This window comes from Netta rufina (assembly GCF_964035555.1).
Source record: "Netta rufina genome assembly, chromosome: 9".
In the NCBI taxonomy this organism is placed as follows: Eukaryota; Metazoa; Chordata; class Aves; order Anseriformes; family Anatidae; genus Netta; species Netta rufina.
In genome coordinates, this window is record NC_140132.1 from 19,561,046 (window position 1) to 19,705,224 (window position 144,179).

At 43.6% G+C, this 144,179-nt stretch overlaps 3 protein-coding genes across 5 annotated transcripts; 1 reads left to right on the forward strand and 2 right to left on the reverse strand.

The window, feature by feature from the left end:
* Positions 1-1,889: 1,889 nt before the first annotated feature.
* PIK3CA (phosphatidylinositol-4,5-bisphosphate 3-kinase catalytic subunit alpha) lies at positions 1,890-44,208 on the reverse strand. Of its 3 annotated transcripts, none has more exons than XM_084291680.1 (21): positions 44,077-44,208; positions 29,659-30,072; positions 27,886-28,095; positions 27,031-27,281; positions 25,508-25,753; positions 24,525-24,610; positions 21,359-21,464; positions 19,850-20,002; positions 19,607-19,741; positions 15,778-15,902; positions 15,341-15,422; positions 14,674-14,838; positions 14,004-14,107; positions 13,022-13,193; positions 12,577-12,683; positions 12,016-12,137; positions 11,409-11,487; positions 10,603-10,773; positions 9,977-10,094; positions 9,673-9,824; positions 1,890-8,985 (listed from the first exon to the last, which is right to left on the reverse strand). In XM_084291680.1, exons 2-21 carry the CDS (start codon positions 30,008-30,010, stop codon positions 8,715-8,717), a joined length of 3,207 nt encoding a protein of 1,068 aa, XP_084147806.1. In that variant the 5' UTR covers positions 30,011-30,072; positions 44,077-44,208; the 3' UTR covers positions 1,890-8,714. The 3 variants fall into 3 exon arrangements, with proteins under 3 accessions (XP_084147806.1, XP_084147808.1, XP_084147807.1); XM_084291682.1 differs by lacking the exon at positions 44,077-44,208 and adding an exon at positions 43,804-43,892; XM_084291681.1 differs by lacking the exon at positions 44,077-44,208 and adding an exon at positions 34,139-34,185.
* Positions 44,209-45,502: 1,294 nt separating this feature from the next.
* ZMAT3 (zinc finger matrin-type 3) lies at positions 45,503-59,172 on the forward strand. The gene is made up of 6 exons (XM_084292432.1): positions 45,503-45,608; positions 49,463-49,788; positions 50,904-51,023; positions 52,580-52,746; positions 52,859-52,959; positions 53,971-59,172. Exons 2-6 carry the CDS (start codon positions 49,519-49,521, stop codon positions 54,180-54,182), a joined length of 870 nt encoding a protein of 289 aa, XP_084148558.1. The 5' UTR covers positions 45,503-45,608; positions 49,463-49,518; the 3' UTR covers positions 54,183-59,172.
* A 36,554-nt stretch (positions 59,173-95,726) lies between these two features.
* Positions 95,727-108,959, reverse strand: KCNMB2 (potassium calcium-activated channel subfamily M regulatory beta subunit 2; the record flags this gene model as incomplete). Its single annotated transcript, XM_084292050.1, has 4 exons — positions 108,889-108,959; positions 102,674-102,844; positions 100,095-100,290; positions 95,727-96,011 (listed from the first exon to the last, which is right to left on the reverse strand). Exons 1-4 carry the CDS (start codon positions 108,942-108,944, stop codon positions 95,727-95,729), a joined length of 708 nt encoding a protein of 235 aa, XP_084148176.1. The 5' UTR covers positions 108,945-108,959.
* Positions 108,960-144,179: the final 35,220 nt, after the last annotated feature.

The following is a 144,179-nucleotide window of genomic DNA, read 5'->3' on the forward strand; positions in this document are numbered from 1 at the left end:
TATAAACTGGCTATAGCCACCCAAAGGTGTAGATGCCCACGTATTTCTCCCTTTATTCACTAAAACGTTTTCTATGTAAATATTTGGGGGGAGAAAGGGGGGAGGGGAAGAAGCACTTTCCCCAGTTTCCAGTGGAGGGCAGTAATGGGAATTTATTATTTGTACTTTGCCAAGGGAAAAAGAGGGGAAAAAAAAGAAAACAACTCTTTCCTTTGAATTCAGTCCTGCTCAGTGAGACACAACCAGGCTAACCAAGTCACTGTCACATAAAGCACAATACATCATCTGTACCTTTTGACTGATTTCTTCTCCACACAAAGCAGCACAGCCCAAACACACACCTGTCAGCTAGGAAGCCGAGACCGAGTCCAAGAAAGAAATGTCTGAGGAGGATCCCCTTTGAAGCCGTAGATCCAGTTCAAAGTCACAGGCACCAGACAGGCTCATCAATGCTTTAGACAGAAAAATCTAAATTAATCTCACTTTCAAAACCCTCACGTGCCTGGGATGTTCAGACAGATCTGGGTCAGCTTTTAAGCACTCAGAACCCATTCCAACCAGATATATAAAGAAGCCCAGGGGTAGTCACCTTGTGGTTTAAACAGGCAACACAAGTGATGTTCATTTCCATTAGAAAGGATGTATCTGTACTGAAGTAAGGAAGGATAGGGTAAACTTGTTTTTTTTGGCAATGACATCAGAATGTGTAGCTCACAGGGACAACTTTTACCCACCCGTAGCAGTGAAGGGCAGGCTGCTGTTGGAACTTGGAGACACACCAGCTTCGACCTTACAAGCTACAAAGGCAGAGTATCTTGTTCTGCAGCCAAGGGGATGACAAATCCAGGTGACTTCACTACCTGTAATGGAACTTAATTTCCTTCCTGGAAGGCCCCAGCCTGACCCACATTTCAGAGAGAAACTGAGGGAGCTGTGGAGCATGGGGATTTCAGGGCTTCCCTTAAGACTTTTAGTGAGAGGACAATGAGAGTCCTCTCCAGATTAGAGCTCCACTTGAATTTCAAAATCACTGTAAGGATGATGAATGTCCATCTTTAATTAAGAGTTCAGACCCAGGGTAGGCTGAGCATCTGCTGGCCCACGGCCCTTTGTGAAACTAGGCAGAGGTCATCTGAAACAGAATTGACCAGTGCACAAAGTTTAAAACCTACTGAGGGCATCAAAGATGCTTAGCAGCGACCTGATTACATCTTGATACTTTTCTCATCCCTCCAAAAAAAGCAAAATTCTCATCAAGAAAACTCACATGCCTCCCACAATAACAATTTGTTGGAAATTGAAGTCGAAAATAGACCAGCCTTTCCACAGATGAACTTCAGCAATTCTATTACAGCCTCATGGTCTTATTCTTGCCATTGAGTAATTTCCCAAATATGTTTCTCAATCTTTCAAAATCAGTATCAGATACAAAAATATGACCTAGTCTTCATTTTTAAATATAGTTTTGGTGATGAAACACCAAGGATATTTTTCAGAACCAAACCAGATTGACTTAGCAGAGGCTTTACAACCATTCAGCTGAAACACTTAAATATTGTCCGCTCTCTTCTCACAGCTTTGACAGACCACGTCTAAAATTAAAGTTACTTATTTTGAGGATCAACATGTACAAGAATGAATGCCATGTGCCATTAAGACCTCTCACTTGGCCATACCCATAAATAATGCAAATTCTATTTCAGTATTTTTCACCCCACCTAAATTAACAGATGCACAAAATTTTTATCTCCTTTTTAGAAGAGCTGAAACATCAAATCACACCTCCAAGACTCAAGTTTCCTTAAATTCTCACTTCAGGATTCACAAGTGTACCAACCATATTATTTTAATTTAGTTGTTAGTATATACAGTAACACTCAAAAGTGTGATAAAAACCAAACAAAAGTAGTTTTTTTAATAAACAGCATGTGATACAGACCGCGAAGATAAATAAAAAGCAGACTTTTTACAGTTTCCCATGAACATGAACTACAATAAGTGTCATAGGCCAAACTTGTCTTTAGCACAGCAGAAGGGAAAAAGTTTTTTTTTTTCTTTTTCTATTTTTTTTTTCCTTAAATGTACTGCAAGACTATTCTCAGTACGACAACACATGCATCTTGCTGCATCTTAAATAGTTTTTTGGCCCATTATTACTAAAAATGTCTTGCTTCCTAACTATTATACCACAGGACCTTTATTACAGAATGACATACACATTGCAACATTCCCCCCCGCCCCCAGTAGTGGTTATTTCAAAGATAATTGTCTCATTTTTTAAGAAGTATTTCAAGCACTGGTGGGTGTTCATACTCCCTTTTTTGATGCAGACGTGTAACTGCCACTAACTTCAACAAAGCAAGAGACGCATCAAGAGAATGCACCCTCCTGGGCTCTATCCATGCAAAATGCCAGCGGGATCCTGGTCAAGGGAGGTGATCCTTGATCCTTCCCCTCTGCTCAGCGCTGGAGAGACCGAGCCAACGCTGCTGGCTTCCCCAGTATGAAAGACACCGGCACACTGGAGCAGGTCCAGCGAAGGGCCATGAAGACAGTGAAGGGATACAAAGGGAGGGCTCAGAGAGCTGGGATTGTTTAAGCCTGGTGAAGAGAAAGCTCAAGGGGCATCTTGTCAACACATACAAATACCTGATGGCGAGGAGTAAAACAGACAGGCAAGGCTTCTCAGTGCAGCCCTGCAAGAGGGCAATGAAATAGATGGAATTTCATTCAAACATCAAGAAAAATACAACTTTTACTGTGGATTCTCCTTTTCTGGAGATCCTCTGAGCCTGGCTGGTGGATGTGCTGGGCAGCCTGCTCCTGCAAACAGGGCAGTTGGACCAGAAGATCCCGAGGCTGCTGCCAACCTCAGCCATCTATGATTCTGTGACAGCTCCTGCCATCATGGTGCTGCTTGTAACAACAAGACTTTCAAAACTTCAATCCCAAGAATCCAGGACAGACTGCACCCATATATATTTACACACTTTTTTTTTTTTTTAGAATCATTTTCTCCACCAGGCAAGTGGATTTTGATAGTGTATGTGGCTATTCACACTTAAAACTTGCAGAGGTGAGAGGGCAAGGAGTTTGATGATGCTTTCAGAGGAAGAAGTTATGTTTATCTTCACAAGAGGTGATGAATAATTTGGACCACAGTGGCTCTAAGATAAGGATTCATCTCTTTCTTTCTCCTTCCTCTTCTCCCTTCCCTACATCAAACAAAGACAACTTCGGACAGCCTGGGACAGCTGATAATCTAGGCTATAGAACACTATTAATAAAGCCTGAGAACAAATTAAATATACATAGATCAAAGAAACAAACAGAACTGGATTCCAGCTGTGAATATCCACATTTTGGCCTTCATGGGTTAAGTACAGCAGACAAAAGATTTGCAGGAGAAAGTTTCTGCTCGAGTTAGGCTTTCTGTAACCTCAGCAATACAACTGTCAGGTTTAACTGTGATTAACTCTAATACTGGATCAGGTTCCTAACCACATTTTTACGGTTACACTGAGCTAAACGGTTCCTAAACTGGTTTACAGCTACTGGGAAATTGGCACCAGTATTTCAGGAGTCAAGATAGGGTTGAATATTTTTTTTTGGCCTTCTTCATGCTGAAAATATTTTGCGTCACATACAGAAGTGACAGTAAGGACACTTAAAACATGTTTATGCAAACCAATGGAAAACCAACAGACAGAGAGCATCGCTTCAATCAATCTTCTCTTACAAATGGTTCAAGTTACCCTTATGCCATGGGCATGTTTGTTTTGGGGGAGGTGGGTGTTGGAAAGGGAAAGGAAGAGAGATGGAGAAAGGGATCCACCTCTGGATTAAAGTCAGGAATGCTAACACAGTAAGATCTCATCCTTTTAAGTCTACCCCATAAAACTCAGAAGCCAAGAAGGACACTGTACTGCAGATATTGGATTAAGAACTACTGTGTTTCTCCTGAGTGTGGGTTTGCAAGTCTTAATATTATGAAAGAATAGGAAGAGAAAATATTTAAGAGTTTTCCTTAAGCTAGCAAGCAATAAAAATCCTGGAGGTCTCACAAGTAAAGGCAACTACAGACAAGACTACTGCAGCTATGAATTAGAGAGCTAAAGGCTAGTTAATAAAGAAAGTATTTCAAAGTCAAATTGTCAAGGGTTTAACTGAGCAGCTAGGAAACATCCCTCATGAAGAGAACAGCTCTCACACTGAATTGTACAAATAAGCAATCTGGGGCTTTAATATACACGGAGCCTACTTCTGATTTCATGTGCTAGTGTGAATCCAGAGTGATTCTCACAAAATCAGTCTTGTATCAGCATAAAGTGAAATCAGATTTTCTCCAACACCAGAGCACCTATCGATTTGGTTAACGTATGCAGACAGAAAACTTCTTTATCTAGTTTCCAGTTGGCTTCTTTCATCAACACAGATTAAAAAACAACCCACACGTGATCAGCTGCAGGGGTGCTGAGCTACACATCTTTTTGGACAGATAGAGCCTTACTTAAACTGAGACAACTTTCAGCATGAAAAAAAGGTAAAAAAAAATCATTTGTATGAAACATGTATTGCAAAACTAAAATGGAGATTCAACGATCTGCAACAACAGCTACATAGCGTTAAAAAAATAAACCCAACAAAAGTGTGGTTCTTCCATTCAAGTAAAACTAGAACAAGAGAAAGAAACATGGAAGTTTAAAAAAAAAAAACAAAACTCAGAAGCAACAAGTTACAATTCTCTGTAATACCACACCATTTTCATTAACTTGAAGCATTTTAAAGATGTCAAAGTCTTCAACAAAATAGTAATTCAAGTGGCTTTTGTTTTGAATGGGTCCAGCCCAGGTCTGCAACCTGTACAGACATGCAAAACAGGAGGAATTCACAATTACGAACAGACGCTGGAACATGCCAGTTATAAAATGACAAAGCAAAGAAAATGCCTTCAAACTGTCCATGAACATGGGCTACTGACTGCTAAAGGGCTTATAACATTTTACATAAAAAGCGAAGTTGGAAACAAAAACAACCCTCCAAAACACCACCAGCAGGGTCATCACATACAAAGTTCTCTACAAGCTTGGTTATTTCTATATTGCCCTTAACATGCAGGCTTATATCTTCTCCACAAGATACGAAACCACTAACAGTTTTGGTTTTATTTAAATGCTTAAATGCTTTTTTCTTTCTTTCAAATTATACTGACTGCAGGTCTGAAGAAACTACAAATGCACTCCTTCAGAACAGAAAGGTGTGCGTAAGTCAGAGGTGCTTTTTCAGCTACCTTCAGGAAAGCAAAGAATTTAATTTATGAAAAACTAGTCAGCAGCAACCTGTCTTGTCATTAAATCAAACATGAATAGCTTCACAGTTGAAAAGGTTAGTCTTTAAATTTCACTAAATCGCCACTTCCTACCGCTTTGTAATAAAATGGATGGCCCAGTGCTGGGCTTCTTGCTCTGGCAGTCCTCCTATGGAATTTTGCAGGAGCAAGGTGTTCAGATTCAATTCAAGCTCAAAATAAGCTACTTGGCGTTTTGAGCAGCTGATTCTCAGAACAAAGGGAACATTTTTAAATCTCCATGAAGTGGGAATAATTAAAGAAAAATTTCAAATTCCAAGCAATCTGTAAAAACATAGAGCTCAGCTATAGGTGCTTTTACAGTCTGTAAGCAGATCTTACTTCTGATACTGAGAATAGATGAGATCTTATTTACACCAATGTAAGTCAATATAAAATTCCACTGTAGTGAAATTGTATTAGCACAAAACTGGCATACCAGGATAAAGTAATTAGTGTTAAACGCTTTGAAGCTGTAAAAAGTGTTTTGTTTTTCCCCCAGAACACTGGGGGAATGTTTTCCAAAAGCTCACCCTGATTGTGGTAGGAACAATAGCTTAAAGCCCATGATCTTCCTCTACTTTTTTTTTTTAAACTATAATTACCCCAAATCATATTACGTCTATATCACTATGGAGTTTCCTTTCTTTTATTAGATGTCTATATGAAATTCTACAGCTTGTGCACAGCACTTAGTTGCAAGAACTTTTAGAAACAGAGCCTGATTCCTCATACCTTTCTGTTTGTGCAAAAAGGGTGCAGAACACTGTATGCTTGAACTGAAAGACATACCCATATTTACAGAAGCAAATGGCTAGGAAGGGGTAAAGTACAAAAGAAGTTGGGCTCATAGGATGCAATAAATTTGAGTTGATCTTTTCATCCAGACTGGAGAAGTCCAACCATCTCTTATATAAAGAAGGTAAAACATTGTTTCAATAATAGATAAATAAGGATAATATAGCACCTAATATGGCATTTGTGCAATGAGTTTACTCTATTAAATTAAGAGTTACAGCCAACAGGGTTTCAGATTTTGTGAACTAAACAATTTGAACTCATTGAAACAAAGACGTGTTTTCAAAGAGCTACACCATTAGTGTTGACTGCAAAGTAGTATGTACAAAGGTTAATTTTGCTCTGGAAAGTATGACCAAGGTTAGCAGGAGTGAAAATATTCATATGAGCAAAAAGGAATATGTAACAGTCAAAGAATAACGGGAAGTCTGTTGGACTATTCCAAAATGTTTAGTAAAACTAAGGAAATAAAACTTCACATTCCCCGTACTATTCGTGGAACTTCTATAGTCTTCACAAAAACAGGTTTCCCCCCAGAACATTGTCAAGTATCTATGTGTACAGTAATTAACTGCAAGAGCTTGACTATGAAAGTGTCTTGAAAGACCTATGTCTTGCCTTTACAATCCCCAAAGTCTTTCATAATGTAATCAATTGCACATTTTTAATATATTACAATTTGCTAAATGAAGCCAACCACTCATTACCTCATCAGTACAGCCTGCACAAAGTACAGTTTATTTATATACTTATATTCTAATCTAACACCAGCTGTCAGCATATTTTATATTACATGTGGTATTGCACTTTTTGAGTGGCACCTCAGTGTGTGTTTGCAAGTGAATGAGTTGAACCCCCAAAAGCCCCCAGACCTCTGGAATTCACTCCAAGTGCTGCCAATCTAGTGAGCTTAAAATGTTAGGGTGAACATCACCCTCAGAATCATGTGTTTCACTAATTAAAAAACCTGTTTAGTAGTTAGAAAAACAGTCCTACCTGAAGTTGTGCATAAGGGCAATCTGACATCCTTGGTACTCTGAACAGTTTCAAAAAGTGGTGCCAATTTAATTGATTGCACACATCATAATTGTGTTGGAGGACAACAACTAGATTTACAAATATATATTACACACACACAAAACAGACAGAGCTATAAAATGTTTGGTAACTCCACATGCTTTGAGCTAGCCAAATGTATCTGCTGTATGTTGAACTGCTTGTTATTGATCATACTGAAAATCTACACAGCTATTTCTGATGTATCAGTTACTGGATTAAACAACCACTTCCAGAGGAGGAAGAAAGAGGAGAAATGGTGGACCCAAAGGTTGAGGGTTTAAACATACGTTCCTTGAATAGCCAGCATACCACTTCAGTAATGTGAAGAGTATTGCCCCAATGTGTGTTGATTTTTTGCTTTGTTTTTGTTTTCAAAAAAGAATCAGGCCAAGTTCACCTCTGGCATTAGTGGGTGTCTCCCCCACTTCTTCAATGCTACTTGTGTCCTCTTTCACCAGGGCTGAATTTGGTCCTAGGAGTATATCTGGTCACCTTCGGTGACACTAATGGAAACGGGAGCCTTGGACAGATAGAACTGGGCTGCAAAATTAAAAGAGTGAATATTGGACAAATCATGTAAATAAAGAATATATATTAATAATAGTTCCTATTATATAAATAGCCTTTATAAAAAAATAATCTTTCAATAATTTTAATAACTCACCTTTCTTTAGGTTCTGGAAAACATGTATGAAAAAAATCTATTCAGTTCAAGTTAGATTAAAGCAAACCTAAGATGAACACTACAACTCTTTGTTGCACTAAACCCAATTCTGACCATTCAATTTCCAGGTTAGTCAGTTTTGGGGGATGGTAAGAAGAGTTTCTTTGTGAAGGTATGAATTGCACCCCTAGAAATACTGAGCAGAAGAAACACCATCCTGAACGGGCCGATCTCCTACTGCTATCAGAAACTGTGCAGATGACAAACCCAGAAATCAAAGGTTCATCTAAACCCCATGTTAATATGTTAATGCCTCTGAGCGCATTTTAAAAGGCACTGTCCTCTCACTATTATTTTTAGATCTTTGAGCTTAAACTCCTTCCCTTCAAACTATGCTGCATTTAAATATCCACTGTCACTTGAACTGTCTTTCAATGCTTTTCAGTCCAGCATAGTCTCTAGCTGCTGTACCAGATCTAAGGTAATATGTGATGGACTCTATATTCATGCTAGCACTATTTTCTTTTTCCTTCTAATTTATCCTATCAAATGAAAAAAGGAAACATTCTTCCAAGTTTACCTTTTTGGGCTTAAGGCATAACATGAAGTCACACATCATACTAAAGCTTAAGTTTTGAAGAGTACAATTTTAGTGCTATCTGAAACCCTGTTTTACATTATTTTTCAACAGTTGTCTGTACAGTTCATCTCTTATTTTTGCCGTAAGTTCTAATGTCGTTCATGGTTTGTGCAATTCCTATGCAACCAGTCTTTGCTGCTAACGGGTATTAACAGTGCAGTACCCACAAAGAGGGTTGTTCAGTTCTTGTTTTCTTTGCTTTCATTTCAGTTCAAAGCATGTTGCTTTATTGTGTGGAAGATCCAGTCCATTTTTGTTGTCCAGCCACCATGGTGAGCATCATTCATTTGCTTCATGAAGTACTCAAGAGCTTCCTGCTCAGTTTTGTCCAATGCAAGGGTCTTTCGAATGTATGCAATATCGTCAAAGGACTGCAGTTCTGGCATTCCTGAGCCAAGCATCATGGAGAAGAGATTTATGAACAGATTGGCATGCTGCCGAATTGCTAGATAAGCCTTATAGCACATCTCTTGAAACCTGGAAAAGATGGGGAAGAAAAAGAGCTCAGTGTAGATGCCTGTTAGATGCATTTTTAATCTCTAAACACGTTTTCAGGCTATTGGTAGACATTTTTAGTCTAATAATCTAGTAATATCAAGTAATAGTCTAACAAGAACATCAAAACGTTGCTAAGAGATATCCTCATCTTCCTACTTAGGTGATCTTAACTTCTGTAAAACTCCGTAGGGGTCAGACTGACACAACGGACAAATTACAGACAAGCTTTCTAGCCTCAATCCTCATTTGCAGTTTGTGCAGATGTTCAACACAAGTCTAAGGGAGTTCACAGAGACATTTTAGTTATTGCTGCTGACATTTCAGATTATAAAGCAAGTTTCCCGATACGCTGCTGCAAACACAGTGCTTTCCTGGTTATTACCAGTGACAGAGACAATTCTCTCCTGGAATTTTGTGGGGGAGGTAACTGTTCCTCCTTAGATATTCTGCAGAATGCACTGAAGATGGGCATTTGCTTTATTACAACATTGGGTGAGAAATGCCAGTTTATGCTGAAATCACTAATGTAAGTCAGGTTAAGACAAAAACGCAAGTAAAACTTCAGTGCAGCATTCAAACAGGCAATATAATTAAAATAACACAGTATTAAAGTGCATTTTATATACAAAACACTCTGGAATTTAAATGCTTAAAAAAGCTGCTCACCTTTCAAACTCTCTTGTTTTGGTGCATTCTTGGGCTCCTTTACTAATCACTATTAAAAAGTCTTGTGTTAAGACAAATGGCACACGCTCTCTTTTATAACCAAATTTTTTCTTCTTATGATCAAGGAAGTGGCCAAAGTCAATGTGAAACAGCTTGGAAAGACAAAAAGGTATTTAAGGATTAGTAATCTTTGTTTAAAGGATATTATTGTAAAATTACTTAGAGTTTGGACGGATTTTTTTTTAAACAAACTCGTATCAAATTGAGATTATATTATGCTATATTCCTGCAAAAAACATCTTACTTGTCCATCATCTTTCACCATGATGTTACTGTTGTGGCGATCACCAATGCCCAGTATAAAGGTGGCAACACAGTAGCCAGCACAAGAACGTGTAAACAAGTCAATAGCTGCATCATACCTATTGAAAACAAACAAAAGACATTTTCTTGTAGATATTCTAGTAAAACAAAATTGCAAGCCCTTTTTTTTTTAATTATTATTTAAAAGGGAAGAACCAACTTTACTACCCTTGCTCAATGAAGTGGAGGTCCTAGACTTTAGCAAAGTAAGGAAGAAATTCAGCATACTCTGAAAACAGAAGTACTTACAGTTAAGATCATGGAACAGCAAGCAGGACTGTCTTTCTTCTGAAAACAGACAGTAGCTTTCATTTTGATGAGCTACTGTTAAGATACAGAGTTAAGCCTTGTCTTCATAGTTCTACCTTCAACTTATGCTTTACTGTTGATAAGTCACACAACTACTCAAACTCATTAGATACAAGCTAAATAAAGCAGGACTATTAGGCAAATGAGGGCAGGGAAAAATACTGATGGATGTAATTTCCCTCATGATAAGTTTTAGTTCTCTTGAAGCTTCAAAAACAGCAAGTGGACATGAAAAAAAAAAGCAACAAGAAATCTCACATTTCTCCTTTGTTCTTGTCCTTGAGCCACTGATGCAATGTATGGCTGTTGAACTGCAATGCTCCCTTTAAGCCTCCTTTACACTGAATCTGCATGATTGTATGAGAACTTCTCACTACCTCAATGAGTCCCACGCAGTCACCAATAGACAAACAACCATAAGGCAACATCCTGTAAGAGAAAGTGGTTTTTAGAAAGCACATTTTAAGATAGCAACCAACAGGTACTGTTTAATAATCCTTACTAGGTAAATTTCACATTACTGACTTCAGGATATGAAAATCTATCTTTAATGTTTCACAGGTGTATTATCATTAGCTGCATGGAAAAAATGTACCAGGTATTAGTCTTGTAACATGCCAGCCAATGTATTCACCATTTCTGTTCTTTAGTTTTGTATCAAGGCAAAAGACTAAGGAAAAACTTTATTGACAGTTTTTGAAGACTTTGGGGAATCCACTGGAAAGACTTTTTAAAAAGACATTCAGCATGATTCAACAGTATCTATTCAACTATATTCAAAATGAAATATTAGAGACAGAATCTAAATACTAAGAGAATGAATGTTAGTATTTCATGGATTACTATAAACAAGCAGCAGGTAACTGAATTAGCAGCATGAACCTTCAAGATGATTTTTCGAATAGTGCCTGAACATAGTACAGAATTGTAACTGCAATCTACAGTCAGGAACATTATTATCTATCCAGACATTAATGGACTAACTGTACCCAGAAACAGCCATTTACTCACGCACTCCTTAAAGAGTCATAATTTGTTGCTTGAGAATGACCTCTAATGCTTACCGAAGATCAAGACCCTGATTTTGCCAGATGTTTTCCATAATTCTAATTATCTGTAGTGTCAGCATGTCCTGACGTAAGTCTGGAATAGTCAAATACATAAGACATTGCACATATCGTAACACAGAACACTGTTAGACTTTACCAACTAGTAGTATTTCTAATGGAAATGACGTTTGTATAGTTTAATATAGGTTTTGATCTCTCAAAAGAGAGGAAAACCTTTTAAATAACTTGAGAATGAATATAAGCTTGTGGCGATTTCCAAGCTGTTTACAAATATATATTAAAAACAATGGAATTGTCATGTCAACCAGCTAAACATTACACATCTGGAATGAAGTCTTGAAAACATTTTCGTGTAAGGAAACAAAGTATTAAATAGTGTCATGTTCTACCCCAACAGACTGAACATTTAGGAACATAAACACTTTGCACATGCCTTTGAGACAAGTATTTATTTGTGCATGCTCAGTTTTTCTGGGAAAAAAATGCTTTGGTCAGTTTTTTTTTAAATGCATTTTTTTATGCTTAAAAAAAAAAATACTATGTAGTATACCAGGAAAATAAACAAATATGTAGGTTTTGAATTACACTTATTTTTCCTTACCATCTCCATTCTTAAAGATTATCTCATTGTTCTGAAATAACAATTCAGACATAATATCTGGGTTTTCCCAGTTCAACCATAGGGGTCTTTTTGCAGATGACATTATCCTGCACTCCTCAAGCCTATAAAGAGATAAGGTTCATATGAAATAAGCATATTCATACCATGTTTCTATAATACTACCATGTTCACTCTGTTTTCTTTAAAATAGTATCAAATAAGATCTTCACAGGTAACTGACAATCAAGCACTATTTCCAACTTGAAACTTAAATTACTAACGTCAATGCTAATCATTTGCTAAGCACAAAGGAAGAACAAGCTATATCATACATCTTCCCTTGGTAGCATGCATTCTTCACAAATGGAACTACAGTTCCTGTCACCTTACAGGAACAGCTGTCATGTTGCTCTCTAATTTGTTAAATCATTACGTTGAAACTACTTCACTCTGCTACATATTTTATTCAGCTAACTTTGATAATGCTAGCATTTAGTGTATGTTAACATTACTAAGCATTTACTTAAATATCTGGACAAATTTTAAAACTGAAGACAATACCGAAGATTTCCCAGTTGATGAGCAGGATTAAGAGGAGAGATAAAACCTTGCAAAGCATCCATAAAATCTGGCCGTCTCATTTGTTCAACAAGAAACTTCATCTGCACCTGATAAATAATCACATTCAGGTTTTGAGAACACTGACTACACATAAATGAAGATAAGTATCAGGTTTCAGCTTTTGTTTAAAGGATGGTTTTACACTGTTCCAACATCAGCAACTCCATTTAGTCACACATTACTCAAATGGAAGCTCTTAGCTTTGGTTCTATTGCTTTAAAAGGCAGACAATGGTAATGAACATAGAAAACGCTACAGCTTCCAGGTAACATACTATCTACCAATGTTAGTAGTATAGATACATTGCTATTTTATCAAATAAAACAGTTCTACTAATTCCTATGACTAAAAGCAACAGTTTTGGTATGTGGACAGCTTATAATACCTTCTGTGTCTCATCTTTCTTTTCCTGCTTGAGGATATCTGTGAGGTTAATCAGCTTCTCCATAGCCTCCACCTGCCTGCTCAGATGCTTCAGGTACATTCCACATGCTCGACAGTAGGACTCCAGAAGTAAACCAAATCTCTGACTTACAGTTTTATTGTGCATTTCAGACCTACACAGAGAGGAAGAACAGTTGCAGCTTTAAGACAAGACCACTTACAGGTGCCAAAATGAAACTATATTCATAACATCTTCCTGAAGGTGGCTTATGGGTCCTTCTTCCCAGCAAAGTAATTAGCATTGACTTCCCAAAACTCATCTCATTTTGACTGGACTGATCAGAGTTCAGTATTCCTTACAGCTAATTCAGCACAAGGTTTTCAGGCTTTCCCCTCTTTTGCCCACCCCCTTCCTTCCTGCTCCATGTTCTAAGATTTTCCTTAATCAAAAATCCATGCTTCTCAGAAACGCCGTACTAAGCCTCAAGCTTTCAACTCAAGTTCCAGATTTCTTGCTCAGACAAAGGCTAAACATGCATGTACGAACCGTAACTTTCAAAGACTTATGTGGTCAAATCAAGCGGGTCAAGAGAAGTCTGCAGAGATAGGTTTTTGTTTTTTTTTTTAGAAACATACTTTTCCATATATTTCTCACTTAATTTCAGAAGTAACTCTGCTCTGGCAAAATTCTCTGTAAGACTGGTGAGGGGATCTGGCATACAACAAAGTTCAAATAGCAGAAATCTGTCAAAGTTGTGAACAGCTAACATGGGAAGCTTCAGTAATCTCAATTAGGCTACCTGGTTTTAGAATAATCACCATTAGAGGAAAAAAACATAAGATTAGTCATCTAATAACTAGCTTTTTAAACTGGAAGGAATGCATTCTCTTACCAAACTATGCACTCAAACTCTTAAAATAAGGCTTGCTTTGTTTAAACACAGCAGGTATCTCACCACCCCTAATCATGATATTAAGCTTACTTTAAATGCCAAAAGAAGAAGTGTCCTATCCTTTGATTCGTCAGTGCTTTCTTGAGTAAAAATCTCACGAGCTGATTATCTAAATACTGTTCATATTTCAGAACCTATTTAAGGATAAAGAAAGAAAGTTAGATATTATTTCTATTAATCTACATATAGATTAAATCACTTAGATAAAACACAATGCAAGTTTTACATTACATTTTGTAGAATGACTGATCTTGGTATTTTAATAATTGCACACGTTAGCATAAGAACAGTATCTGCTAACAGAGTGCATAGACTGCTTCTCTTTCAGAAACTTGCCATCTGAGGCTTCTTTTACTGTTACCAAATATTTTAGCCTCAACTTTCAACTTGCTTCAAATTTTAAAAAGATGCTTCTATTCATACTTTCCCATATGCAAGACAGCTGAAATAGTTGCCTGTTCCAGCTGGTAGAACAGTTCTGTATCTGTTAATTTTTGGCATTTAATATTGGTAACAGATACCAAAGCACTACAGAAAATGAACCACATTTTAACTTCAAGAGCTCCTCCTGCTAATATAATCTGCAGTGCAAACAGATACTGCTGAGGACCTCACAATGTCCTAACTTTTGTTGTACTTTAAACCTCTGTAATTATCAAATATACATAAAGCATCAAGTATACCAAAACATGTTAAATACCTGTACTAGCTGGATTAAGTACTGTGACAGTTTGTCATCTGTCAAGTACTTCTCTAGACACCGAACTGCAAAAGCTCGCACCATTGGATCTGGATAATTACAATCCAAAAGCTCCATTGCTTGCTCTGGCTTGATTGGAGGCCAGTCTTTTACCAAACAGTACATCTGTGAACAAGAAGTCCAAGGACGTTACACATTTGCAAGGATTAGGAAAAAGTTATAATACACAGAAGATATAATAGAAGGACATATCAGACACAAACTGCTTCTGAATAGAAGCTGTTTACTTGCCAGCCACCTCTAAATAAACAATTTGGTATTAGTTGCCAGCTGATTGTTTTTTTTGTGTTTTTTTTTTTTTTATCCACTATAAAAAGAATAAAAAACCCTCACATTTAACTAATTGACATAACAAAGATTGAAGTAATGCCATCAGAAGAAAAACTAGGACTCAGTCTGAGTTAAAGAATGAGAACTGAGGGCCTTTCCTGGAGCAGGCAAATGGATCACATAAAACAAACACAGACTGATCAGCCAGTTACGGTGGCAACTTGAACCATCTAAGTTTTCGTTCAACTTATCATACACACAGCTTCTGGAAGTTTTCTTGTAAAGTATCATTTTCAAACTTCTTCAAAACTTAAACTTCTCCAGTGTTTTTTGTTACCTGAGCTACTTCATCTCTAGAATTCCATTTAACAGACAGAAGTAATTTGGGCAGAATTTCTGGTGTATTTACACAATAGTGCCTGCAAAAGATAAAAAAAAAAAAAAAAAAAAAAATTGTTTGTACAAAGCATCATTTTGTTTTTGTAACTATCTACCACATCCCTTCAGTCCCGCATCTTTTTCTCCCTTTGCCAGCAGGATCCAACTGATATCAAAGTGTTGTCTGCATCTACGTATGAATGCAAGACTACAGTAATCGGAAAAACAAATTAATTCAACAACTTAGCTCATAAGCCTTTTCTAAAGCACAACCTAAACATACAGAATAAAGAAAAGGGATCAAAGCCCAAAACAATCAAAATCAAGGGAATGAAGTTTGATTGTGACAATGAATGATTTTCTGTTTTGTGTTTTTTGTTTCTCCCCTCCCAATACCTGTGGCTCCAAAGGAAGTCCTTCTCTTGCTCAGTGATTTCAGACAAAGGATCCCGCGTACATATGGCTCGCAGTTGCTCCTTGTCACTTTCTCTTAATTCGTTATCTCTAGCTATTCTGTTACTCTGTAGAGAGACAGTGGTCCATTAATCCTCCACACGTTTTCTACCGTTGTCATACATCATACACAAGTATTTTAACAACATAGGAATATTTGTACATCATGCCATACTACCTTGCTGTTTCCTTCTGTTAAAAGTGAGCACTTACAAGTAGAAAAGAAATTAAAGACTGCTTTTAGTCACTACTGGGACAAGAAGTACATTTCACAAAATCAGCTGTGTGGTGGAATAGCTGCAGTTGGCATCTGATGAGCAACAGACTAGTGATACAAAATGAAACAGGTCATTTCTGTCTCCAGATTTGATGATGCTGAGAACTGCTGAAAGGGCTGAAAAAGAATCAGAACTGAAAAAGCAGAGTATGGGTGTTGAATAATAGAATCATTCAGATTGGAAAAAAAAACTAAAATCATCTAGTCCAGCCTTTAACCTAGCAATGCCAAGTCCATCACTGAACCATGTCCGTAAGCTCTACATCTACGTGTTTTTTGAAGACCTCCAGGGATGGTGGCTCAACTACTTCCCTGGGCAGCATGTTCCAATACCTCACAACACTTTCAGTGAAGAATTTTTTTCTGAATCTCCAACCTAAACCTCCCCTGGCACAACTTAAGGCCATTTCCTTTTGTCTTATCATGTGGTGCCTCAGAGAAGAGACCTATCCCACCTTGCCATAGCCTCCTTTAAGGTAATTGTAGAGTGCGATAAGGTCTCCCCTGCACTTCTTTTTCCCCAGGCTAAATAACCCCAGCTCCCTCAGCCACTTCTCATAAGACTTGGTCTCTAAACCCTTCTCCAGCTTCATTAACCTTCTTTGGTCAATGTAATAAACAAGTTTGACACTTAACAAGATGCTATCCCAAAAGCTCTACTCAGGAACAGTGTTTTTAAAGTGAGCTCATGTTTTGATGTCTGTACAATACTGACTTATACAAAAGAAAATGAACATCAACCCTTTCCAAAGTTCAGAATGCTTAAACTGTGTAACTTCTAGAACTGAGAAAAAATACCACAGCATTTGATCTCTTGTTCTGCTCTTTCCCTGTGTAATTTCTACTGAACACATTAAAAAAATACAGTAGACAAGAATGAACTGGGCTTTATCCACCAGTTTTACTGACTGTAATTTTCCACTGGTTGAACTAGAACTTTGAAACAGAAACATCTGCATGTCTTTTACAGAAAGTCTTTCCAATGCATCTAGCTTAAAAAATAAAAAATAAATAAATAAAAATAATAATAATAAAAAAAAAGAAGAACAAAGGAAAAACCCACTCAAAACAGAAACAAAAAAAAAGAAAAAAACACAAAACACAAACTGCAAAAAGGAACAATAGGAAATTTCCAGATAGGAGATCAAGGCACCCTTTAAAAAATGAAGTGGAAATATTTCTAAGAACGCACGCAAATGTAGAACCAGTTGTTATATTATGCCACAAGATGTATACTTGCAGATTCCAAGTTCTCTACTTTATATTCACTTTTAATTACATAAATTACATGCTCCCATGATGGGTTCACTACTATTGTGTGTGACAAGAATATTCCAGCCTTCAAGCTTTCATCTATCAATATTACTTCACAGAATTTTTAGTACCTTTGTCTCTTGTTAATTTGTCAGTCTGAAGCACATGGACTAGATTTGAAACTGAGAGAATTCAGGACTACTCTTTGTGTTGGCATAGAAAGATTTCTGGAACACATTCTTAGATATCATGTTAACATACAATGCAAATAGCAAAGCCAGAATCATTCTGTAGGGAAGTTAATGAATATTTATTCATTATAACTCTACAATCACCCTACTCCTGATATAAAATCAAGTAGTTGATATTGAAGAGATTAATTGTACATATTTATCTTGATTCTGAGTTATCCTAAATTGTAATTAAATGTCAAAAAAGTATAAAATGTACCTGCATAGTGGGTCAGAAAGATCATAGATTAGGTCAAGCCCAGAAGGAAAATGCATTTATCCTGTTGCAGTCAACACCAAAAACTTGAAATTCTATGAATTGTGGGACAGTAAATGAGATTTAATATTTGAAAAGTCTTTCATATTAAAGATAATAATGGATCTATAAATGCTGCCTTATGCATTAATTTATTTAAATGCAGTGTAATGCATCTCAAGGTAAACAATAGATGTAGTTATGCTCTCTATATTATAACATTTATATAGAAATCAAACCTCAGTGACTGCTTTGCTGATTTTGACCATTTCAGGCATAAAGTTCTTTCAGGTATGGCCAATGCTAGCAATCTAGTATCTGATTTTCAATGTGTAATGCATTGTCTCTTATTTCCCTAAAAATACTTAACGTTAAAAATAGCCATAAATATGCACAGTACTTGAATATAGATAGTTTGGCCCCAAACCTGGAAATACCATACATTATAAGATAAAGGGAACAAAAAGATCACTAGTGATGTTAAATCTCACACAGTGAGATTTAGGAAAGGATAAGAGGATTTTTTTAAGACAAGGAGGAGGGCTAGGGAAAAAAAGCAGCATGAATAAGGGGAAAGGGAAAACTGGAATAAAATACTGGAATATAATTTCTGTTTCCCTATCAACTTGGTCATTGATGCAAATAGACTTTCTCTATATTTAACCACTATGACCTGCTTTTATGGTATTGTAAGGTTTATCACAAAAAAAGGCAGTAATTTGAGACATTATTCTACCTCAAATATTTTTAATTTTAAATTCTAAAACGCAAGTTGATGATTACTTTGTCACTGGCTTAGTCTCCTAACCCTTTTCAGTCTTTGCCTACATGTAGAACTAAACAATGAGTTCAACATATCAAAACCTAGGTAAAAGGCTACATAACAGCAAAGGAATGTTCTTTAACAAGATGCCAGCTGTCCTTAACTTTCTGAGAGCCCTGCAGCACCTCTCAGTCACAATATATACCATAAGCAGATAATACCAGTCTACGATGGACTTGCCATAGAGCATAAAGAGAAATCCAATACCCACAACTCTTTGTTCAGGATGTTTTGAGAAGGGCCTGCTGTCAATATCACCAGAATTCCCAAGCTGGAGGGTTACTCACACCTACACAATTTTTGGTACAGCGAAACTTTTCACATAGACCACAAAGCCGTCTTGGGGAAACTCTCCAGTCTTTAAACCTGCCTCCATGAGAAAATGCAAACATACCAACTAATTTCACAGCCTTATCTTTAGCCTCATAGAAGAGGGGGCTAAAGGACTACTCTTGTGTAGTAAGTATGGCAATCAATTCCTTTAAAATTCATGGTACTTATGGTCATAACAAACCCATTCAACAGGCAATGAAAAGTTATAAGCACCTTTACACTACACAAAAAAGCCTCCCTATAAACATGAAATTGCAACGAAGAAAAACAGTACCACTGAAGAACTACAACTTTTGAAAAGTAGTTTAGACATCTGAATCTGTAATTTAAATATGTCAAAAAGGTCCTAACAATCTGCACAGTAAGACAGTTTCTCTTTCAGGCATGGATCAGTTATGAATTAAGACAGTTTATTGGCAATAGAAAGGAAGGAGATTATATTACTCTGTGCTAAAAAGAAAACAAAAAATTGGTTTATTCCTCTTACAATAGAAGAATCCTTCTTCTTATATCCTGATTTATCACTAGTATATTCAGAAGAAAAAAAGTAACTACTTTCATATTTTAGTAGCTATTCTTGGAAGGTAAGTTTGTCTTACCAGCCCCGCATAGCTGTAGTTGAACCCCAGTTCACGTGAGATAGTCCAATTGGCATGTTCTTCAATCACTGTCATATCTGGAAACTTAACAGGATTGCTAAACCAATCGAATTCCAGCTCTAAACATGGAGTTTCCTATGTAAAGGGAATTTAAATTATTTTTTCAGTCCAATGATACTGATTAGAATAGGGCATATTTTGAATATGTACTCTCGAGAAAGCAGTTCCCATGCAAATACCTACCTTATTCGGGTTCGATCCAGTAACACCAATAGGATTCAACAAATCTTCCAGTCCATGAGGTACTGCCCAAAGATTCAAAGCCATTTTCCCAGATACAAGAGTGTCTGTGTAATCAAACATGTTTATATTTCCCCAAGCCAATGGGCAGTGCTCCTTAAAGAGATTAAAAGATCTTTCAGTTTCATCTTCTAATTACTGCACAGTAGTACATTTTAAAAAATAAACAAAGTAGATTAAAAAACTAAAAATATAACAATATGGATTCAACATAGCTTAAAATTTTATCTTTGTTGGTTCCTTCCAAATGAACTATTCTGATTTCTAACGTCCATCTGCACAGTAGAAAGATTATCAAAACCAAATAATTCTGGTTTTCATAAAAATAAAACAGCAGCTGTTTTCCCTACACTTATACTCTAACTAATACCAAACCAGCGGGTCTAATCAGAGAGTTAAAGTTATGTTAACAATGAAAGGCATGCTCCAAACAGACTCTTCTGCTCATTTTTCAAGCAGTTTAAGACAGGGAGGGAAAAACAGAAAATGGACTCAGGAGAACAGTACAGTACATAATCTTGCTATTAATAATACCATCTCACTTGGCCAATTTAAGCCGGCAATGAGAGCAAATAATTAGAGAAGTATCATTATATCATAAATCACATTGTTTTCCTTTTAGTAACACTTGTTTAGGTCCATTTTTCCCTGATAAATCATGTACCAAACAGACCGCTTAATCTACTGGAATTTATTGTTGTGAAACCACTGAACTCCGTCTCTGACATCAAACCTTTGATTGTGCGTCACGAGAAGTAACATTTTTATCTGAGAACAAGTTGTTACATTTCCAGATTACCAGAAAGCAGTTATGGAAACTTTCCTTGCACACAACTATGACATCTAACCTTTGTGCCAATAAGGGCAATCATTTTGTAGCATGTTATCAGAACTCTTGCAAACACGCTAGCATTGTCCCCATGCCCAAGTAACTCAAGATTTGTAAACCTGGTTGTAGATACAAAAACTACAAAGTATCTGTGACAGTCACACAAATGCAGAATTTAAAGATGCTAGTGTCTAGAATTCGGTGCCATATTTAGATTCCTAAAAAATGGTTTGAGAGCTTTCCTCAAATACTAAAGCAGCACAAATTTTAAAATAAGCTCTGAATCTAGATATAAATACTGTCCTTCTTTAATTAGTAGCAAGTAATTCATGAGTTTAGAAACTTACAGACACTCACACCTCAAAAGACTAACACTGATCATTTTGAAAGGCAACATCGTTGCAGTGTTGAATGGATAAGGTTTTTCAGTTGTGCTTGATTTCAAATGACAAAAAGCGGTAGTCTGAATAATATATAAGAAAAGAAAAAATCCTATTTGAGTCTGATTCAAATCAAACATTTCACTAAGACTCATTACCAGGACAATGGTTACCAAGTATTTTCCCAAACTTGATTTGAGTAACTTTTGTTTGAAAGTTTACTAAAGCTATGAAGTATTTTACCTCTTTAGCACCCTTCCGGCCTTTAACAGAACAGATAGAAAGGCAGAGCCGAGCAGCACGTGGAAGGTCGGGAATGTACATGTCATACAGCAACCACTCATTCCATCTGTAACATTTACAAAGCAGAATAAAACATGGTTAAAAGAGGCCAGGAAGAGAGCTGTATGCAAACAAGAGTTATACTAAAAAGTGTCATATCCTTACCTAAACTGTGCATACACGTAAAGAATACACTTCCTTACTGTAGAACAGTCCTACATGCATTTGACCACACTGACTGCCTTTGGGAATTGAAGCTTCCCTGATACGCATTCTACCATCACCACTGTTTAAGAAGTCACGCTAGGGTCAATTCCTGCAAGCTGAGTAACAGGTTCATTCGCCTATTTTCTTGAATACCCAGAAGCTGCGACTGTGTAGGTATAACCAAAAGACAACGACTTTGCAAGTGTGCTACCAACATAAGGTTTTGCTTGGGAAATTTTTCACTTCAGCATTCAACTAAATTAGAATTGTTAGAAAGAAAAAATGCAAATATAACAGAAATCCAAAGCAATATTCCTAATGCCCTGCCATAGTTTTTGAATACACTGTACAGACTAACAATTTTATTTTTGCTAATGTTACACTGATATAATTAGGAGTTGATTGGAGAAAAGTGTTTTATAGCTGCCATTTAGAGAGCTAAGCAAAAAAAACATATCTTACAATTTTTTTCCCCAATTTGAGGAGAATCATTAAATATATGGATGATGAACTTCAAGTATTAGTGATAAACAAGACATTTCTGGTTCCAGTTCCTTTGCTAAAAAGAGTGCAACTTAGTTTATACTAAAACATGAAACACTAGGGACCAGTCATTAGGTACAACCAGACCAGAGATTCCTCAGTAATGGTGATAGAAAGTAAGAACACTTCCACAGCTGCATAAAGAAAGGAAAACCAAAATTGCTGGCAGCAACTGGACACTTTCCAAATGATTGCTTAACTCTACTAACTCTATTAACTGTGTTGCTGCTAAAATGTAAGTGAATGAAACAGGAAGCAATTAACAATTAAAATGCAAGGAACTGCAAAATCACAGCAGACTGAACCATGTTACCTCTTTAAATGACAGTGTTCCAGTTACAAATGCATTACAGTCTCATTTCATTTTGAAAATAAACACTTCCTCAAATCCTTTTTCACAGGATGACCAGTTTGCTATTCCATGAGGTTCTAGTGCATTAGCAAAGTGAACTAAAGAAAATGAGTATTTTTTACTGCAGTAATTCCTCAAGCACTCCAGAGTCTTGTGCATAGGCACTGTTTCTCATATTTTATTACCTTAAAATCTCACCACTGTTACTAGCTCAAGTAGTCTGAATCATAATAAATAAAAACAAGTGTATTCATTCTGCTCTCAGTTTTGCTCTAGAATTAGACTGCTAAAACAGCTGTGATATTACTCAATTTACTATAGAAATAAGAACAAATTAGTTCTAGAGAAATATACATTCTGTTTTCATGAACTTCTCTAACTAGAATTTTTCTCTCAACTGGCAGAACTGTGCTTTTGAACTGCTGAATACACTTATTTTCTTAATTTTTCTCAGCTGGGAGAAGCAGCAGCTTCCAAGGACAGTATTAATTTTTCCATGTGTTTGTAGCTACTAAAAGCAGCATTTCACAAAGAAATAACTGCCCCAAGCCCTTCTCTGTGAATAACTAAATTGGCAGATAAACTTTAATTCACAGAATCATGGAATATCCTGAGTTGGAAGGGACACATAAGGATCATCAAGTCCAACTCCTGGCTCCTCACAGGACCACCCAAAAATCAGACCATAAATCTGAGAGTGTTGCCCAAACTCTTTCTGAACTCTAGCAGCCCAGTGCCATGACCACTGCCCCGGAAGCCTGTCCCAGTGCCCGACCACCCTCTGTGTGCAGACCCTTTCCCTAACACCCAGTCTGACCCTCCCCTGTCCCAGCTCCATGCCATTCCTTCGGGTCCTGTCACTGTCCCCAGAGAGCAGAGCTCAGCGCCTGCCCCTCTGCTCCCCTCGTGAGGGAGCTGCAGGCTGCCATGAGGCCTCCCCTCAGCCTCTGGGCTGAACAAACCAAGGGACCTCAGCTGCTCCTCATACATCTATTCAATTTTCTTACAGTTTTTTAATTTCATATAGCATAGATCTGTATGATGATAGCCATGTTTTCAAATCACGCCTTTCAGCACCTTTCCTAAGAGGTTTTCCTTGTAGAAGAGCTACACTTGAACTAATGGCTTAACTATGTGGGGGATAACTAGAAGGGAGAAGCTATTTTTCAGTAACTGCATACATTATTAGGTGTTATAATTAGAGGGCCTAATCATATTCATAGAAAACACATATCTTGCGACTTTCAAAGACATGAAGTCAGAAAATGCAAGTCAATTTCTGAACACCTATTTCATATCTAATCCTAGGAGATGCTAAAATTGCACACCTCCTCCTTACTCAAAATTACAGGCAGAAATTTAACATCTTTTAAATACTAATTCTCAATATGCTTATGTATGCTCAAATAAAACTTTGTTTTGCATATTAATGGCACTTTCAAGTTCATGTGATTTATTCTTCCAGATAATATTTGTGGTAGGTCCTGAAAACTATCAGCCCAGAGCTGGCAGTCACTGGCACATTAGCAAATGATTCCCGTTTCTCCACACTCAGTGCTTCTGCTTTAGTACACGCTATGCAACCTCACTGGAACAAATTGGTGGATTACATTACATCCCATTGCCTCATGCTGAAGTTGGAATCTGTACCTGCAACCAGAATGCCAGCTATTGATAGAAAGTAAAAAAGGGAGCTCAGCTGCTCAGAGCTATGCTGATTTCACAGTACTAATGAGTAATTTTACTGGAATTTCAGAGGCAATTGTGAATGCGCATGTAAAACAGACCTGTTCAGTACAGCAACTGTACTATTATACGTAACATTACAAGACAAAATACTTGTGTTTGAATGAATTCAATTCTTCTTATACATACATGGATATGTAAAAGTGTTCTTCAGGTAAGGGATTGCCAGCAAGTAGCTCTACCTGAACAATGCTAAGCAGAGCCTTTACTTCTTCAGTACTATCATTTATGATGCCCTGGAAGTCAGGTTCTCTACAGTTGTTCTAGTACCTAGCTTACCTGGGATTAGAACAAGGTACCCTCTGAGTATTCACATTGTCACACAAAGGTTCCCCTCCATGGTAGATACCTGTTCGAACATATATCTGAAAATAATGTTAACATTAGTACCATCTTCCAAATGTTGATAGGAATACGAATTTTGTTTGTAACAAATATAATATGATTACAACATACTATCCTTTAATTTCTATCAGGCTAAAAAAAAAAAAAAACAAAACAACACCCCCCCCCCCAAAAAAATAGCATCATCACCCCTCAACCCAAATTTTTTCATGCTCTGCAAGGTGTGAAGTATAGTATATATGCATAACCTTCTAGGAAAAAAATAGGTTTTGGTCTTTTTCCTTATTATTGCTAAACTACTCCTAAAAATACAGTAATAAACCTGAAAGGAACTTCCAAAATAAACTGGAATTTATTATCAATTCTTGTGCCAAACTACAGTGAAGGAAAAGACCAAACAGACAAATTCTGAGAAAGTTAGAGAGCCAGGCTTCTTGCATGACTTCAGTAGGATTAAGCCCTACATGCCTTTTCTCACTGATCTCCCCATACCTCCCTTTCTAAAACAGATAGTACACTATCCAGCATCCCCTTATCAAATGTATTCCCAACTACTGCAAGAAATTCATAAACATACTCATTATTTAGAATGTGTAAGATAACATGGGTTTTGCTTTTCTATCCATTACATACTCAGCTGAAATGAACTACACACACTCAGTTCTGCTCCCATCAGGAAGGATATTTAGGTGAATACCACAACTCATGCATTTTTCAGTAGCATACAAAAGTTTGTAGATGTTAGAACATCGCTATGTTTTTCAGAATTGAGTGCTTGAATTTAAATGGCACGAGGATATAATTTTCTAACACTTTACATAACTATTTTCCAATTGTAAACATGGAACAGAAAATTTAGGAGGGAAGCCATGAGCTGTTAAAAAACACATGTGATTCCATAACAACATTTTCCTTACTTTGTCAATGTCTCTAATGTTCACATTTACATAGGTTGCACAGAGAATTCTTATTCTGAGCGCACTATTTATAGTCCACAGGGATTTAGCTGTAGCTTCTCCATTCATGTAGGGTGTAGCTGTAGAGATACGCCTGGAATAAGATGGCATTGTGAAGGTATCCAGTGGCAGCTGGGTATACAGGCTTTCTTTAGCCATCAGCATCAGATTGGGCATGCGACCAAGCATTATACAACTTCTTATGTACTGCAAGAAAACAAAACCAAAATTCAATGTGTTTTCCAAGTGTATGCTCTTGGTAATCAATGTGTAAAAGACTCCTAGTCACAGGTAGAAAGCACAAGACAGAGGGCAGGGATGATAATTTTGGTTCTGTTGTACTTATCACCTTCAGCTCAGCACTGATCCTGACAGACCCAAACTTTAAGCCTGTGTCATGTCCACTCAGGACTGACTGCTAAGAGCATTTAGTCTGGCAACAGCACTACAAAATACCATGTGTTAAGACGAGTCCAGCTCTGGACTGTAATTACTAAGCTCTTCTGTGGCACAGTAAAGGCATACCAGATACTTTTGAAGAAACCACACTAGATCAAATAGGTCTAGCGTTTGATCTCCTGACTGCACAAAATTATTCACGTATGCCTGCCCCAGCTCCCATTGTATAAAGTTTCTTTTTCCATTATTCAGGATCCCTCATCGCCCTTTTCTCCTCCACTGCTTCAGAGAGCAGATTTTCAACCATTTCAGATGAAGGAATGGAAGCTGTTTATTACAACAATACATTTTTCGAAGAGGAAGCAACTGCAGTCTGTCAGGAAATCTACAGAGTAACATTGTTGTCTACTCCAGAGAGGGCTGCTCAGATGCTCTTCTGTCAGCAGTTCTGTCACACTCCCAGCACTAACAAAACCAAGGCACTGAAGGACGGACAGCCACAAGGAAGATTTAACAATGATTAATGCAGTGCTGGCAGTTTACCACTCCCCTTTCATAAGATCAAAAAGTTTACTGATGTAATTAACAGTAAACCAAGGAAGTTTGCTTATTTTTTTTCCCAACCTCTAAAGGAGGAAGGGAGAAGATTCACAGTAGCGATGGTTGCTTCATAATCCAACATCTGATCAAATTTCCTTTTGCTTTACATCAGCCCCCTTCAAGCATAACTCATCTCTTGCCATCAGAAACGTGGGATACTTCTGAAAGCACCTGCCACTGATTTATCACTAATGTTAGAGGTAAACTCCTACTTCCTTTAAAGAAGAAAAAATAAACTAGTCATCTAAATCCTAACTTCAATTACCTTCCCCCACAACAATTGAAATACACACTGCAACAAATATGCACACAAGTCAAATGCACATGCATTAGCCAATTGGTTTGATGACACATACATTTTTACTTTCTCTGTTTTCAACTAATTTAATAAAAAAAGCAAGCCAGTCATAAAATTGATCACTTTTCTCCCTCAGAAATTTGGATTATTTCAATGTACTTCAAAATAAATCCATTATGTTACTCACCTTATACTGGCTCAGCGGATATTTTTCTAGCAAGTATTCATCACAGCCGCACACCTTTAAAATATACTTGCCCTGGTACTCCAACACGCAAAGCTTCAGCTGTTCGGATGACAACAACATACTTCGTGTTTTCTTCCTAATTGCTTCAGCAATAACTTGCTCAGGCACACAGTCATGATTGATTTTTAAGGTGTATTTCTGCTTATCGTTGTTTGGTGAGACTATTACCCAGATCACAACTATAATTTGCCCTAGAATGTGAAATAATGTTAACATTTTCAACACCGTTTCAACAGACATACAAACCATCTCCCCCTTCCAGCCCCCAAAACCCAAAACTACAGAGAATTACTTGCAATACTACTGCAAGGAACTAGGTGCCCTCAGCTTATTTTTGGTTCCAGTGTAAATTCAAGAAGTTTTACTCCTAGAGGTTAGGAATATTATAATACAAGTACTGACTATTCATTCGGCCTTCAAGTAAACAGCACTAACTGTTCCATCCTTGACTTCTGTAAGATAACTCAGTGCTTCAGTATCATTTAATTCTGCATTTCTGAGCAAAGAAAAACAAAGAGCCAACAAGCTGTTTCTGCCCATTAAAAGGGAATACAATTTACCAAGTTTAAATAACAAAATATAAGTTATTAGAACAGAAAAAAAAAAAGTTTTGCTGTTTGCCTTTTGAACCTACACTCTATTAAGCAAGTTATTCTGAATAACTCAAGGTTATGATACTGATGTAGTATACTAAATATACTACATAAAACAGTCATTTACCTAAGTCACCAGCTGTATTCTGATCTCAATCACACAAAAAACCCATTGTGTGTCTACAATAAATATTTTTCTTACCTTTATCTAGTTTATTGTATATGTGTTTGGGTAGCTCAGGTGAAGACTCCACATTTGGAGGACAGACGTACAATGCTCTACTATGTGGTGCATTAGCATCTCGAAGATCCACTGCTTCTTTACAAACATTAAGAATATTTCTTCTGAAGTCTTGTACTTCAGGATCCTTAACCATGTCAAATTCACAGACGGGCATGCCAATAGCAAAACCTACAATATTGCAGAAGCATGAGGAAGTACTTGCAATTGAAAACTAAGTTAAAGCTAAAGATACCTTCTACCACTGACAAAAAAAGCATGTTTCAAGCAAAATGCAACCCAAAATACTTCCGCATTAACCACAGGCTTCCACTTTATACATAATTGTTTCGTCATTCAAGAACAACGCAGTTCTGAAGTTAAGTTCACTCAGCAATCACATAAAAGGTTAGAAACCAGGTGCATGTTCACTGAAAATCCTGGAAGCCTTAAAATCACCACACTCACTGCTAATACTGTTTGTGGAGGAAAAGAATCAGTCATAAACTTCCTTTAAAGTCAGCACAAAGATTTCTGAGAGGATCAGAGGTGCTGTGGTGTTGATTTTCTTTAAAACCCTGACAGGATTATTAGTAGCTATTAGAACCATTGCCAAATTTGCCTACAAGTCAGTGACAGCTCTTCAAGTTTTTGATTAACCCCACTATTTAAAGATGTGACAAGCACCCCAAGAGATACTGAACTTAGCTCCTTAGCAAAGATTCACATAATAAGGGTCTATTCCTCTCAAGTCTTCAGTCCTACATCTAATTCCATTTACTTTCATAAATAATTATTTTTGCATGAATGCTCAAATTTGAAAGCTTTCCAACTATCTCCACGCACAGGTTAAAACCAGTGTTCTCTCCAAGTCCTGAACAGGTTAAGTTTTACAAAACAGGAGGAGTTTACCCATGATGTCTTCATAACAATTAAATAATTTAACAATTAGGAGCTCCCCAGAACAAGTATTTCCAGTTGACAAGTCTCTACCACTGCAATATACATCTGTTAGCAACTATGAAGGAGGGGGTATGCTTGCCCTGGCTGAATTTAGATAGTTAACCTAGATACCAAAACACATGCTAGGCTCCCTGTACTTTCTCAATGGATAGTGGAAAGTGAAAAGCTTCTCCAGAGGTGATTCAAAATACTATAGTTTGTCTCCTTCAGGTGTTTTTGTTATGTTCTCCCTTACCTACCAATGCTTTTTGTAGGAAAGGGGGGGAGGAAAACTCACCTTCTCCCTGAAATTCTACTCTAAGCAAGATAAAAACAGTACCCAAATCTGTGCTATTGCAAATGTGATTTAAGGTTGTAATGAAATCCTCTTCTACCTTCTCTTAGCTATCACAGTTCTGTAAACTTCAAAACAAATTAAGACTGATTTCCCAAATAAAACAGGTACAATAAGGCTTTGCTCTGTAATAACATGAAATCCTGCCAATTGGAGACAAGCAAACGATATGGTCTAACTCATATACAGCTGCAAATATGCATAAAGCGAAAAATTTGTACATGAATGAAATAGAATAGCAAAAAAAATAAAATAATTCACAGTTTACAAACGTTGTCTTAACTATGATCAGTATCTTTAGACATTTGATGTATCACCAAACAATTACGAAATGCAAGCTCTGGCACATACAGCTGCAAGAGGTGACAAATACAATTCATTTCAATTCTTTGGTTTGTGTTTTGAAGAGGAGAAACCAGCTAAGCAGACCAGCTATGCTTAAATACAAATAATCTCACCTATTTCTCTGTTGAGAATCTTCTCTTCTCTGTTGCCTACTGGTTCAATGACTTTTAGAAAAGGTTGAAATAGTCTCAGGTCACAAAGCCTCCGTGTTTCATCGAAAAACTCTTCTCTCTCTGCTTCTTGCGTAACACTTACAAAAATGTAAGAAGATTCATCTTGAAGGAGCTGATAGAGAGGGTATTTTCTCGCTTCTTTAAAGAGTTCATGTTTAATAGTTAGTAACGTGGCCTCACGGAGGCATTCTAGAGTCACTATCATTCCATTTGGGAGAAGACATTCCACAAGGATCCTCGGTGGCATCAAGTGGATGCCCCATAGCTCACCGGATGATGGTCGTGGAGGCATTTTTAAGTCTTTTGATAACTTTGTACTGGAAGTTTTTCAAGCAGTGATTTGAATGAGTAAACCTAAGAAAAATCAGAAATTTAAGCATTTAAAATACTAGCACCAGAAAGAACTTCTGATATATTTTTTTTTCAAACACTTCTTACAATCGTAGATCCATTTCACAACTATGCTTTACATCATAAAAACAAACTTGATAAAAGCGGTAAGGAATATGCATTTAATGTAAATACCTACTCAAATAAAATAGTTAATAGAACCATGTTAGCTTGGGAAAAAATGCCAACATGCATATGGTTTGGAAAATAAATTAGGACTAGTTTTTTGACCCAGGGTTTATATACTTATGGTTGGAACAGTTAAATAGCACAGGGGATGAAAATACCTCATCTTAGAACTATTTTACAGCAAGTTTAAGCTTCTTCAGTGCTTGCAGAAACATCTTTGCTAAGCCAGGGGATGGAGGGGACATATCTGACCTTTCAGCAGCGCTGGCTCACGCTGACTTAAAACAGGTACAAGAAAAATTGTATTTGTGTTGTACAGCCCAGTGGCCAACGATGGATGCCAAACAAGGAGCAGACAGACATTTCACAAATAAACTCTCCTAGTATTTATTTATATTTTTACATTTTTAGCCAGGCAATGTTTCTGCATTCATGAAAGCAATCTATCAAGTCCAGTCAAGTTTGTCTGGGTTGTTCTCAAGCACACACAAAACGCAGCCATCCTGTGACAGGAGAACAATACCCCACGTTGTACAGCGTCTGCTTTTCTTTGCTGTAAAGCCTGCTCCTCTCACCAGATGTCCTAGATTCCTTGCAATGAAACAAAGTTCCTGATCTCACATTCAGTGCTCTCAACTTTCATTTTAGAGACCTATCACGTGCTCCCCACTACCTCTTTTCCATACCAGCTGCAGACTATTCAGGCCTTCTCTGCTCCGAAGTCATTCCATCTTTCTGCTAACCTCCTCTTCACCTTTGCATCTCTCCCAGCCTTACTTATCCTACCCTTTTTGCAAAGGAAAGGGAGAACCATAGCTGCACAGCATAGTCTGGGGCCAAACTACACACAGGCTCATGCTCTGACCAACTGGGCTGCCTATTTCCATTTTTCTTTAGTTTTCCTAACTGGTTGCTTTCTGACTGCCCCAAGCACCGAGACATTTCACTGCACTATCACAGACCGAAGCAGTCGCTGCAGCACCTCAGAGGTCATCACACCCAAAGCAAATCTCTAACAGCACATCACAGGCACTGAGCCCGTCCTTCCATTCCATTCAGTATGTCCATCATGAGAAAAATACATCAACAGACCTCTCCAGAGCAGGCCATCACGCCTCCTCCCTCAGCCACATGTCCTGCAAGCACAGGGCCAGGGGACGACCAGGCTGCCCTTCTCAGCCATTAAAGAACCTCCTCCAGATGGACCCTCTACCTTGTTATTTTCTCTTTAGGAACACAAGGAGGGAGGGTATCAACAACAACAAAAATGACTTTTTGGAAGCGTTTTCTTTCGAGTATGCCCACTACCTACTTTTGCCACACTTCAGTGCTTAAGACGCATTAAAGTGAGAACGATGTCTTCCCAAATCCACTACTTCCTAAGCAACTCTGGCTAGCAATAGGGTTATCTTTTTTTTTTTTTCCTTCCCTCCTTTGTAGTTGCAGTTTGGGCTTTTAAAATTATCTGCAGAAGCATTAAGGTGCCAGTGCAGGTTTAGAAAAACGCTTTTCCACTAACACCTCATGCATATTTAGAAGGGCTTTGCTACCGACTTCTTTTTGAAAAACAGCTTAAAGAAGCAGTTTTATTTTCTTCGTCGTTGTAATGGTCTCAGCGAGCAGACTCTGAAATGGAAAGCCCTAAGCACACTCGCGGTGTATTTAAGGAGGCAGACCAGGAAAGCTTTCCAATTACAAAACGTTACAAATGAACCCAGATAACACCACTCACAGCAGCCTGGAGAATTATGAATTACTGATAACCATCCTCAGTCTACAGATAAAAAGAAATACACAGAAGGTTAAAAACCATCTTTTTTTGATCAGGCGAAGCATGAGCAAAACTCCCTCTCCATAGGGCTGAATCAGATGTTTATATTTACATTTCTTAATTACAAGCATAGGCATAAACACGTTCCTCTTAACACATACACCAGCATGAAAAAAAAAACAACCACAAAGCAAGAATATGCAGTCGTAAGAACTTTCCTGTCCCCACATACAAACAATGATAATACAGATGGACCACAATCAAATTAGTTATTCACAGCACAGGCTGAGTTTACACCAGCAGCCTTTTAAGTTGAGCCCCACAGCCCTGGTCAGGCTGCTCCGCACCGCCGGCTGTTGGAGCCCATCTCCTCCCTGCCCAAGGCAGGTGCTCTCATTCCTCATCACGCTGGCACCCTGCACCCCGAGCCAGCTCCTTACAGGCTCGGATGGATTGAAGTGGTGAAGAATTACTCACTTTTCCCTTCTCAGTTTGGGTTCTGCTGTCTCAGCTGCCTTACTGAGAGCACCTTGGAGCCTGAGATGAACGCCGGGGTCTATGCAGGGCAGGGAGCAGGACCGCAGGGCACATACACATTAAATCCTTCTAGATGCTATCTATTCCAAATAAATGTCATCCTTGACTTTTTTTTTTTCCCAAACATTAACTGCCAATACTTTTTTTTCCCCCTCCAAACAAAGACTTGCAAATGGGCCAAAAGGGACAGCCCAGAATCGACACTGTTTTTAGAGCAACTGCACCAAAACAGCAGCTTTGTTTTAAATTGGGAAACGGACATGTGCTGGAGCTGTGTGTATAGTCATTTTGTGTGCACATTCATTTTACTTGTGCATGTAAGCACGCCTCCAGGGTTTGGATTTGGAAAGCAAAAATGTAAACAGAAACAGTTTTGAAGTATAGTTGGCAGCTTGTGTTTCTGTGTACACTTTCAAATCTGGAAAGCTGCCTGGAATAAAGGGAATCAATTATGTTCTTCGACAGTCGAAGGAGTATAATTTAAGAGAATTTGAGAGAGATTTAGATCCAGCTATGGCTCCGTGCAAACGCATCAAATGATCACTACAGCACACCTGCAATCTCTGACCTTCCCAAAATACCTTAAACCTTGTTCCTCTGCCAAAAGCTTCGGGATACCACAGATGGTCAGAAAGCCAAACTCAAAGCACCCAGTGATCAGACCATATTCTTCTGAACTCATTGCAGCCCTCAGAACCCATTAAGCACATTCTCCATCACTAACCTTGCTAAGCATCAACAGTGACCAGATTTTGAAGCTCCGTTCAAAAATAAAATACGAGGAAGAAAAAAGGGAAGTGAAAGAACATGCCTCTCAAAATACTGATTCCTACTTGCTTCCACACTTAGCAAATCACTGCTAACTTACATGATCTATTTTCTTATAGGGTAGAAATCAGCTACAGTCCAACAGCTACAGAATTTAGAATAAAGGATTCTAAGACAAAAGGCTTCAAAATTTGCTTTTGGTAAACTAGGAGACCAAAATCAATGCAAAAGGGCAGACTAAACACTTGATACAATTTTATCAGGCCGTACTTGAAACTGAATTACTCATTCAGTAAACTCCTAAACTTTAATTGAAGTCCATTAGCTTCTCCAATTGTAAGACAAATCTCATTACATTGCTGTCATAAACAGGATGTAGTAATGCCTTATAATAATTGGTGGTATCTTTGGTATCAAGGAGCTGCTCATTAAGATTTGTATGGAGATTTGAATTCTTTTCCAGTTAGAAGTTTCCTCTAGACTCTTAACCACTGGCTTCAAATGAAAAATTCTTCTGCTCATTAAACAATCCAACCACGCTTATAGATTCCAGTTTACTGCACACTCACGTGTGGGTTCGAAGATTTCCTCACTTCCCTATCAAACTGGCAGAAGAACCAGCTACAGCCAATTCCCCCAAACAAGCTATTTTTATTTCTACGGAATCCCCAAAGCCAACATCATGAAAAAAATAAAAGCCTGCAACAAAAGTAACCCTCTTCAGAACGCAAACATCTATATTCCGTTTTGTCCCTGAAATTTCAATCTTGCTAAAGCCCAAAATGTTTTACTGTCACTGTCAGACGCAGTCATCCCAAAACTCACCATGAAGAGAACTGGGCAGAGTTGCCTGGCTCATTTTGCTGCTGTCCAAACCTGCTGCGTGGTGACAGTACGGCTGCCTCAGACTAGATATTTTCAGTCTTGTCCTTTTGTTCTTCCTGCTTGCCAAGCTGGCATTTTTCCAAACTGCAGGAAGACTAGTACAAAGATGTCTGGGACTGTCCTCCCTTACAGCATTGTCACACGCAGCAGCAACATTTGCTTTGTCTCTAGCAGAGAGAAGGAGACCGATGCATTGCAAGTTACGTGTTTGTCTCTTCTGTATTATTTTTGTCTTTATTCTTTCACAGAAAAGGCACAAATACGCAGAATTGCTTATCAGATCACAACCAGCAGCTCAAGGGAAACGAGCACGCAGAGGGATTGAACAGTCAAAAACACATCTCATAGCATTTTGTTTCCTTCTGAAACAGACACGCAAATATTCCTAACAATACCAGTTTTACTTGGAGTTACATACTTGTCCCCCCTGCCCCAACAGCACCAAGTACTTTTGTTCTGGACTGAGCTAACAAATTAACATTATTGGTAGCATCTGTACAATTGTAGCACAGCTGAAATACAACATTTTTTCTCACTGGAAACTAGTGAAACTCAGTTTTAGTTTAGTTCATTCAGAGCTCTATCACATGCAAATTTTTTTTTGTTGTTTGTTTCAGAAAGTAATATCCTTGGATTCTGCTTGTAGTGACATCCAGAACCTCAAGTAAAATCAATCGTGAGGTCATTCAGGAAAAAAAAGAACTCACTATGTAGTATTGCTGGCCAATACTGAAAAAATGCTAGAAAAAAATACAGTATCAAACAAACAGCTGAAAAAAGCACAAGATGAACAGATTTTAAAACCAGAAATATTACTGCTGGAATCCTTTTTTTTTTTTTAAATAAGAACATCTCAACATCACACTATTTTCCAAGCCCCCTGACCACCCCCACCCGTGCAAGCACGCTGTGTGCAGCCCCGCTGGCTGCCTGAGAGCCACGCAAACAGGAGCACGAGCAAGAGGCATCTGCAAGTCACTGGTGACCTCTGCAACTCCCACCACGATTGTGCTTTTTCCCTAGGGATCCCGTGACATACCAAGAGCAGAATGTCTGTCCCAGAACATTTTCTGCCAGTTAGAGGCAGATTTGTTTTCTTTGTTAAACAAAGGAAAGCCTGGAATTAAATCTCTTCTTTAGACCAAAATCATTCACTAATTCCACTTCTAGCTTTACCTCAAAGGAAAGGATCTTGTACTCACAGAGACTAGCAGCCCCAAAGCGCAGTGCAGAGGCAGAAAGGCACCTCCTCTTTACTCTCCATACGTGTGCTTACCCACTATTTTGACCATAGCTTGGCTGCAGGCACGTGGGATGAGAACTACTCCTCTGTCTGACTGTGCTGGGGCCGTTCCTCTGCAGCTAGGTGTGCGCCCTGGAGCTCGGTGAGCAGCACTCCCATCCTTTCAAGGTGTTTAAGTCAAAAGCCTCCGAGTTAGGCAACAAAAATCAGAGCGACAAGCCACTCTGTACCAACAGAAAGAAGGTTTTGCCATGATTATGTATTTTCTTTAATACTCTCTTTTATACTGGTGACAAAACATACACAGGGCTTCTCTTTCAGTTTTTGCATGCAGAGTCTTCTGCTTTCGGGAATTAGCAGAGAATGATGTAAACAACAGATTACTCCAGAATTTCTTCCACGAAACTGGACTAGGTAGGTAACAAACGCTATATATACACGCACAGGCATAAACATTAAGCTCCACCTTAAATAACACTGTTTACTTTTCTTTCTGTTTCTTCCCATCCTCCCCCCTTCCTGGGATATTTGGAACCCAGACAGTAAACAGGATCTTTAAAAACAGGAAGTGCTGGCACGGGGACAAGGACAAGGAGCTGGAGCTGGACGAATCCAGGTGTTGTGTGCTGCTCCCAGCCCTCGCCCAGGCAAGCAGCTGGGCAGGGCTGCAGCTGGGACACGGGGGCTTCCTGGAGCTGCCCCCGGTTTTTGGGAGTAGATCTGCACTGCAGCAAGGTGAACCTCTAGTCCTAGGGAAAAAAGAGGGGAAATTTCCTCCTGCTACCATACCTAGAAGGGCAGGGAAAGAAACACAAAGGGACACTGAGGCACTGCAGACCCCAAATGTGGCACTTTGCCCTCTGCCACAGTCAGGGCTGTCTGCCGGGCACCCCAACAGCTCACGGGGATGGGGGCACAGGGAACGCACATTCCTAAGAAAACAGGGCTGAAATCAGGCCAACTGCTGTTTATTAATTTTATCTTTCCCCAGCAGACCCACCCCACGAGCCCTTCCTTTACTACAGAGGAGCTGAAAATGCCGAACTCAACAGATTTTGACTTGGAGCACGCTGTGTACACAGCCCACATCACGTTGCTCAGAACAATGTCTGAGAGCAACGGTAAACTGAGATAAAAGGTTTCTGCTGCCCTGAAGGAATTGCTCCAGACCCCGAAAGCAACAGCGTAAAATAAAAAATAAGTTCTGAGGTGGCACTAGATAGCAGAATTTCTGCAACTCTGCAGTTTTTTTAAAATATTAAATATAGAAGAGCGAACTGGAAGACAGAAGTTTCTGTTCTGTAATCCAAATATAACTAGTTTTCCATTTCTTCTGTCTTCACTCACTTCTGTGGTCAAACAGCCTTTGTAGAAGCACAGGTTTAGTTTGCATAGCCATGCTGACTTTCCTTAAAAAAAAAACAAACAACATGCATTACAATTTATTTACTGGCAAACAGAAGTTGGGATGCAGCTTCACTTTTGACAGAGCATTTTTAAAAAAAAACATGCCTCAGCAAAAGCCATGGAAGTAGTGTTTCATTTTGTTTTTTAGGCTCCTCAACTAAAACCAAAACAACCCCACGCATTTTCCACTGAGGTATTTCCTAACTCTCTAAAATCATTTGTTGAACGAAAGTCTGTGACGGACTTAACACAAAGCCACAGCTACCTAAGTGAAATTTTTTTTTTGCAGCTAATCCCTCTCACCCTACAAACAGCTAAAATTAACCCAGCCCTCAGGAAGCCCTACCCAGACAGAGACGTAGAATAAGACAGGAGGCAAAGGCATCCCGTTCTGGGAACCCTGCCCTGCAGTAGTCACCTGCTTCTTCCCAACCTACAGCCACCACAGCAGAGTAGTTGGGCTTTTTCGGAGTCAGGCAAAATTGTGAGCACCACTCCCAGCAGCCTGCGACGCAGAGCCAGTCGCTGTGTATTTAGCAGAAGGTAACCCTGCTGAAAGGCAAACACTGGGATGATGAAGAGCTTTACTGACTACCTGAGCAGTGTCAGGGCTCATTTATTACCGACGGCTTTATTTAAGCTATAAATAAAGCGAAGTTTCTGTGAAACCTGGAGGAGCCTCCGTGTGTTTTGGTTCCAGCTGCTGGCCCAGGTTGTGAAAGCACTAATTCCAGGGAGCGCTGACCAGACGTTGAGCTTGCTGCTGGGGCACCTCCTGCCTGTCCTTCAAGCTGTTCCCCAATTCACATTTACTATATCTGAAAGAAACTGCCAGTATTTGCCTAGACAGATATTTACAAATACCAGGAACTTTCCTAAGAAGAAAGTGACATAAGCTCACAGGCATTTAACCACTGAATGCCATCAACTTCCCCACAATAACTTGATTTCTCAACTCCTCTGCTTGGAAATTGCTTTCATTTCCACAGCCGATGAAACACGTGGATAGGTTGGGATGTGCTGCCTACCACTATGATCAGAGCTCTGCTAGAAAGGCTGTATTGCAGTGATTGAACTTTCTCTAAAAAAGCCAAAGTAACACTAGTGGTGGTCAGTGTCTGCTATTAAGAGCACTTTATACACCTCAAACAAGATGTGTTTTTAATACAAGGTGCTCTGGAAACATTTTGTTAACGCTTTTGCAAATGTATATATTCAAAAGGACTGGAAGCCTGGTGAGTTTAACCTTGAAACAGAACATCGCACCAGCTGAAGTGTTTGGGATTTAATTCTAGCCCATAAGAAACACCAATTAGGGAGAGTAACCATACTGGCAAGTCATCTAACTCATCTTTATTTTGTTTTTATTATTTATTTATTTATTTTTAAACAAAACCTGCTCACGCAGAAGGACAGCAAGAAGAGACCAGAAGCTGTAATAATGGTTACACTTCTCACATCACCTTGCAGGTGCTTGTGATACCGTCCTGTCTGCTGCTGTACAATGAAGGGCTTGGAAAAGAGGTGGTGAAAGAAGAGCTGGATTGCAAAGTAATTTGACAACACAATCAAACAGAGGCTTGAGAGTCAGGGATAGCTTTTGCTCTCCTTCTGTTCATGTAGTTTTGTTGCTCACCAGTTCACATTTTCATCCTTTATCTCTCGATAGTTGTTATGCCATCTTCCTCTACATGTCAAAGCGTTCCAAGTCGGAGCTATCTAAGATCAAGGGAGCGCTGCTCAGCAGCGATAACTACAGCAGGGCTTTCTCCTCCATTTCAGAGCAAGTTGGAGAGGAAGACAGCTTATTAGGATTTACTAACAAGCAAAGTAATTATGCTTCACCTACTGAATTAAGATGTTAAAGTCCACTTTAAATACGTTATTTTAGATAAAAAACGCATCCAAAAAAAAAAATCACGTAACTTCTTAAGTATACCCTCTAAAAGACAGCATCTCAATTTCACGTACTTTCCCATATTTTACACCAGAACACATAATTTATTATAAATCCCCGTAACAAGCTTGCTAGACTAGAAGTGGCACTCACGGGCACAGGCCTGGATGTTGCTTAAGAATTAGCTCTTTCACTTTGACAGAAGAGGTTTCCTTGGGACAAGTGCTCTTCTATAGTACTTAATATTAAAACCAAAGATCTCAGAGGTAACAGCATGAAATTGCAAGAATATGAAATACAATTTGTTAACTACTTTCCTCCCAGCAATGGAGACTGCCTTGATACACTGATAAGCAGAACTGGATGCTCAGCATCCACATACACTTTTCAAAGCCCAGCAGAAGTTTTCAGATTTACGAGTTCCATCTCCACTTCTAAAATCCAGCAGTAGCATTTGCTGATTATTCTGCTCAGAGCTGGGAACATAAATACAAAAATGAAGACTAAGTAGTATGTTTTATAATCTAAGCAGTTTAATGACCACAACATGCATATTTTAGAGTATTATTTGGAATGGAAGTATTTACTTCCTGTCTCCCAAAGGGAGTCTATCCAGAAGCTTCTCCCCGTGTTAACTGAATTAACTTGATTTTAAAGCTATGTCTGTAGTCAAGGATCGCTTTGTTATTTTCCATCCTTAACGAAAAGTTACTTAACAGCACAAGTTCCAAAGTTAGGTAATAACACGTCTCACCACACAAAGCATATTTGTGAAGTCTGAGAAAAAGAATTAATCTCCACTGTGCTTGCACAGAAAACCAACCTTCACTCTCTGGTCAGCGTTACTTTATTTGTGCCTGTAAGCCCAGATGGTCAGTGCTTAGCTTGCCTACATCTTCCCAAAAATTAGTCTCATCGCTTCTCTAGGAAGTCAGATGCCAAAATCTCCAGGCACAGAAAATTTTGTTCTATTATATTCAGATGAGAGAGCAGGGAGGTATTTCTGCTTATGGTGGATTTGTTTCAGCTGAAGTTCTGAATTTTGGTATTTTCTTTTCAGTCCTGCTCAAGGCTTTTTGCATTTTCAGGATGTTCAAGAACTGCTGGTTTCTTTATTGACTGCTAATACCTTAAAGACTGAATTAGGTTGCAACCAGGCATAACCTTTTGCTCTATTGGAAGAAAAAAAACAAAGGTCATGTCCACCACAAGGACTATCAGCTGTTTAGCAGTGAGTTTAAGACATTTCCCAGACAACAAATGCAATCACAGCAGAAAATCTATGCTTCTGGAAGAGGACCATGACCCAGGTTAACAGCAAGAATCAAAAGATGTCAGGAGGAGTCTTGGAAGAGGCATTCATCATAATTAAGTGCCACATTAAGTACTGGCAAAAGACTGGCTGCCTTGCACCTTAAATAAATAATTAGTGTGAAAAAAACTGTTCAGTCTGAGCCACAGATAAGTCTTTTGACATACTGTACAATCTAGGAGGCAAACTTCCAGTTCCCTTTCCTTTCTTTTCTGTTTCGACTTAGAAAGAAAATACACAAGGGATGTTTCTCCACATTTCTTTGCCTTAGAAGAGGGTCATAATGTACAGCCAATAATGTGACTCAGCTGTCTCAATTTCAGAGAACTTTACAGTAAATTTTAGTCAATTCAGTAAGCCTCCCGTATCTGACAAACATGCTTCGCATTTCACAATCCTCAAAAGCTCCCCTTGCAAGTATTTCTTTAACTGGAAGCTATAAGTAAAACCACCAGTTTCCCCACAAAAAAAAAATAATCCAAGTATATAGGTTAAGAACATTAATTTAAGAAAATTAACCTATAGGGTGGCCAATAAATAAATAAATAAAAAGATCTGAGGTATCCCTAACCTGCTACCGGTAAAAAGCAACGAGGCACAAACCAGGAGAACATTGAACCCGAAGTTCTACGCTTGACCCAGCTGCTCTCACGCCAGACCGCAGCAGAGCTGATTTACTTCTGCTGCTGCGTTGAGCTCGAAGCACGCCAGCGAGGTGAAGGCTTCTGAAGGCCTCCATCATTCTCTCTCTTTCAATTTTGCGAAAGTAAGTTGGTTTCTTTGAACTTCATTGCCTTGTTTCTAGAGTTCAGGTACTCAGGCGTAACTTTTCAGAAGCAGACCGTAAACATTCCCAGCGAGTGCACTTGCTCAATCATGCCTGCCACGGGCTTTAATTCCCCGCGTTACCAGCTTTGAGAAAAAGTACGCTGTTAATGGAGAACAAGTGATTATTTCCACTGTCCCTCACACTCCCTGTTTGAAATGCACAGGGTTTTTCAACTGCCTCTCACAATATCTGATCCAGAATTAACTAGGAAAATACTTTCCAAGAAGCGAAGTGTAAACGCATGCTATATAAAACAGACACACTGTTTGCAAAGCCATTGCTCAGACAGAGGGCAGATTCAGAACTGCAGACACTACTCAGTCTGCAGCATTCCCGTTTGCCCACAGTTTACTTGCATAATTTACAAAAAATGCAACTTTTAAAAACAGTTTAAGTCCCCCCGAGCCTCCCTCCTTTTAAAAATAATAAATACATATTTTCAAGTTAAAACTACAGCAGTGTTACAGGGGAAAAAAAGAGTATTCAGAGTTATTTCTGGTTCATTTAACACTCCATTAACCATTCAGAAATAGAATTACAGAATAATTCAAGCTGGAAAGGACCTCTGGGAGCTATCTGAACCAACCACGAACTCAAAACACTTCACATGTTTGACGTCCAAATAAATACTGAGAGAAACAAATCTATTTTCTCTCTCCACCGTGCACATTGGGATTAGGATACTACAAAGACAAACTTGTAACAATTCTTTACCATGACACATTCAACTTAAACAGTAAAAATTCCCACCCCGTTTTAGCTTAAATATTTTTATGCCTTTTCTAGTCTTAGCTACAGTTTCAGACAGGCATGGTCACTTGGAGCAACTGGACTTGTGGCTTTTTAAAAGGAAGAGACAAAACTCCTAGATGGATGGAACACAATGCATGAAGGGCTGAAAAAAAACAATCCCTACCTTATCTTACACTTCAAGGCATGAAGCTTTTTTTTTTTTTTTTGCAGTTTGCTGAAGTACAAACACACATTCTCTCTCTAGTGTTCCCCCTCCAACTCATGGACACGCACAAAACACCCATATGTCTTTGACTAGAAGACTTACTAGATCTCAGACATTTTCCTGTAATTACAAAACTGAAAGTTACGAGACAAAACGCACTTTTATGTTACTTTAATACTAAATTAGAAAGACTAATTTTGAAGTATTATTCCTGCTTCAGTCACATATCATAAAAAATTAGTTTTAACTGTTTCCTCACCTGTATCAAAGTTAAATAGAAAAAAAGCTTCACTTCCTTTCATCCAAACACAACATTTTTCATGCACTTTGTCAAAATTGACATAGGTTGTAGTTAATGTACTCAACTAGACGAAGCAAGCAGGTGTGTGTGGGTATCACACACACACACCATACCCATCTATGAGATGCTACTGTTTCTGGTATGATTTGGAACTGATGTATCAGCATAACAAATCTATGGCAAGGATTCTGTACATAAAACACCTATTTATTAACAAAGCTGTTTCTGCAGACTAAATGCCAGCCTTAAGTTTGCTGTTTAACTATTTACAGATAAATCTCTGACTTAAAACCTGTGATGATCATCAAGGTTTTTCAAAAGTGGCTTGCACACGAGCAAGCCATTAGCAAGCACAGTGTGTACTTGAATCTGAGGAACAGCTGTTTTCAGAAAGAAGTCTGTTCTTCACGTAATAACACCTTTTAAATATATGATTTTCACCCAGTAACTAGAAACCTCTTATGATCTCGTTGGTTTTGTGAGACATTGTGACATTAAGTGCAGAGCCCTTGCTTGTAGGAATTCCTAATCCAAAACTTCCAGCAGCTTTTTAGGACAGCTACCCTGGAAGCGCTGCTCCCCACCCGCTTTCAGAAAGCAGTAACAGCCTGGTTGACAGAGAAACAGTTAACCAAACACTGGGCTACTTTATGACTTCCAATAAAGCACAACTGCTTTGTAAACAGCTCAGCTACACCACCTTTTCCAAAGAACGCTCCAGAAAAACACACACACACGCACTCAGTTCCCTAACTAGTGGACGTAACCTGTAAGAAGAAGCAAAACATTTTTGCCATTAATACAGAATGAGTAATTGAAGGAGCAGAACAGCAAAAACATCTGGGCACGGATTCGTAGGCTGGGCTTAAGCAGTCTTTGAAAAACATGAAGTGTTGTCTGCAGGTTGCTAAGTTTGGCATCGAGTTAACGCCTCTGAAGCGCAGGGCATCTGCTCGAGCAGAACTCCAACTGCAGCTCTGAAGCTGTCGTGTTTATTGTCTTAATGAAAAAGCAGAGCGCCTCATGGATCACAGGCAGAGCTCTGTGGTTTCATAAATTCCCCTGTAAACACTATGAGCTGGGCTAATGTGGGGTTTGTCTGCACAATGACATCGTCTAAAATACACTTCCAAATAACTGCTCTGGCAGAGCTTGCCATGGTTATTGTTGGAGAAAAACGTTATTTATTGTTAAATTTTATGTTCACAAGGGGCTTTATTTCAGAACTGATTATCTACTGAGATCCCCACAGCACACAAACATTAAACCCCACCGTCCCGAGCACCGGAATATCCCTGGGAACTCCTGTTGTTTATGCACAACAAGAGGTGGACTTTGATTATTACAAGGCACTGGAGAACTGTAGCTTAGAAACAGCTGAAGCAACCGCTCCAAGAACATCTCTATAAAATAACAGGGGGGTGTTCAGAATGATGCTGACAGCGATGGGAAAGCTGACTTCTGCCACACGATGAATGTGAGAAGAGCTAAAGCTCAAAGCTGGGACGTAAGGGTACAAGGAGGTAACAGAGCTGAGAAGCAGATTTCCTCTATGGAATTGCAATGAAATCCAGTCAGAAGCCAGCTTACCCCTCCTTTCAGGCTCCCTGGAGGATAAACTAAAGCAGGTCTACAGCCCCAACACACACCTCACTCACCCTTATCCCGAGCACGCCGTGCTTACAGCGCACCCCCCGCTCAGCCGCATCCTCCAAGCCCCCCACACAAACACCCGGCAGAGGGAAAGACCCCACAGGGCAGCGCCAGGAACCGCAGCTGTGACACGAACAAACCAGCTCCGCGGGGCAGACCCAGCCCTGAGGAGAAAGCAGCGGGCGGGCACCCCGGGGACCCCCCCCACACCCCTCAGCGGGCCGGCAGCAGCCCCCAGGGGGAGGCCGCGGCCCGGCCCCGCGCCGCCCCTCGCTCACCTCACGGCCGCTTCCGAGCCGGGCAGGGCCGGGCCGGGCCGGGCAGCGCCCCCACGGCCCCCGGCGGCGGCGGCAGCCCCAGCCCCGCGCCTCCCGCCCGGGCAATAACAGGAAGGCGGCGGGGCCTGACCCCGGACGGGGAAGGCGCCGCCCGCCGGAAGGGAACCGCGGCCCGCAGGAGGGGGGAGCCAGGCGGAGGGGGGGGGGGAGGCCGCAGGGCGCCTGCGCTGCCGGGGAAAGGAGGGGAGGGAGGGGGGAGAGGTGTGGTGGCACCCGGCGTGACGTCACGCGGAGTGACGTCACGCGGAGTGATGTCACGCCACGCCGCGTGACGTCACGGAGAGGAGAAGCAGGCCCCTAAGGGTGCTGGGGGTGAAGGGGGAAGTCTCCAGCGTGCTGTCGGGCTGCCCCGAGTGGGTCCCCGAGTGCTTAAAGTTTTGTCTAAAAAGTGTTGAAATTTGTAAAATTAAAAATTAAAATGTTCATGTAAAAGAGGCTGGGTGAGCTGCTGGAGTCGGGGCGGTTCTGACTGTCAGAAAGGGGGCACACGCACCTAGTGAGTGCCCCCAGGAAACAGGAATTAAAGGCGGCATCGCTTAAATTGTGTTTGGTTTTTCGGGGTCTGAGCCCGGCGCTGGGCTGCTCGGCCAGAGCCAACGCCACACAGTGTGGGAGGGCTGCGGTGGGACATCCCGAGGGATCACGCCCTGTGGGGCTGACATGTGTCCCCACAGCAGGAACGGTGGCATAGGGGGGCTCTGGGCCCATCCCAATATGCTGAGGGCATCAGTGACACACAGCACGGCCGGCTGGGGGTCCCCAGGGGTTGGGTGATGGCTGCCAGGAACCTTGGCCGCAGCTCTGGCTTATCAGTTCTTCCCTGCTGTCTCCTCTTGGGTAGAAATGGGAGAAAACCAACAAAAGCCGAATGTACCCCAAAATGGCAGCCTGTGCCACTCGATGGCTCGAAGGGCAGCGTAACACACTTTAGCAACCGCTGCCACCAGCCACCCCCGGGTGTTTATACGGACACACGCAGGCTCAGCTGCGAGCCTGGCTGCTGACAGACGACGCAGCGACCACAAGAAGCGGAGATAACACCGTGGGGGCCTCCAGACCGGGATCTGCCCCAGCTGATACACCTCGGGGGCAACTTTCCAACACCTTAAGCATGAGGGGCTGGGGGCTGCACGGCCGGCTCCTGCCCATGCCAGCCCCGGGAGGAGGGCAAGGAAGGGCTGCATAGGGAGGGGGCGAGCTGAGCCGGGCCGTGATAAACTAAACCAAGCCGTGCTGAAACAAGCCGTGCTAAGCTAAACCAAGCCGTGCTAAACCATGCCCAGCCGTGCCGAGCGGTGCCGCTGCCGCAGCCCATGCGCAGTCCCCGCCCCGGCTGCCTGCGGTCACTTCCTGCAGCTGGGCCCGGCCGTGCCCGGCGCCCCGGCGGCCTCGGGCGAGCGGCAGCGGCTGCGGGAGGCGCGGAGCGGGGCGGTGCGGAGCGGGCGGATCTGGGGCGCCGGGGCCCGGCTGCGGTAAGTGCCGGGGGAGCGGGGCCGGGAGGGAAGCGCCGGGCCCCGGATCCGCACGGGGGGGATGTGGGGGGGCTCAGCGCAGGGTTTGGGGGCGGTTCGGGTGTTTCTGGGGCTCGCTGCCTTCGTTTTGTGCTGGTTTTATTTTTATGGGGTGTTTGCTGGCGCTGTGTCCGTGCGGTAGTGCCCAGCTCGCGGTTGTGTCAGGGTGGTGGATATCAGGCTTTTTTTTTTTAATTTTGGCTTAGGATCTGCCACCGAGACCGCAAGGCGTGCAGCTTTGCAGGGGTGCCTGCTAGGATGCCAGCATCGGCACCATGGCTTTGGAGACCGTGCTGGGCTAGGACATGGCAGTGCCCTAGGGCCCCGGTACATATCAGCATCAGCAGAGGGTCAGCAGGCCCTGTGCATGAGCATAGAGCTGTGTGTGTTGTGCATTGGCTTTAATGCACTGTATGCAATCCCTGCAGCGCTATAAGGCTCCCCCGGGCACTGGTCATGGCACTGAGCCCGCTGGAGTTCAAGGAGCATTCACAGACACAGGCTGTGATGTTGGTGTGGCCCTGCGTGCAGCCAGGAGCTGGAGTCCATGACCCTTGTGGGTCCCTTCCAGCTCGGGATATTCCACGAATCTATAAAATGACCGTGTCTTTCAGGGTAAATTCTGCAGGTGGCCAAAGGTAAACTTTCTGGCAAAGAGGTCAAGTGGCAGCAGTGTTATGAGATAGCGTTTCCTGTCTTGGAAGAAAACAACCTTACAGTTTTTCTTAATTTCTAACTAGTTTTCTAAAACTAATTCCAATGAAACACTGCTCTGCGTGTAGATGTCTTGTGAGTTACATCTATGGCTAAGGAAGGTCATACAGTGTGTGTGCTTGCCAGGGTGCCCAGATTTCAGATCCAGACCAAATCAGTTCCTTCCCCAGACCCGTGTTGGTGACAGCTGGGGACATGCTCCCTGGTAGCTGTGCCACCACCCTGTGGCACTCAGGGCAAGGAGGCTGAGTCTCCTCTTTCAGTGCTGTCCTTGGGCTGCCCCAACCTGAAGGAGCAGGAGAGGGGCGTACCTGTCCTTTACACCCACCTGAGGACAACTGGCACAGGGTGGAATTATGTCCTAGTCCATGCAACATGCAGGAGGAGGCATGGCTGTGATGGAGGAGATGCTGTGGTGAGGCAGAATGCCTCCTGAGCTCAGCCTGGAGAGCTGCAGGTCCTTACCCTCCCTGGGGCTGCAGCGTTATGTGCACAACTCTTTCACGAGGGAGGTTCGTTGATTGTTTGCTCTTTTGTAAGCGTAAAAATTTTGCAGCTTTTAATGCGAATGGAAAAGAGGAGTCAAAGTGTTTCTGTTAACTTCTGCACAGGTATCTGTAGTGACCAGCAGTGATGTGTTAAAGGGACATATAAATAAGTAGAATTTGAATGCCTTTTTTTTTTTTTCCCTTTAAATAATATCCAGACAAAAGAAGTGAACGTAATCTGAGCAGTTTCAATGATGGAAGATCGCTGTAAGAAGAACAGCAGAGTTGCATATGCAAAGTCAAGAAGTTCTAATTCTAAAATTGCTCATGCAGCCTTAATTTTATCTTCAGACTACTGTTTACTTTGAGAAACAATAAATGGCCTTATAAATAAAGATTTTTTTAAGAGTATTGCGTTCCATCTTTTCCCCTGTGGATGCGTATCCTATAGCAGTGTCCTATCTTGTGCCTGACAAATGTCATCCATGCCAGATACGTATGGAGGATGCAGCAGGCACTCATGCATAATTAAGCAGATGGATTCCAATTGCCATTTAGTGTAGATCACTTTATATTCTTCTCTGAAGTATTTAGCTATAATTTACTCTCTTTTTAAGGAAGAGGCCCACTATGGTATTGAAGCAGGACTCTGATGGTATTGCTTGGCTGCTTGCATAGCTGATGTAAGATGCCTTGATAGACCTGTGGTATGATCCATTTAACCATCTACAATATGAACTAATTCCGTCAATAGCCCCAGTGAAATTGATTGGACAGAGTACTAGTTGAGGAAACTAAAGACAGCAACATCTTTTTCCATAATTCTGTTTAGCCAGGAAAACCTATGCTGAAAGTCAGAGAGAAGTTAGGTGACAGTACAGAATTTACACTGCTGATGAGTGATTTACACCAGGCTGTTCCTGTGTTTCCTCTTTCTTCTTCATGATGGATTTTGTTTTATCATGTTTCAATTAGTTGTCATAAACTTGTTTTTGATTTTGTTTTTATGGTCACCTTTTGGTTCATGTTTTTACTTTTTCTTACATTATATTTTTTATGATTATTTTTTTCCCTAATAGTATATAGACCTCTCTGGAGCCAGACTTTCAAAGGTGATAGAGTATCTAAAAATGCAGTCATCAACTAGGATTTTCCAGAGCTTGAATGTAGCAAGGTATTTATCTCCTGCTAATTTTAGCAGATTGAAAATCCCAGAAGTTATCCTAGATAAATGCTATCTGCTTCTCCAGGTTCCTAAATGCCCTTGAAGTCAAATTATTTTCTCAAAAGTGACTCAGGATCAAAGTTCCTAGGTGGCATATCATCTATCTTTCCTGTAATTTTACAGAAGCCTCTTAATTTTAAAATATAGATGTGGCTAACTATTCGCTTAAACAAAGCCCACAGCGTAAACATGGTTGCTACCAATGCAATCTTAGCTGGAAGTGATCTGCGGAGACCCAAGATAATGCTTTTTGCTACCCCAGTGTAACAGTGAACGGGATTTGTTACGATAAGAAGCTAATAAGACATTAACAGAAGTAGCTGTGCCTTGATTTATAGTATCACTGCTTCACATTATTCTGGGAATGTTCATCCCGGGCTTTAGATGTGATTTATAAACTTTAATTAAATTAGCCTCTGAGAACCCCTTGTTGGAAATGTAGGGCTAGTTCTAAGAACTTGAATTAACTGAGAAATAATTGAATAAAGGTTAATATGGGATAAGCTCTCCATTCTTGCAGAAGAAAATACAGCTTTAAATGTTGCATAGGTTGTAGTTAGTAAAGGAAATGCAGAGAAATAGCTCAAGGTCATTCAACAAGACCATGGAAGAGCTGGGAAGAGAACCATTGGGGGATGGCTGGGTACAGCAAGGTGTTCTCGAGTCACTTAGTACTCCTCTGCTTTTGGTTGACTTACATGAGAAAAATTAACTTTAGAATATTTTTGCTCAGGAAGGTCTTTGTGAGTATTTGGGGGATGTATTCTGTGTGTAGGAATATTCTATATCTGTCTGTATAAAATAAATCTTTGAAATACTTGTGTTTTCTTTTTAAGTTATCAAGTAGTGGTAATAAATTTTAATATTTGTTTAGGCCTTAGAGTGTAAGCTTCTCCTTAGGCTGTCAGAAAAGGACGTGGCTGATGGTTGTATCCCTCTGCTAGCAGTTGTATCCTTCTGTTACCACAGCTCTATGTGCTGAGCGTGTTGGAGGTCGCATCTCCTAGCAGTCATAGAGCAGTGGGGTGGGCATGCTGGGGCAGGGTTTGGCTCTGGGGCAGGTACTGTGAGCTCTTAGGAATCTTCACACCTCCAGAAAGGTGCCACGGGGTACTAACAGCTATATTTCAGGCTTCAGTCCACTTCTTGTATTCATCATTTTTTAATCTTGCCCTGGTTATGTGGGACGCTGCTGCTCCCGTGAGTGATACAAGTTGCCTTTATGCCTGCTTGGCATTGTGAAAAGGCATAAAGGTGAGGCAGAGAAGCTACCTTGACATTGTGAAAAGGCATAAAGGTGAGGCAGGGAAGTTACAGAAGTTGTCCCCTGGGTTGTCACTGTTCCTGTCAGTACGACGTGCTTCAGCAGTTGTGTTTCTCTGGTCTAGGTCTGAAGAGGACTCCTCATCCTTCAGACGTAGCATGCCCACAGTCTTCCTGGCCAATGATTCTTTTACAGCAAGCAGGACTTCTTCCTCATCCTGAGAAGCCTCCATCTCTTCCTATGTCAGTGGCTACAAGGCCCAGAGCCACCTCACCGCTGTCCCCACCCAAACCTCTTGGACTGGGGCCTTCCCTTCACCACGCACAAGACGAAGAGCTTGCAAAGGCGGTGGAGCAGGACCCTATGCTGGAGGAACTATGTAAGCCTCTGTGCTGTAAGCTTTGCAATGTCACGCTGAATTCAGCACAACAAGCCCAGGCTCATTACCAGGTAAGCAGAGCAGCGGGGGCACAGCTCGCGTGTAGCCGTGCCTGTGTGAGTGTGTGCGCTGCCGGTAGCGCTGCTGTAGCACGGAGCTCAGCGTGGGCTAAAGATTGAGGAATAATTCAGCTGCTCCGGTGGGTTTTAAGCACTGTATTGAGGTGGCTGCACACTAGCAGCTTCGTTTGAGTTAACTAATCTGAAGCTACCTCTTCTGATTGATTCATCTGAAATAGGTTAGGGACCGTTTGTATATGTTTCTTTGCTGGCATTGAATATATTGTGGTCTTACATCGCTCCCTTCTACTAGTAATCTGTCTGCCTAGTGTATTTGTGTGAGATGTGGAGACAGTAACTTTCTTTACCAGCAAATACAAGAGAGTGTTTGTCTGTATGCTCAGGACAGCAGGCCCAGACATCAGGCTTTTTGTTGGCCCTGAAAAAGTGCTGTCCAGACATTGAACGGGTAGGTTGAATTAGTGTTACAATTTTACATCTGATTTCTGCAGTATTTCTGTCATGAGGGGACAAAAATTATATTTAAAAAGGTGCAACTTGTGTTTATACACATGCCTTACTATATATCCAAAATACATATACATACTCCCATATACCTCTCTCAAGTTTTCAAAACACCAGAAAGAGCTACAACATATATTTTTTCAAGAGAAAATAAAATGTGAAGCAGAGTTTTGTTTTTTTTTTTTTTTTTTAGAAATTCAGTCCCATGTTTGAAATCATGCTTGAAATCTCATGAAAAGAAATGTGTGTGTATGTGTTCAGGCTTATCAAGAAAGCTATGTAAAGCAGTTAACATTTCATGTCTAAAATACAAGATACTGATTTTAGGTGAAATGGAAGCAGACTGATGAACTAATTGTAACCTTACAGTTTTCAGAAAATTGGTTGAAAATTAGGTCTAAACTGCTAGCTGATGAGCATTTTGGATTAAAGGGAAGGATGCCAGCATATCCTAAAATCAGAGCTGCTGTTTTCCAAGTGACAGCTCCTTTACCTGAGGTGCCATCTTCATGGACACTTTTTCCTTTCTGTCTCTGGCTCTGCTTGCTTTCAGTGTAAGATTCTATTATTGGGACAGTGATTAATTTTAGTTCTCTTTCCAGGGTAAAAACCATAGTAAGAAACTCCGAAATTACTATGCTGCCAATAGCTGTCCGGCACCTGCCAGGATGAGTAATGCGGTTGAGCCTGCCCCGCCTCAGGTTGTCTCCCTTCCAGCTCAGGTAAGGCATGGGAAGGTGACTGAGATCATGCTGCTTGCTTCTGACCTAACTCCCAATAAGGATAAGTAGATCTGACACCTGGAGGATTAATGCAAGAGTTGGGAAAGAATTTTCCTCTTGATGGCACAGGAAGGTGGAGGTGGCTTGTTGTGAGCTGTTTGCTTTCCTCTGAAGAGGCAGATATTGGCTATGGAAGTTTGACGTGCTGCTGACTGAAGTTGTTTAAAAGCAGGTGTAAGGCAGCTTTTTCAGAGCAGCACTTGGACGTGAGGGTGTGGCATCCACCCTGCACAATCATCCCTCCTTGCATGAGTGAAGCAAACATGGAAAAAGTGTTAGGTGCTCCTGCACCCATTGCCCAGGGCTGTTGTCTAATTCCTCTTTTGTTGCTCCTTTTGCAGTGGTTATTCCTGTGTGTAGGGTGAGTGGATGGATGGGTCTCTCTGTGATCCAGATTCATTCGATCTCAGGCACATTAGAAGCAAAAGAGATGATTTTTACTTTTGCTTGTAGAGTTTATCACTTCTGGTTGCTGTGGGGTGTAGCAGCTAACCTGTGTCTTGCACATGTATGTGCAGAGAATCTCAGCTGGGCTGCAGGGATCAAAGCTGTGCCTCGCCACCCCCAAAAACATTTGTCTCTGTGGTCTGTACAAAAGAGAAAAACATTTGTAGTAAGTGGCAGGTTGCTACATGTGCTGTTGGAGCCGCCAGAGGGAGACTCAGTCCTGTGTAAAATGACTGCGGCTCAGGGAACTGAATCAAGGTCTGGAGAAGGCTTTGGGTCCTGTCCTAGGTAGTGGGATGTGGGTGAGGCACCCGCTAGGGTGTCTGATGCTTCTTGCACTGGAGAGAATGGTCCATGGCAATAAAAAGGCGGCTTTGGGGCCGTATGAGGATTCATGTTGTAACTTATGAGTCAGAACTGTGTGTGTGTGTGTCTGTAAGCTTGCAGTTTCAAAAGCAACTGGACTTGGCAAGTGCTGCAGTGACAGGGCTGTGTGAATCACTGCTGCTGCGCTGTTTGCAGAGCGCTTTTGTCTGGATGACACACACACACACTGAGGAGACCTGGTTGCTGCCCCAGTCAGCGTGCCTGGCTGCCTGGAAAGGCAGGGTACCAATCAAACAGCTGGGTCCTTCCTTGGAAATCCTGGCCCAGGTATCTTCATACCTGAAGGGTAAGGTTCAGAGGTCTGGCAACTCAGCTATTGCCCGTCTCCTGGCGTGGTCAGGGAACTGTGCAGAGATGGGGTATGCAGGAAACATGAGAGGGGAGCACCATTACATTTCTGTGAGTGTGAGCCTTCCTCTATAGGAAAGTCACTATTAACTGCGTATATCTCAGGGGATTTGCAGATTCCCTGGAAGGCTGAGGCAGAGAAAACTAAGTTGTCCTTGTAAGAACAGTTTGGGGAGCACCGAGAATGTCCTCATCCATACGGTCTAACTCCAGCGCTCTGACAAACACGCTACTGGTCTCAGTCCCTGGGATTCAAGGCTTTCAGAGATTTAACCTTCTTGTGTTTCACATGCTGTCTCTCCCTTTGCTGCTAGATGGGATCCAGTAAACCAGGTGGCCGAGTGATCTTGGCCACAGAGAACGATTACTGCAAGCTTTGTGATGCCTCGTTTAGTTCTCCGGCTGTGGCGCAGGCTCACTACCAAGGGAAAAATCATGCCAAACGGCTGCGTCTTGCAGAAGCACAGAATAATTCGTTCTCGTAGGTATTGTTCAACTTCACGCTCAGGCTGAAAGCATGTGGCAGTGTCTCTGGCAGTCGTTTTACTCGGAAAACTCTGAATCGCAGCTGTTCATTTTTGTTTAATCTCCAGGGATGCATCGGAACTAGGCAAACGGAGGACAAGAAAAGAAGGGAATGAATATAAGATGATGCAGAACAGAAGAAATATGTATACAGTTCAAAACAACACAGGTAATCGGGAGCTTGCATCTGTTTTAGTCTATAGTTGGAATTATAATGCTAATACTAAGCAGTTTGTCTTCTGTTTCTGAGCTCTGGTCTAGCAGAGACAGGTTGTGAAAGGAGCTGGTTCTAGCTCTGATCCTTCCTGTCTGTATCTATCTTCCCAGCTGCTAAAGTCACTTTGTTTTATCAGCCCGCTTGGTAGTTTGGTTTCTCAGTTTGTAACTTAATTTACCATCTGCCCATCCGTAAGGCTACTCTGAGCAGAGACGATTTTCCTGCTTTATTTTCTTGGCCAGTGGCCAGATGCTTTGACTCCTCCTGTAGCACATCAACCTGTAGGTGTGCTCCTCTGTCCCAAAGGAGAGAGCACATTAGCCTCCCTCCAAGAGCATCTGTTCCTAGAACCCATCCTCAGGTGTTAGCTACTAACTTTGCCTCTTTACTGTAATTTAAAGCATGTTTTATAGTGTCCAGCCCAGCATTTCTTTCTCTTTTTCATTTTATGTTATGAGCACATTAGCTGAAACCCTGCTTCGTGGTGAAGCATGGTTTATCTTGTCATTCTAACCACTGTCATTTGGAAAAAGATATGTCTTAAAATTCTATTAAAAATCATTTTGTGATAATTTTAAACTGAGATAGGCGGCTTATTCTAATCGAAAGACTGCTCTATTCTGGAATTGGATGGTTTTAAAAAAAAATAATTGGCTCATTACTTAAATGGTTAGACTCCTAATATTGTAAGACCCTATTGATTCTTAATAAAACTGGGGCACTAGGTCCACTCTCCCACTTTGGAAAATACCTGCGAGTACTGCTGTCCTGTGTGCTGCACTCCCTGTAAATCTGGATCTCATTGGAGAAGTCATGGAAAAAATGAATTCACTCAAATCAGTTAAAGAAGCTGATCTTTGGCTGTTTTTTAAATATTTGTTGGACTTGGAAGTTGTCAGTGAGGGGTGTCAGGTTTTTCTTTTTATAGGTAAATACATGTAAGCGTTTGTGTTGTTTCCTCAGGTCCCTACTTCAATCCCCGCTCACGGCAGAGGATCCCTCGGGATTTGGCCATGTGTGTCACCCCCAGCGGCCAGTTCTACTGCTCCATGTGCAACGCTGGGGCCAGCGAGGAGATGGAGTTCAGGCAGCACTTAGAAAGCAAACAGCATAAAAGCAAGGTGTCCGAACAGCGGTACAGAAATGAAATGGAGAACCTAGGCTATGTACAATGACGCGCCGCCCTCGGTAGTAGTTTGCAAATAGAGCAGCTTGTCTCTCGCCTGCTGTTTGCCACATGCCCTGCTTTGTGCTCCATTTGATAGGAGCATGCTCTCGAGCTATACGTGTAACACCTGCAAACTTAATGGTATGGTTAGATTTTTTTTCTATCATAGTTGGCAGGATGACGCTGTGCAGGACATGAAGTGTTTTTGATGTTTGTTTGCTAGTTATCTAAGGCTCTTCGTTGTGTTGAGTGGCTGGGGGGACTTCGATGTCTCCCCAGCCTTCTGCATGAATATGCAAAGACCAAGAAGTGCTGGGAACTTCTGTGGTTCCACCTCACAGGTGAACCATGTGCAAAGCCCGCTCCCCTCTTTGTGTGCCGCAGAGCAGTGCTCCCGAATGTCTCCCTACAGCAGAGTGAATCTCTGGGCAGCTTGTGAAAGAGGGGTAGGAATGGGGCCTGTGAATGTCCAAGCTAGGGGTGTACTTGTCCACAAATTGCTGCTTGTGGCCCTCATTGCAGCCTGCAGTAAGTTCTTTCCACATGCCTGTAAAAAGGCTACGCACACCTCTCCACTTCGGAGGGTCTTGCCTCTTACCCATTTCTCTGTGATGCAGATTTCATTCTGAAGATCTGACAGTAGATGCCAGCTGATCAGCCACATCCAGAAATGCTCTTCTACCAAACAGTTAACAATGAAAATGGATTTTGGCATTGTTGGCTGGGTACCTTAACGCACCATGGGTGTAGCTCATCTCCCTGAAGAGAGCCTGTGGGGGTTTCAGTGGCTAAATGCAGTGAATTGAAAAGCAAACCTGCTCAGGTGAAATGTGCTGTGCACTGATTCCACGTTAGCCAGGGTAGGGTTAGGGATAGGTTGCAAGGAGCTGTTGGCTGTAATTTCTTTGCATAGTGATGTAGAAGAGAGCGAGTGTTAGTGTTTGGTGCACAGCTCTATTCCTAGGGAGAGCAGGGCTGCCAGGACCCTGGGAAGCAGAAGTCAGTGTGTCCCACTTCCATGCCATTCCCTCGACAAAGCCCACTGGGTGTTAAAGAGGAGAGGTTAAATGTTCCTTTGAACTAGGGCTACCAATATTGGATAAACTTTTTCCCCTCTTTCTTTTCCCATCTCAAACTGAGTTTTGATTCCATTCCTTGATGTGAACTTCACTGTTTTAGGGACCATAAAAATCCAAAGTTAGGTAGGATGTAAATGTCAGGGGTAATGATTGGTTAAGTAAAAGCTTTTTGGCCATGCAGAAGTATTCATGAAACTTGTTAACTTTTTAAATGTCAACAAAGGGTGTGTCTGTTTCGGTGTTCCTCAATGGAAGTGGAAAGGAGACAAAGAACAGAAGTAGGGCTGACATTTTTCTACTCCATTTAGGTAGCTGTGAAGCTGTGACTGGAATCCAGTTCACAGTTTTTCTATAGCATTGGCTCCAGTGGCAAGTGTAGCATGTAGCTAACCTCTCCTGGACCTGATTCCCACTGTGCTGCTATAGCTGTACGCCAGTATAGCTTCATCGACTTCAGTGGCAGGTGCAGGGAGGGAGTAGAGGAAGCATCATGCCTTGACTCTCGCTCCTCTTTAGGCAGATTGAATTAGATGCAGCTCCATTGGTTTCAGTAGCATTTTACTAGGGATAAATTGTACCTAGTGCATGATGTTGAAGGTAACCCTGCCCCTTTTCCCCATTCTCCCCCCCCACCTGTTTTTGCCATTCTGATCCTGCTTCTTGCATTCCAGGAGGATTTTCTGCTTGCCTTAAAAAATGAAAAATGACTCAACAAACAAAAAATCCAGATAGTTTTTGGTAATCTTTCTAGTCCACTTCAGAAGGACTTGTCTCACTTGGCTGCTCAAAAGAGAAGGCTGCTCCTCAGAAGCTGTGTATTGTTCTCTCTACCTACCTGAGCGTGAGCTATCCATGCAACTTTAACACAGCCTTCCTAAATCCCAGGAAATCCTAAATTGCAGGGTGAGTTCTTGCAAAAAGAAGAAGAAAAAAAAAAAGCAACCCTCTGCATCGTTCCAGGCTGATTCGTGCCTCATGAATACGGGCAGGGCAATGGACATCCTTTTGCATGGGATTCCCTCCCCTCTGCTGTGCAAAGCCCAGTTTTGTGGGCTTTGTGCACCGGAGCACATTAGAAGGTAGGAAGGAGAACAGGTGTCCAGGTTGAAAAGTACTCACTGGGCAGTTTTCACAGCCTCTAAGTCTGTTTCTCCTGTGCTGTCCTGCCCCTGGCTCACTTTCTTTGCAACCTTGAAGACCATTCCCCTTGCAGAAGTCTCCCGTCAGCCTTTACCCCTCATCCTTTGCAGTCAAAGGGCTGGTTTTCTCTTTGTGTTCTGTCTTTTTCCTAGTCTGACACCGCTGCGAAGGGACAGAAGGAGCTGGCTGAGCCGTACCACAAGTGTGTTTGACCAGCGTGGTCCCTGCATTGTGGTTAAACGTCCCTCTTGCTGTAAATGAAAGCGTGGTATTTTCCCACATTCGGGAGGCAGCGCGTGGGATGCGGGTGGCTGTGCTTGCGGGCTGCTCCCCTGCAAGGGAGTCTGGTTTTGAGGAATGGCTCGAGTCTCCCCTGAACAGACACGTAGCTGGTTTGGTTTTTCACAGGAAAACAAGCAGTGAGTGTCGTCATCCTGAGAATTTCAAAGCGGCGGGTGGTGTAGCAGGCGTAAAGCAGGCGGTGAGATTCCAGCCGCAGGAAGACGGGTTTGCTAGGCAGGAGGAAAGCAGCTGGGGATTAATTGCCTTGCCCCAGCCCTCTGTTGTGGCCCTTCTCTGCGAGTGACCAAAGCTTGCCTCTCCCTTTCCAGCATTGCTTAATGGTTTGTGTTCTTCCCACTCTCCCTCCAGCACAGAAAATTGTTGACTACAAAGAGAAAACACCTCACCCCACTAATATCTGTAGGGTTCGAGCCAATCCAAACTCATACTTTTCAGCATGAGAAGCAGGGTGGGTCCTGATTTTATTTTTTTTCGTGAAAGCTGTTCTCCAAATCAGCAGTCAGAAGGCATATTGAAAACATGTCCTGGCAAAATCCTATTAGTCATAGGTGGGACGGGGAGAATAACATACAGCTGTAGTACCATTTTCCAGACTCAGTCTTTTTCTCAAGTTAGTCAAAGTACCAAGCTCAAGAAATAGGACTTCTGTGAAACTGTCACATTGGCCAGTAGGTTAATGACCTTTGCTGCTAGAAACAAAATATAAATCAATGTGTTGATATTTATTTTACTGCGCTGACCACTAATTGACTTGTTGATATTTAAGGCATTATTATGTAGGTTGTTTTTGTTTAAATAGAAAACTCTACATCGCACTTTGCTTTTGGATCAGAAATGATATTTATTGTATTTGTGAACATGTTTTTCTTCCCACGTTATGTATTTTTTTCTTTCCCTTGATGCAAAAGCCTTGCCCCCCCCCCAAAAAAAAAACACAAACAAAAAAACCAACGCAACCTACAGATTTTCTTTGTTTCTTTTCATGCCAAACAAATTTGGAATTTCCACGCAGCTCTTTCTTAAATGTCCATTTGAAGTTTGTGGTTTTTGTTTTTTTTTTTTTTTTCCTTCCCTCCAGTGGTTCCTTTGGTAACTTGGGATGATATTTTTAGAGACACATGAAGTTTGTACTACATTTAAGCATTTCTTTTATGGCAAGGAAGTAAACTGTGGAATCCATGTATTTGTGAGAAGTACGAAGATGATACTATTTTGTTTGTACTAAGCATTAGCTGCATTAGCTGTCATTTCGCATTCTGCACTAATGGGAAAACGTGGTAGAATCTTGCCTAACGTTGCTCTAATTTTGACTTTTTGCTTTTTTTGGTATACATCAAGAAGAACCCTGAAAACTTCTGTGGAGTTGCTTACAATGGTCATCAGTGTAACAAAACGCATTTTTTTCTATAAGGCTTCTTGTCTTTTTTCCTTTTCTAGGTGCTCATTATAGGGCATTAGAAGGGAAAGCTATCGCCATGGCACAGGTTCCTATTTTGGCTTACTAATGCATGAAGTCCTTTTGCTACATTACTTCAGTAATGTTCTTGCTGTAACCAATGGAGTAAATGAAATACCCTAGCTAAATATATTATGTTGGCTAGGGCCAGGGAAAATACATTGCTGAAATCTGTGTCTTTTACTTCTGTGTTTGGGTTACAAAACTCTTAAGGTTATGCTTTTTTTGAGGAATGTGTATCTTGTTCTGTAAGGATTTGGTCCTGCTCCATCTAAAATAGTTTGAAGTACATTGACTTTAGCCGACTAGGAGCAAGCCATGAAACCCTTCAGGAATTTCATACTGCTGATGTTTTCTCATGTGCTTTTTTTTTTTTTTTTTTTTTAATTTTACAACCATGCATACAAGGGTGCTCTGGATGAGAAGGACATCTGTTGCCAATTATGGAAAACCAAATGTCAGGGTTTGTAACAGACAAAGAAAAAGAACGGACCAGGTTTCTTTGAAGTTAGTGGCTAAGCTCCTGTTTTGAGCTGGGCCAGTTTCTTTACTATTTGCATGAAGTTGGAAGTGAAGATAAAATCCACTTGCAAATAAATGTGGTCCAACAGTAGTTTGGGGAATCTCTCCTTTAAAAAAGTATCGCAATTAAAATCTTTTTATCTAAAGTATCTGCAGATACAGGCAGGACTGTGGATTTTTATTTTTAATTTTTTTAAATAAATCGGTTTTCAGTCTGTATTTTTCAGGGGAGGAATGACTTAATTTCCTTCTGCATCTGTCCAGCAACATCATTTGCAAGTGCTTTGAACGTGTTTCATCTAGAGCTGCCTTGTCAGGTTGGTTTTGTACATTTGTCCTTCTTTTGTTTATGTTGTACTGATCCCCCTGAGGGAATAGTTGATGAAACTGATTTTTTTTTTTCTTCAATATATAATAAATCATCTTGCTCTTATCATAGTACAGCCTTAGTGTTTGGTTTTGCTGCTGCTTGTGATATGGCTGGACGATGCATGACTGAATTGATTTCAGCCTAGCATTGAGATGGAACTACGTGAGTAATATGTTTTAATACACTGATAAAGGAATACAGCCTTCTGCAGGAGCTGTTACTCTGCAGGGGGGCCAGGGTACCTGCAACTGTTACTGAAAGCCTGCTGAGGGCTGAGGTCTCCCCCTGAGCTGTGTTGGTTTCAGGAGGGTTGCGGTGGGAACCCTTAGGTACGGGAAGGATCTTTTTCATGCTGTGATTTCCCCTAGAGTAGACATCACAAGCTCTGGAACAGCCCCAGGCTGAACCATGGACTTGCAACTCTTTAACTGTTAAAATGTGGGGACAAGCTGAGCCTGATACTTATATTTGCACATTTTTTTTGCCAGATTGCTCTTCCCCACTTTCATTACTTGAGGGCTCTAGAAAAGCATGTGCCTATGCAGCTCAAATGACTTTCTAAACAGGAAAGACATCCTGAACTGGAGCCTTAAAGCAGAGAAGATCTGGGGGCTGCTAGGTTGTTCTCAGATGAGAGAAGAACCTTGTTTTTCCTCAGAGCTGCAGCCATGCAGTGGGTAGAGTGAGCTGTTGTCCTCAAGGACAGTGCCTCAGGGTATAGATGGCTGCTGCAGCACAGCTCTGAGTGTAGATGCCACCGTCTGAACAGGGACAAGTACCTGCACTCCTGTGTCCTTTGTTATTCATGGGACCGGGCCACTGCAGCCAGTAGTGGCACCATGGTGAAATTATCTTGATTAAGTATTCTGTGGGCTGGGAGCTGCCTGCGAGCACTTAGGCTACTTCTGTGATAACAGTCAAATGCAGGAGCTTTTATGTGTTCTCATTTATAGTAAATAGGATTATAAAAAACTTAGAAGTAGAGCTTTATGTTAAATCTGACCCTGGTCCTTCATTGTTTTATGTTCAAGTGGACTCTGTTGCTTTCAGTCATTTTAGGAATCAGAGAATAACAAGCCTTTACATATCCCCATTATGGGATGTTAAAGTGCTGCCTTAAATCACAAGATATTTTTTAATGCTTACATATGGTAATTACATCCTGTAGAAATTCCATGGCGATTTGGTATAGTCAAGCCAAGTGACGTGCAAAGACACCTGGGCAAGCTAATTCAGAATCACTGGCATTTGTTAAATTATGCAGCAAATAAAATAATAAAAAAATGAAAACCTAAGACTGATCGTATAATTTAAAACCATAAATAACCCTCCTTCTGCTTCTCCAGTTACCCTCGTATCTAAGGAATCTGTTTTAGTTGTCTTGCAACATTTTACAGCTGAGGAAGGGAACTTTGGATAAAATAAGTGATCCATCCAGAAAGTCTGTGGCTGAAAAGGAGGATCGAACCTGAGGCCTTTAAATGCTGGGGTACTGACCCTGCCACTTCTCCATTCAGCCTCCCTGTTTGCAGGCTGATGAAAATGACTGGATTTTTAAAACAGTTTGATTAAGAACTGTTTGATATATATATATATTTTTAATCATGGCTTTACAGTGCATTAGAAAATGGACGTTAGCATATGGTTTAAAAATAATGAAGCTTGGCAGAGAGAACTCGCCATACTGCTTCTGCCATTAAATCTTAACAGAGTGGTGAAAAAAAATCTGACAGCTTCTAGGATTGTAGGGTGGGCATGTTTGCGAAGAGCAGGTTCTGGATGCTCTTCTGTGTTTATTTATGTCCACCTTACATAAATTCTTTCTGTTCCTACTGCTAGTTCTCCTAAGGCATTTGGATCGAATGCTGCTTGTCTTTTGGAATGGCAAAGAGCTGTTGTAACAGATAACACCTAGAATTCAGTTGGTCTAATCCCTCACTAAATGACACTCTTTCAATTGGCCTTATTCCACTGGGCTTGTTTCACCTCTCTACCTGTACGAAACAAGAGCAGATCTATTTAAAGTCGGTGGAATTACACGAGCCTAAAGAGAGATAGGAAGATTATCCACAGTATATTAGCTGAGACTAGAGACTGCCTTTGGCAGGTGTTTGTCGTACATATAAAGATGTTAAAAAGTATTAATCTAAGCCTTGTTTTTCAGTACCAAGGCCCCTTTTTTTTTTTTTTTTAACAAGGAGATGCTGTGAATGAAAGAACAAAGTGTGGGGTTGTAAGGAGATGCACAATAAGCTACATATGCTGCATTTAATGTGTCTGTGGAATTTTAGGCATGAATGCAGCATTTACCTGAAGAAAGCAGACCATGTACTTTGCTAAATGCAATGAGACCAATGGCATGAAAAACACTGCGTTAGTCTGGCTATTACCCTGGGTACAGATGAACTGTAGGTATGAAACACCTGTGCAAGTCAAATGGCAGAATTCCCATTACCAGGAGAGATGAAGACATATGGGCTAACACCTGATATTTTGAGGAGGCTGTAAAGAATATTTCAGGCTTAAGGGACTTGCAAAAACAATAACATGATGACAAAACTCTTTGATAGCAGCTAACTAGAGAGTTTGGGAGCTGAGAGGTCGTTTCTGACAATGGCTCCTTTTTGCTCTATGTGAACCTGTGTAGATGGGGAGTAATTGGGCAAAGCCTGGAAGCTGCAGTGCAAGGCAGGGCTGGCTGAGTCTCAGCAGCAGTGGGATTCTCCCTTCTCTGCTTTGACCTGCCACGTACGTGCATGCATATGTATGTGTGCACAAGTGAAACAGACCCTCTCAGGCCTCTTCCTTCTTTATTTATTACCTGCTATCCATTAGAGATCGCTTTCCAGTAGCTACCTATTGCAGCTACATCCCTTGCTGTCTGCAGTAACTCAGCACCAGCGTGTTGGGATGATTTGGGAACCAGCCAAACTACTGAGTACAGGGTAGGCTCAGACAAGTGCCTTCTGTTTGTAAAAGCTGGTGAGCACCTGCTGCTGATGTAACAGTCAGCGATACTCAGAGTATATTTGGATTAGGAGGTCCAGATTTAGACAGGAACAATACAATTCACTTCCAGGATATTGCAGTTGTGTACGGCAGGTGGGATCGTGGGCTGCTGTACCTCTTGCTGGTCTGTCTGGTAGCTGGCACCAAGGTGCCCAGGCATGAGAGTTGGGTGCTTCTCATGTCTTCTCTGGTGACCTCTCTGACTGTGTCTTTGAGTTGTTTTTTTTTTTTTTTTTTTTTTTTAACTAGTCTGTCTTTGGTTTATGTTGTCACGCAATCACAGAAATGTAATTAATAGGACAGCTTTTATAATGTTTGCTTAAAGACTTTGATTTAAAGTTTGATTACTTGTGCAAAGCACAGATTCTTATTAAGCAAAAAACAAATAACTTCTAATGAATGTTATCAAAAAGTACAAAGAAAAGTGGCAACAAGAGAATGTAAATAAAAACAAGACGGCTGTTTCAAGGTTGGGGTGGCCCCAGGATGAATGCAGCAGCACACAGAACCAAGGAGGTAGAAATGGGAGGCAGCAGTGAGTAGCACCAGTCTGTCTTTTGCCAATTCCACAGTCCGAAGACACATGCTGGATGTTCAGCTGCCATATTATGATGATACTCTTGAAATAATGTCTGATGAAATTCAAGCTATACGGCTAACCATTAGTTTGAGCCTTCCCTTGAGGCTGACACACTGCAGTGCGGTACAACAAGGAGGCTGCAGCGGGCTCGGGGATGGTTATGCATGTGTAGTGGGTTTACGTGGCAAGGTTTTGGTAGCAGGGAGCCATAGGGGTGGTTTCTGTGAGAAAGATCTAGAAGCTGCCCCATGTTTGGGAAGGGCCCCATTGTTTTCCAGATCCGAGCCAATAAGCGATGTTGTTTTGCGCCTCTGTGAGAGCATATTTAAGACAGGGAAAAAACGCTGCGACACACAGCAGCCGGGAGACTCAAGGGAGTGAGAGAACAGCCTTGCACCAAGGTCAGTGTAGAGGGAGGGGGAGAGGTGCTCCAGGCGCCGGAGCAGAAGTCCCCTGCGGCCTGTGGTGAGGACCATGGTGAAGCAGGATGTCCCCCTGCAGCCCATGGAGTACCACGGTGGAGCAGGGTTCCACGCTGCAGCCCGTGGAGGAGACCACGGTGGAGCAGGTGGCCCTGCACCGACGGAGGCTGCCGCCTGTGGAAGACCCCTGCCGGAGCAGATTCCGGGCCGGACCTGTAGCCCGTGGAGAGGAGCCCACGCAGGAGCAGGTGACCCGGCAGGAGCTGCTGCCCGTAGGGGAGCCAGGTTGGAGCAGTTTTCTCCTGAGGGATGGACCCCGTGGTACGGACCCATATCTGGAGCAGTTCTGAAAGAGCTGCTGCCTGTGGGAAGCCCACACCGGATCAGTTCATCAAGGACTGCATCCCGTGGGTGGGACCCCACAGCACAGGGGACGAGAGTGATCGAGAAGGAGCGGCAGAGAAGAAGTGCTGTAGACTGACCATAACCCCCATTCCCCCGTTCCCCTGCGCCGCTCGGGGGGAGGAGATGGAAGAGGGTGGATGGGGGGAAGGTGCTTTTGTTTTTTTTTTCCTTTGTTTTCTCACTTCTCTCGCTTGTTACTTGTAGGCAATAAATCTTACTATCTCCTTATGCCGAGTCTGTTTTGCCCGTTACAATAATTATTGCGTGATTTTCTCGTCCTTATCTCAATCCTTGAGCCCTTTTCACATATTTTCTCCCCATTCCTCTTTGAGGAGGGGGAGTGAGAGAGCGGCTGTGGTGGAGCTCGGCTGCCCACTCGAGCGGAACCACGACAGCATGGCTGAACAGACTGAGCCTTCCTCTTTGCTGTCTGCCCCCAGGGCAAAATGCAGCAGGGCTGGGCTGAGCCCAAATCCTCAGGGTGGGCTATGTGGTAGCCCAAGGTCAGCAAGTGCTTGCACAGAAGACATGACAACAACTGTTGGAAGGTAAGGTACAGCCACATACCTGAGGCTTTGGAGGAAGCACTGGAGGTTGCAGGTAGACACAGTAAGAAGAGAGGCATGGAAGTTCAGGCTGGATGTGGGTGCTTGGAGTGGCATCTCTCCTCTCTACAGGTGTCCCAGTGTAGAGACAGTTATATCAGCCCAGAGTCCTTCCGTGCATTGCTTAGCATCTGCTACATGAGACAGGTTTCTGAAGACACAATGTTAATCTAGATTAACGTGGATCTTCACACAGCTTCTCACAGCTGCTAAGAAATTCAGGGATGGATCAGAATGCAGCTATATGGATATACGTGCTGGGTATATATTAGAAAATAATAAGCTTCCAAGGGAGTTGTTCTTAATTTGGGTACAGATATATGCTAATTATATGGCAACAGTCTTGACAAGTAGCGTGCATGCACACTTTTAACTTGCATTTCTGATTACGGTAAGAAAGCCAGCATTGCTTTCTCCTCTCACTAGCTTCAAAGGCATTGTCTTGATTTAAGAAATGGTATCCTAAGCTGTTCCGAGAAAGTGAAGCTGTATTCCCGTGACTGTCAGGCTGCCCATTTAACAAACTGCATGGTAAACGGATGAGCAGCCAAGCTCTCTGAAATGGTTCATGAAAGCTTTGAAGTTACAAAATGCCAGCCTATATTTATTGTCATTGGCATACAACAGAATATTCCCATGTTGAGTGCAGCACAGGTGTTCCAAATCAGAGTACGTGTCACCAAAATATTAGGACCCAAAGATATATCTTGAGCCTGGATCATAGGATGTAATACATAAAAGAGAATATAAGGTACACATCCCAGAGGAATAAGTAATATTCAGTGGAAGAAAAAGGAACAGAAACAGCCAGAAAATCTGAAGCTCTCTATGGTGATCATTCCAGCCCTTAGACACAGGAGTGGTGGCAGAGGTCATGGACAATGGTTTAAAGGCATTTGGCTCCTTGATCTGCTTGGGTGATTCATAAATCTCAGCGGATATTTTAAATTACTGTAGCATTTTTATAAATCTGACTGCAAGTCCTTTGAAAACAAGGCTTAAAAACTGAAGTGAGTTATTTTACAAAATTTAACCCTCCAAGGAGAGTTGTTAGCATGTGGTTGCACAAAAGCAGTGGGTGCAGTTGTAGCCTTTGAACCTGGCTAGAGCTATCCAGGACAATTCCCTGCACGATCCTGGGGTTGCCTGAGCTGCCTACATGAAAATTAGACTACGCTCCCCTGCATCTGCAAGGGTGTAACGCTGCTTGCAAGTCTCAGGCATGTTCCATATAGAAACCCATCATCTCAGTGCTGCAGTGCCACAGTCAAATTATAAATACCTGAATGTCTTCCTGGAGACTGGCTGGGGTCACCCTGTGCTCATCTGACCCTCCTGAAGATGATCTAGATTTCTTCCAGAAGGAAATGAAGCTGTATCACATCACACAGGAGCATCGCTTATGTTTGGCATTTGGGATAAAACTTAATGTTCTACAATTATAGTGTTGGATGGCTGGCAGCAATTTTGCCAGACAAATACCACATGTCTTTCCCAGAAGGATTCAAGCTTTAATATTGTTTTGATGCTGGAGGCTTTTCCAATTTCTGTTTATTAGAAATGACTTATCTTTGTTGGAAGTGCTGCTTTTAACCCAGTATAGCTGGTGCCACCTACAGCACTCCAGAAAGCTCATGGCTGCAGTGTTCTGCTTTCATGGAGCTGCTGTCTGACCAAAGCAAACTGTCACCTTACTGAAATTAAACCTCTGAAGGGCTAAACGTGTGTTAGTTCTTCATCTGTTTCGTCTGTGTGCTTTGAGGCTTTTTCCAAATAGCTTTCCTTTTACATCCTCAAAGAATGAAAATCTATTTCTGAGACTGCAGGCAAACATTGCAGACTTGTGTGTGCCTCTGGTCAATGCTGTGGCATCATCCTGCTCTTTGGTTTGGGGATAACTGTCATTTCAGAAAGGATTTTATTCTTCTGTACGGCCACCTTCAGTGAAGACCATTAGTTACACCCACTGGCTCCACCTTCAAGCTCAGCTGTCGATAAGGTCTGGCAATATTTCCGCAGGCTGTTGTCGGTCCTGGCTGGTGCTTAGCTATGTAGCTGAGCCCCAGCCCTCAAAAACCCTCAGAACATGTTTAAGCACCAAGCTAAAAGTCATATTTGCAAGTACAACCCTTCATCTCCATCTCCATTCCTAGCCCAGCTTCTCTTCTCTCATCAGAAGTTTTGTGAAGGCAGATTTTTATTAGTTCACTATGTGCTTTCTGTAACAGAGATGGAAAATGCATACCAAATCTGTATGTATAATGGATTTTGCTATTGAAAAAAGTTGTGACTTGTCTGTGAATTGAAATTGCTAACACAACACGGCCATCAGACCTCCTTCCCACAGCATCGATCCTCATTGCTCCATCCGTGCTGTTAATAAACGCTGTGAGAGTCAGTCACCGATCGGGTGGAGCAGAGGACTGGGAGCGGCTGTTTGCTCGGTTTTAACCAATTCTAATCACCACTTTGTTGTTATTGTGACCTTGGGGAAGCCGTGACATTTCTCCGTTTCGAGGGAATCTTGCCTATTCTTCTGGGAAAAGAGATGTGAGGTGACTGGATTCATTGATATTTCATAAGATTATAAATAATGGACAAGGTGTAATATGTGAGAGAGAAATCTGGCTGTGCTGCGTATTCATTGAAATGCAATCATGCACTTGATCCTCCTTCTAAAGGTTTTCACTGGGCAGCTCAGACGTTTTCCTGACACGTTTCAGGAGGAGGAGGAGGTGAAGGAGCAGCCACGCTGAGAGATCACAAGTCGCCTTCCTGAAGTGCTCAAACCAGCACTTAATCCTTGCTCCCTGGAGGAATGGCTATAGTAACTGGAAAGTCAAAAATAGCACAGAACTGTGACCAGATTTGAGGAAACAGGTCACAGTAATTCACAATTCCAGAACAACTCGTATCATCTCCCCAGGCTCTGTTTCCCACCTGCCTGCTGGTCCAGCACTTTTCCTGTGGGCTGCGATGAGTAACCAGCCTCAGACCCACAGGCCAAGGTTTCCTACTTGGTGACCAAAATCAAGGTGATTGGAGTAAAATTATTGAGTCTCGTAGCCCTTTAGAAAACTACTTTTTATGTGTTTGAGCCTTCTGGCTGCAGAAGTCCCATTGCTCTCCAGCCAGGCTGAGGACGCAGGGGTCTAGGCCGCAGCTGGAGGGGTGGCCATGGAGGTGGCCGTCCCTCGTGGTGGCTCTCCGGGGTGCCTGGAGCTGTCACAATGCAGTTGTCCCTGGTGCTGTGTGTGCAAGATATCCGTCCCCATGTCCACACATCGCTGTCAGTCTGTCCTGGCAGACGTACTCCTGCCTGAGCCATCTGAGGCTCAGCCCAGGCAGGCCTTCACATGCTGTGATCACACCTCCTGATGGCACTGCAGACGTAGTTTTAAAATCTCCAGACAATTACCTCCTTAAACTCATATTTCAAGTTCTTATTTAATATTGCCCCATTTTCAGAGGTTTTTAGAAAGGTGCCAGCGCTTTATTGATACTGGTTTGTTGTTTTGGCAAGGGAGGTGATGGTATTTTATTTTGATTTCAGCAGCACGCCCATTAGGGTTTTGACTGGAAGCAATATCTGCTAGAAACAGAAGAGGGCAGCTGCTTTTTGAGAAATGAAGAGAGCATTGACTGTTTTTGAGAATGAAATAGCAGTCACTCAGATCTAGGCGAAAGGGCTTTTTTTTTTTTGCTTTTTTTTTTTTTTTTCATGAATGAATAAAAATAGCACAGCATTCCAGGGGCCCAAGCTAGTGTAATTAGTGTATAAAATAGCTAGACCCCATCACCTTCCGCTGAGTCCCCGGGCTTCGTCTGGCAAAATTAGATTCCTTGCAATTTTATTGCAATGTAATTAAAAAGTAACCAAGGGAATACAGAACTCAGTCTTCAGAGATGTTCATCATCGGACTAAAAAGAAACAGAATAAAAAGGATTCAGCAACTTGCTGGCTTTGTAGATGATTTATTTGTTTACTGCTCAAACTGGAAAAAAAAAATTGCTGTGAATTGCCACACTTCACATATGGAAAAATACGGAAAAAATCAGATTTAGTAAAATGTTATTAAAAGCTATGTATATTTTTATTGAAAGTCGTTTTCAATTTGTATTTAAAAACAAAAGCATGAATTCCTAAACAAAACATCTTTCTTGTGTGAAATCATTCTTGTAATCCAAAATAAGGCATTTGTGACTTTTTAATTTTCAAAGCTTTCATTTCCAGTGAAAATGATGTGAGGACCTCATTAGATGAGGTCCATCTGAACCTTTATTTTCTGTTAAATACTTAGCTGAAAACCCTTCAGCTGCTTTGGCAAGCACCCACAAACCCACAGAGCAACCGCGTTCTGGCAGCAGCAGCACCAGCCTGCATCCCTGTCTAAGTCTATAACCATTTTCCAATGCCTACTGACTTCATCAAGACAATATAGCCTCATAGTGCAAGGTGTTGGGTTTCTACAGAAGAAATACCCTACGTTTGGTTTGCTGCACTATGTCCATTCCTTGTTCAGAACTAACATCCCCACCTCGTCTGGTCCCCCATGGCTGGGGCTGTGCTGAGGTGTGTCTAGATCCGGAATTAGGAACCTGGTTATATTTTTAAAGCCAGAACAGTTATATTGGTTCACATGGAAATGTGTATAAGGTTCTTAGTGGGAGGGACAGTTAATCTCCATTCCCCGTGGGTCGGAAGAGGGAGCCTACAAGGTGCTGCCAGCAAAGCAAGGTGACAACCAAGAGGGATGGTGATGTAGCCACTGATGTCGAGGAAGGGTAAATATCTGTGTGAGACTTCCACCTCCCCCTGCCGTCGTTAGTCCAGACGGTAGGTAATTTGGAAAATTCAGCAATGACTCCTTCCAGTGCCTTCCCAGTGTCCCTGTGCCTTTCTGGCTCTGAAAACAAATGGGAAATTTTTTGTATTTGGCTTCGGTGAGGAACATGTGAAAAGCAAGCTGTCTTTCTTTTTAAATAGCTTTGAGGCAGAAACAATTAGAGACCCTCTGTAATGAAACTACTGACTAACAGGCTAACCCAAAAAGACAACTCTTCTGATGCAGAAAATAATGAGGGCTGCCCTAAACTTTTAATCAGGAACTCAACTTTTATTTGCAGCTCCTGACAAGGATAGCATCCCTAATAACATTTCTGACAGTTCCAAACTCCTGAAATTAATATGAGAGCAACGAGAATTTAATGGAAGTGCTAATTACAGATGCTGGAATTATTCTGCTTCAAGTCAAACCTCTGATGTGGAGAAACTCAGCACGGATGGGCTGTCATCTAGTTTCTATGAGCTTTTGCTGTGAAAGGTGACCCTGGCTTTACGCACCTTCATTCTGCGAGGCATAGGCATCCTTCCTTCCCATTGACTTCCACACCTTGTGAAGAATTAGGATGCAAACAATTAATTCTTCTTGCCCTGGAGACTGTACCACTCATACCCCTAATGCATGCTGTTCCCTCTGTCTCCCCTCTCACGATTAGTCGTAATGTCCTCGACTGGCAGGATTGCATCCAGGCTTTTTCTGAAAACCACTGACTGATTTCAGTGCATCAAACCCAGGTGGTTGTAGCAGTTTGATCCTAGGTTGCCACCTGTGCAGCAGGAACAACCAAACCTCACATGCAAGACCTGCTTGGCTGTACTTTACAGTCTAATGTACTGGGACAAACTGGTGCCACCAGTCTGGAGCTTCTGCCCGTGGTTGTTCACACATCGCTGGTGCAAGGGCTGGAGGTCAGGGCCAGGCAGCCTCTGGGGACATTAGAGAAGACTGATTTGTGAGGAGTGGCCACGTCAGTCTTTGATCCACCTACACTCCTGCGTGAACATCTCCGAAATTTCAGATTTTTGTAAAGGAGATTTGATGTTATCAGTGGCTCATTCATGCCTCACCCCAGAGCCACTTTTCACCTTGGGCTTCCTCCAGAGCTCAAAGAGGTGCATGGGGACCACATCTCCAGACCCAGCAGGCTGTGGGAAGGGGCCCTGGCTTGTGCTATTCTGGTGCGTGCAGCCTCAGCCTGCCACTTTCCCAGCCGTGCTGCAAGGTTGCTGCTGTCCAGATGAGGTGCCCTAAGTGCTGAGAAGAGCCTTATCATCACCTTTCAAAGGGTTTTATCTTTTTTTTTTTTTTTGGAAGTTGGCTACACAGCAGCATGCCCACACTGCCCTCTTTACATATCCTGAAAAGACTCTATCAGCTGGTTGTTTAGCAGTCAGGAGATCAAGAATTAAGTCTGAAGGCTTCAGAGGGAGAGCTTCCCTTTCAAACTACTCGTTAGAGACCAGAGGAAGTCACAGACCTTGGGCCTGGCCATGGATCTTTCCCAAAAAGTGAACAAATTGTGATGTGTGATTTTTTTCCTGCTTTTTTTTTTTTGCAGCCAGCTGTGAAACCTGAACCTTGATATTAGTTCCAACTGTTGAATGGCATTAGATGATTCATCTCTGCTATTAACACAAAAAGTAATACCACTTTCTGCTTTGTACTTAATGCCTTTTGAGAAATAGATGAAGACATAAGGGACATCGAAGAATTATTTAATCTAAGCCTTTTTCTTTGGGCCCTCATTTTCTCTCTTTATTGAATGATTACGCTCTGGTTGCTGCCCTTGCCCAGCTCCACTGGAGACACAGCGGCAGCAGCCGTCTCGCCCTGCTTCAGCGCCCCTCTCGTGACAGAGGGGTGTGCATCTTCCACAGGCAGTAATAAATGCCCCTTGATGGAAGAGAGGAAAAAAAAAAAAAAGAGGGGAAAGACAAGCTGGTTTCACTATGCTCTGTTAATAAGCCAAAGCCAGTATCATTAAAATGTCAGCATGAGCAATGAAAATTGAAGGAAGTCTTGGTGATTGGGCTGAAAATCTCATTCAGCCAAGGAGGTGGCTTGGAGGTTTTCCATGCTATCTGGTCAATGTTCACGGAGTCACGTGCACAGATACAAATGTTCCCAGGAAACATTGCAATGAATCAATGTGCTCCACGGCAATACAGACGGAGAAGTTTTTGTTGGGGTGGTAATGCTTGGCAAAGGACGTGGGTTGGCAGCTGAGAGCTGATGGCCAATTGTAGGGATTTCTGAGCTCTTACTACATTTTGAGGACCTAGAGAGAGTGGACTTGGCACATCCCCTTCCCTTCACTCCTTCTGCTCTGCTATTAAGAAGGGGAGCAACAGATCAAATATGAAATGTGAGAAGTAAAAATGAGAGTCAAGAGAAATCCTATGGCATTAAATTTTGGGGAAGCATGTTTGTAAACCTAATACTTAGTTCCAAATATCACTGTAACATAACAATCCCTCTACGGTTCCTTGAAATCACAGCTCACATACTGTGAAAGCCCTGAACAAACTTCCCCCACCATCAGAAACATGCATTGCAACCCCCCTGCATTTTCCTGGGGCTGAACCCACCCAGAGCAGTGGGGCCGAGGTGAAGCCATGCCAGGACCCGCGAGCTGCAGAGCAGAGGTGGCTGCTCCGCACATGGCATCCTCGTCAGCAGATTCCTCCATCCCCAGGTGACAAAATCATCTGGCTAGTTTTGCAGGGAGAAACACCACTCTTCCACCTCTCATCACCTCGCTCCTCTCATCAGGTGGGAGCCTTGCCGAGCCTGTGGGGCTGGCTGCTGCTTGGGTTGAGCTGTCCCAGAGCCATGTCTCTGTCTGTGTGCATGGTTTCTCTGAATAAATTAATACATTTTTGAATACATATTCAAATACATATTCACACTGTTTTCTCTCACCCCATTTTATTTTCTTCCTGCATCTAACAGTAGTCCCTTGCCTTGCTTTGAGTTCAAGTTCCCCTGGGCTGTGATCTTCTTTTGTGTCCCCTCCGCCCTGTCCCTGCCGTGCCATGTCCCGGTCCCCAGACTGATGGGAGGAGATGGGGCCCTCTGCTTTCATTTCATGAAAGCTGTCTTTGCTTTTGCTGGGTGCTGGGGCAGTGCTGCCAGAGGAGGGCTGGCACTCGCTCACACTAAAAGACACCTGCAGGCTCTGAGCTAAAGAGCTTTGGGTGCTATGAGCTGCAGGAGAATGTCATTTTTTATATCAGCATCTTAAAAGTGCCAGTCACCTGTGTAACGCAGTGGTAAGAGGCCTCCTAACAACCCGTATTTGTTGTTTATTGGGGCTTGCAAGTGCTATTATAACAGGAGTAAATTATACAGAAAGGAAGGAGCTATTCTGCTGGGGCAGAACATAAAGTTCCATCTCCTCCAGCGAGGTCCTCGCTGCTCTCCAGGACATTGGCTTTACCAATATGAAGCTGCATTTTCCCAGCACATCAGTCCTGTGATTATTTCCCCAGCACTGACAGCATCCTCGCTACTTTCTCATTATTTAGTAGGTGTGTAAGAGCCTGGTCCATTTCCTGTTAAAGTCCATAACTATCTTCTTTAATTAGCATTCAAATTACTGCCATTCTCCTAACATTACTGTCACCGAGGTGCAGCACGGCCACGCTCCAGCTCTGTTCTTCCTTTGAAGTCTTTGAGGTGAGATGTGTCCACGGAGGCTAGGAGGGATCCAGTGACAATCACGGGCTCTCCAAGATGCTGGTAGAGGAAAAGGAGGAGGAGGAGGAGGAGGAGGAGGAGGAGGAGGAGGAGGAGAAGGAGGCTCTCCCAAAATGGTGGGTCCAGCAGTGGGGTGGGGAGACGTGGCTGCAGTGCCCATGGGAGGGCAGTTTAATTGCCCTCTTCCCTTCAAATGAATGACTTGAGAGCATCAGAGATGCAATTTTAACCACAGAAAAGGGAGCCTTTCCTCCTTTTTCCTCTGAGCTGGATCACTGAGGGCTGCAGTGACCTTGGCACACAGCGGACTTCCACCAAGCGCTGGGCTGGGGCCCAGGAATTAAGACGTGCAGGTTTCTAAGGCCAATTACAGCACATGGGGGTGAATGATAACTGGCTCGGATGCTGCAGCCTGGAAAGCTGGTTCCCAGCTTTTCCAGTGCCAGGTTTACCCTGTGGTGCTGCACTCTGAAGTGCAGTCCATCAAGGAATTGATGTAGATACCGAAGAGGTGCAGGGGATCTGGCCCCGTGCCGTGACGGATGGGTCATCGCGACTCCCCCCAAGTACCTGGGGAGTGGGACACTGGTAGAGTGGTTCAGGTGCTGGGACTGCAGGGTGTGTTTGCTGTGAGACTGTTTGTTCAGATTGTGATCAGAGGAATTTGCGGTACTTCAGTCAAAAGTTAAAAAAAAAAAAAAAAAAAAAGGCAAGAAAGAATGTGCTTTGATAAAGTTAAAGAGCAGAACAAACCTTGCTCCCTGCTGACTGTACCAAGGTTTGCTGAAATTTAGCTTATCAGCACACAGTGATATTTGCTAGCAAAATAGACTAAATGATCTAAACCGAAGCACCTGGGACTGTTATGAACCGCCTATGCCTTAGAACAGAAAATTGCTTTATACCGGGGCTCTCAGGCTTTTCTCATAACGTCCTTCTCTAGTTTGAGATTACCTTCTGAAGACATCTGTTTTCATCTGTGAAAGCTCAGGCTGCCACGTGTTTTTCTCTGACCCCAAAGCCTATTTTAACTTTGGTACTATTTAAACTCTTGCCATTTTTTAGACTATTCAGTTTGACAACAACCCGGTACAATGAGGTACCAAGGTGCACAGAAATGTGTGCTTTGCCCTGGGTCCCAGGGGAGGTTAGTGCTGGAGCTAGGGCGACTACTGCTTAAACCCCAGAGCTATGTATTTTGCCTCTTCCTTCCCTTTCCTTTCTCTGAGTTGGCAGCAAGACCTTCCTGACAAGGATAGCAACTGTCCACTTGGAGAAGTGACCTTTGAATGTGTATTTTTTACCTGTTTGGATGCAGGGGCAAACATGGAACCAGGATTTTGCCTGCAGGACGGAGAACATTAGCTGCCATGAGGTATTAGCATGGTACCAAGCACCACTTCACCTACACATCTTGCCAGTCTGTTGGAGCGAACTCTTGCCATGATGCTACAGGAGATGGGGTGCATGGGGCAGGGATGGGGAGCAGGGCCCCCCCTTGCTGGCACCACGGGGCGCCCCATCTCCCCCTCTGCTGTATTCCTGATTCATTCACATCTCGCAGCAGGGTGCCATTTATCTAGATGTGCCTGCTCAACAAAACCTCATTTTCCTAACTGCTATGATAGTCTCACCTCGACTGCTTTTTGAAAATAGAAAAATCCACGCAGCTAAAATGGAGCGTTTTGATGAGTATCTTCATGCTTTTTCAGCTCTTTCTTTGCTTCACATCATAGAAAACTTCAGAACCTCACCTCAGCACCTGAAGCACCGATTTCAATTTACATTTATTTCAGACACCACAAAGTGAATCCCTAATTCCCCGAGAATTGTTAACTCTTCTCTTTTTTGAGGTAAAGAATGAAGAAAAGGGTCTGAAAGAAATCCACGTGTTGTACATAATAACAATTCGCAGCGAAGCAAATACCCTTAATGTCCCAAGGAAAGTTCTTGCAATAAAATATATGCAGTTCTCTCTCTTTGGCAGTTAATTCCTATTTCACACTTTTTATCCACTGAGACTTTCAATTTTCTGAGCAAAATGAGAAAATGGGCTCTAGGTGCTTCATCCTTGGGAGCAGCGGCAGCAGCATTGGAGAGAAAGGAGTTTCCTCCTGAAACCTGGGGGATTCCTGGCCTCCTGCAGGTAAGGAGTGGGACACAGCAGGGAGGGAGGGGGGATTCCTCCCTTGCAGTGTGGTTACAGCAGGAAGTCTCCAAAGGAGAATTTTAAGGAGCAGTCACTTAAACAAAATTGTGATACATATTCTGACAGAAAAAAGGAAAAAGAAGAAAAAAGAAAAAAAAAAAGCCATAACTTACTTTTAAAGCTTAGAAAATGGAAAAATGGCTATGTTTAATAGCAATGTATCTATCCCCCTTGGAATGTGAATGAAGATTAATCCTCCATCATGTTGGAAAAAAACTAGCTTTGAAATTACTATTGCAGTGATTTTAAATTAGCATATACAGCATACAGCAGAGTCAGTTCTTTTCCTCCGAGTGTGTCCACTCTGGGCACTTTTTAGCTCAAATTTAATTGACCGTCAATTAATGTAAAGTAGTCACACATTTTTAAGGCTAGTGTAGACATTTTCCTGTATTAATCTCCAAGTTAGCTGATAATTAATCTGAGATACCTACCACCACCCAACCCCAGTGATAGTTTTATCTACCAGATATATGAGGTGCTTGTTACTGAAAAGAACAATTACATCTTCATTCAAAAATAGCTGGGGAGCAGTATTTAATTAGAGCTACATGCTGTATGTTGTGGACAACTGACTTACATAGAGACAGAGACTTGAGCGGTCTGAGTTATATATCCAGCTTTGCTGTCAGGTGTGCAGATCACCTCGGAAAATTATTTACATCTTTGTGCTTCTCTTTTGACCTCATCCCTAACACTGACAAAAGTGAATGAAAAATGCTGTATCAAACCATTAATTTTTTTTTTTTTTAATACTGAGTACTTAGTGTTTTTTTTTTTTTTTTTTTTTTTTTTTTGGGTTGGTTTGTTTGTTTTAAAGGAAATCTCAGAACTAAAACAAAATATTTCCCTTCAAACATTTGACCTGAAGTTACTTGTGACTTTCTTTGAACAATTGAAAGCATTGTGAGAAGAGTCGGTCTGCTGCAAAAACACTGCTGTTCTTGCACCCATCTGGCTCACCTATCATCATTTGGAACAGGACAGAGGGAATGAACAGGTGCTTTTGCTCTTGCATGACGTTTCCCAATCAGTCTGTACAGCCAGGCATGGCTCAAAGATAATGCCAGGCTCACTGCAAGCAAAGACTGTTTGGCGCTCTCACTGTTTCTTCCCTTGTCTCAGAAAAACAGCTACTACCCGCAGAAAAAAGCATCACCTCGCTTTACAACTGCTCTGCACCTCCGCATAGCCCAGCCCTTTACAAGGAGCCCTGCTATGCAAGCTGGTACATACAGGAGAGCGAACGGCTTCATATAAATGCCAGAAACGTGCATTTCACGTCCTATCTTGTTTCTGAAAGCAAGCAGAACCAGCTGCTAATGCTCTAATGCTGAGAACTGGTGAGGCGCACACCGCTAGCCGTGGCTGAGCCCGGCAGTCCTTGAGAGGGCTGAGAGCTGGCCGAGCCTTTGGCTTTCTGCTGGTCAGGACCCCGCATCCCAAAGTGCTGGTGGCTCGTTCTTAGATCCTGAAAACAAACGTGTTGCCCGGTGTTATTATGACAGATGCTGCAGAAATCATCAGGGCCTCTTTTAAGACATTTTTTTTTTTAATTTTTTTTTTTTAATATATTTTTTTAAAATTTATTTAAGACAAAATATTTGATCAAGAGAGACCAAGTGGATTATTCCAGCCTGACTGTTCTGCTCTGAGGACCCCACTGCATACCTTGCATCAGGACTCGCACCAACACTTCAACAGCCAGATTTGGACCCACAAAACCCCCAAACCTCAGTGAATACCTCAAAATTGAGGTGTTACAGTGTGCTCAGCAAGGCCACAGGCTGGACTGGGCTGGCCAGCCTTCCCAATTCAACCATACAAGTGCGTACTGGCCATACTGGGGGAGTACATCCTGGGAAGCTGGTGCCCCATGGTGCTGCAATACAGGCAACAAGGACGTTCATTCTCCTACCCCAACCACCAGGAAAAAAGCCATCACCCTTGGTTTGCAAAGATGAGCTTCAGCTTTGTGATTCACTCCAGAAATCCCTTCTAGTCTGCAGATAACCCCGTGGCTTGAGGAATAGAAATTTCTGCAAAGGTGATTGAAGAAAGCCCCTATACAAACACTGGAAGTGTCTTAATCAAGTTCACTAACAGTGCCACTGTGAAGTGATTGAGTTTTAAGTAAAAAAAGCCTTTTTTTTTTTTTTTTTTAAAGGAAGGTGGATACTTTCTATTGATTCTTTTTTTCTTCACTCAGGATTTTTTTTTTTTTTTTTCAGTGAAACCAGAAAGCAACTTTCACTGCAATATTCTTGGAAATAAATGGACCACATATTATGCACATTCATTTAAACCCACCAGATCTATTTAAAAAGAATAGGAGCTGATTGAGTTAGCTTTCTGTAATTGAAAAGGAGCTTAGCTGTACCAGTCTTTTCACAAAATAATTTGTCTGCTTGAAAGTTGGATCATCAGCTGCAGTTAAAATTCATTCTGCTTTCAAGATGCTTGTTTTGTGTCTCCAGTCTAGCTTTTTTCCTACGCCATCCTGAGCTTGGTTTTTATAACTTGAACAAACTTTGGTGACTTAAATCAAAGCCTGGGAGGAGCAGCCCTGCTGCTAATCCAGTCTAATCCTGGCCTTGAGCCCTGCCCCATCGCAGTGGGTTTATGGTTTGAGAAGGGTTTGTTTAGTAAGGATGCTTATTTAGGGTTCAGAATAAAGCCCTGCTATACTTCTTGGGCCCACAGCCTCTGCTGACTACTCACATAAGCCAGCACCTGGCTTCCATGAACAGGTCTGGGAAGGGCCTCTTAGTGCTCAGGGATACCCCCCAGATGTGGCACTGGGAGCTCAGCACCCCAGAGGTACTTTGATGCTCATTTCTATGAGCCTCTCACCAAGGGATGTGCTCCCTTCTTGCATTAGTCAGATTTCCCTCCCAGGAGGTAACACCAGGGGAAGATTGGGGTATCCCAGCAACGTCCAGGCACAGCCAGAACCTCAGTGGCACCAGAGTGCCTCAGTGGTGGCTGTCACCTCCAGAGCGAGGAGCTGAGATGCATGTGCCCTCAAAACCTTGAGCAGCAACATCACTTTGCAAGTGAGGAAGGAGGAAAAACAAACTGATCGAACAGCCTCAGCCCCAGGGAGTTCTGGCAGTCCTTTAACATGAGTAAAATTGATATAATCCATATCTATGGATCAGGACAAACGGCCAGACTAGCAGCCACTTGGTCGATTGTCCCCCAGGCCTGCAGAGGGGACCACAGTGCAGATGAAAGGCTCAGGGATGCTGCCTGGCCCATGGTGGCACTGAGGGCTGGGAGAGGAGCTGGCACAGGGCCATGCTTCCAGAGCCTGACAGCGTTCCTGATTTGTAGCCTTGTGGGAGGAGAAGCAGTCAGAAATCAATATTAGTGGATTTTAAATGAAGTCCTAAATTATCTCACCTTCGGTCATAGTGGATTAACTCCAGAATGATTCCTAAAATAATTACTGGCTTTATATGCAAAGAAATTATGTAGCGGGTATAGCATTATGTATCCCATTGCCAAAAGGGGAAGAAAAAGATTACAGGAAATGGCATCTTTTTTTTTTTTTTTAATTTTTTTTTTGTCTGCTAGGTTCTATGTAAAGACCTCCACGCTTACGTCCTAGAGAGCTACTGGTGAAAATATGATGCAATATTATTTGTGGAGTAAGAACCACTGCTGCATGTGACATAGATACAAAAATGATATCATACATCAAATACAGAGGCTTTATAAATATCTGAATAGAGAATGATGTGCAAGTTGTTTTTCCTATTGGTTTTGGGACCAGGTGTCAGTAGACTTAATCAATGTACACATATATTAGTGTAATGCGAGTGAATCTTTATTACAGTAGAAGAGAAACACCTGTGATAGAAAAAGAGCAATATAAATACTTCTTCATCTCAGCCACAGCTGCTCTGGGATTCTTGTGCTGAATTCTAAGAGATAGTAAAACCCATAATCATTTCCTTCTTCTGTAGCCTCCAGCCAAAACACAATTAGAGTAAAGCACTGAGCTCTGCAAAAAGGAAGAGGTAAAACCATAACCCCAACACTACCTCCAGGGTGGGACGGGGATGAGCTTGAAGATGGCAGTCCCCTGGGTGAGAAACAATACTTTAGCCATGGGGATAACACCAGGCCCTAGCAGGAGGTCTGTGGCAAGGCCAAAAATCCTCAACCACCAGCCAGGGCCAGAAGCAAATAAGCACAAGTGCAAGGCCAGAACCCATGCAGCTTCTGGGCCAACGGTTGGGGTGCATGGGGTGAGGGTCTCAGATGGGGCTGATAAGGATAATTAGTGCCTATTAATGCACCCAGTGTCTCATGCTTTAAAAGTGCTGGAGTTACAGCTATGCTTTCTTTAGAAGGTTTTAGTCTAGGTTGCAGTATGTTGTTTGCTTCCTACTTCCTAAAAGTGCTTCTCAGGTAGGTACCATGCTATGGCAAGCCTCTGTGAGTTCAGAGACCTAAATATGCTTTACTTAATGATTTTAATGCTACTATGCTATGATTGCTATTAGAGAGCAGGTTGCTGGTGGAACAGGTCTTCTGACAGTGCTTCAAGAGAAAGCTATAAATTTCTTCACCAGTTGTTATAGTTCTAGTCTATAGACAACCAATTTAACTCTGTCAGCAATTACTGAAGGCTTGGGATGAGGATGGTAAAGCCTGGCAGGTGGCTGGGTGTTGCACAGCTGCTCCTTAGCAATTCAGATCTGCTCACAGTGAAGGAAATTGTGGATGGGTTACAACCTTCCAGTAAGCTGTCTTTTTTGAGGTGGATCTCGCTGTGTCCAACTGTTATGAGCAGAGTATGGCACTTCTAGAGCTGTGTGGGTGGACTGACAGCCCTAAATGTGTGAGGGATATATCTTTTGTCAGAATGACATCTGAGATGTAGGTGTATAGAGGTGCCAGTGGGTGACCAGGTCAACCTGGAGAAAGTGTCTACTGGAGGTCATGGTGCTGTGTATGCCCCACTCACTCCATTGGTATGCAGGTCTGAGAAGAGTCAGGTTTGCCTTTGGAGGAGGTCTGGGAGCTGTTTCCAAAATCCAGTTGTGAACTGGGCCCTCTGGTCAGTACTGGGAGGCTGAGGCATCAGCAAACATGCTGCAATGGATGTTGGGCTGTGGTCAGCTTCCTAGGGGAAGTTACTGGCCCCATCCCAGCCAGGCCTTGGCCAGGTGCTTAGCCCTTCAGATTGTCCTCTGGCATTCTCTCCCCTTTTTGTGAAGAAAATAGCTCCCACCAGTGAGTGTCAGGAACTTTTGGTATGAGCAGTCATAGCCCAGTGCACTTTTCCTTAAAGAAGCTTAAAAAAAATCAAACTCCATACCTTGATGCACACATTTTATCTAGTAATTAAAAGCTCTTATCGCACCAAGCTCTGGTTTAAAAATAGTTCACAATCCCCCATGGACTACAGAGTGAAAAAAAGTCTTTAAGCAACGAATGATAGAGAAGCTTATGTATTTCCTATCACTTCTGCAAGCTGTGTGGAGAGCCCTTTCCCAAGGAGGGAATCTGGAGAGACAATGTCAGTGGGAGAAGGAAGAGGAAAAGAGAATCACAACAATGAAATATTCATTCCTTTCTAAAATAAAAATAGCTTGAACTCTTCATGCATTTATCGTTCCAGCTGGATGGGGGTGGAGAGACACCCCTAGTGCAGAAAGATTCAGAAGGAACCAGTGATGAAGTCCCTCTTGACTTAAAGCAATCCACTGTGAAGGACCCACGAGGTCAGGCAATGACATGGGGTTTGTCCCTTTCCCTCTAGGCTTGGTGGTGGCTGTTTCTGGAGCTCTTTTCTCCTAGGGCACCAGAAGAAGCAGGGCTAAGGCCATCACCTTCTATCTACTATTTTTAGCTGTGAAAAATTAAAATTCAGTGTGCTGATGAGGAAACCAAGGTGGGTTTTGCAAGAGGAGAAACCTGCCTTCCACCTTACCCTCCACAACCCTGAGGCCTCTCCAAATGTTGTCATTCCCAATTTCTGAAAAATATCAGCGTCTGTGTGTGGAGTACCATAATGCTATGGTTAGAAGTCCATTCTAGGAGATGGCCAAAGAATAGAAGTGGGCATTTATTGCTTTATTCTCCTATCGATTCAGCTTGATGATTTAGCATGGGCAAAGCCACCCCATGTGGCCGTGCTGTAGGAAGGCCTGCTCCTCCCCGCCTCTGCACGCCACACACATCACCCAAATTACACGCACAGCTGTTCCAGCACCAATTAGTCATGTGATATTTGAAACATCAAATATTCTTTCTCTGCTTATCAACACTGTAATTATGGCCTGTCAGGGCTTTACGCTTTTCTTAAAATAAACATCCAAATGTTCGTGTTAACCCTTCAGTGCTGTGCTGCTGCCTTCGTGCAGCAGCTCAGGGACCTCGGGGCCCATGGCATGGGGGCCAATGGGAGGATAAGGGCAGTGATGGGTGTAGGACCTGAGGTGCCAAGGCCATGGTTAGGCCCCTAGAGCTCTCAGCCATCTACTTCAAGGCCTTAGCAATGTCACCCTTATTCCTTTCCCAGCATACAACAATTTTGAAGCTAACTTGGCTATGACAAAGCCTTGCAGCATCCTGGGCAGAAGAGATACCTCATTTGAGACCATTTTTCTTTTTTTTTTTTTTTTTTTTTCCCTGCCAGATGTTTTTTCTATTTAATTAAAACTTTACAGGAAATAACCATATTTTGATTCTGTTTTCATTTTGCGTACTAAGTCAGTTTACCTTTGAGCCATTGTCCAAACCTGCTTGTGCTTTCAGTTTATGAAAAGGGTATGAAAAAAACAAGGTATGAATTTTTTAAGACTTCTTCTGAGAAGAAATTTTTTCTGCAGTTTCGTGTAGGAAAAGAGGCTTATTTTCTCAGTCAGCACTAGTGCTAGCTGACGCTGATTGTGCAGCCCCAAGCACAACGCAAAACCTCTCACCCAGGCAGGAGATGTAAAGACTTTGCCTGCTTTGTTTCAGTGGCCAGTCAGCTCCTGTGCACTGGGCTCTGTACAAGATGTACAAGATACAGCTGCTGCCACCCTCCCTGGAGCTGCTGCCCCACTGTGACCAGTGCTGTGATGGCTGGGAGGCCTTGTGGTGCTTTGGGGCTGCAGGAGGGAGAGGTCAAGCTTTGCTGAATATGTGCAGCAAGTGCGTGCACTGCTGCAGGCTAAATTTTGCAGATGCAAATGATCTGGGTCATTCCTCCCAAGTCACCTCTGCTTTTTCATAGGATGAGCTTGGCAGCCTGTACTCACAAAGGACTGCGGCTGTGTCTGGTTGAGAACAAGGGGCTGCCCTGGGATACCCCCTCTGACCTCACAGGGCCCTGGGGCCCTGGGTGCTGTTTGGGCTTTGAATTCCCCCGCACTAAATTTGCCCCAAATGGCTGGTAAGTGAGCAGAGGCTGCAGCAGAGACCCTGTATGCTTGCTGGCTTTGAACAACAGGCCAGCTCTGTTCTCCCCTTCCTGGTGACCTTAGTCTCTCCACTCTTCACGCTTCCATTGGCTTTGCTATGCAGCATTCTGTTCAGAAACTTGATGCTACTCAGCGCACTGCAGTTAATAGTGGTGACGTGCAGGCTTGTTTTTTCCATTATTCTCTATTGCTGCTTAATGACCTAAACATCTTGTACACTTTTGATAAGTTGGCTGAGGTGTACAGATCCAAGTCCAGGAGCTTCTCCCACACAGGGCCCTTGGAGCTGAGCAATGAGGCAGCCCATCTGCAGCACTGAGGGCATGGCAGCAGCAAGGTAGCTGTGTCTCACTGCCCTGGGAGCAACCCTGACTTGTGGGCACGGCTCCCAGCTCACACAACAGCATGGAGGCCCTGCCTCAGCAGCAAATGCCAATACAGGTGGTGGTGTTGGCTAGGAGTAGCTAAGAGAAGCTCACCTCTGTCTCAGCTTCTCTTTCTGGGTGCCCCATTTTATCCCAGTCTTGTGACAACTTATTTAGTGAAGGGTAGAGCCTGGCTTGCCTCCTGAATAGCAGCTCTAGCCCAATCTAATGCTGTATCTGTGTTGGGAGTCACCCAACTTGCACTTCTATTATTTATAAGGATAGTGTGACCTCAGTGCCAGGGAAGGTTATGGATCAGATCATCACACAGCACATAGGGTGGCAGTAAGGGACATGGCTTAGTGATGGGACTTGGAAGCTCAGGTTGATGGTTGGACTTGATCTGGAAGGTCTTTTCCAACCTAGATGTATCTGATTCTATGATTCTAAGGATATTTTAAGAATGTGTTTTCAGGCAATCCTTTCCTGCCATCTATTGTTTTGCCTTTCTAGGGTGGCAGGAATTATTTTTTTACAACAAAAAAAAAAAAAGAATGAAAGTAAGAAATTACTTTAAATTTCAAACTCAAGTGGTCCATTGAGGCTTGGTATGGGCAGAGGGGGATGCAAGGCATGGTGCTTGGGTGGCACTGGTGTGGCTTGGGCAGGTCAGCTGTGAGCTGAATTGCCTGACCTCAGCACCAGATCTCACAAATTCACCATCCAGCCTAGCAGACCTGGAGCCTGTACCTGCTGCTATGTGCTTAGACACCCAAGGATAGTGAGGATGCTGTTGTCGGCACTCATCCCTTACAAGGCACAGGCAAATTGGCTTGGACGTGCTGACTGCTGCTGGCAGGTACCCAATTAACCTTGCTAATCAGCTGCTTTTTGAGGAGGAAAGTGTACTGCTCCTGCAGGGACTTCATTTTTTACTTCAGGTTGATTGAGATTCATGTACTTCAATATTTTAGCATTCCTCTGTTAACAGTATTGGGTCTGGCTGGAATGTGAAGGGTTTTTCCTATGCCAGAGCAAGGCAGAGTTTTTCCATGGAAGCTGGCATTCCTGCAAATCAGGTCTGGGCTGGGGAATGCTGAGAACTTAGTACCACTGAAGGAAATACAGAGAAAAAGATAAGAAAATCTATAGGGAAGATCATCTCATGGGATAAACTAGCAAAGAGAAAACAGGATTCAATACAGGATTTTGTAGAGCTCTGAAGTTCACGTGTGTTTTGCTGACGCTGGTCCCACAGACCCCAGCTAAACGTGGGTCCTGCCAACTTGCACAGTAATTTAAAACTCAAAGATAAACTGTGCTGGAGAGTGCTGCTGCCTGTCCCAAAAGCACAGAACAGCCTTGGTTGGCAGGGTGGGCTGGAAAAGCCTGGACTTCAATTATTCACTGCCAAAGAATGTGTATGCAAGGGCTGCTGCCTGGTGAGCCCCTCGGCAGCAACCAGCCCCGAGGGCACAGCTGGTGGAAGCAGGAGAGGGGTTGGACTTTGGATGTTATAGCACACTAAAACCAAAACTTGGCCCAAACCAGGGCTGCATTAAACTTGGAACTTTTTATTACTCCTTTTTCCAGAAAGCACCCTGCAAAAGGAGCATTTTTTCAGCTGCATCATGATGAGCTGCAAACCTCTTCTGCAAGCCTGACCTGCAGAGCCAAAAGTCAGTCCCCAAATTTGTTTGAGAAGGACATTCCACCCACAAGTACAAGCATATGCATTTATGGGCTATACTTATGCAAGAAAACACTATAATTTTAAAGGCTGTCTTTATGCCAGAACACCTTAAAAGAGACCATCTGAACATCCAGGTGTGCAGCTCCATCTCTGGAGCACTGGTTCAAGGCATCGCTGGTCCCCTCTTCTTTCACTAGCTTCCCTTAGCCTTGCAGAAGTGCTGCTAAAGAGGAGAACAGCTCTGTCTTAGCACTCACTGCTTAAGACTGGAGGTGGCCTGAAAGATGTGCTCTCTTTATTAAATAAAATCACTTCTGAAGGTATTTTCTCCCGGCTGAATTTATCAGTTTAAACAGCTCAATTAAAAGGCCAGCAGTGTCCTTAAGGGTGCTGTCTTTCATCACTGATGAGAAGATGAATGCTGTACAGATGGATCGCAGAGAGATGACAAATAGTATCACACCCAGAGCTCAAAAATAAAAAGGGAAGGAAAAATTCCCCAAGCAAATATCTTCCCCTTCTCCTTGTGTTGCTCCAACCACATCATGCACAACAGCACATCCCTGCATACCCTGTATGTATCCTTGGCTTAAAATTTCTTCCTTGTGACTGGATCATAAAGTTTTTGTGACTGTACCCTGCTCAGTTCCCTATCCTGTAGGGATTTGGCCCTGGAGAAAAGCATCCAGAAATATCAGCCTATCCCTGCCTGTCATGGCCCTGTGCCCCTAGCTGCAGAGGTGATTTTTCCCTAGAAAACAAGCCATCGATTCACTCCTGGGGCTCATGCTGACTTTGGTAACTGTAAGGTAGCTTTGGCTCTGTATGCCTTGGCTTGCCTGTGCTCAGCACACTCAAACAAGAGCAGAAGATGACTTCATGCCCAAAGGCTCATGTCTTTGCAGCAGTCCTGTAAACTGTGAACCTAGAGACTGTACTCTTGAGGCACTCCAAGCCCAATTGCAATTACACATGGACAGTGAAGCTCATGTCCAGGCTGAATCTCACAGTCAGGGGACATGTCAAAAAGCCTTGAATGGCTGTACAGTCCTCACTAAAGTGAAATGAGAGGCTGTTTTATCTCCCATTGAACCCAGTAATGTTGAGTAGGTAAATGTAATTCATATTTTATTTTTCTGTTCATAATTCTTAAGGTTTCAAAACTTGCATATGCTCATTTGTTTCTTAAGGAACAGGAGACGTTACACAGTGCAAATGTGTTATGCTTTGGGATTGCATTAATTTTTTATATTTCATATGCTGGAGTTATTCTGGAGTCACTGAGCACGAGCTCTGCCAGATTCAAACCAAAAGATTAAAAAAAAAAAAAAAAGTGGAGACATTAAAAGTAAGCACACGAGTGAGAAAGACTCTGTGACTCTGTCTCCACTGTCTGTGAATGAATAGTCACCATAGTCACCAGGGGAAAAACATTTTGAAAAATCGAGGTAAATCAATTAGTTTTGCTTAATTTCCTCCTCACTTTCATTGCCTTATCGTGTTTCACCACATTTTGATAGAACATGGTGCTGTGCACCATGGCTGCTGGTGGCTGAGAACGGCTACCAAATCCTGGTGGACACTCATGGCTTATCTGGGGGATTTTTTGGGAAGAATCCTCTGTGCCTGTACTAGTAGAGGAATGGGACTCTATGGCACTGATGGTTAGTTTTGAGAAATTCCAAACTTGTCAAGTGATTGACACCCTGATCTTTGGCCTGGCTTATGAGTAAGGCCAGGCTGAACTGGAGGAACGTGGGCTCTGGTGGCTGTAAAGTCTGTATGTTGATAGGTTATTATTTTGTTTGACTGGCCTTCACCAGGACACCTTTGTCTGTGGGGTGCAGTAGGAGATTTTGGCGGGTAAACTCAGCCCATGTGCTAGGGCTGGTGGGGGCATTTGTTCTGCAGCACTTCCCTGTTTCTTTAGAAAATATGGACTAAAAATCTAGAAGTAAACTGGCCCTGTTTCCCAGGGGTCAGAAATGTGTGAAAACAATCAATCTGGAGCTGTCAAAATGTTTCCGTCAAGCTGCTTTTGGCTTGGAGCTGACCTGCTTGGGCTACTGCCCCTTTGGAGATGAGCCCAGTGCTTGTATTGCACCAGCCTGGCCATTTCGCTGAGTCTTGGTGGTGTCAAGAAGGAGAAGGATCCACAGGATTTTGGGGAAAGGAAGGCTCTTCATCAGCCTCTCTTACTGTAATGCTCACCACCCTCATGGCATCATGGCAGTGTTCTCTGCCAGAGGACATCAGAAGTCTCTTCTCCTGTCCCTGTTGTGTGGTAGCTTGGTTGTGACCCCACTCTGGGTGCCAGAGCTAACTTTGCAGATGCTCTGCCACAGGAGAATGGCTTAATCCATGTGTCTGTGGTGTCCACCTCTGAGCTGGGCCGTTTGGGGGCTGCGCAGGTGTCTCTGGACAGAGCTGCCTTGAGCTCTGTAGAAGGATCCAGGCAGCTCTGCTGGCAGAGCAGCATTTGGCAGCAGTGCTAGATGGCACCGAGGGCACACCTTGAACAACAAGGGTTAAAAAAGATGTTGAACAATGACTCATTAACTAAATGTCTTTCATCTGGGGCAGGGCCAGGGGGCCTGTGGAAAAAATGGCACATCGCTGTGTAGTTAGAGCTGTATCCTAATGCGCACGTGCACGCGGCGCTGCGGGAAGGCTATTCAGGCAGCTCTATTTCTGGCATTTTGTAACTTTTCAGAGCTTGCTTTTGCAACCTGAATAATATTCCCTTAAATGTAGGGTTTGGGTTGCCTTTTTTTTTTTTTTTTTTTTTCTTCGGATGTAATTATAATCTTGTTCTACATAATTTAACATCGTCAGGGCAGGAGATTTTTATCCAAGTCTGGAAGTAATTGTTTGACTAGCTTGTTAAACAGCTGAGGCAACATGAGGAGAGGACAAGGGTGCACATTTCCAGCCATATAACGAAGAATAGGACAAGCCCACCCTGGGTGTGCACAAAACCTTTGTGGTGGATGGGATGGTAGTGAGTTTGGGGCAGTGATTAAATCATTGCCATGTTCACGGCTCCTGCAAATACTGTGCATGAGTGATAAAGGTCACTACCGAGATGTCCACACAGGCATGGAACGGATTGTGCAGCCCGCTATACCCCTCTGTTTGTGGGCTGCTTAGCTCCTGCTGCTGTGCTAGCAGCCCCAAGAAGGCAGAGGAGATGGAAGAAAATCTGTTTTTGTGGCTGTGAAATGCTGTCCTGGCTCCAGAGGAGCTGTGCCAGGTGCCTGGCCCAAGGTGGGCTGCCATTTACTGCTCTTGGTTTGAGGGTTATTTCAGGCATGGGACTGCAGGATGTGGGCTGGGGATGTGCTTCAGCCTAGCAGAAGGGTTGGTGGTCAATGGCTGCTTGAGAGGGCCCTGGAAGTTTCTTCCTTAATCTCCTTCGGGGACCATCAAGTCATCGGTGGTGATGGGTCCATAGCAAGCCACGTGGTAATGGCCGACTCCAGGGTTGAAGGACAGGTGACACCAAGGCCTCCTTGTCCAAGCATCGAGGTTTGAATTAATGTTGACTCTGTCTACATGGATCCTAAGGTGGGAGGTGGGTGCCTCTTGGGTTTTTTCTTCTCCTGCTGTCCTACATGTGTTGACCGGCATGGCCAAGTCACGCTGGGAGAGAGCCCAGAAGTGGTGGGAGGGGACTCTGGAAGGATATGAGGGAACAACAAATTTCCTAGATCATTAATTTGCTATTTGTGGCCAGAATGTTATTGGCTCGAGATGAAGGACTGCCAGCGACAGCAGCAGAAATCTGGGACTGCAGATGTTTTCCTCCTTAAGGCGACTGCTCGGCAGCACCAGGCTAATGGCAGGACACGGGGACATCAAAAGCAGCGCGTGCCTCCCGAATTCCTGCTGGCAGACAGGGCTATCAAACACAGGCGTAAGACAAGACCCTGAATGAAGGTTTTGCTCCAGTAGAATTTCCTTAGCTTCAGGAGGAATTTTGATGGAGTACAGACCTCCTAATTTTGACAGGAGAGTATCTGAATTCCCTCTAATGGCAGTTCTAATTTTGATACTCCTTAGCACGGGGAAAGCCTTTTGGATAGCTCTGCCTGTGTCCTTAATAGGATGTGTCTGACTTAAAGGAGTGAAAAATGGAGTGTGATGGAGTGTTAGCAGAAAATCAGGTTTTTGAACAAGGTTGGTCAAATTCTTTGCCTGCAGCCAACTCCATCACGGCCTCTAACACGGCTCCTGCTTGCCAGCCAAGCCCTGTGCTGCAGGGCACTCACCTGCCTGCCCCACAGTGCCACTGCCCCCAAAACCCAGAGCTTCCCCTGTTCCTTGTGTGGGTTTTGCAGCGCTTGCATTCCCTCCTTGCTCACCACCCAGCTGATAGTACTCAGGTCTGCTGGTTTATTGTGGAGCCCCAGGGCTCACCCCATGGATGTGCTGTTGGGGGATCTGAGCGCTTAAATATTTGGCCCCAAAGCAGCTAAATGTCATGGGTTTGGCAAGCTGAAGACAGGTTGTCTGTCTTCAACCCCTTGTCTTTGATAAGCTGAGGAGAAAAAGCCAACAGTGACTTTGGAGAAGCGGTACCCTTTTGGTCAGTAGAGTTATGCTGGAAATGTTTCCACTGCATTTTTCTGCAGCATTTTTATTTTCCTTTAGGTTTTTCTTTTAAGGTTTGCCTGGCACAAAGACCTCTGACATGGAGGTACAGTCCCCATGCTGTCCCAGGTCGGGTAAGAGTGAGTGTAGGCTGTGAGCACCTGCAGGGAGGACAGTCCCACCACTGGTCATGTCCCTGCCTTCTGCATTGATTAATTCATTGGGCTGCTTTTGAATCCTGATTTGTTTGCGACCAGTGGAAGCTTGGCTGCTGATCTCAGCAGAGGGAGGTCAGATGTCCAGACTGGGTAGTCTTGCCTTGGAATTTTTTCTCTGTTTTCTCAATACTGAACACTCAAAATGTTTAGTGTCTGGATCAGCAGCATTAATAACCAGCTGCTCGCAGCAGCTTTACAGCTCGGGTGGTTCTTGGGTCATGCCTCTGGGGATAGCAGTGGTCAGACTGAGGGCTGTGTGCCCCGGCTGGTCAGGCTGCAGCACCCAGCTCAGTCACCAACTTTGGTTACCTGCGTTTTTCTCTGTGTGCGCTTTCCCACTCTCTCCTAAAGGCTCTTTAATAGAAACCTGGACTGATGGGACTTTTTAAAGGTAGCTTACACACTACACAATGACAGTGCTCGTGGCAGGTTACTGGGACTGTGTTTCACTGCGGGGCAGGAGATAATATATAACATCTATAACGTCTGGTACCTGGAGCAGGGTGCAGGGCAGGAGGCAGTGGGTGCTGGGGGACAAAGAGCCCTGCTGCTGCCACTATCTTGCTTTCCCTCCCGTCTTTGAGCATATGGCAAAACTGAGTTTTGCAGCCTTCTGTGGTTTTAGCTCCCGTTGCATTGTTCAGCTGTCTGCCTGTATTAATGACTTCGAGCCTGCTCTTGTAAGGGGAGTGATAAAGGTGTTGCTGCGTAGTCGTCATGCTTTGCTGCCTGCTTAATCTGTGATGAACGTAACAGAGCTTATGTGCGTGGTGATTAAAATCAGGAGTGCCTTCCACGTGGAAGTGTCTCAAAGCCTTCTTCCTTCTTGCCCGCTTTATTCCGAGTCCGCAGCTGAGCAGCAGGCTCAGCACAATCCATCCTCTGTGATCTGGAGCTGCGTGCAGGTGGCTGGGTGGTAAAAAAAGGGCTTTTGTAATTGAAAATAGAATAGTAATTGCAGTTATGCAAAAGAATAGCCAAGTTGGAGACTTTAAGAAGAGGGATGATGAAACCTCCCACTTTTTCTCATATACATTATCGCACGATATATTAGAAAATCTACCCTAGGAGACTTTTTTCTTTTCTTGAACATTTTAGCCTGAGCTGTGTGGGAAGCTTTTTTTCAATTCCATGACATTTTAGGTGATTTTTTTCCTATCCTGCATATGGCATGAAAAATTAGAATTTTATTTTTATTTTTTTTCCTAAAAACTAAAAAACCTGAAAAAATTGAAGTGCAGTCAATATAAAGAGCTCCGTGGGATAGTGGCTGATCACTGTATTACAGGTTCAGATTTTTTTATTTTTTTTTTAGTTTCAGCTTTGTGCATTTTTTTCCCCAAACCAAATTAATATAAGTTTTGAAACAAAATGTTGTTTTGTATTTGGAACTAGTTTGTGGTGAATTGAGTGACAAAACCATCATCTTAGTGTTTTTTTTTTGTTTGTTTGTTTTGTTTTGTTTTGTTTTTGTTTTTGTTTTTGTTTTTTAAACAGTTTTCCCAAAATGTATTGGAAATGGCAGCTGTTTCTGGGGGGAAAAAAGGCCATAAAGATTCTTTGCCACCTATAGCAGCAGCTGATCCTGCTGTGCAGGGTGAACTTTTCTTATCTGCTCCCATAGTCCTGACCTGTCCATAAATATTTCACACCTTCTGGGGATGCTTGTATTTCTCACTTCTTTTTCTGGAACTTCCAAAGTAAACAAACCCTTTCTGTGCTTTGCATGAGAAGACCGGTTCCCTGTGCCTCCTCAGTGTTTTTATGAGTCACTTGCTGCTGCTCTGCCTGGAAATGGCCTCACTTCTCTATTGCTGGCCCTGTAGAGTTTGTAGAGCATTTTGGAATAAGCATCTCTTATCTTTTATATTACAATAAAATACCCTAAATTCTCACCTGAATAAATGTAGTTCAGTTAAATATATACTCACCTACCAGCTCCCCGGATGAAAACGGAGAACTATAAAAAGTATGCAGGCTTGTAGGGAGGGTTCTGCTATTTATAACACTTTTTTATTACATTTTGAAGAAATTTGATTCATTAAAAAAAATAAAAATGCTGTGAATTCACCTGGCAGCATTTCCAGTTTTGAAATCAGACCTTAACAGGTTGCTGGGGACATTGGTACCGGGAGCTGGCCCTGGGAGCACTGCCCCTCACTGCACCACTGCTCCTCTGATAAATGCTGCTTTCCTCCTCCCCCTTGCCTTCTAGTTTATTAGCTGTTAGGGGCTCTGAGGCTGACACTTTGCTTTACTTGTGGTTGCAATCACTGATGTTCTCTGGGATGACCAGGGCTGCCGGTGGCTGTGTATGTGACTGATCCTGTGGCTCTCTGACTGTTGAGGAAAATAGAAGAAAAGAAATGTCACCAGTCAGCATCTAAAAAATAAATTCTCCAAACTGTTCAGTGAACCAAGCAATTGCCAATAGCTTTGTTTCACATCAGAGGAACTATTATATTTATTTTTCAAGCTTCACTAGTAAGAAAACTACCCCCCTTTTGATTTTCAACAGGCAACATGAGCTCAAAATGAAAAATGGGAACATCTTGTTTTCAAAACATTGAAACAAAATAATTGATACTTCCCCCTCCTTTTTACTTTTTTCCCCAACAACCAAAACTTGGCAGAGTTTGTACACAGTTGTAAAATGATTGGGTACACCGCAGACTGCATGATGCTGGGAAATGACATGCTCAGGGTGCTCAGTGAAGCAGAAAAGTGTTTTTGTTTTTTCTTTCACCAGATCTATGATAGATGATGAGCAGCACAGGGGCTAATGGAGAGCTGATGCTCTCCTGCTTGGATTCTGAGACTGGAAAGTTGCATTGAATAGCTACAGCTGTGTTAACAGGGGCATTACTGTATGAGGGAGGGAATCAGCTGTCCAGTTTTTAAGATGCTATTACCCCCAAATTGCCATTCCCTCCAGAGGTTATACTAACACAGTTGTAATGCTGTAAGGTCTCAGCTGTCATAGCAAAACAGGTGCTGGAGTCCCCCTGGACCAGGCTGACACCAGCCGGCGCTTTCTCACTGTCTTCTTCTATTGACCTTTGCTGTGGCTTGTGTCGTGGCAGCAGCCTTTGGGTTGGGGACACAGACTTTGATATAACTAAATATTGCTGTGCCGGCTGAGAAACCTCCCCATTGCACTTGCAGGGCTTGTCTTTGGTTGCCTTTAATGTGGCTGTGTTGTAAGAGCAGAGTGCCCTGAGGTGGGGACATGCAGGCAGCAGTGTCCCCAGCCTTGCTTCGGACTTCGTGCCAGGTTTGAGATCACTGCATTGGTGGCTCCTTGAGATGTGCAGCTCTTGTTTCCTGAGTGCTCTTTCCACCTTTCTGTATTCACCTCCAACTCCCACTGCTTGTGCTTTGGGTACATTTTGTGAGATAAAAGTGATGTCTCCTCAATTAGAAAAGATAAACCCAAATACGCTCTCTGTTGTCCTAGCTGGTGACATTTACTGGGTCTGCTGCAAGGTGCCAAGTTTCAGAGAATTACAGCAGGGACGTTCACACTTCAGCTTCAGATTTAGATATTCCAGGATAGAAATAAGACCTGACATAAATAATCTAATTAAGAAAATAACAACTATTAAAAGGCCATGCGAATGCAGCACCTGGAGTATTACGCATGCTTTAAACCCCACGGGGATGCCTCATAATGCCTTTTAGCACTGCGCTGCTGTTTTCTTGTGGCACTTTTCCATTCAGGGGTTTGGCAGCCCTGGCTGCTCCCTCCTGCCCCAGCCGGGATGCTGAGGTGAGGTATTTGTGCTGGGGAGAGTCAGAACCAGCCTCAGAAACATGGTGGGGTTGCATGAATACTAAATTTTAACCCCAGAGCTATGCAAATAGGGAATTTTTCTCATCATTTGTGCTTTCTACAAGAATATCAGTTCATTTTGCAGGGGCTGAAAAGGATATTAAAATGGAGGTAGAGTAAGCACAGGCAAACATCCCCTCTGAAACACTACCTCCTTGGGGCAACAGGAGTTGTCAAAATTATACTTGCTGTGCTAACACTTCAGTGGGGGATTAACTGTGCCAGTGATCAGGTGGGTAATTCCCTTTAAAATTACTGTTTTACATTGCTCCATCCAATTACTCAAGTTATTTCACTACCCCACAGATCTCTCTATTAACGTCAACAAAATGATTACAGACAGCAACAGCATCAGGATGCTTCATCTACAGGTGAAACGCTGCTGGCACGACATGTCAAAGGCAGTGCCTGATGTGTGGGTGTCAGCAGCAATCAGCTGTCCCGGTCCCACCACCAAAAGGCACCAATACGGCAGCTGAAGTGTCACGCGTGAGATAGGAGAGTGGCTTTGTCGCTGGCTGTCGCAAACCCCTCTGCTTGAAGGGGAACCTAAATGGGCCAAGATGCCTCAGCAGTGTGGCTGGCAGGGCCTGGCCTAGGTGCGTCCTGTACCCTGCAAGTTTGGCCACTCAAGTTTTGTGGTAACACCAAGTGCCTGACTCCAGGCAGCAGGCCCTGCGTCCCCGTTTGGTTTCTGCAAAATCCCACGGGTTGATCAAAAAAGCATTTTACAAGGAAACCTTTTTGAGTTCCCCATTACATCAGTGCTCCTAATTTCAAGGCACTAGGAGCTACAGACAAAAGTATAATGAAACAAGCCAGGTCTGAATGCAGAAGATATTGAAATCTGGAAGATTTAATTTATTTTTTATTACATATTTTTGGAGCCCTGATTATACCCCGCACCCTCCAGGAATTATTTTACCTAAGGAAAATTATACTACTGATTACAAGATTGCAATTTCATTTTCACTGCTGAGAACTCTTTTTTTTTTTTTTTTTTTTTTTTTTTTTTTTTTTTTTTTTTCCACAGCTCATGTTACACTTGCATGACTTGTAAAGTTTTGTAACATCTTGAAATTGTTAATGCTATGCTACGGAAAGGTACTTATATATAGATGAACGAGGCAAAATACTTTCTTTGCAGTCTTTTTGAGGGAAAAAAAGTGATAGTTTCTTGGTTTGAATAGGCCTGTAAATGAATTCTTTGAACCATTGGGTAGTGAGTTCACAGCCTGCTCACAGGAGTTGCCTTGCATTTGTCCTTCAGGCTAAGTACAAAGTGAGAAACTATGAGAGGTGTCTTTAAACATAACATAAGAAGGAATGTTTTCTACAGGGGAATAAAAATATATTATGCGGAAATCGCGACTACAGTGTGCATGAAATTAGACTGGCAGGATCCCTAGAGTAAATATCTGACAGACAGAACAACATATTAGTCAGAATCTGAGTTTTTCCAGTAAATCATTTCACCTGGGCATTTGAAATCAAAATTCACTTCAGCCAGCACTGCATTCTGCGTTAAGGTCAGGAGAGATTTCCAGAAGCACTGTGATTATTATCTAACAATTCAATTAATGGAGCCATAGAATTGGATGAGATTTTTGTCATTTCAGATGTCACAGCAATAGGGACCTTTGACTGCAACAACATCATGAATATTGGATAAGATCCTGCAGTGCCACTCCTCCATGTTATGATCTTATCCAAGGCTGAAGGTTATGAATACAGGTTATATTGTTCACTTTTTCATTGGTAAAAACAGAAAAAAAACACCCCATAATCAAGTTCCAATACACAACTAGATATAATATAGCTTTTCTTTATATATATATATCTGTATATATATCAAGTAAAAAAATCTAAAATAGTTGGAAGTAAAAAATGAAAAAATAGCTGATTGTGTTATTATTTTTTTTTTCTTTACAGTGATATGGTAGCAAATACAAGACAAATGAGTAATAAATCTTTACATAAGGTGTTCTGGTCCCATCTCCATCAATAGGGCTCAGACTGGAGTAGAAAATGGAACAAGGTGATTTTGTTGTGTGTTTTTTTTTGTGTGTGTGTTTTGTTTTTTTTTTTTTGGCTACAGCTTCTGCAGATAACGAAGATGCTGTTGGTAAGACAGAGGAAAATTATAGCACTAAATAAAATAAAACCACAAAGTGTTTTGCAAAAGACCTTAAACACCATACGGTAAAATTTACTTCTGAACTGAGGGAGGCTGTTAATACTGCATGCTTGTCCCTGTCCCTAAGATATGTCCATTTTGTGCCACCTAACAATAGAAAAACCTCTGGTGTTTCTATTTTTTTTTTTTTATTATTTATTTTCCCCCCCCTGCAGCCAATAATAAAAAAGCAAAACCACAAATCCATTGAATTGGACTGAGCCAGAGGTGAGACCTCAGTGATGCACAAGTCATTCGCTGCCCTTTGTCCAGAGTGAATTTCCCCAGAATCCAGTGAAAAAGTCAATTGACTGAGCTTGGCAAATGGTCACACTGAGCCCAATTTTGGCTGTAGAAAGGAAAGAAGTACTAGTCTCAGCATAAAACAAGATCATATAGACGGTCAACACAAAACAGTATTTTTTTCGGTTGTCTGCATAATAATAACATCATGTTTGCATATAGAACAGCTTTTGCATTATTGCTCTACTTATAAGAATATAGTAAGGAACTTAGAACAGACTTGCACATTACAAACTTAAGGTTCTTTGGTGAAGAATGAGAAAACAGTATTTTAGCGGTAATTGAATCTCTGAAGTTTTCATTCTTATCTGTTGATCCTTTGGATTCTCTCGCAGAGGAGGGAAAGGTATTGAGTCAGCTTTACCATTGCGACGATGGCAACGCCACCAATCATCATGCAGGTGGGCCAGAAGAGGGAGTGAAACAGTACATTAGAGCTGTATAGTTTGGTCAATATTACATTCTTCTGAGAGCCTTCGGGGTCATAGAAGCAGGAGAAGCGTTGGTACTTTCGGAAGTTTTCCATCACAACGTTCACCAGCGACAGGGATTCTTCGTAATTCTTGCCGCACTTGGGTATATACGAACACTGGGAAGAAATCAGAGGGAGAAAAATGCATCTTCAAACCAGATTCTATGTCTGTTTTCAGGTGACAAACAGGAGAATTCAGAGATGATTATGCTTCTCAAAAGAAACATAATGCTATTAAATCAGTAATACATTTATCCCAGACAAAACTCACTGTTATGTACATCTAAGGAATTTCCCATTGGAGTTCCTCCAAGTGCTGTACAAACATTAGTGCTTTAATCTGCACAGCGGCCTCATGGATAGGTGAATATATTATTATTGCTAATTTACACATGCAGAAATGGAACTGATGAAGCACCTCTTCATCTTAAGTGGTGTGTGTATTCTTGCAGTGAGATGGGTAATTGGCTCGCTGTAAATACAAATCTGGTAGATTGGACCTCACTTGCATTGGATCAACATGATCTTAGGCACAGGAGTTCTCTCACAGAGGGAAAGGCCCCAAAGAGACATTAATACAAATCTTCCCTTAGGGACAATGACTCAGATAAGAACAAATGGAAAGTCTAAGAGTAAACGGATTTTCTTAGGAATGTGGCAGAAGGCTTCCCTTCAGCCTCTTGCTGGAGACCAGCCTGGCTGCTGGGGTGGCCCTTGGGCTGTTGCTTAATTTGCTCATGGGTCCCACCATGCTCCCCTGCTGCACTGCTGGTCTCACTTTTATGGGGTGATAATTAAATTTAGATAATTTAATGAGAAGGAGTAACTTTTTTTGAACGGAAAAGACATCTTGATTAAAATAATGCGACCCATGGGTTTTTATTGTTTTAATGTATAAACTTTACAAAAGTCCCTCAGTTCTTTTTCATGACTGTGCTGTGACTTTTCATAACATACTGAGACAAATCTCTAGTCCTAATAATGATCAAAAGATTAAGCTCATAACAGGATTTGATTGATTCATTGGCAGGTTTATTAGCCCAGAATATGATTTGAAGCATGGCAGGAAGATTGTCTGGCATTAGCAGACTGGAGCATTAATGGTAGAGCATGTCAGCCTGCCATTATGAATATTTCATAGAGCTCTAGAAATTAGAGATGGAAAATATCAGAGCAGTAATATCTCATCCATCTTCCCAGTGGATACAAGACTGCTCCCCCCTGGATATTGTCTTGCACTCTGTTCAGATTTGTCTTAAATTTCCAAAGCCACAAGCCATCTTCCACTGCCTATGACTCTTCAGTACATCAGAATCTAATAAGTAGGGGAAATTTTTCAGTGAAGCTGTGCCTCATTTTCTTTTACTGAATTATATGCTGTCACTGTCTTAGCAGTATTTCCAGCTCTGATGTTTAGGTGGTGGGTGTTTGTTGTTGTTTTGTTTGGTTTTTCAAATTTGGTGCTAGATATTTTTGTTTCTTGAAGTCCCAACTGTTACTGTCCTGAAGGAAGAGATTGAGTGAGGACTTGGCCACTTTTTCCAAGCTCTTCCCTCAGAAAACAGCAGTCACGTAAAAGCCCAAACAATGACAGATTCCTGGACTCCAAGTCTGCAGAAACACCTCAGGAGTGCAGTGGGGAGGTTCTGCAAGTCCTGGCTTCCTGCAAGCTGGACTATTTTCCAGACACTTTTGTAGGAGACCTGATGCAGAAGCAGAACTTGAGCTGCTGCCTCTGATGCCTGATGGCCCTGAGCCACCAGCCATATTGGGCTGGTTGGGCTGACTGTGCCAAGAGGGTTTGAAAATACGAAGCCGTGGAAGTCAGTTGTGCAAGGGAGGTTGATGTGTTTTGTCTCTCAGCCCAGGCACCTTGTGCCAAAATCATCTCTCTCTGTGCTACAGCCTCCTGTGTGCTCTCCGAGATACAGTGCCCTTCACTCCACATGCTAGTGGCCTTGTCCCAGTTCCCCTGAGCATTGTGTAGGTGACTGGCAGGCAAGAAGGCAGACACTGATAATGGGATGCTTGGAGTGTTTCCTTTGTTTTGATCACCATTTAGTTTTCTCCAATGCCTGGCAGGGAGTTTTGCGTCTATCACTTACTCTGTATCTGTGAATGTAGCCTGCTAACTCTATGCTGTTTTATTACACTTCTGCATTGTTGAACACCTGGGAACCTGCAAACATGGAAGTAAACTTTGTGTCTCTGCCTCCAGTAAGGATTCTGTGACACAACATGAGAAAAGTGGCTCTTGTGTTACTTGCAATCTGATCACAAGAAGCATGCCCTAGGTAGATATAAAGAAAACTTATATTTCCAGCCCTACTTTTCTAATTTAAAGGATCAGTCAGTCTGTACAGGCTGTCTACCTGGGGGCATGTCCAGTCCAAAGCTCTGCTCAATGAAGAGCTGCTCAGGGACTTATCCAGTCACATGTGAGTATCTCCAGGGATGGACACCACGCAAATCTCTGGGCAAGCTGGAGGCGGTGTCGTTTAAGTCAATGAAGTTGACTTCTGCAGCAGGAGGCACCGTCTCTCCCCAGATTTTGGCTCTCGAGCAGGTGCAGCTGCTGCCAACAGCCTACTTGGTATCACACGTATGGAGCACTGCTGAGATGGGCTGTGCTGGTCTGAAACCTGGAGGCTCTGCTGATCCCAGCCAGGCACAACAAGCCAGGTAGTTTACAGCTGTTGAGAACTTGTATTCAAAACTGCATTTGGATTCAGGTCACATAGTCAGCAGCAGCATATCAGGAAAAGCCGGGAATCCTCCCGAGAGCAGAGCTTAACCTGTAAAACAACCTTGGGCTGGAGGAGTATTAACCGTGCCTACATTAAATTAGGAAGAGGAGGTGGCTGGGGGAATTTCAAAGTCTGTTTTCAGCAAATAAAAATAATCAATAACAGAAAGTGAAGATTTATGCTGAACTTGCTGATTTATTTGAATCCAGTGGAGCACAGAGACTGATCTGATCTGTTTTAACCAAATCACAGCATGAGCATCACTGGATTTTACTTCTGCCCCAGCAGAAATTTGGGTCTGTCCTGGCTTGCAAGTGCCGTGGAATGAGCTGAGTGTGCCTCATTTCTGCACTGACTCCAAACTGGGCTGGGGAGCACTGCTGCATTTCACACTTCAGATCCAGAGGACTTCATCTCTCAGCCACAGGAGCTAATTATCCAGCAGAACAACCGGCCCCGTGCAACTACTCTGTGCTTTGACTCATTTTAATATCACTTCATCTTAATATGCAGAAGTAATTTGGTCTACCGAACTGCTGCCATAAATAGAAACACAATAGGTTACGTTGTCAGCAGCCTGACAATGGGGCTCAGCCTTTGCGGGCTGCAGTTTGCCGAGCGCCTGTAGTTTGGGGTTCGGTGACCTTGGGTAGCAAAGCAGTCAGTGCAGCTCTGGCACTTGCACACCCACTGCCTGAGCTGCATCCCGGCTCACTGCAGCCTGCAGACCTCAGTACCCAGGTGCTGTAGGGGCAAGGAAGGGGTGGTGGGGAGAGGGCATCCTGCCAGCCTCGCCTTTGTGGCCGGAGGGATGCCAGCCGTGCATCCGCTGCCTTCACCACAGCCGCCAGGCGGGAGCTGTCTCCGTCCCACCTGGGCTAAGTCACGCTGGGTTTCGCAGTCGTTGAAGCAGAGAAAGGAATTCTTCTGTGAAATATGTTTTTGTTTCAACGTCTGGAATCGGGGAAATTGTGCAAGAAAGATGGGCTGGCTTCTTAGTCTGTCTTTTATTTTTATGCTATGTCTTTTCTCCTGACAGTCTCTCCTCTGTAAACTTTCAGCATCTTTGCACCGCTGGCAGGGATAAGTGCTGTGCCATGGCCCCAGCAACACAGCTGACCTCAGCAGAGACTGCCAGGGCTCAGGGTTTGTCACCAGAAATGCAGACGGAGCCACGTCTGCTGCCAGGCACAGGGCTCTCATCTCCCTCTGCTGCCTTGTCTGGCCCTGCAGAAATGAGGCCGTTCCTATTCTCCTGCCCCCCTGGGACCACCACCCCATGTGGGATGTGCTGTTCTCTGTCTGGGCTCTGATTTCTGCTTTCTCTGCTCTGTGCTTACCAGGGAAGCAGGAGCTGGAAGCGTTATATCGCTTTACAGCGGGGAATGGATATAACAGAACGAGCAGCCCTGCAGAAACCCACTTTGGAAGAAATTTCACTCTGCGCCCCTACCTCAGAATTAATTTTCATTGTTTCTTCGTTGTGGTAGAGCAGAAGCTTCTGGCCGGAAGAAGTGAGATTGACGTACACCTGGAGGCAGGGGTACTGAGAGATTTTCCAGCAGTCTGGACCGCAGCTAAATGAGCAGTTGAAGCTTTCTGTGATGGATGCGTTGAGAAGCGAGCACTGAGCCTCTTCCGTCCAGACGCTAAGCAGACAAAAGGAGATGTTAGAGCATGGCAAGAATGGGCAATAAGCGCTAACTGCAGCTCAGCCTTCCCATCAGGGATAAACCCGGGGCACCTTGCAGGCTGATGGGACACGCTGTGGGGCTTTGAGCAAAGGCTGGGCTTCCTCATGTCACACATCACAGACAGAGGGTATTATTCTGCAGTCCCTACTGCTTGTGCTTTTGGCACAAAAATACCTGATTTGCTTACTCCTATGTGTAAATGAAAAAGGAACTCAGACTGAAGAAGGTATATCTGAGATCAAAGGGAATCAGCAGACAAGGAAACGGAGCAGCCTGCCCTGGGGAGAGCAACTTCATGATGGGGCACTGTGAACCAAGACTCAGTGGTTCACCACAAAGTCCAGCTCAGCTTAAAGTGGGGGACAACTTTGCATTCCTGGGGTACGGATATCCATATGCACAAGCCCCCAGTAGCACACAAGTGGTACCACTTGCAGCTCTACCAGCAGGAAAGCTTTTCTGGTAGCAGCTTGCCTGCTTTTCAGTAAGTTAAATCTCCTGATGTAGTCGTTCTGGGGGATTTCAGCTTATCTCACATTCACTAGAGGTTAAAACTGGCATGAGGGAGCCTGGGTATGTACTGCCACTGTTCACCTGGGTTTTCTGTATGTATTTAACAACCTATGGCTGTATTTTCCTTAGGGAGGAGAGCGCAGCCTGTCCCTGGCCACAGCCAGGAGGAAGCCAAGGTCTGCTTGCTCCGTGCCGAAGCCTGCAAAAGGCTTTCAGTGATAAGTGATAGCCAAGATTGCTGACTAATTCTCTTGGTATTTCATTTTGGCAGTAATTACGCTTGTATATTCTGTTTTACATTTTTATTAAATTATGCTATGATTTCTGGAGGGAAATCGAATGAAAGATTTTTTTTTTTTTTTCTCTTTCTTTTTTTCTTCCCAGGAAGCATTCTGCTGGATGGGTATTGCTGTCTGCAAAGGAAAATAGCCCCTAAGGAGATCTGGCTGCACCGAGAGACGTGACAGCACAGGGTAGCCTTCGTTTCCTCACTTTAACCTTTATTCATGTATGGGGAGGATAAACTAACACCTATCTACAACAGACTTGTGAAGTTGGAATATGTGGTACTTCATAGGTGCTTTGGTATCTTCTGGCAATTTTTCACATAGATTGTAATATAAATCATCTTTCCACATGAGCAGTTCTGACCTTAGTAGCCTCTACAATTGACCCTGGTATTGCTAAAAGGTCTGGGAGAGCAATTTGGAAATGCAAATACTCTTAGATACTTAAAAGGGCTTGATCCCTATCTTCAAAAAGCTAAACTTTGCCTGGATTTAAAAAGGGACAAATACCTTTATCACACAACTAAGATGCTGAAAATCAGCACAGTTTATGCATTGTGGGTTTGTGTGTTGTTTTTTTTTTTTTTCTTTATTGGGGCAGGGTCAAGAAGGAATATTTTCCTGCAGGTGCACTGTTAGAATGGAGGATATTCATACCAGTTACCTTCAGGCACTAATTATGCATATCTAAATATGAAGCCTGCTGGGGATAAGCCAGCATGTGCCAGGTATTGGCCACTACCTCAAAGTGGGTTTGGGCATGACACACCAGCCTTTTGATCCGCAATTATGCATTTTTCATTCTCCTAACTTTGCTGATCAGAGCAGAAAAAACATTGTTGACAGCCTTATTACAGTCTAGGCTGAATTTTAAATAGGGTTGGTGCTTGAAAACTGCTTTCAAATACTGCTAATGAATTACAGGCCAAACTTTCTGCTCAATACCAGAGAAGAAAGCCAGAGAAAGACTCAGAAAAATTAAGTACAGAGCAGTAATGATGAAAGATGATCCTTCACTTTCAGCAAATTACTCTATTTTGGGAGGATTTCACTTGTTGACATGAAAGCAGTAACCTACATGGAAAACTACATGCTCCAAAGCAGCTGGATTTCTTTCCCAGATAGATTCTTCATTTTTCATTTGTAAATGCATTGTTTCTTGAGGCAGCTAAATATTTTTGCTGTTCTCTCCAGAGTTTGCCTGGGCTTTACAGCAACAGCCTCTGCGAGGCTTACAGAGCTCAGTAGGCTGCAAGCCAGCTGATGTGGATATTATAGATATGTTAAACTGTGGCAAGTCTAAGGCTTATGGATCAAGATTTCGTCAAACAGGGATCTAATACTTCCCTTGCTTATGCTGGCATTGCTCAGCTTGCTTTTCACTGTAGCTACGCGTAATGTATACTGGGGTAAGCAAATGCAGAATCTGATGTATGTTGACCAAAGGAAAAAAAATAAAAAAAATAGTTAAAAGAATAACCAACAGTAAGTCATCTGGAACAGAGCGTGTGAGGTCAGGGCAACTGTAATGAAATTACCTTTGCATGTAAGACCGCAGCAGGGTGATTCCCAGGAGAAAGTACATCATGATAGAGCACACCATCATGGCCAGCCCGAGGAGTATGGCCCGGTCTTCTCCAGCTTTTAGGGCTGTGACTGTTTTTCTTTTGTCCAGTAGATCGTGATCCCTGATTTTTTGGTAAATATTTCTGAGGTTGAAAATAATACATTCTTATGTGAAGTTCATATTTAATCAATGAGCCCTCTGCGGGGTGGGCAGTTCCACCTCCATACCCATCTTGTGGGTGAGAAAGGCTTAAGGGTCCTCAGGTGTCCATTTTCAATGGATTCACTCTGACCTGGTGGAAATTTATTCATCTCCAAAACAAATTACAGCCATTTCTGAAAAGGTAAAAACCTCTTATTGCAAATAGAAAGATTAGACACTTGTGCCAGCTCAGTAAATCCTTCTTTGGTGCAGCTTCATTGGCTCAGCGTAATTCTACTGTGGATGAATTTGACCTCTCAATGCCAATTCTGGCCACCAGAAGATATTTAGTTATAGGAGGTGTCTTTTCTTCAGTTCAGTATAGTAACAGGTCTTACGTTACATGTAGGAAAGAGCCTGAAGAAAGTAGTCACCGATTTTTTATGAAAGGACAGTGTTCTTTCTTGATTCCCTATAGGTTAGCGGAAATTTTCCACGCTGAGTGTGACTCAAAGCTCATGAAACACTATGGGGATTTTGCAATTGATTTCTGTGGTTTTTTTTTTTTTTTTTTTTTTTTTTTTTGATCGGGAGCTTATTTACTTTATTTTTAAAATTGCTTTCTGGAAGACCCGTTACTCATTACATTGAAAACCCTCACAGAAAATTATTCACTAAAGCTATTTGTTCTGGGATTAAAAAAAAAAAAAAGAAGATACAACAAACCATTCCCCCTTCAGCAGAGTCCTTTCCATTTTCTAACCATAAGTCCTTCTTTCATCTCCGAGCCTTTGATGATTCAATGGGTCATGAGGACACAATGGTGAAGAAGGAAATATTTGAGTACATTTCAAACACACTCAAACTTTGTGGGTTTAAAATGTACTTACAGACCTGAGGATGGTCAAAATCTCCTGTGTTTTCTGTTACGGTTCTTTTGAATCATCCAGGCAGCACCCGAAGCATGTGAACCGCACGCCTCTGAGCCCTGGCACCACCATAACATGGACATAGAGGTACACGTGGAAGAAGTTCCTCTTCTACTGTCTGCAAAATGGCAGGTGAGCAACATCAACATCACTTTGGGCTCTAGCAAACCCACCACTCTTTTAAGCTGAAACCACCAAGTTTCACGCAACCGTGGAAAAAAAGCACCATGTGACAGACCAACCGTGTAATTTACATCCACTAATAGGGACAAGGAAATAGAGTTAAGACAGATGCAAAATCATACATAAGCACAGTAGAAACAAGAAAAAAAAGTTCAATCATAAACTCCTTGAAGCTGGAATTGAATTTGTGTTTAGATGATGAGTCATAGCCAGGCAAAGCACATATGGTGTGGGGTTTTACAGCAAAAATTGTGCTTAGGTGCTAGTGCAGTCAGATAGTCTCCCATACCTATGACCCCCTGAAGTTTCTTCATCCTACTGTAATTTACATCTTTAGCTGTCCATGATTTCTCTTCAAAACCATCCTTTAAATCTTGTCAGTGTTTTTCTAGTTGGAAATTAAATGGTAATTCAGCCTGTCAAAATTTTCGCTGGTGCTGGGGAGAAAAATATATTGTGAACTGGTAGATGCCGTTGCCTTCAAAGAAGTGATGTAGAGCAATAATCTAACGCTACTTTTCTATTATTATTTATCAAACTGTATTTAACTCTGAGAGCTGCTATTAGGATTTGCAGTGCTCCCAAATGGAAGTCGACAGGAAGGAAGAAATTGTCATGCAGTTCCAGAACATTACCCGATCACACAGCATAACTCATGTCTGCATGTAGACACAGAGCACACAGTGCCATCACTCACTGATGTCACCAGAGCAGCTAGAACATAAGAAGGGTCACCGATGGACAATTTAAAAACAAACAGCTAATTGAGAATGGTTGCAAATACTCCTGATGTATTTCATCCTTCTGATGTAGAATGAGAGGTAGAAAAAGAGGGACTGAAGGGTGCATTGTAGAGATGCACTCTCTGGCAGGTGGTGGGCAAAGAGGACGGTGTGTGGTCCCCACCTGCCTCGTGGTGGGTGGACAGCAGCCCTGATACCACCCAGGAGACACACTGCCTGACCATCCCTCCTCCTCCTCCCACTCCTGACAGCTCTGGGGAAGGAGCAATGTGCTCCCTGTCACACCAGGAACACCAGCTATTACCTGGCTGTGCATTTTGTACTACAGAGCCCTGGTTTTGGGGACAGGATAGTGTACATACAACATTTTGCCACTAGCAGGGCAGCCTCAGCATCGCCTCAGCTGGAGCAGCAGCTATGGCATCTGCCCGTGTGCTTGCTGCTCTGTGGGGAGGGGAGGATTTTGGGTACATGTGAACTTGTGGCACAGCCCAGGGACCTCTCCCTGCTCGGTGAGCCGGCAAGGCGTTGTGCTCAGCCGGCTGATTCTGTACCCCAGGGCTGCACAGCTGCAATTAGCTGACGGCTGCCCTGCGTACACACACAGCACTGCACCCCGACACCGTGCATCTTGGGGACTCCATCGAATACTTGTGATTACGTGTGACAACTCCCCAAATAGGACACTGGCGTGGGTGGGGGTGTAGTTTGTTTTTAAAGCAGTGCCAGCTGTCAGAGCACAGATTCTGCAAAGACATTTAATGGAAAGCAATCCTCCAAGGACGAAAGGTCTTTGCTGTCCTCATCATTTCCAAACTGAAGTTCTCCCCTGCTAAATCTCCGTGTTCCTTTTGCCAAATTGCTCGCAGGATACGGGCTGGCTGCTCTACCCAGATTCAGCTGCCAGAGAGGAAACCTCAGCCGTGACCGTGCCTGCCGGGGACAGAGCAGAGATTTCCCTCTCTGTATCTCCCCCCCGCAGCAGAGCAGGGATCCCTCTGCAGGATGCTCTGTAGCTCCTTCTGTGCCCTTCAGGAGATGGGAGGGGAAGGACCTGTGTGAGGGATTCTGGCAGCCTGGGTTATGTTATTAGCCCGAATACTAGACCACCAGGGAGAACTATAGTGCTGGTCTGAGCCAGCCAGCCTTCCTAAAGAAGTTCTACATCTGCAGAGTTGCTCATATTTGCTGCAGCCAAGGCCTTCCTTTGCCATCATGGGGGACATGAGCTTTTAGCACCAGCTTACATAAAGGATGAGGCTTGCCACATGCTCCCCATGTGCTCTGTGGGTTGCTGGGGCAGGACTTCTCTGCAGCCCGGGGGATGTGATGGATTTATTGGTGTTTAGTAGAAAAGGTCCTAAGGGTTTACAGCCAGGTGCTGTCACACAGAGCAGGAGGGGGCTGAGGTAAGGCTTCTCCAGTATAGCAGTTCTCATTTCACTCCCAAATGGGTAGATCTAAGCATGCTGCAAAGGCAATCCAGGTTCTGGAAAACTGAATAACCAGGAAACTTGAAAACTAGAATAACCAGGCACCTGCAATTGCTTTATTTTTCAGAAAATAAATATGAGTTACCTCCACTCAAATTTCTTCCCTTGCAGATGGGCCATGGTGCAGGTGCTGAGGGAGATGCTGCCTCTGTCAGAACAGAGCTGCTGTGGGGTTGGCAGGGGGGATACCCGTCTGCTTGCATTATTCAGAGTGACTTTGAATTCACATTTACCACTCGTATATCACAGTTAGTATGCAGAAGTCACTCAAATTACCTCATGTTGAGATGTCTGCTGATATCAGAAATCCTTGAATGCAAAACTCAGAAAACTCCTGTTTGTTACCTACAGTATTGCCAGTGCTCAGGGGCTTTTCTGCTCAGAAGCCAATTTCTTTACATTTTTCTTTACCGGGTATATTTAACCACATTGCTTTTTGTTGTTAGAGCTATGGCAACATGCGATCTCCCTGGAGCTCTTACACAAATCTTCATGGTGGTTGTGGAAGGATTCCTATTGGTAAGAACAGATTTCACTCACTTTATTCCCTCCCTTGTCCCCACCAAACCAGACCAAACCGAACCACACCAATCCAGTGCTCTGGTTTTCCAGTCTTACAGTACTGTGGAAACATAATGGACAGCTGAGGAAGAATGAGGGCTTGGTTAGGTTTCCAAAGCCTAAAAGTGGCAGATGGGGAACAGCAGATTTCTAAAACAGAGCAACGAATATAACTTTTGGCCTTGGTCCTGCAGAAACAGATGCTGGTAAGACACCTCCCACCCAGGAGAAGACGATTCCCCTGCAGCAATGGGTCATTGCTGCAATGGGTCATTGCTGCAGCAGGCTATTATTAAGGTTTGCTGCTACGAAAGTTTGCTGCCCCAGCTGACAATTTCCCATCTGAAGCTTAAAGAACACAGAATTCCTAGGAAAGGATCGCTTAGGGGATGTTATTTGTCTAAAATGCACTGCCTGTTTGGTACAGTGATGCTGCCAGTGACCTTACATGTGTTAAAATTTCTGCCAGACACTAGCAAATGAATCCCTCCCATCAGCAACACTTGCTCCACATTCACACCTCTCTTCTACAGCCCTGAGGCTGCGGTCAGCACTCTCCTGTTCCCATTTTCTCTTCTTCCCCTTCCATCCTGCATTTATTTATCACTCATAGGGTATGAACGATCCTTCCTGATGGCTTGACAAGGCACCTGAAATTGCCAAGGCCAGCGTGTAGGTACAGGGGTGCTGCTCCCACCTCTCCAGGCAGATGGGGTGAGCTCTGCCCAGGTCTGAGCAGACCAGATGCTGGCCAGCCCTGCTTAGCACAGCGCCCAGCCCAAGTCAGCCAGCCCTGCAGGAAGGCATGCTAGGAGCTGAAGGCTGTGCTAATCAGGAGCACGTGGCTCCTGGCCAGCCCGTCCTGTGGGCAGATATCTCCTGCAAGTGCCTAGCCTTGGACCATCCCGTCCATGTCTGTATTCACACAGAACATTAGCCTGGGGAAAATGCAGTTGCAGAGGACACCTGCAGAAATGCAAGAGGCAGAGAGCCAGCTCCAACTGAAAGTCCATGGAAACCTGCTGCCAAGTTGAGGTCCTCCAAATATCTCTTTGGGATCAGAGTATCCAAAGATGAGCACCTACATGGCCTTTGCAGCAGAGTTCAGCAGACTGGTTAATTCTCCAAAGAAACCCTGCATCCTGAGGGCAGCTCTGGGGCCTGAACTCACCAGCCCATTTTCCCAAGCAGATGCCAGCAGTAATGTCTCATTAGAATATCTGAGGAGTGTGTTTTGCTAATTGGCACTGTAGATGTACTGACCTCTGCTTTTGTTTCACTGGAGTCTGATTTTTTGTGATTGCATTTAGCAGTGACTGCAAGGAGAACTGAAGGAGAGGAGGCAAGGGAGAAGGGGGAAAGGAAAGAAAGGGAAATGCGTCCGGTTGTGACAAGACAAGCTGTCCAGCAAATCTTACTACAAAGGAGAGAGATTTTGGAAGGATGAGTCTGAGTATTACTGACAATTGTTCTTTCATCAGTGATATTTAACTTCTTTCATTCCCAACTGAGTGCTTCTTTGTCTGAGGACTTAAAACCTCTCCTTCCCTTTCCTTCTCCTCTGTGCAATTCTCTGCCCCCCGGGAGACCTAGTAATTCGTTTATTCCTCTGTTTCGTCAGCCTATTTCATCCAGCAACACCACTGAAGCGGGCTGGCACTCTCCCAGTAGCCACCTCCCTTTCCACCTGCTTGTCATCACTCATCTGCTGTGCAGTGCCTTGCACACATGCTTGCCCTCACGCGTGTGCACAGGAACAGAAAACATCTCCAAGAGCTGGACACATCACCCAGATGTGGAACAGTTAGACATGGTTTGGAGAAAGGGGGTTGTGAGCAGCGTAAGGAGGGGGGTGGGTGTGCTCTGGGCTCCTGGCTGGAAGCGGGACACCTGTGAAAGACATAGAGCTGTGGCTGCAAAACTACACCTGGGGATTGGTGTGCCATAAAATGTGCAATGCGTGCATGCCAGCCTCAGGGATGGACCTCAGAGAGGAGCTGGGGGTAGCAAGGGATAAGAGGATGCACCCTTTGCATCCCCCCTCCCTCTCCCTATGCCCCCACTGAGGAGCCGTGATAGGGCACACTCCTAGAGATTCAAAACCCATCCGAGACAACCAGCATCGATGCCATTTACCTTTTCTCATCATGTCTGTAAGATGTAGAGCTCCGGCCACTGGTCCAAATAAACATTTTAGAGGGTTGCCCAGTGTTGTTTTTGCTTGCTGCAGTGGGACGATGGAAGGACCTGGGGGAAGAGGGATAGTTTTTGTCACTGCCCATGCAAAGCAGCAGTCCAAGTTACTTCCAATGTGCCAAATCCCCTGTGGCTGTGCCCAGCGTGCTTTGAAGATGGACCATTCATTAACGTGAGGTGAGATGTAAAATAATGGGGATGGCAGAGCAGTGGTGGATATGAAGGACAAATCTTGTAAGCCCTTCCTTCCTGTAATAACTGTAGTTTAGAAGGTGAAATAGCATCTATCAGCCACCAGCTAAAAAGTGTTTTTATGGTGATCACAGCCAGAAATGTGCTGTGTGTCCTTGGGTCTAATCCTCATGCTGGTGTTTCTGCACCGAGCCGAAGAGTGCAGAGCAGATGTCCAAGAGCTGGAGGCCATGTCGGATGTTGGACCAAGACCTCTCCCAGCCTAAGCCCCAAGGCTCCCTGTTGCTGGGAAATAAAATTATATATTCATCACTGCTCCCTTGAGGGTGTCATATGTGAACTGCCCAGAGGAAAGCCCAACTGGCTGTGCTCCCACAGCCTGAGTTCTCCTGGAGCCAGCCAGAGGTGGTGGTGAACACTACCAGAGAGTCTGTTCTTCTTTGAGCAAAACTTGGGCATGCATTAGAAGTAACTAGCAGCTTCTGCTGCCTGCCTGAGCTGGCTGAGCTTCCTCAGCAGGGAGGGAGCAGATTCACAAACTCTAGAGCAAATCACAGCAGAGGGCCTGTCCCACTGAGGGGATGCCAGCAGAGGAAGGGGGCTGTCCTTCCCCACGAGGTCAGCGTGATTTCAGACACTCCTCATAGTGCCAGTGCCTTGCAGCAGTCCCTACGTGATTGCGTTAATGCTGCCTGCTTCATTAGCTGGGCAATCCAAGCTAATGGTCACTGTTTAGCACGCAATTGCATCCCTAATCTTGTGTAAAATCCTAACACTGATGGCATCACGGCAGCCACTCCAGAGGCCAGAAGTGACTGAGGTCTGAGTTTCCTTTAGGTGAGGGTTAGCTCTGAGGTAAAAGCCTTCTGCAGACCAGTAATGTTAAGATCCCCCCTCCAAGGCCCTCCTTTGAAGACCTTTGTAAGACTTCTAAAATATAATGGCTACAACCTACACAACCGTCTCCTCCTGGAGAATACTCCCACAGGGCATCTTACCAGCAAGCTGCTGTACCTGGTGTAACTTCTCTTTTGTACAGTCAGAGTCAGGATGCTGGGTTGGACCCTGGGCTTTCTGCTCAGTTTTGCCTGAACAAGGTTGTTTCCTTCATTATTTACCCCATGTGGCCTCAACACATTTGCCTCTTGGCACTGTTGCCACAGAGACAGTCAAGAAGGCCAAGTTTTGGATTTTACAAAACACACCTTGTTCTTGGCACTGGGGACCTGTCCTGAATAAATGTACAATGCTTATGGGAGAGGCTCAGAGTACAAACTGCACAACTCCTATGAACACATTTACACCCATGCCCAGGGCACTTTACTGCTCTGGGCTGGCTTGAGAGCACCTCTAAGAGCCTGTGACACCAAAACCTCTGCCAGGCCTAACCCATCTTCTCTCATCTTCTCCTAGTCTTGTCTTCTTCTTGAACATTATCTTCCAGTGAATTTTATAGACCTCACTAGAAAACCCGACAAAGTTTCCACTAAGGAATATCAGCATGTCTCCCACCACCAGCAGCAAACAGCTGAGGCCCGTGGTGTGAGGAGAACCTGCTGGTGAAGGCCTGCTTCATATTGCTCCAAAAGAGACGTAATTCTGAGGGTGAATCTCAAAATCCTTAGCAGGTGCTTTGCGTATTATATTGTGATCTGCTTGCCCTAATTCCACTTGTCTGTGGCCATAGCAGAAGAATAGAGTAGACTAAGAGAGACAGCAATAAGCTAACTCATAAAAGAAATGTATCCACATTAGCAGACGACAGTTACCACTTAGGGAACATTTAACGCCCTGGCAGCAACAACAGTAAATCGTGAAGCAGCAATAGCAATATCAAACAGTGCATTTCTGCCCCGTGACCAGACCTTGATGTACCGCAAGCTAATGGCACAGTGCAGGACAGAGGGACATAAATAACCCTTCTCGTTGGAGCATCTCCGGAGCTCCAGCTCTACTACCTGACTAATCCAACTGGCAGGTGACCTTGAATTTGGGTTCCTTGTTATGGGAAGGGGAAAAATGGACACTGGGGAGCTGGTGTTAATGTACTGACAAATGTTTAGGAAGACTGATCGCTAATGATGCTGCATTAATGAATGCACCTCTATTTCTAGACCTTTTTCTAAATCTCTCCCGAGCTTGGAGCTGAGCTCTCCACCTAGGTTTTGAGCTGAAGGTTAATGTCCAGGACCCAGGGTGGTCTTTCTGGGCTCCCAGGGGACAGACATGGCTAAAGGAGGCTCCGTGTCCAAAGGAGGAGAAGAATGAGGCTACCAGTGACAAGTCATCACACGGGGATGCAGCTCAGCTTTGGGCAAAATACAGGTGCATTTAGTTTTGTTTTTAAAGGCAAAATTTCTTTTAACTTATGGCACAGAGGCTGCTGAGACTGATCCAATGTCTCCCAGGAACTCTGTGGTGGGCTTAGTGGAGAAAATAGCCTGGAAGAGGGTGGGCAGTTACCTCTCCCCTGGTGAGGAGGGTGGACATGTGCAGATCCCCATGTCAGAGAGCAAAGGCAGAGCCCTGCTTCGTGCAGTGCCAAGTCCCATCAGCAGGGTCGTCCCCTCCAGCTCCAGCTATGTGCAGCAGTGCCTCAGCTTCACACACTTCCAAAAAAGACCTGATCTGAGAAGTGCATGGCTTTTAAATATCCCTGAAGAGATGTTTCATTTGAGGAAAGCAGTGCTAAAACCCTGACGGTGTGTGTGGGTAGGAGCACACAGAGGGGAACAGGGAGGGCACCAACTGCCCTCAGAAAGCCACAACAGAGAATGGGATCAGAGGAGCAACGTGGCTGGGGAGAGAGGTGAGGACAGAGGGAGATAAACAGCCGCAAGGCAGCACCCAGAGGAACAGCACAAACAGGCAGGGCAGCTATAGCAGGAGCGGTTTTTCTCCCACCTAATTCCCTGAGAGGGTCAATCATCTTTTATCTCCTTTGAGCCAGTCCCCGTGCCATCGAGAGCACCGGCCGGAACAAAGCAAAGGCAGAGGCGATGCTGAAACGGCTGCCCATCGGGAACTGAATGCTCTGGCACTATTTATTTTTGAGTCCACATTTGGATTAGCTGTAAAGAGCTGTGTGGATAAGCAAGCAGGCAATTACAGCTGGGACGTGCTGCTCATGAATGGAAACGGCTCCAATCTGCTCAGGACATATTGAAATTCTAATTCAGTTAGATTCCTTTAGTTACAGCGTTCATCGCAGACGCTAAAAGAGATGGGATTAAAAAATAAATACAACTCTTATGCCGCCTTTGGTCTGCCTTCTCTGCTCTCCTTTCCCCCCCTCTCCTCCTCTATTTTAGCTGTTGTTTGACTTTATTTTCTGTGGCAAAATGCAGCAGTCCGCATTTAGTAGCTTGTTAATTTTTACTAGGCTCTAGCAGCCTGCAGTGGGCTGAACGTGTTCGCTGCTGACGGGTGGGCAGTCAGTGTGAATACCAGACCACCACCCAGGTTTCACATATCACGTCTTACTAAAGATCATTACCAAGAGATGTTTTTATTATTGCAAAAGTACAGGCGTGAAACCAAGGTGCAGGGGATATACAGGCAAAGCGGATGATTTGCACAAGCACTTAATTGACTTGTCCCTGGCTCAGAGCAGTGCACAAGCCCAGCAGACCATGCTGCCTCCCTGGTGAGCAGGTTGGCTTCCTGCTTTAGATGTAGTTGTGCTGTTTCACCTTTGTAGGCAGCTGCTATTGCACTGGGTTTGTGCAGGTATGTCAAGAAAAATCGGATCCAAAACAGTGGCCAGAGAAGAGGACCAGGAGTGCTGGACCAGCACTGCCAATGTGACCCAGCAATTCAAGCATGCTATTTAACTCTGCGCTGCCTGATTTTCCCTGGCTGTCATTGAAAGACGTATTAAATCTGCTGGCATATGCAAAGACCAGTTAGCTGAATCTAAGTGTCTGAGATCGCCAGATGGGAGGAACAAGAGGAATGTGAGCTCGATCCCTCTGCCCACACTAGCGGTGTCTTGGACCTGCTGGAGGACCTCTGGACACAGACACATGTTCAGTCAGGCTGGGAATAGTACCGACCACATTAGTGTGTAAACCTGGTTATCATGTACACCGAGTAGAAATGACTTGTCTTCCTTAAGACTAAGAAATGATCTTGATGGGGAAAGGCAGATTTAATAACCCCATCCTACAGAAATGAGACATGAAGATGTGAAGTAGGCACCTCTGTGGTAAATCAAAGAACACAGTTCAGAGCTCATGAGCATGTTTCCTTTTTGTCTTAGTACAAAATGGTAAATTCTGCAGTGTAAATACCCTGTGGTGATTTCTCACCCTTTCAGAACCTAGACTTCATTATCTGTAGCCCTTTGGTATTTGAATATGATCAGCAGTTGCAATCAACATTTCTGATAGATTCATGTGCAGAGATCAAATCCAGCCTGGGGAGCAAGCCTGCTGGAAAGTTAGAAATGAAATGGGCTGTAATAAGGCAGAGGATTAGAAAGTTAGGAAACACAACATAAAAGATAATAATGATGTGCTCACACAAGAGAGAATAGGAAGAGCGTCATTTTGCAGAAAAGCAGTCACAATATCTACCAAAATAGTTGTACGAAGTGGATGGGAAATCTGGGGGAGTCAAGTGAGTCAAATGACTACAGAGACGAGGCTGATGAGCTGGGCTTAGTGCAGTGCAGCACCAGTCTCTTAGGTAAAAATCAGTCTAAGCACTAAATCACCAGCTTTGTGGATGAGTTCAGCACACGATACACTGGATGGTACAAATGCAGACTTAGCCTCCCTAAAAAACTAATACCTTGAGAGCTTATGAATCTCTATGTAGACGTGTTCTTGTAATATACTTTTTAGCATAAAACCAATTTTTCTTGAGAGTCATGAAAGAAGATAATGAGAAAGAACAAAAGCAAAGTCTCTATAAGGGAGAACAATGCATATGCCTTCTATGCAGTTTTGAGACAACAAAGGGAACAAAATCTCTGCAGTCCTCTGAGGCCAGCAGAGCACTCTGAACAGTGAAAGGGACATGTCTCCAAAACAAAAGCCCAATGTATTTTGGTCTCATAACTGGTCTAGAATGAAAACAATGTCAGGAGCAGGCACAGATACTTTCATTCCTCATCTGCCAATAATCTATATTAATTACAGCAAGCATCCAGCTTCAAGCTATGTCACTGCAGTGCTATTAATGTTGAAGAGTATTGAGTTTCTAAGGAGGTGAATGTCTTTTTCTCTCCCTAATCATGATTACTTGGCTTAGTACTTGGGCTAAGCTTTTATTTAACCAAGATAAATGGATATTTCCAAAACCAGTGAGTTAACACTATGCATCACATTATTACTCTCTTTTCAGATTTCTTGCCTTGTATGCTATTTTACGCAGCTGCTAAACACAAATAACAATAAGAATAGGAAGGAGGAGCTGTGCAGAATTCCATATGGATTAAAGATTGAAAAATAAATAAATCTGGTTTTGACCCATTACTTCCCCATTCTATGCCAGCATTTCCCCTCAATCAACGTAACATAACTCTATTATTTTCTCCTATAATTTCCCTCTCTTGAAACATGAGCGCCCACACCACATTGCTGCAGACACCACCAGCCTAGCTGACTAATATTGTGTTGCTTTCTATTTGGAATCCCTCTTTATCATTTAAGCTTATGTGCCAATGCTGTAGGTTAACATTCAGAAGAGCAGATGGGGAATTAGAGGCAAAACTTCTGTCAGTGATAACGGGGTTTCCATGCTTCATTTCCCCCAGGGCAAGGGGAATGTTTTCCTTTTCAACAGTGCTGGGCAAAACTGCCCTAAGGAACTGGTGGTAGCAATACCGGGCTCTGGCACCACATTGAAATAATCAGGATTTTCAGTTGTGGGGTTTTCAGAGTGTGTGGGATATGTCTGTATTTTCTACTTTTAGGGAAACTTGATAATTGTCTCTCAATTTTCACCATTTTTGATGAAATTTACTGCTTCTACCTTTCCTAAGAATCCCTGAGCCCCAGTAATCAAGTGAATTTAATTCAATCAAAATGAAGAAAAACTGTATTTACAAATTGACCTTGAAATCTTGTAGGTCATTCCCATCTCCTGTGGGATACAGCTGGTGTGCATCTCACTATAATTGCATAGTATAACACTTTTTTTTTTTTTTGGTAAGTTTAACCAAAAATGTTTCTCATAAATGGGTATTCTAAAGATCCTGTTTGCTACTAAAAGCTAGTGTTTGAATTCCTAAATTTATTTAGATCAATTTAAGCAAAAATGCCTGGGGGAAAGGTTGCTAAGCTATCAGCTAACACACTGTAGGTGACCTGAGCTGCCCCCGCTGCAACACTTGTGTGCCTCGCTGTAATACAGCATAGCAGGTAAATAAAAGCTGATTGTCTTCCTCCTAATGTGTTCAGAAGGCTTTTCTCCTATATTAATTTGATAGCAGTAATCCAATTACAGAAAACATCATCGGAAGTTGTTGTAACATGGATTGCATTTTTATTTTATACGTTGCAAAATGTTAACTTTCACTCCCCTCCTGCTTCTCTCCCTTACATTGGAAATGCTTTTGTGAATTCCCCACCTCAGCAGTTTTTTTTTGAAAGCTGATATATAAGCTTAATGAAGTCTATCATTTCAATGCTCTTTCATATGCACTTCAGAAGAGATTGGATACTGGATTCTCTTCCTATTTACAGCCAGGTCAGGAGTGAAATGCAGAAGCAACCAAAGGGTAGGGCAATGGCACAGAACTTCTCAGTGCCAGAGCAAACACTTTTCAGTTTGTTATGTTCCCTTGGGACCACGTTAGTCCAGTCCCCAGCTGGACCAGTGTCAGATGTTGTTTAAGAAACACTCTCCTTAAATTGGAAGGAAGTTCCAGTGTCTAAATAAAATCCCCGCTGAAAGAACACTCAAAAACTCAATTTTGACCTTCATGCAAACCAAAAAAGAGGTTTTCAGTGTCTGTAAGGATTTAAAATTGATGTGGAACACTTTGTCCAGTAGTAACTTGAATTCCTCATAGTATATGTATTTATTTTTACCTTTTGCCACAATGGCAACTTAAGTCAAATATTCAATCAAAGGTGAGCGTTTTATCACCTTTCTGCTCTGATGTCTGAGTCAGATGCTTAAAAAGTAACACCAGCAGCTCTGTAAGTAGTGGGTGGATAAAGAACAGGTAAATCAACCTTTTGTGCTGTATCTCAGGGAACGTTTTCTTCTTTTCTTTATCCAGGTGAGGCCATTTGCTATCAGACCTTGCCACTATCAAAAGTGATCTGCAACTGACACCATACAGCTATTGGAAAACATTGCTACTTGAGTAATTTTGGCTGCTAGAGCGCTCCCAGTCAGACCAGTCTGCGGGTGGGATGTTCTGGCTGGTGGCAGGAGCCTTGCTATTAAATGTTTTCTGACTGGCAACAGGCAATTTGCTTCCTCTTCCTCAGGTACAGAGAAAGGCAGTATCTATTTAATCTAGAAGGTAGAAAGCTGGAGTAGGCTTAGAAAGATCATTGCCTAGCACCTTTCCACAGCTTCCCTTTATACCCCCAGAAATGTTTTTCTTCACCACTGCTTTAAAAGCTCCCTCCTCACTCATGGCTGCTGGGGTAGCTCTGCTTTTGGTAGCCAGCTCCTCTGGGGTCTTCTGGTCCCAGGCTAGGCAGGACATGAAGGTCTCCACAGGGTGACAGAAGATGCTTGTCCAAGCCATTGCTATCACCAGTCCTCCTAGAGGATGCACCACCAGTGTTAAGATGAAGGACTCACTCTAAGACAGCACAGCTGGTTCTGCTTCTGTAGGTTTTGATGCACAAAATAAATTCCTGTGAGGTATGCAGGTACTGGGCATTGCCTACTGAGCAAAGATATCCATGTGTGTGTTCTTATCTGTGTCCCTGCTCTGACTCCGTGCCCCTTGCAGTAAATACAAACCAGTCAAATGACACGGAAAGTCCATTTGGCTCCAGGAGTGCCCTGGCCCACCTTTCTGGTCACCTCTAAAAGAGCATCACCCCAAACGTCACCTTGGCAGTACTGGGGGGAGTGCCAGCAAGTGCAATAAATAACTGATAGTATTTCCTACAGCATCTGTACTGTCACTTCCATGGAAAACATGGAGCTGATCTAGGAGGACTTAATTGGGGAGCTGTAACACAATCACGGTGAAAAGCAGCACTGGAAGACCGCCCGTGGATTTCAGCAGATCAGATTCCCCGTAGTTAAACTAAATGTCATCACACCGTACGTGGCTGCTGATTTCAGGTTTGCTAATTTGTAAAACAATGTGAAGAACATGCTGCAGTTGTGAGTGGAGCAGCTGAATTATAGGTACTTACACAGCACAGTAGGGATATGAATTCTGTTTATTGCACAAACCTGCCTCTATAATTAATAGAAATAGTAACATTTTCTTGCTCTGCTTCCATTAATTCAGACTGATAGCTTTGGAAGATTGGATTGGATTAGGAATTGCTTTTTTATTAGGAATTGCTTCTTTTTTTTTTTTTTTTTTTTTTTTTTTTTGGAAGAACAGGATAGAACCACAGGACTTTCTTGGCTTTTTTTGCATCAGTCCTGATCTCCTTCATTGTGCAAGGAGCAAAATTACTAGCAATGCCCTGTTGTTTGTAACAGACCATCTGTCACCATAATTGTAGCTTTATTTTGTTTTTCCCATGCTTCTGGGAGAAAAGACTTAAACTTCCCCAGCTGCCTGTCTGCACTGAACATTATGAAATGTATTTTAAAACCTTGAGAAACAGCCACAGTCAGTCCAAAGCCTGCTTAAACCCCAGCAGCTCTCCACTAACATTGGCACCTCCTGATTAAAACTGGCTTCAGGGTTTACCTAACAAGCTGCAAATGATCTGAACAGCCATGACTCCTTCAGTAGGGGTTTTATAGGCTTTCCCTCTCTTTTAGGAGGCCTGAACATACCAAGGTTTCAAATTGTGCTTTATTTATCTCAGTGGTATGGCACAATAAGCACTGTTGATACTTTATTGTGGTGGGTAGGAGGGCATGGCATGAAGCAGAGCTGATGCATGGGTTGGTTTAGCCATTGCTAGCAACAAATATAATATAGCACAGGCTTCAGGCTGGGTTTATTTTAAAATTTGGGACTTTTTAGGGACTGGAAGAAGGGAGTGGCTGGAAAAGTAGCGTGAAAGCTGGACTGCTGCTGAGGGGCAGTGGACTTCACCTTGCCTGGTGGAAAGCTTTGCCCCAGCACAGCCAGCAGCCTCGTCCCTCTCAGGGTCAGAGGCATGGGAATGGGTATGTCAGAGAGGACTTATTTTCCCAGTGGTTCATTGAAAAAATATTAATCTTAATATCTTTCTTACATGAAGTACATAGTGACCACTGAGCTGCTCTAAGGAGGACCTTTTATTGATACGACTCCGTAGCCAAGTGTAATGCAATTAAATGAGTGGATTTCATTACGTATATTGACAGGGTGTCACTGACGGTTTCCATTCCCCCTATTATTTCTATAAATAAAGTCATGCCATAATCAGAAAATATGAACGTGCTAAGACCTCCATTAATTCTTCCCCATACTAATGTAAGAGCTGGGCAGATGTTTATTAATACCTTGTTACACTGCATTCATCAGCTGTTACCAAGAATAGAAAGGCTGAGACCTGATCTCATGCTGAAGGTTAAATAAGAGCAGATCTGCCTAAATCTAGACTTCTGATTGACTTTTTGACAATATTTTTGTTCCCTATCTAAATACTGTTTAAACTTTTAACCTCTCTTTCTCTCTCCCTCCTTCCTGATGTGCTGTGGACCACTCCTGAAGCCCAGTGGCTTTCCCCTCCCTGCAGCCTGGAGTTCAGCAGTCCTTCAGCTGCATGCTGACATCTCTTTTGATTTCAGTGGAGCTGAATCACATCAGCCTGTGACCTGCCCTCTGTTTCTCCCTCCCGGAAGGAGCAAGGTGAGAGCCCAGGTCCACCCCACTCAGTGCTAGGCCCTGGCTAGTGCCTGCTGATGGTGCTTGGGGATGGCCCTGAGGAACAGAAGGTATGGATGGACCTGTGCTGAGCTGTGGAGGTGCTGTGACCGACTGATGGGACCTCACGCACCCTTCTGGGTCCCTGTTGTTGGCAGGGACCAAGCTGGAGCTGGTTTGTCCTCTGGCCCAAGCCATCTCTCATTGTCCCCTGCACTGGCTTCTCTGCCAAAGCAGCTCCACGATGTAATTTCTCAGTGAAAGTACTTTTTTTCCTTCTTCAAAACTTAAAGAAGGAAATCTTGACTTCTTTGAAATGTAGTGCTCTTTAACCTAGGGTCACTCCCTGATCTTCTCCTCCCCTATTTCTCTAGCACTTTCTCTTCCCATTCTCCAATCTTCCTCACCACCTGGTGTGGGCTGGGGCAGCTCAGAGCCTCTCACACTGCTTTCAGTGGGGCTGCACTGCCTCGTACCAGCAAAGCAACTGTCCTGTGACCTCTGCAGACACTGCAGATGCTCTCGTGTGTAATGTCTGTGCCTACGTGGCCGTATCGAGGCAGCTCTGAGCTTCGGGCTGCTGCCAGCCTTCCTGGTGTGCTCAGGCTGCCTGTGGGGGAAGGAGGTGCTTGATTTCTGGGATAAGCCAACTGATGTACAAACAATGCTGATTCACATCAGATGTCCACTGAAACAAAATGTAAGATACATGTCTGTCTTACTGCATTGGGGCTGCAGTGGATCCAATTTCCTTATTTTAGGAAAAGTTTGAATCTTGCTGGCAAAACTCAGTGAACTTTTACTGAAGGACCCAGCCTCCCAGGCTATTTCTTTTCCCAGCTCATAATTATTGTAATTTTTTGCAAGCTCATTGTATTTTCAGGTACACTAACATGGATGAGATGAAATTGTACATGTCTTGTGATCTTTTCTCCCCTGATTACCAGCCTGTTTCAGTTCCTCATTTAAAGCTAAACAAAGGACAGCTATTCCCATGACTGGCCTTTATTTTTGGGGGTAAGATCTAATGCACTAAAACAGGTGGGGCAGCTCTTGGTCTGAACCTGCCTTGATGTTTTTGGTTGGGCAGCACTTGAAACAAAACTAGAACATGTTGTGAGCTGTCCAGGGCTGGGGCTGGCCTTTCATTGCTGCTACACCCAGCACCAAGCACCTGGGGGGTTTTGGTCTTCATCAAGCCTTAAAGAAAAATTTGAATAAGAATGTTTTCAAGATAGGCTGTCCACACTACTGTGGAGGATAGGCATGACCCAATGCCTATCCCATGGTCATCCATCCAAATCTTGGATTGATGAACTGGCTGATAAGTACTTTGAAATGCAAGTGTTAGTGGCCAGCCCAACCTACTGCCTCCATCCCATCCCATCCCATCCCATCCCATCCCATCCCATCCCATCCCATCCCATCCCATCCCATCCCATCCCATCCCATCCCATCCCCAGAGACAAGAAAGACAGATGGAAAACAGCTCAAAAAACAACAGACAGGGCCCATGTCAAAACTCCTGACCTTGGGAAACAAGAAGGTGGATGCAAAATTAGACTGCCTGAACCTGCAAAATGTGTATGCAGATACCCATGCTGCTCCTGTACTCTCTCCTGGCTTGATTTCAATTACAGTACTCAGACCTTGTTTTGTATAAATTAATTTGAAAGTTCTGTAGAAAAATCAAATCAAATCAAAAATCTTATGTTGCTTCCACCACTTTTTAGCCCCCGCCCATCTCCTTTGAGTTGGATGCTGCTTGTCTATTATCTTGTCTGCCACCTCTGAAATTACCCACTTACTTTTTGCACTCTCTTTTCCTTTCTCAGAATTGCATTTGCAGAAATGTACATAAACACCTATTCTTCAGGTCAGCATTTCAGTTAGTTTTAAATTGTACATTTCTATTTCCTGGGTCTTTACTTATTTATTATTAGTTATACTGAGTCTTCTTCTGAGTGTTTGCATTGATCCTGATAACTCTGTTGGGTTCTTATCTGTATAAATAGATCAATAGCTTTTGGATTGCACTTTCTGAAGCAACAGACTGAAAGGCTTGCTTCAAACTTGAAAGCTTATGTACTGAATTTATTAATATATCCAGCCATTACAAATGTGTGATCCATAAAATGACTTCAACCTCGTTTAAAAATAACTGAATTTTGTACATCTTCTTCCTGGCTAGTTGTATTTTGCAGTTGCCTAAGTTTAGTAACACCTTTTTACTTTAAAGACTCAAAGTAAAGTTCAACAGGGGAAAGGGTACTAACAGGGTCATGATGAAGTTCTTTCTGGAGTTGACAGGGTTGGCATAATTGCGTGTCCCAGCAGTCAAAGGGTGCATGGAGCATCTTGGGCTGCTCAAAGGGACTAATCTAGTCCCTTAAGAACTAACAGGATTAATCTAATAGGAATCAATCTCCCATCTCAGATAGGAGATGCTCCCTTCTCTTAAACTGCAGCAAAACAACTCCCCCTCTAAGCTGATACTGAATTGAAGTCAGGCACAGAACAAGACTTTCCATTTTTATTTCTAGCTTGCTCAGAAAAGACCTCTTTGCACTGTCTTTCTCCAAGCCAATTTTGGGCTAAATAAGAAAACATAGTTCCACAAAATCTCAGTGTGAAGCCAGCAGAAACACAGCAAGATAATAGTGTCACAAGATAAGGGGGATTAAGATTACCTCTGGGCTTTTTTGAGAAACAGGGGGTGAAAAAGTTAATGGAATGCTCAACTGGGAGATGTTGCTGGGACCTGCAAAAAAAATGATAGACCAAGATAGCTTGTCTTAGTGCACAGCAGTTGCTCCTTGTGAAACACCATTGCACATCCAGCCTTTTCCATGTACGTTGAATTCTACATGGCTCATGACATGGAGTCTTTTGGAGCTCTGGGTAATGAAGCTGATAATTTCCAGCTGATGTACGTAATAAAGAAGTGGCTGAAGCAAAATGATTTGGCCATTAGCAAAATTAGAAATACAACAGCTGGCAATGCAGTAGCATAATCATTGCAGGATGGGTGCTGTGTCTCCTGTTGGCCGTTCAAGGATCCCTTGGAGGGTGGGGTGAGGATTCATGCACAATTTGTTACCATGGTGGAAGGCTCTGCCTATCGATTACACCTCATTTAAGAAGGTCTGGTGGTTACATCTCATCTACTTGTGATATTTCTGGGCCAATTTGGCTCTTGCTTAATGCAGGAGATGGCTCTGGTGCAAGCATGGCAGTGCCTCCTACGTTCCGCTTGCACGGACAGCACACACTGAGAATTTACTTGTATTGTTGTGGAAATTAGAAGCTACTTTAATCACTGTGGTGAGTTTAAGTGGAATATTCTGCAGAGACAATAACAACCACTGACAGTCCAAATTCAGTGGAGGCCTGATCCAGCTTGTATTGAAACTGAAGTAATATTTCTATTGTACTTAATGGACATTGGCCTCAGACTCAAAAGAGTGCACTTCAGATTGAACTTCTCTGCTTTTGCAGAGATCTTATTAGATTTGCAGAGTTGGTATTAGATTTGCTCAGTGGTATGAGAACATTACTATGCCGTTAAATTACTTTTTCAGTTAATAATAAATTCTTTTCTACAAGGATTTTTTTTAAGTCCTTTTTACCTGTTTGCCTTCAACGGGTTAGGGAATTCATTCTGTCTTTCTGTTTCAAACTATTACATAGAGCTACCCTGCAGGAGGAAACAGCTCTTGTCCACTTCTCAGATGAGTACTCTGCATGCTAAACTTCTTGTCCCTTGTGCAGGATGTCACTGTTTTACTGCTGGAACCAAACCAAGAAGACCTTCAAGAGTTAATGGGAAACCTACATCAGAACAGGTTTTGACCCCAAACTTTTCCAGGGTGGGGCTCAGCACTGCCTTTTGGGGAACTGGTCCTCAGCTTCTCATAGTTGAGCCTTTTCTATCACAACATACAGATACACTTTGTGAGCACATTTCCAATGAAACAGATCTCTGAGATGTGAACTGTGATATATTATTTGTAGTATTTACATCTATAATACCAGCAGTGTGCTAAGTGCCTTGTAAAGGTGGTGGAGGACAAAGTCCCTGCCCAAAGAACTTAGTAGTCATATTTTATTCAAAATGAAAAATATCCATACTTTAACCCTGTATGATACTGGATTAAAAAGGCTTTTCTCCTTACATTAGCACACAGAAATACAGCCCCCTGAGGGAAACAGAGGAGAAAGCTGTGGAGCCCAGCTGGGATCAGGGAAGATTGAGCCCCACCGTGCTTCCCTGGCTGGATTTCCCTGTGCAGAAGATGGATGGGGGCAGCAGTGGGGATGTGGCCCCCAGAGCTACCTGCTCTAGCAGCAGCCTGTGCTCTTGGGACATGACCAGGTTGCTCGTCCCGTTTGTCAGAAGTAAAGAGGGCCTCAAACGTGGTTCCACCTCGATATTTTGTCACATCACATTTACTTGCTATTTCTATGTGCAGCACATCATAGTGACAAAACCGTTTCTAAAAATATATTAAATATATTTCATCTATGATATCATTAAAACTGAATGAAAAGTAAATCATAGCATCTGAAGAAATCTTTGAGAAAAGTCTAAATTCCTGCATCAAGTATCATTGACGTTCAGTGGAAGTGGGGTACTTCTGCCCTAATGAGCACCAGTGAGAGTGAAATAGAGCACAGTGCTCAGGTAGGGAACAGCAAGCACATCTATCTAAAACATTTTTGAGGTGAGGAAGGCAAACCCACCATTACACGCTGCAGGTTGAGAAGCAAATCTGACGAGAGTTTTGAAGCCCTAAGTTGCAGCTAATTGCAGAAGTCCAATGTGTTTCCACATGAGTGAGGCTTGTAAGCACAGGACTGGAAAATTAGGATTAGCAAATGAGTAAATTAAACTGAAATTTGGGCAAAGAGATAGGAAAGTAGATTTAAATGCTTCAGCCATCATGGGCTTTGCCTTCCAATGATTTTTATTTTTTTTTCCTTTGAAAACGGTCTATGAATTTGTACTGGATTTGAAATTGTTTCCATTACAGACACTAGAGATTTTGCAGGGAAATCAGCTGGCATTATGGAAGAACAGTAACAAGAACACCACCAGAAGAGATGTAGGCTGAAAGTGCTTCCGTTTTGATTTAATGATCTTGCTTTTGAGAAACTCTCAGCACACAAACAATTCCTGGGCTTCACTCCTGGCCACAACACAAAGACAAAAATACTCCATGCAGACCTTGCTGAGCTGCTTCCGGATCCCAAGAAAATGTCTGTAACAGTCTAACCCCAAATCTGACTTTGCAGGGTTAATTATCTCTGAGACCTAGGAAAGACACAAAGAAAACTGCACAATACAGGCAGGACAAATAACTCTGGCAATTGACTGCACAGTGGGGACGTGACCCAGTGGTGGCAGGCAGGGGACACCTGTGGCAGACCCCTGGGGTGTGCAATGTGCCCCAGCACCTGCACTAAGCTCCCTGCCAAATCTGCTAAGCTAAATCCACTTCCCAGCAATGGCACGTTGATTAACACAGGAGTTGGAGTAAAGAAGTCTCATGCTGATGCTGGAATGAGCCAGAAAGCTCAAACATGGAGAAAGCAATAAGCATTAGAGAAGAGCAGGTTGGGCATTACCATGATGACTTCGTCACTGTGCTGTCTTTCCAACAAGGACATGGAAAACCTGACATTGTTTTTGCTCTCAAGGAACATTGTAAGGGTGATAGCATTAGGGGAACAGAGATGTGGAGCAGTCTGGCTACTTTCCATGGTCGTACCTACTGAGCCACAGTTAGATCCAAGGCTTCCCTCTCCAATTTGCGAGGTTAGAGCATGCTGATTTCATCAACAAGGTCATTTTAGCACCAGTGCTTAATCCAAAACCTAGTCAGATATTTTTTTAGGAGATTTGAGTAATCTCTTTAAGAGAATTAACAAGTGCTGAAGTCCCAAGGAACAATCATCCCTGTCTGGAGCACAAGGATTTGAGGTCAGAGCTAGGTGAAGGGTCTTTTTAAGGAAGGCTGGAAACAAAACAAATTCCCTTTAGAGCCAGACTGCTTACAGGGAATAGAAGCACACAGCCTACAAGTGATTTTAGGTTGCTTTTTGGGTTCAGCTGTTAGGCTGTTCTGGAGGCAGCCCAGGATGTGTGGCACCGATGCTGCAGTATTGGTAAGGCAGGGGTTGCTCCAAGGGGCTCCCCTCTGAGCCACAGTCACCTGCAGTCTCTGGCCAAGCAACACATGAATGTTTTGACACCTTTCCAATGTGTCACCACATGCTGCCCGTTGGCCCTTCGTGATACAGTGCTGGCCCTGGGGCTGTGTGTTGGGAGATAATTTCTAGTTAAGGGAAAATTCACTCAAAGTCACTCATGCTCAAATACCAAGCTGTTAATCTTCAGTAAATCCTGGTTCAGAAATTTTTCCTTTTTTTTTTTTTTTTTTTTTTTGGATAAATGCTTAAAAAGATTATCAATGGATATAAGGTCAAATGTTCATTTGAGGCTCTTGGGTAAAATCTTGGGAAGTGCTTTGAGGAATTGGCTTTGAATCCTTGCATCCAAAGCTACTCAGCATGTTCTGGTTGTTGGATGGATATGAAATAAACCATTTCTACATGCCCTTGGCTGAGAATACGTGGTTGACATCTCATAAGATTAGTCCTCCTCTTGCAGATTGCTCCAAGAATAATAACAGAAATCCCACAAATGCAGTGTTCCCACAAGGTTCCTATCATGTCAGGCAGAATGGCCAGGAAACAGCTCATGGCACTGTTGTGATATTAACCCTTACACCCCCCTTCTCCCTAAAAGACCGATGAAATTTTATCTAGATCCAGAAACAGAGGACGTCATGTTGGCCCTGCGTGGGTGGCTGCTGCGGATGCTCATCTCAGGCACCCTGCTGCTTCACAGCTGGCAGCGACAGATAAATTTATCAGTCATCTGAGCCAAGGTTCACCAGATGGAATTGCATTCTGCTTAGAGGGAATATTGGACTATTGCAGCCTCAAGCGTGGAAGTAGTTTTGGGTATTAAACTCATCTTAGCTTCCAAGCTTTGGACTGAGAGAGAATTCGGAGCATAAATGGGAATCCTGAGGCCAAATACCCCAAACTTGAGAGCACATAAAGCAGCAGTCATACCTGGAAGCGGTATTACAGCTCACCTAGTGAGGTTTTACGGGGAAGTTTTCTATCCAAGACATAGAAAGCTTGTTATATACATGTGGCTGATAAATTGCAACAGCAATGATTTTACCATAAAAAGAAACAAACCTCCCATTAGACAAGTAAGAAGCAACATTAAATCTCATTCCTCTACATACAAGAGACATTTATATAGGGACTTAGTAATATTTTGATATTTGGAAAAATGGCAGCTTAGATGAATAAAGAGAAGAATAGCACATAGCAATCTTCGTGGCAAGGCCTGTAAAACTGAAGGTAAAAGATATATGTCAGGTGCTGCCTAAAGGAACACAACAGTTACACAATAGACAGCCAGGGAATATGGTAAATACAAGAAGAAATTGTTGTTAAATTCAACACACCCTTGGCAGACCATTCAGACCAAGCAATGGGGTTTAGGACACCTGCTGCACTCACTGCAATCCGCTGCTAACCACATCCTGGTGGCCTGGCTGGCTGTGGCTGCTGCAGAGGTGAGAAGAGGAAAAGGGGCCCAGAGGGTGCTAAAAGCCTGACCGTAATGCAGGCCTGACCCTGAGATACTTTCTTCTATTAATACCAGACTGAAAATCTGAAAGCGTAGTGAAAGTACATTACAGGAAGGCACGCAGCATTACACAAGTCATTGAATGTTCATTCCTTGGTTTAACATTTGTTTCAGCACAAACTCTACCAGCTCCATGGGATCGGTTCCAGGTTTATTCCAGGGCAACACTGAACAGCTAGTGCCTGAACCAAGGGGCCTGTGAGGCTGCCAAAGAAAAACACTGGGGTTAGAAGCAGCAGCTGCTACTGCCTAGCTCAAAGGCTTGACGTGAATTTCGAGGAGCAGAAGCGGTCCCCATTCAGACTCCTGGTCATCGAATCTTCCCCCGATCAATCAGAAGATCTCCAGGCCATGCTGGAGACCCGCAAGTCTCTGAAAGCTCAGCTAAGCTTTCAGATGGTTATCACAACAGAGCTTTAAGTACAAATGTACAGCGTCTGCGAGCAGTAATGAAAGCCTTCTGATGGGCGTCTCTGTAATATTCATACTTTATGATAGCCTAAAACCACCTCGTCCTGTATCAAACTCATCACTATTTGCAGAAAGAAAATCAACACATAAAAAAACCTGAAACAAACATAAAGCAATGAAATGAGAGAGACTTAGTGGTTCTCAGAGATGAGGTGCCTAAGGGTATAGAGCAACTACATAATTTACAGGTCGGGAATACACGCACCTACCATATGGGTATCACACTCACGTACCGTTACCTTTCTGCACGTAAGCACACAGAACTGGTGGGGTAGAACCAAACAACTAAACCTTGCTTCTTTTTCAGCCCCTCGGCTGCAGACTGAAGCCTGCACAGACTGCAGGCTGCTGCTGGCAGCAGGCTCGCACAACACGCTGCTCATACAGACATCTCTTTTTGGTGGCGCTTTCAGAAACACAGGGTTCAGTTCACATTGTGGCTGCGTCATGTGAGGAACTAGGAAGTGCTGATACTTGGTGATGCATCATCAGGACATTTTTGACGTGATATACCTGAATATTACAGCTATACCCCAACACTGCTGGGAGCTGTAACAGCAGGGTTTATGGCTGTTAACGCACAGCATGCTGCTACTAGCGACAGCATTAACATAGATCTCCCAGTACTAGTGTTCTTTATTATTAAACAATACTAATAACATATATTTTCACCTGTAAGCAGAAGCATGTGCTGAGGGCATTCCCTAGCAAGCCTGTGCCTTTTACTCCCCAGCCATGCCTTGCTCGGAGCACAGCCCCGCTGACCCAGCTGGGGCACACATGGATGTCCCCGAGGCCATCTCCTCAGCAACTGCAGCCAGATGAAACACCCAAAACATCTGCCTCCTGCTCGCTGTCCCTTGCAGTTTTTGCTAAAGTGGATGCTAAACCTCTTATCTGAACAGCAGAGGTACAACCTATGTATCAATCACAAAGCAGAACAGTCGGCTTGCAAACAAGCTAACTTTTGTTACTATACTGACTTCAGACTTAATTGTAAAAATAACATTATTTTTCTACTGCGTTGTCTCTAAACACTTCCTGAGGTCATAAACTAATACAGGGAGCCAATGCCAGGTGCTCAAATGATACAAATTGTCATTAGGGATCTGTTAAAGTTAGTTGAAGCATGACAAGGTAGAGATATCAGCTGCTGTGTGCTTGCTGGCTCCAGGTGCTCTCCATCCCGGCCAGATTGGGAGCAGATAAAATGCTCACCCAGGAGACATAGGAGTTTGTTTGTTGGGAGCGGTTTTGGAGAGCTTCTTGCTGAGGTGCTTTGAAGGAAACAGCTTTTGGGAGTGTTGGCCAGAAGAAGGAGGAGCTGTGTAATATGGGAGAAGGTGTTTGCAAGCAAGGGTGAAAACACCATTTGTACATCCAAGGTACTGCATCTAGTAATCTGAAACTATTCCCTTTGTATCTGTTCATTGCTTCTTTGAACATTCAGTTCAAGTCAGGCTGACTGTATATGCTTTCCTCTTTGTGTAGGCATGCAGGTATGGGAGAAAAGTGCAGAAAAGCATGTATTGATTTATACCTATCACTCTTTGACAAGAGCAGATGGTGGGTTCAGGGTTTTAGTTCAGCTGATGGACTGTACTAAATGTAGCCTGGCTCTGCTGCTCTTGTTTATGGGTTATCTTTGATGCAATCAAGTTGCTTTAGAAGTATTTCAGAACGTGAAACAGAGCCAGCTTTAGGCTGGCTTTATAGGCAATAACAATAGAGTGATATTATTTAGGCTAAAATAAGTCAATATTTGGAAAGTTCCACTCTTGGTAAAAAGATCTTGCCTGAGGAAGGCTGCTTGGTGCTGCCTGTGGTGAGGGCAGCTCAGCACCATGAGCAGCAGGAGGAGGAAAGGCTGGTGGGACACAGAGGGTCTGAAACTGGGAAAATAAAACTGGGAAACTGGAACATGGGAACAGAGCTGTAGTTACAAGGTGGGACAAGGGCTGAGTGGGGCTGTATGCCTGGTGGGAGGGCATAGCCATGAGCTCCAGGTAACAAGTGGAGGAAGAAAAAGCCAGCTTGGAGAAGATGTGAAATGGTGGAGATGTGAGCTGCTGGGGGGCTTGTTCCTGGCAGCACTTGATGATGACCTTGTTCCCAGCTGGGGCCAGCACAAGGCTACCTGACCTGCTTTCCCAGAGCCTGCTAGCCCTGGAAACACCAGACTCCAGCTGTGCTATGCTGACACTTGTCCTGTAAAACTGACAGCAGTGATGAATGATAGCCCATATTTCTGTAACATCATCTCAGCACACCTAACAATGTACCATTGACACCACTTCTGAGGGCTGGACTGCAGCCAGCTTCTTGATGAGGCAGTAGCTGGGCTATGGCCCTGCAATGAGCCCCAGTCTGTGGTGCTTATGGTCAGCAGGTGGGGTGAGGGACTTCTCCCCAGTACCTCCCTCCCCCAGCTTAACAACCATTCCTTACAGCAAATGCTCTATGTCTAGGATGTTTAGAAGGTAGTATTTAGGGATGTCAGCTGCCCAGCCTGAGCATCTTGGTGGTCTCAGCTTGAGCTTCAAACCACGAAGGCACCTCTTCTACCAGAGCAAGTGTGTGCTAATCGGCTTTACTGCATTGGAGCAGCTGTCTGTAGTACCAGGCAGCAGGTATAATGACACTGCCAGATCAGTTCTGGGACAAACTACAGCAGTAACTCATTTAGCATAACTCCAAGGGAGCCAATTTTGCTAGTTTTGGAGTTGTTACAAGCCACTGAGAAATAAATTAGTTGTCTTTATACCACTGGTCCATTGCACAGGTCAGAACTTCTCTGGTTATTTCCAGGCTGCGTCTGTCATTGACCAGTGTGCAAATGGAAATTTCTGCCTTCAGGTTCATGGCCATTAATGATGGTGATAAGTGATGCATTTGTGTCACATGATGAGCTTGCATGTGGAAGCTGTGGACTGATGTGTCTGGCTGATACTTTCTCCAGTACTTTCTGTAGGAAGTGCCCATCTGAGCTGGCTGCTTGCTGGTGTGAAGTGATGCTTTCTCCTAGGAGCAAGGCTCCCAAACAGCTGTGTCTTTCTCATGCTCTGAAGGAATTTACCACTTCTGGGTTGTCTCTTTGTAAGAATCAAAGGGGACAGGCTAAACTTCTCCGATCCTTTGTGTTAGTTTCTAGTAAAGTTTTCTGCCCAGACATTCTGCCTTATTTCCTCTGGCTCTGTCACTTGCTGGTCTCTTTGGCTCAGTGGCATAACACAGACCAGATGTGACTTGGACTGTAGGTGTGTAAGAAGGGAGCTGAAGCTGGCAAGCATCTTATGTATGCAAAGGAGTCTGCAGCTGAGAGTGACTAGGCTAAAGACTACTTTAAATCCTTGAGTGTGGGCCTGCATAAACCATCTCACTCCAAGTGGAGTTTGAACAAGCTATGTGCTTATGCAATTAAGGTGAAGCTGTGCTGCTCCTGCTGTGGCTTGAGCACTTGATGGGGATGCAGACAGGTCAGTAACTGCTCTGTGGCTGTCTACTTAATCCCTGAGTGGGAGGAATTGGCATCTGTGCTGTGTGGAGGAGCAGTGGGTTTGCCTTGGGCCATGTAACTGCAGGCTCAGGCCCTGAGGAGTGACTGCCATCTCAGCAGCACCTGTGCTCTTGTTTTGCTGGGCTTGGTGCTTATCTTCATGGATCAGGAGGTTGCAATCAATTCCAAAAATATCAACAGTACAGTTTTAGCCCATTAGTCAGATCAGAAGTGGATGTGTACTTAGGAGAAATTGCTTTAAAAAAGTATCAATCTTATAATTGCTGCAAAGGACTGTCATAAGAAGGCAGGTTTTCTTCCACCCAGTGCAACAGAAAACAAGGAGTCATATTCTGGGTGGTTTTCAGTTTTTCCATTGCCTTGTGTTTGGAGATCAGCTACCTTCCTTCCTGGCTTTTCTGCCTGCAGGCAGGGCAGAGCTGCAGCTGAGGAGGTGTCCTGTGGCTTTAAGGCTGTGCAGGGATGGGAAGCTTTGGATGCTACTACAGAGATATAACATGATTAATCTGCAGGCATCTGAGAACACTTATGACTTAGCTTTTGGTCTTGTATCTGTTGTTTCACTTAGGGGGCTGTTAATAACTCATAATGCACATCAGGCCATATCTTAATGATTAAGAGGGGTCTGCTTTATCTGTAACTAGTGAGAAATGCAATTATTTTTAAGTGGTGTAACTTCCTGCACCAGCTGGACAAGCAGTATTAAATGGTTTTCATGCCCTGGCTGGAGGTGTGCTGGGAGGTGCTGAAGCATGGGGCCAGCTCTGGAGCTGCTGTGGGGCAATGTGGAGGGCAGAGGGATGGGGGGGAATTGAGGCAGGGCCAGGTGTGGTGTCTCAGATGGCTGGGGAGGGAGAACAACACCTGGGGTGATGGGGGATGTAAAAAGGATGGTAGAGCTCTGAGACACTGGAGGATGGGTGGGAGTGAGAGGGAAGGACTGGAGATGGTGAGGGAAAGAAAGGTCTGTTCTTCCTACACTGAGCCCTTGTGCTGGTGGTAAATCCCATGGGAGCAACCTTTGCTGCCTCATGCTGACCTGCTAATTGCTGGCAGGCAGCTGGCAGTGCAGGGACCTGGTAGACCTGCTGGTAGCAAGGGGATGCTCTGTTACCCTTCCCTGCAGCTGAAATGTCCAGTGCTTGTCAGCACCACACACCTTGGAGCTAATTAAGCTGAGTATTTGCAGAGACAGACCAGTTTTAAGCAGAAAGAAAAACAACACCCTACCTACATGCTCATGATTGGGTTTATTCAATTTGAGATTTTTATTCTTCACGCAAGACATTTTCTCTCCCCTTCAGTCTTTACACACCAGCAGTGGAGTTAAGAATTGGAAACAGAGTGAAAAAGGGCAATTCTCAAGGCTTGCCACACCTCCAGTGTGCAGGGCTGCTGTTCAATTCACAAACCCAGTACAAGAGCTAATTGCTGAGAACAGTGGGGTAGTTCAAAGCTCTAATTAAAGCTGATTTTCCATCTCTACTGATAGTAGCAAGAGCATGCTCACTGGTATGTTTCCAGCACAGTGAGGCTGCAAGACCACCTTATCAATGATGGTGCAGATGGCCTCTTCCAGAGATGGGCATGGCTCTGCTGAGCAAATTGGAAGTTAAATTGACTAACACTGAGTGGAAATTTGGCCCATTATCCCTCCTGCACCCCTGGCAGTGTGGCTGGGGAATATCTCTGAGCACAAAGTGTCAGGCTTGTGTCTGTGCTCAGTGGTGAGTGCAGTGCTAAGGGAAGTCAGCTTGATTCAGATCCAGCCCAAGGTACCAGTGTGTGCCCAAAGCTCAGGGATTAAAGTGCCTGTGTAACTGCACCACGAGCTCAGACATCTGGAGTTAAGTATTAAAACAGAAGCTTTACCTAAATGACAATTAACTTGCTTTCTAACTGTGCTTTCCCTGCTTCATTCCTGGTGAAATACCTACTGAAATCACTGCCTGCTTGTGTAAACACCCAAATGTTACACCCAGCAGCATTTACCTGTAAGTGGGCACAAATGAGTGCATCTCTAGCCACATGGGAGCCAGAGGGAGTTCTGTCAGAGTTCAACTAGCATTAAAATAATTCCTGTAAAAGTGCATTTCTACCACTGTGCTGTAATCTCTGCTGTGGACCTCTAGCTAAATGCACATTAAAGTCTAGGGTCAAGGCACCTGGCAGTAAATTAATGGTCTGTAGTGTGACTGCTACTGTGATGCCTCTTCTATTAAGAGGCAATGTTGCTGTAAGTGGTTTGTGTGCCCAGCTTAACGGTGCTCACGGCTTGCACCTGCACAGAGAAGGATGCTTGTTGCATTTCAACAAGACAGGAGCCCAAAGGCACTGCTCAGCCTAAGAGGCACTGCAGAGCTACCTTGTTCTGAAGGGGGCTCCAAATTGGAGTGGGAACTTCTGGTGTGCCCCCCTGCATCATTTCTGGGGACTCACATGGACCCCTTCACCAGCAATACTGAGGGGTATTGCTGCCTGCTGTCCTGGAGGGTGTCACAAGCATCATGCTTGTAACCTCTGGATGAACATGCAAAACTCAGGAGGCGCCTTCTTACCACTGCTCTTTTGCTGGCACAACGTGCATCATCTGGTTACCAGTACAGTTCTATACTGAATGATCCTTAAATATAAAGGAAGTAAATGTTGGGTCACTCTGGCCACATGCAATACTCCAGCCTACTCAGTTGCCTCTGAGTATTTCAGGAGCAGCCTGCAAAGCAAGGTTCAGTGCTCTCTGGCACCCTGGTGCTTGGCATGCAAAGCGGCACAGAGAGGGGCTGATTTCTCTGGCTCATTTAAAAAGAAAGAGTAAAAAACAAAAGGAAATAAGAGACATTTACCATCTGTGAAGGTGGGAAGGATGCTGAGGCCTTCTGCTCTCCTTTCCCATGGTTGTGCTGCTTTTCTCTCTGGGGCCCCATGGTGCAAGTCCTATGCTCCCATCTGAAGAGCTCCAGCTGCGGGCTCTCTCCAGAGCCCGTTGATGCAATTTGGGTCATTCAGAGAAGGTTGTCAGGAAGGATTCTGCACCTCCCTGCTGTGCTGGGGCTGGGATTTGCCTTCCTGGTGTGTGAGGGGCTGGGCTGGTCCCCAGTCCCCATCCTGAACCCAACTCACTCAGTGTGCTGTAGCCTCTGGACTCACAAAGTATCCCTTGAGGGGCCAGCTGAGAAGGACAAGGACACAGTGGCACTGCACTGGGGACATGGGGAAATTGTCCTGTGGGATCCATCTAAGCACTTTTTTTTACATAGGGACAAGTCAATGGCTGAAGTTAGCACTTTGTGGCTATGCCCAGGGGCTGCAGGTGAGCCGGGGAATTTCCAGCAAGGCAATGACCCCCTCCTGGCACAAGACTGCTTTTCTTGAAGTGGGGCTGAGTGGATTACTGCTGGGAGCTAATCCGTGTGGCTGCTTCATACATTTCCCTAGTGTATGGGCTCGGTGTTCAGCATCAGAAACTAAATGTGCAAAGAATAACTGATTTCAGAAATGCTGTGCAAGGATATGCACGTGCAGAGGTCCAGAGCAAATTGCAGATAAAATACAAAGAAACTGATGCAACATCTCTCATGTTTTAATGCCAGTTTAGTACCATGGGATTCGATGCTGTGCCAAGCACCACGGTTTGGTGGAAGCAAGCATTACCTTACTCTAGGTATTTACACAGCACTTGAATGCCAGTGGTGACAAACCTAACTCCAAGGTAGAAGCTTTGGGGCAAAACAATGGTCACCAGAGCAATGAATTCCCAGGCACTCCACATATATACCACTGCAAAACAATGGAAATCAATGCTTATGTTCCTGTCTGGTTGCTCTTTCTGCTCAGCTGTAGGCTTTTATTCAATTTATTTCAATGCTCAGTGCCTCAGTTTCCCCACCTGAAAGTCCCGAGCTGGCCCGTTTGTTGTTCTTGCATTAAAAGCCCTGTGTAAGATATGGTTTGTCCTAGCAGCTGCCTGTATGAATTCAAAAAAAAAAAAAAAAAAAACCACAAATGAACTCAATGCTTTCTGTGGAGTATGGATAGCCAGATCAGCCTGTGACTGGGATAGCAGCACTGTCGTGGTGCAGCCTGATGCTTGCAGGCTGAGGTGTGCATGGAAGTTTGTGCTCTGCCCCTGGGAAGTTCGTGTGTAGCTGCTGTTCTCTCAGCCCTTCCTCATTTTAAATGCGAGTAAGTAAATGTGCTCGTTTTCAGCTTAAAATAAATGAAGATCAATATGAGGTTAAACAAGCTTCAACAGCATGTGAAGCCTGTGAAACCTGGGAGCTGGCAGCCTGTCTTCATTTGCTGCTGCTGCTACCCCTGTGATTGCCCTGGCCCAGCTGAGAAGCATGGCTGGGGGGGGACTTGCCATGAGCTTGCCCTGCCAGCTACAGCCAGAGGTTTCCTGATGACTTTCGTCATAGTGCCAAAAGCAACTTTCTGCCCACAAAGTTTTGCTTGTGCCACTTCCCTATCCCACAGGCTGTTTTCAGCCTCAGTGCATTCAGGGCTATTTCGCTTTCCACGTTAGAGGTCCACAGGGTGTTCTAGCAGGTCCCCCCATACAGTATTACAATATACATGGCTAAAATATTACCCTAAACTTTTAACTTCAACCCACAAATGCTACCAACAGCTAATTCTTCAGATGAGCTATTGTAATTCACATCCTAAATCAGTACTTGAACCTGTTTGCCTGCAGCATGTCCTTCTCTCCACTCCTTGACTTGCAGCCTGGCTCGCACCTGCTGCTTGTCAGATAGATGTGCTCTAGGAAATCCTTTTCTAAGGTGTGCTGAGCTGCCAAGCCTGAATTTGCTCCAACACATGCTATAATCACCATTCCCTGGCTCTGTCCCCATGTCTACCACCTCTCCATGCCCCACAGCCACCACCCCACAATGACCAGCTTTACCTTGGCAGCAGCAGTGCCCAAAGCAGAGAGTTCAGTGGGGCAGGAAGGTTTTTCCCATCAGCTACTTCAGTGCTTTCCACCTTTGGGAAAGCAGCCTGTGTGCAAGCTGGAGTTCTCAATGTGTCTCCAAATATTTCTCGCTGCTCTCACAGTTCCTGGGTTGTTTTAATTGCTTTGTATTCAAGTAGATGTGGAAAAACAAAAAACACCAACACGTTGTTCAGCGACTTCTTGGAGATGAGCTGCCAGAAGGAAGTGGGTGAGAAGACCCTCTAAATAAAGTCAGCCTAGAAAAGCCAGGTTTCCTCTCTCTGGATGTTACTCCCTGGAGCTCCTTGGTGCACTTCTGCCTGCAGAAGCCCCTCTTCCCACCTGCTCTGCCCCGGCTCCTTGCGTGGCCCCGGGGCATGGTGCTTGCCAGGGCAGGGTGCTTGCTGCAGTGGTGTCTTGCTCTTGCTTGCTCCTTGGAAGAAAACTGCAGGACTTGAGCAGAAAAGGGGACTCGCAGCAGTGTCTGGTGGTGGGGCAGCCCTGCTCCTGCCCTGAGCTGCTCCCGTGGTTACTCCTCGCTTGCGATTTTTACTTTGAGAAGTGCCAGGGCTGTGATGGAGTAGCTGTGTGGCTGCTACTACGGTGCTCGCTCAACCCTGTGCCTCCTTGGCGGTGTGATGACAGGGACTTTCCAGCCCTTCCCTCCGTCACCTCCATCCAGACCGCTCTGTCCTTGGGTGGTGTTTGCTTTTCTGAGCTGAGAGTGTGCCGGAGGGACTTGCTCACCTCATTCTGCTCACTGCTGTCCTACACTGTACACTTGCTGTTTGCTCCTATGGCCAAAATAAAAGCTGCTTTTCCTGGCAGGAGAAATGCATGATCCATGGCTGCGATAGGATCTTTTCCCCCTGTTTAAAATGTGAGGTCTAATGAATTAAGGAGCTACAACCCATCTAGATCTTATACCAGTCAGTCTCTGATTCATCAGAGAGTCTCCTTGGTAACTAGCTGTTCCTCTCTGATGGTTTGGTACGAAAAAGCTCTCCCAACTTAAAGATAAAATACAGCAAGAGCAGAAAGAGGAGCTGTGCCATACAGACACCTCATACACAGACAGATGCCTTGTGTGCATGTGGTTGTACAGGATATTTTCCAATGTGTGTGGGAAGCAGCCTCTCCATGCAGTGGCACAGGTGGGGAAGGGGCTGCCCTGTTTCTACCAGAAGCCCTTATTTTAGGGACCCCCATCTGCAGGGCGAACAACCCCGGAGGAGGTGATGGTGTTGGTGTGTAATGAGGGGCTGCCTCCCTCCCCGTTTCCTCAGGGACATTATGCCCTTTGAGTCCTGCAGCACTAATCCCTCTGAACAAACACAATAAACAGCAACAAATCCCTGGGTGTCAGGTGCCTTCTCTTTATCTATCACTTCTATCAAAGCGAGGGGCTTTTGGGCTCAGCACTGGAACTTGACCACCTCTGCCTGCAGTGCGGGCTGTGGGCTGTCACGCACCGTGAGCATTTTGGGGCAAAATCCGTTCCCATTAAGCATTGTGGCATCTCTAATGTCTGAGCAGAAGACTCAGGTTCATGTCCTCCAGCCCAGCCCTACTCGGACCTGGCCAAAAGTTTGGCTATAATGTCATTTACCCCTACTGGCACAGCCTGAAGAGCTCAAACCTCGATTCACCAAGTGATAGGGGTGGCAATGAACGGCTGCTGATAAATGAGGGTTCAGACAATCAGGCTCATTTTCAATGCAATTAATCCATGTCAGAAACATGACCTCATTCTGGATAATTGAGGTCTTTGCAGATAATCAAAGCTGTGATAACGGAGGGCTGACTCCCCCTGTGTGGTGGAGCCCCCGGGTCGTGGGCAAGGGGAGGGAGGTGAACACCTCCTTGTCCTGCTCCCACGTGGCTGCAGTGACATGGGAGGGCAGTCATCCTGCTGTGTCCCCAGCTTGTCCCCTGGCTGGGAACGGCTGCTTCAGGCCCAAAAGGAATCACAGGGGAAGCCTCTCCTCCGCCTCCATCCTGCCTTTTCGCTTTCTTTACAGAGCTTAAAAGGGAGAGCAAAGTCTTGCTGCTGTCAGATCTCGCACCTGTGTCTCCTGGTGGGAGGGAGGTGGTGGGAGGGGAGGCGGAGAAGTGGAGGATCCCTGAGGGGCCGGGTGTCTGCAGGGCACGGCCTGGGGGAGGCAGCAGGATGGGGGCCGTGGCTCCTTCCTGCAGCACCGGGCAGGCCATTGGGGCAATTCCTGCACTGCCTTGTTGTGGTTTGGTTGCAAACTGATATTTATTCTGAAAAACAACCAAACAGAAAAGATCTTGGGTGCAGTGTCTCCCTGTTGCTGTCTCCTTTGCAATGTGTTGGTGTTTTGGGAAACCAAGCAAAGGTGGCCGTGGTTATTTGGAGCAGGGGAAGTTGTTTGGGTTCGTGAGTTCTGGTTTTGCTGTGGCTCCTCCACTTCATTTCAGTGGCTGGCCTAATCATGGGGCAGATGCGAAATTACAGGAGTGGCAGTAAAAAAGAATTGTGCATGGCCTCGGCAAGTATTTCTTATGAATTGGATCTCCTGAGATGAAAGCTTTGTTACAGTGAAACAATGAGCCTGCTACGCTTCCAGTAGTACAAATGGGTTTCATTTGTATTAGGAAGATACAAGCTTATTATTTGTAGTCTGTTCCTCTAGCACCAGGAATGTTTAATGTGGTAATCAATGTAATTGAGGAACTGAAAGTACAGAAAATTGCAGCGCGTTCGCAGGTGATAAGGACTACAGCTGCTGGGAGGCCTGGGGGGCTGCACAGGTGAAGATGGGAACGTGCAGGGGGATTCCTGCAGCCCTGACCCCGACGTGCTCCTAGCACAGGAGGAGCCCAGCATGACGCTGCCATGGGGCTCTGGGGCTTTGTCTTTCTGGGTTTGCCATGACTGTCCCCTCCCCAGGAGCGAGCCCTGCTGTTTGTCAGTGATTTACTGTGTGCTTTAGGCTGTGACACAAGTGGCAGGGAGGAAGGATGCTCCTTTGCTCTGCCCTGCTTCCCTTTGGCAGGAAGGGACACCTAGGGTGGGCAGCCTGAGCGTGGGGCTGCCCCAACACCAGCCTGGGTGGATTTGGGCAAGGAGAAATGCCAGGGGCCCAGGAACACCAAGTATGTTGCAGGTGCAGTCTCCGAAGCTGCTAGATTCAGAGCAAACCTGAAAGAAAAGACAGCTTGCAAGGATGCTGTCAGGTTTCTTCTCAGCCCTCTCTGTTTTAATTTGTTTCACTTCAAGGAGGGAAATTTTCTCTGCCAAAAAGTTGCCTTGTTCTGGTGGTGGCCTAATAAATCACAGCCTCAGTGAGCAGCCTGTGCAGTGCGCATCACGTGGGGAGAGCTACGGCGGCTCTGCTCCACGGGTGCTGCCCCACAGCCCGCACCACTGGGGCTTCTCCCTCCTGCAGTCTTACACAAGTAGCTACAGAGCAGGTCTGACCATCGAATTAACTCACTTTAACACACGCAGTCAGCTGTGCAATGAGTTTCACACACGTGTGCTGCAGTCAGAGGGTGCTTTGCTCGGAGCTGGCTGGGGTCAGAGCTGGAGGGACGGCTCTGGCAGTGCGCTGTGCCGTGCTCACACTTATAACAAAGCTGCTTATGTTACAATGCAATTATCATGATTTAAAATTCCAATAGTGTTTTGACGGCTTATATGCCGGGGGGCTCCATTTGCAGAGATGTTTCTGTTATTGTACCTCCTTGCCTAATAACTTTTCTGTTTGAGCCACACTGAACCGTGTTTGTTGTCTTTGCTGAAAATCTCCATGCAGAATACAGCTCCATTGCGAGCTGCTTCTAGGGTCTGATTTATGTTTTGTGCAGGTTTAATTGGGTAAAAGTCCACACAGTGCTTCCTGCTCCCCTTCTTAATTTTTGGCAGCCCATCCCTCAGCCAGAGCAAAGCACGTCGGTGTTCTGTCACCGTGAGACCAGCAGCCTCTCCTCATCAGTCCAACCCCTCTGGGAGCAGCAGTCACTCTTGCAGTAAATTTTCGCCCCAAATATCATCTATCATTCTCGCAGCCCACTCTTGGTGCGCTGCAGACAGGCTGGCTTGGGTGGGAAGGGTGAGCTTTTCAGTCAGCCACCTAAAAGCAGATCTGGCGCTGGTGTTTTGGGGCTGCTGTGCGAGGTAAAGGTGCTGCCAGTCCCATCACCAGTGCTGGGGGCCGCGGGCAGGTCTGAGGGGCTGTCCCAGCTCCAGAAAGACCAAGAACTGAACCGGGACCTACTGCAGGGGATGGTTCAGACATCCCTTAATGCAGAGGGCACTGTCCAGACCTGACAATTCAGTATTTCCCAGGAGGGAGGGTTCCAGTTTCCTTAAACAACCTCAGGAGGTTTATCATCACACCACCATTTATTGTGTGCCAAATGCACATGGAGCTGCACGTGTAATTGCCATAGTAACCATAGCCACAGCCTTCCCGTGCAGGGATTTAAATGCCAGACTGACACATCCTGGGCAGTACCACACACACACGTCCTAGCACAAACCTGTACACTTCTGGCAGCCACCCTTTTGATTCTAGACTTCCACTGCCATGCTTATAAGCGCTCACCAAACCTTGATTACCGACTGTAATGAATACCTTTTCACTAGACGCAGGCTTCTGTGTGATGTCTTTAAGGTCATGTGGAATTCTATTTGCAATCTCTTTTATAAATAATAACACAAACACTTGCTGCTAAATTTGGCTGTCAGCAAGCAAATGCCAAGAAGCAAAATGATTATTATTGCTGTTATTTGCACCATTCCAAAATCCATTAATTTGCTTGTTGCAGTGTTAGGTAATGAGCGCTCCTGCAGCAAGGTCACAATTCTGTTTTATATCACATAACTATCTATTCCCACGTATCATGCATAAAGCATATTTCTTGCTTAGGGCAAAATGTTTTATTAAGATTATTTTCCTTTGTTCTTTCGTGCAGATTGTCTGTTATGACTGTACAGATTTCCTGCACGACATCTCTTTTTTTAAATTCAATGCATAATTATATGAAACAGAAATTCATCTGATGCCGCGTTAATAAACCTCTCATTATTTTCCTTGAACAGGGGGATGTGCTGCTATTATTTACACGACAACATGGATTTAGCTAAGCTTTGTGGAATTTTGCAGCCTCTGACACATGTATCAGGCACGGGCAGAGCAGCGATGGAAATAATGTGAAGGCAAACTGGTCGTTTCAAGTCCAAAAGACTAATGGAAGTAGTAAAAATGGGAAAGATATGAAAGCAAGAACCACTGAAATAAATATCTGAGCTGGGAACCTGCAGGAAGGGTTCAGTGCAGCTGCACCCAGCTGAGTGTCAGCTTGGGTTAATTTGCAAGGTGACGGATGGTTTGGGAATGGGCACGTGCTGAAGAAAAATCTGGTGTCCCTGGGCCAGATCTGCCCACAGAGCCGAGCTGCTCTCAGGTGTCCTTGGAGCATCCCTGATTTACTGCAGCTGTGGCCTTGGAGTTTGTGGTTAAGGATGGTTATGCAACCCTGGACCTTCTTTCATCTTTGGCAGTGCACAAAGCCTGGACCCCCAGCACTAATGCAGTTTCGACTGACTGACCCTGCAGTGCTTGATGTGTTGCAGCTGGTCTGATCTCCCCTCTGGCTCTTTCTCTGAGCCCTGTCCTGCCTTGGCTGGCTGCAACCACCTCTTACTGGGCTTCCCAGCCCTCCTGCTTGCCACCCTGCCCCAGTGCCTCTGCTTCCCCCCATCTCCTCCTCCTCCAGGCACCTGAACACCCGCCTTGCCTCCCTGGGTGTTGGTCCCACAGCTTCCTTGCTGGGGCTGGAGGAGCCCCGAAGATGCTCCCGATTTGTGGCAGCCACTGTGCGAGGACAGGGCAGCGATGTGGTCCCCACAGCCCTCAGTTTCTCCTGGATCTGCAGGAGGTGAGTGCTGCTCTTCCTGTGGATGTAGAAAACTTGCTGGGTGATGTTAAGTGCTCGATTCAAGGTCATGATGCATATCTTTGAAATTGCTTGATAAACTCTTAATTCCCACCAAAGGACATGCTTTGGGCTGTGATCTTATCCTATAACTAAAGCTGGGATATGTTCCTCCTCTTTCATTTTAGTCCAGCGGTACATTTTGCCCACACTTAATAGTAAGTGGAAAATCATTAACTTTGCCTTCTGATATATGTTTTTAATTTCTTTATTCATAATGAGTTCTTTGCTGCAGCAGCAGGGGTGAAATATGTTGTACTCCTGGAATTCCTTTGCAGTTCAGCATTAATTAATGTCCACTTCTTATACAGTGTTAACAGTAACGAGCCCAATCTTTCAGAGGCTACTGTGGGAAATTCTTTGTTCTTTTCCAGCAAGCAAGTTGTCAGAAATACAGTGAAATTTGAGCCTTAGCCTTTGTTTAAAGCTGCCTCTTAGGGGTTTTGAAGGGCTGGAGGATGGTGAAGTGTGGTGCCTTCGTTATCCAACCATGTGCCATGTAATGGACATCCCAGTCTATCTGCTCGGCTTGCTTTTTCGTGTTTGCCAGGCTGTGCAGGAAAGGGCACCTCATTTCCACAGAGACCGTGATCAACTTTGTTAGAACAACAGGTCTGTAGGTCCCTGCTCTACGCTGAAGAGTAAACACAAACCCTGGTGGCAGCACCAGCACGTGAGTTCATTGCACACCATGGCACATATAGATACGCTTTACCAAAAAAACTTACTCGACGCCTTTCTCTTTGCTACACACACTGAGAAATGTAGCCCTGATTAATGATATTTTTCCAAAGCTCCCATGGCATCTGTCTGTGCTGAATTCATACGCAGAAGTCTATATGAAGAAATGAATTGCTGGAATTCCTAATGAATTTGGTTATCAGAGAAGCCTTTCTAATAAAGATAATGTACGTCAGCAGAGCTGGCAGGGTTTTTACTGGGGCAATTTTTCATTGAGTCCAGAGTAAATGTTCTCTGATAAATCTTGTCAGTGCTGTCACTCTTGGTCTTAATGGCGTGAATAGCCTTTTAGCTCGCAAAACAGCAGAGCTGTTCAGTGGCTCGTGGGTTTTGGCACCACGCTCGAGTGTTCTCCAGCCCTTCCTGTCTTTTACTAATCTCTCTGTGACTAATTCACTAACTTTTTTCTAATGTGAGAGAGGTTGCCTCCATGTGTCTCTCCACCTCTGCTGCTCAGCCCCCTGTGACTGACGCTGCCTGCTCTCCCTGCAGGATGTGATCGACATGCTGCACTTCACCTGGCTGCCTTGCCAGAGGAGCGTAGGCAGGATTAACGCTTTGTTAGAGCACCTGTATGGTCTGTTCTGTGTCCTTTCCCTTTCAGAAGCTTTTGAATCAGATTTCTTCCCTGGCTTTCACAGCCAGGTGTAGCCGTGGATTGAAATGAGGTCTAAGAAATAAACCGTGCTCTGAATTTCTTGTGAATAGTGTTTTACAGCAAGCTAATTCATTATGAGCGATGCTGTGCTTATGCCAGCCCATTTCGTGTCTCACCCAGACACCCACGGCCTGGGGCTGTGAGCCTGTGGCTGTGATGGCTGCTTGCTATCATGATGACAATGACCTTGTTTTCCTGGCTGGGACTGAATTTGCCACTGTCTAACACAGGGCGAGGACCCTGCTAACTGGGATAAACAGGGAATTTGGAAACTGCTACCCTGTGCTTGGTACCTGGGACATGAGCTTACATATATATTCCTTGCTCTGTGCTGTGCAGGATGAGTGGATCTGTGTCCCACTGTGTGAGCCTCTCTGTGAGAAGTGGTGGGAGGTTTGTTTGGTTTAAAATTCTTTTAAAGTCTCTGTTGCTGATCTTACATGCCAACAAACTCCAATGTATGCAGCAGGGACAATATCTTGATGAGTGGGTTAGCATTTGTGGAGATCTCGGCAGAAAGAGAAAAATGAGGAAATGTCATACAGATGAGTGAGAGCTGTGTATCAACTAGATCTAATACTGACTTTGGAGAAGTCCTTGGATGATGTGAACTGGCTCTTATTGCTAGCAGAGAAAATAAAGCTGAAGCAATTTATACCAGCTGAGCACCTGGTCATTACATCTAATGTAGTAAAAGCTGCTGCGGAAGCACAGGCTAAAATGGCTATTCATCTTTGATCCCTCAGCAGTGCGGGAGTCTCAAGTAATCTCTAAGAGTGGGGTTAGAAAGAGCTCAAATTTTATCTACAGCCTGCTAGACCCTGTTTGCAAAATGCTTCGGTTCCAAGAGGAAAGCTGGGCAGCATGCAGAATGGGTGCAGATATTGCATCTCCTCTTCTTCCCTGTGCCTTGGTGGGGCTGGAAGGTCTGAGCTTGGTCTGGTGCCCAGCTGAAGCCCAGCACTTCAGGTGTGGGCATTTTGAGGAGCTGGAGCTAGGGTGCGTACTGTGTGGGGTCGGCTCTGCCTCACATGTCCTGGGTTGGAAGTG

Bases quoted from the DNA above. Each gene is read 5' to 3' on its own strand.
- PIK3CA (XM_084291680.1), bottom strand. From the start codon at position 30,010: ATGCCTCCACGACCATCATCCGGTGAGCTATGGGGCATCCACTTGATG. The intron at 28,096-29,658 runs GTGAGATTATTT...GCAATATTGTAG, and splicing joins GATTCTCAACAGAGAAATAG to GTTTTGCTATTGGCATGCCC. The intron at 14,108-14,673 runs GTATTTAACATG...ATCCTTAAATAG, and splicing joins ACTTAATCCAGCTAGTACAG to GTTCTGAAATATGAACAGTA.
- ZMAT3 (XM_084292432.1), top strand. From the start codon at position 49,519: ATGATTCTTTTACAGCAAGCAGGACTTCTTCCTCATCCTGAGAAGCCT. The intron at 49,789-50,903 runs GTAAGCAGAGCA...TTCTCTTTCCAG, and splicing joins AAGCCCAGGCTCATTACCAG to GGTAAAAACCATAGTAAGAA. The intron at 52,747-52,858 runs GTAGGTATTGTT...TTTAATCTCCAG, and splicing joins GCACAGAATAATTCGTTCTC to GGATGCATCGGAACTAGGCA.